Source organism: Cyprinus carpio, chromosome B21 (assembly GCF_018340385.1).
Source record: "Cyprinus carpio isolate SPL01 chromosome B21, ASM1834038v1, whole genome shotgun sequence".
NCBI lineage: Eukaryota > Metazoa > Chordata > Actinopteri > Cypriniformes > Cyprinidae > Cyprinus > Cyprinus carpio.
Window position 1 is genome coordinate 10,984,144 of NC_056617.1, and position 144,179 is coordinate 11,128,322.

Genomic DNA, 144,179 nt, shown 5'->3' on the forward strand with positions numbered 1-144,179 from the left:
CAGTGACTCATTCTAGCAGCTGACAGACAAGGATGAGGGGGAATTACATGCCCACTGCCTCTGGCACAGCACAGGAAGGGGAAGTGGAACACGGCCCACGCACAGAAACTTCCAGAAGGGCTTTGTGTGTCTGTGGGGAGAGGGGGGGAGCAGGTGTCTTGCTTCCCCTATTGTGAGATTCGATCCAAAAATCAGGCCCCCGTTGATCCGCAACAGTGAATCTTAAAATGAGGACAAAGTTCTTTTATTGGTCATAGACCTGTCCGGTTTAGGTGCACAAAATGTGATTTTGGGATTACAGGGTTTTCCGTCACAAGCCTGGGACCTTTAAAAGCACATGTTTTAAGGTTTGAATTGAACACATTTTCAGTCTGCTGTTGGCTGAACACAGATAGTCCTGCCCCTAAACTCACACCATTGGTTATGAAATGGATAGTTCAACCAAAAATCAAAATTCTGTCATTAATTACTCACATTCATGTCGTTCCAAACCCAGAAGACCTTCATTCATCTTCAGAACACAAATTAAGCTATTTTTGATGAAATCCGAGAGCTTTCTGACCTGCATAGATAGTAACACAACTACCACATTCAAGGTCCAGAAAGGTAGTAGGGACATCATTAAAATATTCCATGTGGAAGAGAATAAATTGTTGAATAAAGAATAAAGTTTTTGTTGCACACAAAAGTATTCTCGAAGCTTTATAACATCATGGTTAAACTGCTGATGTCAGATGGACTATTTTAATTATTTCCTTACTACCTTTCTGTGCCTTCAGTGTGCCATTTGCGTTGCTGTCTATGCAGGGTCAGAAAGCTCTCGGATTTCATCATAAATATCATAATTTGTTTTCCGAAGATGAACGAAGGTCTTATGGGTTTGGAATGACATGAATGTGATTAATTAATGACAGAATTGTAATTTTGGGTGAATTATCCCTTTAAGGCAAAACACTACAGGCAATTATTCTTTATCCATTTGCGTATGTAAATTTTTTTTTTTTTGAACATGGGTAACCAAACAGATGACATTAGTCATTGACTTACATAGTATAAACAAATACTATGAAAGTCAATGGCTACTGTTAACTATTTGGTTACTCCGATTCTTCCGAATATGCACTTTAAATAGGGGTTTGTGGATATCATTCGCCTAATTTATGTAACATTTTATTCCTAAAAACGTGTTTTTCTGGCTGTTAAAAAAATATCTTATTTTGGAGTAGTCTGGAGTATATTTTGGGGTCATAAAAAGAGATATCTAAAGTCCTCTTTGTAAAGACCTTTAATATGTCAATAAAATAACACTTGCAATATGAAACAACAGTCTTAATGCACTGTTATTAATCAATGGGGAAAGTATGGTTATATCTATTTTTACCCTATTAACTTGTTGTGTCTTGATGAGAAAGCAGTTGGTTTTGCAATTCAGGTGGTATTTTTATTTCTGTGACACTGACTGAGTGCAATGACAAATTCTGAAGAAATGAAGAACTAAAAATAGGTTAAAAGATGGTGAAAACGAAGAGAGCAAGACCTCTGGTATGAACGCCCACATCCCTTGACAGGCTGGTTAACAGCAGCAGGCATATGTGAGCCACTACCTGATGACGCAAACTCAGGTTATGCAACGCTGGCCAAGGTTCAGAACCAGCTGCGGTATCAGACGTGTAATTTTCCAAAAGAGAGAGAGAAAAAATTCAATGACAATGAAGGAGCCCATCTCCCCGTCAGTGACCTATTCACTGACTCACTCAGCACACTACACTGATAAGGTTGTACATAAAGCCCATTGTAGAGCGTCTATGTTGAATGTCTAGATGCTTATTTTTACATGCACTATGGTCAATCTGCTTTTGCACGCAACCTAATGGACTAAAGAGAGATAAATAGCTAATAGCAGGGGAAATAGAGGCTATTAAACACATCTGATGGTTGGAAACAAATAGCGAGGCTACAAGAGAGCAGGTGAGGGAGCCCACCTGGGTCCATGTAGCTCGCATCGTTACTTTTTTTGTGCGTTTAATCCATCTGTCCCAAAGCAGGATGGAGTTTGTGTGGTGTTTTATAACAGATGAAGAGCTGAGAGTGACTCACTAGTTAGAGCAGAGAAAGGGTTGAGGTAATGCCAGCTCTCCAAATCCTCAAGCTAGGGCAGCAGTAGTGCAATCACTGAAGCCTGAGGGAAAAAAAAGCTTTTTCAAACCCCAGACTAACTTTATAAATCGTCAGCTCTAATTAAATTGGTTACATTATGTTGGACTGGCAGAACAGTTATTCTTCCATAAAGAATGTAGACTCGTATGCAGAGATATTAAACTTGGTTGATACTGATAAACCGATAATTGTTTCCATGTTATGGTAGATAACAGATAAATTGGAGATATTAAAAGTCAATATAATTTCTTTAAATACAAAATAAAATGTAGGTTTAACAACACAATGAATGTTCATATTGATATTTGCTGGAGATATATTTTGTGTTATTAAATTAAAGATGAACTTTAAGTGAGCATTAGATGGCAGAAGATAATCTGGATGTAAAAATAAGGGAAATTAGCATGTATGAGCAAATGAGCAAATAAATGAAATGTCAAATATATAAACATTTGAGATGGATAATAAAATTTAAGAATTATTAATTTGTTAGTTTATTATTATTTATATTTTTATTAAGTATTATTATCAACTGCATTAATACTGTATTTCAAGAATAGGCAAGTTCTGCAAATATCAGAGATCTCAATATGAACTTCTTTCCAACTATTATCTAAGCTATGCCACCTTCATCAAATTTATTGATCTAAAATGCTACTGTATGAAATTTTTTTTTTTTATTACTTTAGTATTTATTTTTATTTCACCTTTTATGATAAACTAGATTAAACTATTCAAAACATTTATAGCCCTTATAAAATGTGCCCTTTTAATGCATTAGATATTTAAGTCGACACCTAAATAACACAATTTAATTGCCCCCTGGATGTGCACGATGAATAATGTAATATATATCTGTCAATGTTTGCTCATCATGATGCCTTACATACATCTGTGTAGGTTCATAATGTTCAGTAAAGAACAGATTATCTTATATTGTGTACTGTCTGTATGTCTCAACATGTGTGCAAGGTGACAAGCTGACAGGATCTAACAGAGCTTACTGTCATCTGCTTTATTCAGACGTGTATTTTCACACTTAGCCAAACTCATTCAGAGTCACCAGACCCTTCCACGTCACCAAATATCACAAAAAAGTCAAGGGCAAATAGCGTGGCTGTCATCGTACTTAACTCAGAGCTCTTGATGTGAGATTGGCCCGGCCTCGTTCACAGTGGCTGAGACGGCCATCCATGCGCAGCGTCTTATTACACATCCGGAGAGTCATTTGTGATGCTCGAGGGGGGATGATGAAAGTCGTGGGCACACTGAACTAGGGTGTTTGTTCCATCGGATGCCCGCAGAGATGAGACAAACCAGCAGGAACAAAGAAGCTGTGAGACACTACTCCTTCCAAAGCAACTTGACCTCCCAAGGCAGATGGTTCATTATGGTTATAACCCGCAGATTGACATTGGCAGGTGAACAGCGGGCTGTCCCAGAAATGATTTTAGAGCATAGATGCCAGATATGACAGGTGATGGCGATGATGTCAAGTTTCGCACATCGTCGACCCTTCTGGTCCTGTACAGCAAATGAAGGGCGCTCTGAATTAGATGAATGACCTGTCAATGGAAAAATGCAAAATAGACTGAGACTCAAGCAGCCGATAGTGAGATGACAGGTGCATAACTGTACGAACAGCCATCAGTGGCCAGAAATCTGGGTCACACCAATGGCACAACAACAAACAACAAAATATAAGAGAATACAAAGCAAAAAAAAAATGTGTAGGTGGGTTAATTTAGTTTAAAAAAAAACATAAAAGTTTAAGAGTGGGTTTTAGAGAATGTAGGCTGATTTTAGAGAATAATTTAGAGATGAACATAAGTGTTTGTGAGACATTATTCAACAACGCATTGTGAAGAGTGTTAACGGTTCCTAATAAAGCAGGTGTTTAAATATAAACAGGCTCCCACAGTGGCACATTATCAAATGTGGAACAAATATATTTTATTTTAAACAAGCAATAATAATGGTTCAATAGGACATTTAACACTTTTACCAAGTATCAACTGATTGGAGGCCTCTTTTTACAAATGTTTGTTCTCATATTTAAAGTATGAGCTAAGGAGCATATTCACATAAATTTATAACCATATTTAACAAACATTAATGGGGTAGTATAATTTACTCACCCCCATGTTTGTCACATCCACACAAGGAGAGGAGAAGACGGGTAAGTATTTTCGTGAAGCTTTATTAGCATAGCACTATAACAGAGCAGGTAAGTGTGGTCACAGACGGTGAATCTTCAAGCACTGATCAACTGGTGAGTTCAAGTACAGAGCAAAGCCAGTACAACAAAGAGTCACTTCCTTAATCGATGTGTCTGAATCTCCACAGAGCCACAACTACGGTCCACGAGGAGCAGGCAGAAGATCCACAAAGAATGTCCATGCAATCTTGATTCCAGCCGGTGAGTGAGTGAGTGAGGTGAGTATTTAAAAGGTGTGGTGATTGCTGGTGCAGGTGCAGGTAATTAGTATTCAGGTGACGGTTCACGTGGGCGGTGCATGGGAGATTGAGTGGATGGTGACTGGCAATGGTGACTGGGGCTGAGGGAACGAGCTGAGGGTGTGACACTACCCCCCCCTCCACGGGTGACTCCAGGCACCCTAGAGCGGCGACGGGGACGACCACGACCTCTGGGAGCCGGGCGGTCCGGGTGTTGTCGGTGGAACTCTTCGAGGAGAGCCGGGTCCAGGATGTCGTTGCGTGGTACCCACGACCTCTCCTCGGGGCCGAACCCCTCCCAATCTATGAGGTACTCCAGGTGGCCGTTCCGCCGCCGGGAGTCGAGGATCTCTTGGACCTGGTAGATGCTGTCTCCGAGGATCTCGGGTTGGTCTGGAGGGGGAGGCGGTTCCGGTTCTGTGGAGGAAGGAGAAACTGGATCAGTGTGACGTTTTTAACAGTGAGACGTGAAACGTGGGGTGAAATCCGGTAGCGTGGTGGTAGGTCCAGGCGGTAGGTGACGGGATTTATCTGGGAATGGATGGTGAACGGCCCTATGTAGCGGGGACTCAGCTTTTTGCAGGGCAGTCGGAGGCGGATATCCCGAGTGGAGAGCCAAACCTTGTCTCCAGGTAGATAGACGGGATTAGGCGATCTGCGGCGGTTAGCGGTCTCTGTATGCCTCCTAACTGCCCGTTGGAGATGGATGTGAGCTGAGTCCCACACCCTCTCGCTCTCCTGGAACCAGTGATCTACCGCGGGCACCTCAGAGACTTCTCCTGACCAGGGAAACAGCGGTGGTTGATAGCCTAAAACACATTGAAAAGGGGTTAAGCCTGTAGTGGTTTGGCGAAGGGAGTTTTGGGCATACTCAGCCCACGGCAGATACTGGCTCCAGGTATCCTGGTGTTGAGAGCAGTAAGTACGGAGGTACCGTGAGATTTCTTGAATCTTCCGCTCGGTCTGGCCGTTGGTCTGTGGATGATATCCAGAAGATAAACTGACGGATGTCCCGAGAAGCTGGGAAAAACGCTCGCCAGACTCTGGAAATAAACTGAGGACCTCTGTCCGATACAATGTCCTCTGGAGTGCCATAATTCCGGAACACGTTGGTGAAGAGGGCTTCGGCGGTCTCGAACGCTGTGGGAAGACCTTTTAAAGGGATTAGTTTTTGCAGGATTTAGAAAAACGATCTACAACAACCAGAATGGTAGTGTACCCCCGTGAGGGGGGAAGGTCAGTGGCGAAATCCACCCCTAGATGGGTCCAGGGTCGGCGAGGGATGGGCAGTGGTTGTAATTTACCTACGGGAAGTTGACGAGTGTGTGGTGGTAACGGCGCAGACCGAGCATCCGAGGATGTACTGGGTAACGTCACGAACCATGTTCGGCCACCAGTACTTCTGCTGGATGAGGCGAGAGGGTTCGCCTGCTTCCAGGGTGTCCTGAGCCAGGTGACGTGTGCGCACCTTTCCAGTAGAGGGAGTCGCTGGCTTTGTGGGCACGTATATAAGACCCGTGGGAACCTCCGGAGGTGCAGGCTCCTCGAGGGTGGCGGCTCGAATTTCCTCGTCGATCTGCCAGAGGATGGGCGCGAGGAAAACGGAGGGTGGCAGAATCGAATCAGGCTCGTTGGTGTCTGGTTCTGGTGAGTACATACGGGACAGGGCATCTGCTTTAGTGTTCTTGTGACCGGGCTGATACGTGATCTGAAAGTTAAAGCGAGCAAAGAAGAGTGACCAACGAGCCTGACGAGCATTGAGTCTTTTGGCGTTCTGCAGATATTGGAGATTTTTGTGGTCGGTGACAACAGTGAATGGAAACTGGGCTCCCTCTAGCCAGTGCCGCCACTCCTCAAGGGCGAGTTTAATGGCCAACAACTCACGGTCTCCGATACCATAATTGCATTCGGCAGGAGAGAGTTTCCTAGAGAAGTACGCACACGGATGGAGTGAGCAAGGTTCACCAGACCATTGGGATAACACGGCTCCAATGCCGTGGTTGGCTGCATCAACCTCTACGACGAAAGGCTTGGACGGGTCATGATGTCGAAGAATGGGTGCTGAGGTGAAGAGGTGTTTAAGATGGCCGAAGGCCCTCTCGAGCTTGGGATGTCCAGCGCAGCTGGCACTGACCTCCTTTTAGGAGGGATGTTAGAGGAGCCGAGTGCAGGCTGTAGTTCTTGATAAAACGTCGGTAGAAATTGGCGAAGCCAAGGAAACGCTGGAGTTCTTTCACCGTTGTGGGCTCCGCCCAGTTGGCCACAGCATCCACCTTGGCAGACTCCATATGAACTCCCTCTGCAGAGATCACGTATCCGAGGAAGGAGACAGTAGTGCAGTGAAACTCGCACTTCTCAGCTTTTAGGTAGAGGTGATGGTCTCGGAGTCGTTGTAAAAACGTGGCAGACATGGGTTTGGTGTTCTTCTATGTTCCGGGAGTAGATCAGGATATCGTCTATGTAGACAATGACGAATTGGTGGAGATAATCACGGAATATTTCGTTCATGAAACTCTGGAAGATGGATGGACTGTTAGCAAGTCCATAGGGCATCACCTGATATTCGTAGTGCCCAGCAGGGGTGATGAAGGCAGTCTTCCACTCGTCTCCCTCTCGGATACGGATCAGGTTGTAGGCACTGCGGAGGTCGAGTTTGGTGAACACCTTGGCTTCGCGCAGTTCCTCCAGAGCCGCCGGAACGAGTGGTAACGGGTAGGCGAACTTGACGGTGGCGTCATTTAGCACCCGATAGTCGATGCATGGTCGAAGTCCGCCATCCTTTTTGGGGACGAAGAAAAAACTGGATGCAGCTGGAGATGTGGATGGTCTGATGAACCCCTGATCGAGAGCCTCCTGGATGTATTCCTCCATCCGCCACCTGCTCAGGACGGGAGAGTGGATATATTTTCCCATGCGGTAGTTTGGCACCTGGCAGCAGGTCGATACTACAATCCCAGGGCCGATGAGGTGGTAACCGGGTGGCTTGTTCCTTGCTGAACACATCGGAGTAGGAGGAGTAAAGGGCAGGTCTTCCTATGGAGGTGGAGTGCAATTGAAGATGCGGTGGCGCAGACTGTGAACTCTGGACTGGTGAACGGTGAATGTGACTCTGGCATTCCGGGTCCCATGCCTGGATTTCCCCTGTGCTCTAGTTGATTTGTGGATTATGTTGGGCCAGCCACGGCCTACCCAGGATGACGTCAACGGTAGCGCGAGGAAGTACGAGGAGGGCCAGTTGTTCCCGTTGTCCGTGGGGCAGAACGAGTTGTAGCTCGTGTGTCCTTCTAGTTATTTTGCCACTGCCTAATGGTGATCCTTGAATGGTAGTGATACGGTAAGTGGTCTCATTCTGGATGATGGGTATACGGTGCTTGGTTACGAAGTGAGATGAGATGAAGTTGCTGGCGGCTCCGGAATCCACCAGGACATGGATGGAAAGATTACGTGAGTAATTGTTATCTGGGCTTTGATATGAGGTATGTGAGATACTGATGGGGTAAATGAGACTGTACTCACCATTGGGCGAGGCGGACGGACTGGGCAGGCGTGGATCAGGTGAGTGGCCTCGCCACAGTATAAACACAGCCGCTCCTGGATACGGCGCCTTCGTTCAGAGGCTTCTAGGCGGTAGGAGTCGGTGATCATGGGTTCCTCCTGGTCTCGTTGGGGCGAGGGCGTTCTGGCCGATGGAGAGATGGCATATGAAGCCGTTGAGGCACAAGCCGAGAGGTGCTGAGCAACATTTATTGTCTTTCTAATGAATGTCTCTAGACTGACATTATCGTCGTAAATGACCATTTGCTTTCTGATCTGGGGTTTTAAACCTTTACGGTACGCAGCTAGTAGGGCAATTTGGTTCCAACCACTGGTGGCGGCTAATGTTCGGAAACGGAGAGTGTAGTCGTGTATTTCAGCGGCTCCCTGCCGGAGATTTAAGAGAGTTCATCATGGGTTGAGAGAGGATTTAGAGCCACCCCCAAACACTTCCTGGAGGTGAGTGACGAAGGCGTCGAATGAGGATAGAACTGGACTTTTGGAGCTCCAAAGAGCCTCTGCCCATTGTAGCGCTCGTCCGGTGAGAAGAGAGATCACAAAGGCGACTTTGGTGGCCTCATTGGGGAATTTACAGGTATTCGCGTTGACGAACAGTGAGCACTGCAGAATAAACCCACTGCAGCCACTCGGTTCACCCGTATAGCACGTGGGACGTGCAATGGGCGTGCTGTTGGTGGCGGAAGCACCGGTTTCGGTGGGTGGTGAAAACTGACTGTAGTACTTGGCGGAGGGCAGTCACCATTTCGGTGAACGGGGTCCGGAGCAGCTCCCTGAGCTGCAGCGTTAACATCCATGGGAGATATGAAGTTCTGTTTTAGGGGCTGGAATCCTGTCACATCCACACAAGGAGAGGAGAAGACGGGTAAGTATTTTCGTGAAGCTTTATTAGCATAGCACTATAACAGAGCAGGTAAGTGTGGTCACAGACGGTGAATCTTCAAGCACTGATCAACTGGTGAGTTCAAGTACAGAGCAAAGCCAGTACAACAAAGAGTCACTTCCCTTAATCGATGTGTCTGAATCTCCACAGAGCCACAACTACGGTCCATGAGGAGCAGGCAGAAGATCCACAAAGAATGTCCATGCAATCTTGATTCCAGCCGGTGAGTGAGTGAGTGAGGTGAGTATTTAAAAGGTGTGGTGATTGCTGGTGCAGGTGCAGGTAATTAGTATTCAGGTGACGGTTCACGTGGGCGGTGCATGGGAGATTGAGTGGATGGTGACTGGCAATGGTGACTGGGGCTGAGGGAACGAGCTGAGGGTGTGACAATGTTGTTCTGTATGAATGTGTAATTTTTTTTTTTTTTTTCTGTTGACTGCTAAAGAAGATGTTTTTAAAAAATGTTGGTAACCAAAGTTGCTGGTAGCCACTGAATTCCACAGTATGGGGAAAAAACTACCAAGGAATTCAATGGCTACCAGCAACTGTTTGGTTACACACATTCTTTAAAATATATTTTAAGATGTTTAACGGAAGAAAGAAACTCATACAGGTTTGGAACAACTTGAGGGAGTAAATGATGACAGGATTTTGATTTTCATCACAATCATTATTCAGAAAATTGGTAAAAGCTTTATTTTTTTGTAATATGTATAAATTCTAAAATGTAAAACATAATAATATAGTTATAATCTAACTTAATTAAATTAGATTTAATATTTGTGCATGTGTATTTTATGTCATCAAGGTAGTCTGTCTATGCACTTGAAAATACATTCAGCCCACTGTGATAAATTGAGTATCTGCCATTTCTCCTTCCATCTCAGTATGTCAGTGTGTGTGTGTGTGTGTGAGGGCAAGGCAGGGAGGGGGTCTCTCTGACTCACTCCTGACTCATTCCCCCCTTCCCAGGGCATCACGGGAGGAAGCTCAAACCCCCTATTTCTAACATACAACCACACGCACACACAAGTAGAGATAAGATATAACACAAAACGATAATGATCCCATGGGAAGCAATGCACTTTATTGGGGGAAAATGCACGTCTGCTAATCAAACATATTTAAACATTATAATACATCCGAACACACTGTAAACACACACACACACACACACACACACATGCAACACGCCCTGATAAGAATTCCAACAACACAGTATGTTATAAATGGGGAATCCCTATTGGCAAAGACACAATCAGGTGACCAGCTACCATGGCAACAACCGCCTGCTGCCTGTCTCTGAGGAGCTTAAAGAGTGTAGGAGACTCATTCCCAGATCCAATCCGCTGTCAAAGAAAAGAGAGGACTCCCCACTGAAATCAGCATGAATGAAAGACACATCAGCATCCAAATACTTGAACGACCAAACTGGCATCTCATTTTAATCAGTTCAGGTGCTCATTTACTTTGATTCCATTTGCATAAACTCAACCAAATCCTGAGATATGTCTTATTTAGGACTGTCAATTTAATGAGATCAATTACAAACAAATACATTAAAAAAAGATATAAAAATAATAAATTCAGAAATTCAACCTGACACAGCTTCGTAAATACAATGCTCATGGCGTGAGATGCTGAAAAAAAACCAATATCATATGACATAACTAGCAGTTAAAATTGATCACGTGTCGACGTATTTCACATGTCACATACTTTTGGGTGAACCATTTCTTTAATTAATGGGCATATTGTGTAAAAAAAAAAAATACATTGCATTTTGACTCTATAGACAGTCCTGGTACAAGCATATTTATCTTTAGAAAATATTTTTTTTTTTATGTTAAAGCAATTTTACTAGACCTTCATTTCACCTCTGCACATACTGCATAAAATGACGGCATCTTTTCATCTGAGCTATATATGAAACCACCGTGTTCTAAAGTGCATTAACTCTTAATGCAACTCTGGATAGATCTGAGCAGATCTGTAAAAGCAGCTCTCCATTATGGGAGAGGAGAGTCTGTCAATCAAGGGCTGAGGAAAGTAATTTGTGAGCGTATGACTCAGACAGTTTCTAATAAAAGATCCACCTGAATCAGTAAAGCCACTTTCCTGGAACCAAAATCCCAAAGTTGCATTTCTAAGAAATCAGAGCTTCTGAGTTTGATAGGCAGGTGTCCTTAAACCAGGCCTGCTTTTGGTAATTGCATGTCGAGTGACACAGGATGTTCAACTCGACAGATGAAGAGAACAGCAGAAAGCTTTTTAGAGTGTGTTAAAGAAGTGTAAATAGCATATGTGTGGAAGTCTATATCACAACACAGCAACAGATAACATCTGCTCCGCAGCTGAAAACGGACCACCAGAAGAAACAAATTCGTTTCTGATTCTCTCAGATGGTGTAATTATTTCACTGACACTGAGAATAAAAGAAAATCTTCCACATGTGAAGGGTTAATAATCTTGAAAAGTAATATTTCATTCATTAAGTTCCCTAATGATGCTGTTCTGACAATACAGTGTGGTATTTGATGATTCATTCTTGTAATTTACAATAATGAACACGACATTAGCGATGCACACTTATTTAATCAAACATCTGCTATCGCTGCAGTCTGAATGCAAATTTCCCCTCAAACACACACCGGTAAGAAAAAAAGCGATGTCCAGCAGTGTGAGTCACCATCCTCAGTATGATTTAAAGCCCATGTCTGTGTCATGTGACCCTCCACCGCCTCTATCAGCCAGAACTCATAATCTAAGCACGTAAATGACGGAGTGAATCATCCAATATTTGGATTGCATTATCAGACTATACAGCTGGCAGTGTGCTGCTCACTTTAAGAAGGATGGTGAACATTACTTCCTGTTTTCCTTGTTCCACGACCTTCAAAATCAAGGTCAAAGTGAGGTTTCTAGACCAGCCACTGATAAGATTTATGGCAATGAAAACAGGCTCATTTGGTAAATCCAACAAACATAGATTGGTATTCATGTTTCAGAGAACAACCACAAACCACCAAGGCATGATTTCATGACATGATCTACACCATGTATCAGTCAAGTACCTTGTGACATCCATGTTCTGAAACTATCCATGACTAAGACCAGATGACCAAGGTAAGAGGGAGAGATACCTAATGAATAAGTCTATTTACGAAATGCATTATCCTCTGTGGATGGTAAAAAGCTGTGCCTCGTACTGGAAGTACTCAGCCACTCTAAATGCAACACATCTCAAAAAGCTTCAAACCACTTACAGCTTTTATCGCAGAGGCACTACCTGAGGGACCCGAGACTTAACTGCTCTGTTCAGATGCTTCCGGAAGTTTAAAAGCATCACATTTCCTGCCTTAAGTGGCCATTTCTCTGAAGATCTGGTGCATAGTATGGTTGTGCGCCAGTTTGGCAATGCCTATAAAAGTCCAATTCGGTTTCTAAATTTAAACGCAGTTTGAATGGTTGCCAAAGCATAATTGTGACTAATTATGTAATCTGTCTGTCTGTCTGTCTGTCTATCTATCCACACACACACACACACACACACACACACACACACACACACACACACACACACACACACATTTACTTAGCTATCTAACTGGCGACATTCCATATATATATATATATATATATATATATAGGTATGTATTTAACAGCCAAATAAAAAATTATATATAAACCGCAATTTGACCATTATCCCTCTCTTCTTACTCTTTATTTAGCAGACAGAGAGTCTGTTCCTTCTATCTCCTAACTCATCTGTGGTCTCTGATCTGTCATTGCCTGCCGGATGAATCTGTCACAACTCATGTTGCTAAAACCAGGACTGCCTTCCCGCGCATCATGACCTCCACACACTTATCCAGCATGCCCTGCAGCACCTGACTGTATCTATGTGCTTTCACAGACACGACATGCGTTGAACTCTGAGAGCACACCAGTTACAGAAAACTTTGATCTCCTCGATAGTTCATTCAGAAATGAAAATATTGTCATCATTTACTCACCACTCACTGAATCAGTGTTATTTTAGTATGATTGATATTTACAATTAAAGTTTTTGTTAATATTTTGAATTAAATGTTATTTTAAATGTTTTGTTTTCACTTTAATATTATTAGAAAATGTAGTAATTTTGTTGTGTTTCTGTCATTTTAAAAAAATTAAGTATGTCTCTATAGTTTATTAATATTTTTATTTATTAGTTTTAGTTAATTTAGTTTCATTTAGTTAAACTGAATTAAAATTAGAAATGTTACCTTGTCAGCTAGCTTAAAAAAGTAAGTTTAAGTTTTTTACATTTTATTTCAGTTTAATGTTTATTATATTTCAAAGAATGAAAATGTTTTTATGACTATATTTTCAGGTTGTTGAGCTCCAAAAAGGACAAAAAAACAAACAATACAAGCATCATGAAAATAATCCATATGACTTTAATGCTATATTCCAAAAGCCATATGGGTGAGCAAATGATAGCAATTTTTACATTTATTTATTTATTTATTTAGGTGAACTATCAGTTTTAAAAACATACATGATAACAGTCACTGTAAATAGACTGTTTGGCTCTTGGGAAAAACTGCAGTACGTTTCACCATTTAGGCTACTACTATGTGGATCATTATAACATTAAAGACCCATTTCCTGTCTCTCTCTCTCTCTTTCTTTTTTTCTCTCTCTGGATGGATGGATGGATTGAGGTGCTACTACTGGCTGTTCTGTTCAGCGTCACAGTTATTTTCATCTTAATGTAGACACCAGCCCTCAGCCCAACTACACGCTGTCACTGAATATGAGGCCATGTCAACCATGATTGGAGTTAGAGATTTGAGACAACACGTCAGATGCCGATGAGGTCAGCACTAACGCGTAAATGGACAGGCAGAAAGTCCAGAAGAACGATGACGTGTCATTCGCCACATCATGCCTGAGGGGGCCCTGTCACCCTCGTGTCCTCAAACAAGCCCCTGGCACTGTCTGCTATGGGACACCTTACTGTCACGCAGCACATACACAGAAACACAGTTGCTGATTTGTACCAAGGGGGACAAGGCTGACTCAGAGGTGTTTTTTTTTCATGTAAACATCAGGATGTGAACATGTGACATTAATATAAGTGGCAAACTGTCTATTGAAGCTTTATTTAAAGGGATAGTTTACCCAAAAAGAAAAATTCTGTCATTAAATACGCACCATCATGATGTCCAAAACCCGTAAGACTTTCATTCATCTTAAGAACACAAATTTAAGTTATTTTTGATGAAATCCGAGAGCTTTCTGACCCTCCCAAAGACAGCAATGCAACTGAAATGTTCCCAGGCCCAGAAACATAGTAAGAACATCGGTAAACTAGTCCATGTGACATCAGTGGTTCAGCCGTAATTTTACAAAGCAGCGAGAATACTTTTTAATGCAAAGAAAACAAAAATAACATTATTCAGCAATTCTTCTCCTCCAAATCATGTCTTCCGCCGTTTTCAAGAGTACATCTACACTTAAACAACACAATATGTCCTTACTAAGTTTCTGGGTCTGGGAACATTTCAGTTGCATTGTTGTCTATGGAGGGTCAGAAAGCTCTCGGTTTCATCTAAAATATCTTAATTTGTGTTTCGAAGATGAATGAAGGTCTTACGGGTTTGGAATGACATAAATGTGAGTAATTAATGACAGAATTTTCATTTTTCGGGTGAACTATCCCTTTAATATGTTATATTCTGTAAAATGGCAGCTTAAGAACATTTCGATTTTTTATTAATACCAGATTATAATACAAGTAATTATTCTAACACCACAGACATATAATTGGGGGACACAACATTTTCTTAAAATATAATTGAAAAAGTTTTTTTTTTATTAACTTTAAATTTTACATTTTATTTAAACTGTGCATGTTAAATAAAATTTATATTTACAATACAATTTATTTGTGTTTAAAATGTTATATTGTTGCAGTTGATAGTACCTCTTGAACTTGCAATTTGTTACTGAAAGTTTTCTCAGTTAAATATGTATTTTTAAATAATGTAACCATTAACAGTGAATACATGTACACAATAATTTAATAATTTACTGGTGTTTAAAGTTTATTTTAACAGTTGCAAATTAGAGGGATACCTTTAATCACTGCAATGAATAATGACCCATATAATGTTTTAAAATGTTTTTGTTTGTTTTTTTCAGTCCTGCCCCATTTGTCACCCCATATAACACAGCATATCAAAAAGTTGCCCATTAATCTAGTGATAATATGAAATATACAGTACTTTGATATATAGCAATATCATGAATTATTACCGTATTTATCCTGTGTACCATGGCATTTACATGGTAACCAAAGATAAACTGCACATTATAAATAAAAAAGGTAATGCCATGGTACGTGTACTTCTAGTGTTTTGACTGGAAAATGTTCTCACTTGTAAGGAGTCGTTCACAGGCACACGTGCAGATGTTGAACTTGTATTTTCTTTGTGGCTGACAAGCAGATAGACTCTATTTCAGGTGGTTCTGATAAAATGTATAGGTCTGATTATATAATATGCAACTAATCATCACTCTTTTTGTTCTCAGTGTAGTCAAAAAAAAACAAAAAAACATTCCAGACATTTCAGTGTGTGAGTGAGCTGTGCGGATCATTCAGTTTGAATCCCGAATTGATTCAGAGCGTTTTGCTTGCTTTGACGAAAGCGTGGGAAAGAATCTACTCACAACTAGTTCTGATTAAGAATGGGAACAAAATACAGGACACATGGCATGACTGCTGAAATACTGTGAAGGAAAATCTCTTGTTGTTAGGCCTACGTGATAATATATACAAGGTTTTTAGTCTGTGTTTGGGAAACTTGTTTGGAAACAAGCATTATTTTATCAGTTCCGTTTAGTGTCTCTAGCGATGCATAAATTACTAGGCTTTCACTTACAAGTGACACAAAAATAGCTATTCAGTGAATCAAGTACTTTGTGTTATCCTTTACACTTAGGGTTACTGGAAAATGTGTCATCAGAATATGAATAAAACAATGGATAAGCTGATGCACACAATGAGCTGACTTCCCACGTGAACAGCACTGAATGAAACCTAGTGCTAACACTAGACTCTTGAGATTCGCTCTATAATTATCCCGTGTGATCCCCAATGAATTGATTTTCTGAGTAATGACAAGTTAAATAAAGAGCACAAGTACACACTACACTATTCATCTGACTTTTCTAAATGCAAAAAACTTCTGCTCTAGTTGGAGTCTTGAGACATCAGTTGTAAAGTTGCAAAAGCAGAGTGTAGTAAGAGGTAAGCCTGTCACACTGAGAGGTCTGAGAGGAAGGGCAAGAGAAAGCTTGACACTTTGTGTAGCACAGTGTTTTTAAAACTGAGTGTGAGAGCAGATAGGCTGCAGAGCGAGAGGTCAGCGGGGTCAAGGGAGGGCAGGAAAAATAACTGATAGGAAATAAGTGTGCATGACTGAAGAACACAAGGTGGATGGAGGGGGGACTGGGGTGTGGGAGGAGACCATCTGGATAATAAACCCAACTTTGAGAGCAAGTAATCTCTGCTCCAATGAGCATTGTAGTTGTAAAGTATGTTTTTGTAATATATAATCATAAAGAAGGTAATGCATGTAATAATTTACAATCATTTTTGTTGAAGAAAGTACAGAAAATTGTACTAGAGAGCAAGAGAGAATTATAATATGTAATATATGAGGTTATATGTGTGACAGGAGGATGTTTGTAATCGAAGTGAAAACTGAAGTAAACATTAGCCACCAATGAACATCTGCGTCATCAATTTTTTGCATTTGTTTTTAAAATAACTCATTTGAATTTGTCCCAGATGTTGACAGACGAAAACACAATATGTTCTTCTTCAAAAAGGTACAGAACAGGATGTGACATGACATACAGCCAAGTATGGTGACCCATACTCAGAATTCGTGCTCTGCATTTAACCCATCCAAAGCGCACACACACAGCAGTGAACACACACACACCGTGAACACACACCCAGAGCAGTGGGCAGCCATTTATGCTGAGGCGCCCGGGGAGCAGTTGGGGGTTCGGTTCCTTGCTCAAGGGCACCTCAGTCTTGGTATTGCAGGCCCGAGACTCAAACCTACAACCTTAGGGTTAGGAGTCAAACTCTCTAACCATTAGGCCACGACTTCCCCCAAAAATGTGAGGTCTGGGTGTGATATCATAGCTGAAGCTTCTTAAAGCAACAGTTCACTCATTAGTCATTAATTACTCACCCTCATGTCATTCCAAACCCATTAGACCTTTGTTCATCTTTGAAACTCACATTATGAGATTTTTTACAAAATACAATAACTTTCTGACCCTGCATAGACAGCAATGTAACTGACATGTTCAAGACCCAGAAAGGTAGTAAGGACATTGATAAAATAGTCCATGTGACATCAGTGGTTCAACCATCATTTTATGAAGCTACGAGAATACTTTGTGAACGCTCGTCAAAGACTTCAATGTCATTATTTTTGTTTTCTTTTCACACAAAAAGTATTCTTGTTGCTTCATAATATTGCATTCGAACCACTGATTTCACATGGACTATTTTAACGATGTCCTTACTACCTTTCTGGCCCTTTTCAGTTGCATTGTTGCAGGGTCAGAAAGCTCTCGGATTTCATCAAAAATATCTTAATTTGTGTTCTGAAGATGAACAAAGGTCTTACGGGTTTGGAACGACATGAGAGTAATTAATAACAGAATTTTCATTTTTGAGTGAACTATCCCATTAAAAATCAATTACACTGTACAAAATCAAGGCAAGAGAATGAAAGGTCATGGATTTTTTTTTTTGCCTGAGATTCATGTGCTTTTGAATATGCACACTAATATTTCATGTTCACCAGGAAGGATATTCAAAATGACAACTTTGCTGCACATATAGAGGCCACAAGCATATTCAAAGAGTGTATAAACATATGTAATTCCTTTTAACAAGGACAGCTATGCAATTATTAAGTCATTCAATCCAATTGGCATAATGAATTGTGAATTTATTATCTATGTAGTTTCATTACAGTACCCAGTTTCTTAAAACACCAATGAACATTAATGCTGATGTATTATTAAAGAACTTTAATTAGAATTAATAATTGATCGCAAAACAGTTCTACCAGTTTTAGACTTCAGCATAAACCTCTGTAAGACAGTGCCATTACTTCTAAACAGAGCACCCAGTGGAACAATTACACTCTTGACTCAGTGTTTGTCAGAGCATTAACCCTGTCTGGGTGGCACTAATGTGTCATTAAGTGGCTGCTGCATCCTGTTTACTGACAGTAGACGTCTTGTCACCTACTGAGCAAACTGTAAAAAAACAGCTTGCCACCTGTAAGCCACTATGCACTTATATGCTTTGGTTTTTTACATGCTTTATCTCAAACACACAGGTGTGAATGCTAATGACTTGATGGTCTTGAACTGTGGTCTCTGTTTGAATATATAGAGAGTGAGTTATTTTAAAGTAGGAAACAGCTCAATCCTTCCTGAGAATGGAGCAGGTGTTGATGTTTTATGTATAACCCTATTAGGACGGCATATGAAACAGACTTGACCAGACTTGGCTTATGGCCTAACAATCTGACAAACATAAAAAATCAGAAGCAAACTTGGAGCGCCGACATTTGTTCTGTTCTCTAGTGAAGAATTTCTGAACACTTTTGAAATTAATTGCAAGTCTGTTGTTTGCAATTTACAAGTTTGTTGTGAGAAATCTGTTGTGAGTTTCTTGCATGCTCATGTAGAATGTTGCAGATTTCCATGATGATTTTAAGTAGTTATATAGCAACTTGTTAGCAGTTTGTACATAACACCTTCAGTATTCATGTCTGAGGAAGGGTTGTTATAGTTAACTAAAACGAAAACCATAATTTTATTTTTTTTTTATACAAATTTTGTTTCTCGAAATAAAGTAAATGTTAGCTGAAATAAAATAAAATATACAATAACCTAAACTTATTTTGTTTCAGCCACTTGCCAAGGAAACATTTCTCATTTTCATTTAGTTTAACTTGATGTACTGAAATGGCTGAAATAATAAAACTGAAAATATAAAAATGAGTGCTGGGCAATGATTAATTGCACCCAAAATAAAAGTTTTTGTTTGTATCATATGTGTGTGTACTGTGTAAAACATATAAACATATTTTTCTTAAATATATACCTGCATGTGTGTGTATTTATAAGTATTTATTTATTTATTTAAAAGAAGTCTGTTAAGCTCAGATGCTGTATTTATTTGATCAAAAATATTGTAAAAATGTGTATTTGTGAAATATTATGACATTATGTAATATTGTGAAATATTTAATTTTAGTTATACATTATTTTAGTTTTATACATTATTTTTATTTAATTGTTTAATTAGTTATTTAACTGTTAATTATTTAATAATAATAATAATTCCTTACATTTATATAGCACTTTTCTGGGCACTCAAAGTGCTTTACATAGAAGGGGGATAATCTCCTCAACCACCACCAGTTTAATATATTTTTTCAAATGTAATTTATCCCTGAGATAAAAAGTTAGAATTTTTCAGTTAAAAAATAAAGTGTAAAACAGCTGTGCTGCTTAATATTTTTATGGAAACCGGGATTTTTTTTTATTTTCAGGATTCTTTAAAGAATAAAAACCTCAAAAGAACAGCATTTATTTGAAATAGACATCTTTTGTAATATTATAAATGTCATTTTTTAAATTTTCGATCAACTGAATGCATCCTCGCTGAATAAAAGTATTAATTTCTTTAAAAATATATATCTTACTGACTACAAACTTTTAAACAGTAGGGTATGTATAGAACAAAGTGTGAAAGCCTTCAAATATTGTCAACAACAGATCTTATTTCATTCATTAATCAAAAAAGTGTGAATTAGCATTGACTGAACAGCCATATATATAAATGTGTTTGCATAGCTTTCACAATATAGTTCCAAATTGATAATTTTCAGATCCTCTGAGCGGTTTGAATATTAACTCTTGTGCCAGCTACACTGATCAGTTCTGTGTGATAAATTCCAAAGCAGGTTCACTGGAAACTTGCTCTGCTCCTTTTCAGAGAACGGCCTGACTCGATGACCTCCCCGAGGTTAATAATACACTCTGGCAGTGTGGACACAGGATGCTGAAAATGCCTAGGCACACACGCCGCTCCATTTGCCCGGATTATTCACTCATTTCCAAACAGCCAGGGAATTATAAAGCACCCTAAGGTTGCATGCGCAGGCTCCGAGGTGCAGTTGGTGTGTGTCTTGCTTTACCCCTGCACTCAGGATGTGTGTTTTGATTTTATGGCTCAGAGGAGGATGTGGCACGATGACCTCAGCTCCTGACCCCAGGTCCTCTCATTCAAACGGACTGCACATAACAATCAATTCCTAATCATAAGCCAAGAGTTAGTGTAAGCTCTGACCTATTCAGTTGAGGGACAAGGGCAAGCAATGAAAGCCCCTACGTGCAAATCATGACGATTTAACACCAATCTCTTTTACCAATCTACAGCGACGCTTCTCTGTAACCACAGCGATTAAACAGAACGTTGAAACAAAAAATGATGGTGTAGGAGTATATTTATTCTCTTTTGTGCTGGGAACATGTCCGACTCTCTGGTTCAGAACAACTGCTTGAGAGTAAATCAATAACAACAGACTGAACAAGAGTCATGCAAATCATTATTTTCACCCAGCGAGTCTGTGAGGCACATGTCTGAGAAAAAGCACACGCTGCCCAGTAAACCATTTAAGATAAACTCTATCCTGCATTTGCCAAGCTCATCAACATCATTTATTTTTTCCATGATGAAATCTAGGCCTGATATAACAGCTGACAACCAACCTTTATAAAAGACTAAGACTTTACAAACATAGCTGGAGCTTTGTAAAGCATTGGGAATAATACTTATTTCTTATAATTTTTTTAATAATAATTTGCAATTATTATTATTTTTTATTAATTTCCAATAACATTTTATGTAGTAAATTATTGACAATAATCATTTTTAGTTTGGATTGATTGATTGATTTTCTTTTTTTAATTTTATGAATTTTCAATTATACTATGTTATACGTAGGTGTAATATATTGACAATAATAATTGTTATTTTATTGTATTTTTATATTATTTAATTTGATGAGTTTCCAATGATAATGATGTAGGCAATTAACATTTTATTTTATTTTATTTTATTTTATTTTATTTTATTTTATTTTCATGTTTCTAATAATCTGACAATAGTAGTTTTTGTTTTATATTCCTTTAATATGTTGCATTTGACCAAAATATGATTTTGTTACAACACTTTTCCTTCTCCCTAGTTCAGTTTCTCTTACTACAATGAAATAATTCAGCACTCTGATTTTCTCAGAATAAAAAAACAAGCATTAACTGCCTTCAGTATTGAAATCTGTTCAATACCAAAGAGTGCAAAGTCACCAGAAACACAGAAGCTGTCTAAAATTTCACCACTGTCTGCAGCAGCACAGCACCACTTCCTTTCTTCTGCTGTGCACTCAACTTTACAACTCATTCAGCTGTGTCTATTAACATTAATAAGCAATTTCATTATCACCTTTCTTGATAAACAGCGTGTGTGTGAATGTTTTTATCTTGTGTCACTGAATTGAAATAGATTGTATTGTGCAGCTTCCTTACTTGGTTTTGTTCTTTCACTTGCAATTAAGCTGAATTCTGACATACAGCATCAGCTGTAAAGGAACTGGCCTTCCTTTAATGGTAAAGGGAGCAGAACAGCTCAATAAATGCCGGTAATATCAATAACCCACAGGAGGTTGTCATGTAAGGCCACTGAATGCAAGCTACGTTTTATTTAATATTGCAGACTGAAGACAAGCTGAATACAAGAGGTGTCCACCAACAGATGAACCTAACCTTTTTTTTTTTTTTTTTTACCAACACTAGTTTATGTAAATCAAAGTAAATTCTTGTTTGCTAAAAAAAAGAAAAAAAAAAAAAAATCTTAACCGGAGTCAACATTGCAACAAATTTTATTATTTTTATTATTATTGTTGTTGTTGTTATTTTTATTATTATATTATGTTTTCGTCTATTCGGTAATTAATTTTTACTTGTGTGACCAATATCTAGCCTACACAAGTTTTTGCAGGGCATGAAAAACCTACTTTGCAATGTCCTTTCCAGGTTATCTGACCACATCTGTAAATATGTAAATAATTTATAGGGACTATATATCATGATTGTATCGACCTAGCAAATATATACTAAAGACAAACACATTCAGCAGCACAATATACCGGTCATTCAGTAAGATATGGGTTATGTATGGTAATCTTGCACCATCTAGTGGCATAAAGAAGCCTCAGATTGAGGATCTTCAAGGAACGTGGTCTCATCCGTCATCAGATTTCTTATTCCCTAACTTCATAATCATTTATCCCCCATTTATATTTTTGACAGTGTACTACTATAGCATCCTATTTTGCTCAGTATAACAACTGACACATGTATGTGCAAAGTACATATCCCTCTCAGAAAAAGGTTTAGATTTGGTAGCTATTATGTTAGTGACAGCTTTGTACCTTTTTCAGTGAATATTGCAAATAAAATCATATTTAGTAAAATAAGTAATAAAATCAGAAAAATTTTTGTACAAAAAAACAACAACAACAACAACATTTGTAGGTACGTAGATTCGATGTCTGAGCGCAGTACTGTGAAGTGAAGCTCCAGGTGTCGCTGTTGCTCTGTTGTGGTTTGTTTCAGACTCGTGCTTTGGACAGACAGAGACTAAGCGCGCCGGTGCACTTACATCAACAGATGATCTGCTGTTTGCTGCCGCTGTTTAACTGTAACACAGGGCAGAGAAGAGCACTTCAGTCTTCGATTAACTGGGATGGAATATGACAGTTTATAGAAATACGTGTGGATTCACAAAGACGTCTGAAACACGGAGCCTCTGGGTGAGTAAACTTATCTGAATGATGCTGCTTTGCACTTAAATGCCTTCAAGTGCCAAAATGTGCAACAGGTCATTAAAGTAGCTACCGTTAATGTCTGTTTTAAAATATTTTAATAATTGTAGTAGCCTACTGTTATTATGGTTATTGATTTTTTTTCTTCTAAATTCCACAAAGTTACTAATAACAAATTAGATCCCAAAATTATTCCATTTGTATTTATTACAATATTGGCGCTCTTAGTTTCAATTAGAGAATATCAGAGTTTATTTGTTTACTAATCAGATTTTAGAGGAATTTGGGTGCAACCTTTGGGTGATCCTTTCAAGACTGAAACCTAATAATAGCTTTTACTGTATTTATTTTACATATATAGTAAAATTAAGATACATATAATGCTAATTTTATTGTATGTTTTTGTGATCAAAGACTATTTTACGGATTGTTATTGTTGTAGACATGTAAATCCATAACTACATGATAAATGTGTGTTTAAGACCACTACATATATGTTACACCAATATGGGTTTTATGATGGTGGGAAAATGTCACTCTCATAACTTGTGTGAGGCTTATAGCTTATGTTTTCTTTTCACCACAGATTGTGATTTATCACTTTAAATGCAAATGCCACTCAGTTTTTCTGGTGGCATGAAATGAAAAAAGAGGTTGTGTGGGAAGGTGTCAAAATCAGTTATTAGAGGGTTTGTCAGTGCAGATTCTTTTCATCATGTCAATTATGTCACGTTAATCTTCATATAAGAGAAATCAATCAAATCAGAGAAACTAGAGAAAACCAGAGAAATCCAGTAAGTATTGCCAATTTATTAAAGTGACACTAACTTACCAAGAGTTATGGGTGTTTGCTGAGGTAGATCCTTATTGAAACCTATAGAGCTACCTGTTTGATTGTAATATATTAGTCTAATATTTTATTTAATACAACCATGTTTTAGTGTTTTTGTCAATTGTTCGATAGTGAAGCATTCAGGTTGTGATGTATCACTTTTGGGTGCGGTTTCAAGTATAACATGTTCATTAGGAGTGTTAATTCACAAATATAGTTTGAACTCCCAATTTATTTAATGCTTTTGTAAAAACAGGAATGTTCAGATTCGTTTTTTCAGAATAGATCTATATGCTTCAGACAGTTAGCTATGTTTGAAATCCCTTGAGCTGAAGGAAACAGTGAACTCTTAGATATTATGAGACAAGATTAGTAAAATTTAGTGTTGTGTCACATGGCATCAGCTGTCTTTTTGATCATTTGATGAACGGGTGCCTGTCCCAGTTTGATTTTGAAGTTTCATATGACTGAAAAAAAAAAATTGTTAAGTGTTAATTGCATTATGGTATCGTAAGCTAAATGGATGCATTTTAGGACATTAATTGTATAGATTCTGAAAGGTAACAGAGTTGACAGTTACAGTTTAATTTGACAAGCCTTGTTGTGCTCAAGATTATGAAACAATGTTGCTTGCTTCTTAGAAAGATAATTTAATAGTAATGTTTTTATAGATGTATACTTTTCATTTGTCAGTTGTTTACCATACAAAATCATGGTAACAGGGTTGACATTTTAAGATTGTCACCTACTGAAAAACATGATAAAATATTAGATAAGGTGGTAAAAGGAAGACACTTTAATTTGTCCTTAAAATGTACTTTCAGAAAGTGTGATTTATGAAATAATAGTGCATTATAACTGGGTATATATTGTATGATGCTAACAGGATTGACACACAAACTAGGGACATTGTTAAGGATTTATAATAATACAATATGCCAATTCAAAATTAAAAAAGGAATACAAACAAAATACTAGATTTAAATTCCAATATAAAATAATAATTATAAAAATGTAATGCTTTTGTGTTCTCTTGCAAAGCTTTTGTATTTTCTGAGAAAATTTGTGTTTGCTTAAATAATACAAAACTTTGCAAACGCTAAGTTTCTTGGGTGAACACAAACATTTGCAAGAGACAACAAAAGCATTAATATACTGTATCATTTTCATCATATATTTATATATATATATATATATATATATATATATATATGTTAATAATAATTAATTTATCAATAATTAATTTTACTGTATTTTTGCTCATTATTTTCCATAATGTAATGACAAAAATGATTTTTTAATATATTTTAGATTCATTGCACACCAACTGAAATATTTCAGGTCTTTTATTGTTTTAATACTGATGATTTTGGCATACAGCTCATGAAAACCCCAAATTCCTATCTCAAAAAAATTTGCATATTTCATCCGACCAATAAAAGAAAAGTGTTTTTAATACAAAAAAAGTCAACCTTCAAATAATTATGTTCAGTTATGCACTCAATACTTGGTCGGGAATCCTTTTGCAGAAATGACTGCTTCAATGCGGCGTGGCATGGAGGCAATCAGCCTGTGGCACTGCTGAGGTGTTATGGAGGCCCAGGATGCTTCGATAGCGGCCTTAAGCTCATCCAGAGTGTTGGGTCTTGCGTCTCTCAACTTTCTCTTCACAATATCCCACAGATTCTCTATGGGGTTCAGGTCAGGAGAGTTGGCAGGCCAATTGAGCACAGTAATACCATGGTCAGTAAACCATTTACCAGTGGTTTTGGCACTGTGAGCAGGTGACAGGTCGTGCTGAAAAAATGAAATCTTCATCTCCATAAAGCTTTTCAGCAGATGGAAGCATGAAGTGCTCCAAAATCTCCTGATAGCTAGCTGCATTGACCCTGCCCTTGATAAAACACAGTGGACCAACACCAGCAGCTGACATGGCACCCCAGACCATCACTGACTGTGGGTACGTGACACTGGACTTCAGGCATTTTGTTTTTTCCTTCTCCCCAGTCTATCCTCCAGACTGTGTCTGGTTGATTTATTTATGAATTGCATGATTTGTTTTCTTTCGTAAGAAGTAATTTGTTTGGATGAGCAACAGTCCAGTGCTGCTTCTCTGTAGCCCAGTTCAGGCGCTTCTGCCGCTGTTTCTGGTTCAAAAGCACACGCCTGTGCACGGTGGCTCTGGATGTTTCTACTCCAGACTCAGTCCACTGCTTCCGCAGGTCCCCCAAGGTCTGGAATCGGTCCTTCTCCACAATCTTCCTCAGGGTTCCGGTCACCTCTTCTTGTTGTGCAGCGTTTTTTGCCACACTTTTTCCTTCCCACAGACTTCCCACTGAGGTGCCTTGATACAGCACTCTGGGAACAGCCTATTCGTTCAGAAATTTCTTTCTGTGTCTTACCCTCTCGCTTGAGGGTGTCAATGATGGCCTTCTGGGAAAGAGGTTATTTGTTCAGTATTTTCTTTGTTTGCGGTTTTTTTTAGTAATGAACCAGGCTGGGAGTTTTTAAAAGCCTCAGGAATCTTTTGCAGGTGTTTAGAGTTAATTAGTTGATTCAGATGATTAGGTTAATAGCTCGTTTAGAGAACCTTGTTCATGATATGCTAATTTTTTGAGATAGGAATTTTGGGTTTTCATGAGCTGTATGCCAAAATCATCAGTATTAAAACAATAAAAGACCTGAAATATTTCACTTGGTGTGCAATGAATCTAAAATATAGCCTATGAAAGTTTAATTTTTATCATTACATTATGGAAAATAATGAACTTTTATCACAATGTGCTAATTTTTTGAGAAGGACCTGTATGTATATATATATATATATATATATATATATATATATATATATATATATATATATATATATATATATATATAATTTCATATTCTTTTTTCCATCATCATGTTTCCTTAGGGGTTACACAATATTCTGTGTTGACACATACAGTAGTAAAAGCTGCTTACAGATATTGATTGTTACATTAATTTAAACATATGCATATGAGGGAAACAAGTGGCACCTGTTTTGTAGAAAGACCCTTTTAGTTTGTCCTACACAAGAATCATGTGTAGATCAGCTGTGTAGCTGTTGTTTTGTTCAGCGTGTTTGATACAGGGCTATAATAATCATGTGGCTCATTTGAAACTCAAATGAAAGCAACAGAACAGGAAAGAAATGTCCAAGCTGTCTCTGTAATACCCACTTGAGCCTCCCAGCTGGGCAAATACATCACATGCTTCCAGTGTTTATTCTGTGAGCGGTCTCGCCACTTCTGCGTGAGTTCTGGCTCCAGCGCCACAGGCACAGGGTGTGATTTGGCCACTGTGGGTATTAACGGTGTGATGATGGAGTGCATGCACTTTGTGTTTAAGTTTTTCTATCTTCAGTGCCTTACCTTCAATATTTGATGTGTTTTGAGGGTATAATAATACATAGGACTTCAATTTAGGCCAGTATTTTTCAACCTTTTTTGTTTTATGTACCCCACAGCACCATCAGTAAGGCTCAAGTACTCCTTCTTTGACATCCAATCTGAAATGTGTTTGCAAAAACATCTATAAAGTCTGTAAAGTGGGGGAAAGTTAGGCTATATTATAAGTTAGGCACAGATGAATAGGTTAGTAAAATAATTATCCATATTAAAATTCAAAATGTGTTAATATTAACATATTTTGAATATGTGTATGGACACTACCAGGAAAACATTTTTGAACAGTAAGATTTTTAATGTTTTTTTAAGAATTCTCTTCTGCTTACAAAGCCTGCATTTATTTGATCCAAAATACAGCGAAAGCAGTAATCTTGTGAAATATTTTTGATATTAAAATAACTGCTTTCTATTTGAAAATATTTTAAAATTAGATTTATTCCTGTGATCAAAGCTACATTTTTCAGCAGCATTACTCCAGTCTTCATTGTTTATTGATCTTTCAGAAATCATTCTAATATGCTGATTTGCTGTTTGCTGTTATTATTATTATTATTATTATTATTATTATTATTATTATTATCATCAATATTTAAAACAGTTGAGTACATTTTTTCAGGATTCTTTGATGAATAGAAATACCCAAAGATCAGCATTTTTCTGAAATAAAAAGCTTTTGTAATATTATACACTATACCAGCCCTTTTAAAATAGTCCGGACTGTGGTCCAGATCCGGACCCGCCTCCATTTCATATTTCAAAAGCATTAATTATATTTCCTACTTTGATAAATGGATGTTACACTTGTAAGTCATTTGTTTATTTTTTATGTCTATTTGGAGATGGTCTGAAATGAAAGCGAAGGCAAGATATTTAAAGTTTTCCTGCGTGACATTGTTGTCATGACATCCAGTGAGGGTTTGGCGTAATCGGGCGACAATTCACACGCTGTGTAATATGAGTTCATTTTTTTATTTATTTATTTATTTTTAGTTTTCACTTAAATTATGGCCATTTGACTTATTATAGCAGTGTCCAGTATTAAAACTGACCGCCACAAATAGATTTTTCCAAAAGGCTTAAAGCCTACTTAATAAACTGAGCACTGCGCGTTTCAAAATTAAAATGCAGCGCGGATGTTTTTATATGAATGTATCTTTGAAAAGACCGTTTTCAGTAAAGCTTGCATGTCTGTGGGAAAACACTTGTGGTGTCTGTCAACAAACATAAACCAAAAGCATGCTTCAGAACTGTTTTGAGAAGGTGCTTTGAGCCATGTATTATTACTATGAATTATGCTACTACTACTACTTATTACCATCTTGTGCCCTGCAATAATCATTTACTCATACTCATACTAATTTTATGAGAAAAAAAAAAAGGAAAATTGGCCAAACATTTCGGCCAAAAAAAAAAAAAAAAAATCATATATCGGCCATTGGCTGCCCTGATTTCTAGATATCAGCATTGGCCAGAGAAAAACCCATATCAGTCGACCTCTATTGCTGACACTTACTGCAGTTAGCTACACATAAGTGCAGTTGTTATTTATGTATTTTGAATGCAAAACACACTTTATTTATTTTTTTAAATTGTGTTGATTTGTTATGCATGTTGTTTATTAAAACATTTTTTGTATAACTAAATGTTCCGGACCTTTGGGGTTATAGAAATTAATACTTTTATTTAGCAAGAATGCTTTAAACTGATCAAAAGTGATGATGAAGACATTTATAATGTTACAAATGATTTCTATTTCTGATAAACGCTGTTCTTCTGAGGTTTCTATACATCAAAGAAACCTGAAAAAATTCTACTCAGCTGTTTTCAACATAATATTAATGATAATAAATGTTTTTTTTTCCCCTTTTTTTTCTTTTTTTTTGAGCAGCAAATCATAATATTAGAATGATTTCTCAAGGATCATGTGAGTGGAGTAATGATGCTAAAATTCAACTTTTTTCATTTTAAAATATATTCAAATTTCAAATAGAAAACAGTTATTTAAAATAGTAAAAACACTGTATTTCAAAATTATTTTTTTTTTATATTGATTTTAATTATTTTTTTTCTAGTAGTTTTTATTATTAGTGTTTTAATTTTAAGCCAGCAGAGAAGAACTGATATATGTATATATATATATATATATATATATATATATATATATATATATATATATACACACACAAGGGTTTGCTAAATGCATAAATATAAATGTAAATATATAAAAAATATTTTTTGTAGTTATAATAATCGTAATATGCCAAGTAAGGAAGCAAGCTATAGAAAAAATGCAAGAGAAGAGTCACTTTCCAAGTCAGTTTACAATGGCTTCATTTCACAGATACTGCTAATATATTAAATATTCACACGTCTTGTATTCCATTCAAATTTGCACATTTTAGACATTGCATTGCAATGTTTAAAGTTTATTAGGTTATTTGCTATGTGCAATGGTTATTAGGAATATTAATATTTTTTAGGTCCTAATTTCTGTAACAAAGTAAATTTCAAATCACTGATTTGGTCAACAAAATGCTGATTGACAGCATGCAATGATTAGTTCTTGTGAGCCTGTAGTTAGTTTTGCTTAGAAAGGAAGATGGTCAGACACTCATCATGGCTCATATTTATTTGTTATATCCTACCAGCCTGTGTTTCATTTACAAACGTGCTGATGGTTTAGTCTCAGTGCTCTCACTTTGAAGCTCATGCTGAAAGAATATGATTGAATTTGGGATGTGAGAACACAAAACAGTTGTGTTTATCCCACAGGAGAGGGACTGCATTGTCTTGTGTGAACAAAACCCCATCTGACCACTTCCATACAGATGACCAGTGATGGCCACATCATCAGGCTCAGCGGACGAGTAAGAACCACCTCAAAATATTTGATTACATATATAAGTATTGATCTTATCTGTTTATATATAATTGCCTGTGTATTTTTGTCTACAGTTCAGTGGATGAAGGTGTGTCTAAACACACTTCGAAGATAATGCTGTCTGTTATCCTGGTGACCATCATTATACTGACTGCACTTGGAAATTTGCTTGTGATGGTGGCTCTCTGTAAAGACAGAAAGCTAAGGTAATGCTGTTTCATATCTACATTTAAATTGGCTGTGTCAGTGTACATTTTTGATTTTACAATAAATACTATATAAGTTTAATATGCAAGATATCTAAAAGTAAGGCATTTGTAGGTTAAAGGGATTGGCTAGTTCACGCAAAAATGTCTGTCATGAATTACTCACCCTCATGTCGTTCCAAACCCGTAAGTCCTTCGTTGTCATCTTCGGAACACAATTTAAGACATTTTTTGATGAAATTGTTGAATAAAGTTGATACTTTTGTTTTCTTTCCACACATAAAAGTATTTGAACCACTGATGTCACATGGACTATTTTAACAATGTCCTTCTGGCCCTTGAACAGAGGTCTATGCAGGGTCAGAAAAATATCTTAATTTGTGTTTCGAAGATAAATGAAGGTCTTACGGGTTTGGAACGGGTGAACTATCCCTTTGATGTTACAAACAAGTAACACTGTGGTTCTCTGGTGTTTTCAAAACATTGCTCTGTTTGTTTGAGAATTCTGATCAGCCCCACATAGCAACAATAGCTCAACCAATGGCGTGAGTTTGGGGTGGAGCCATCTATTTTTCCAACCAATGGCAGATTGTTCATACTTTAAAATGGTTAAGTTAAATAAGTTAAAATGGATCGTTTTAACATTTTCTGTGTTCTCGGAAGCTGAGGTCATTATAATTGGGTAAACGTCAATAGCGGTGAACTGAAAGAAATATAGTTTTTTATGTTCCAATTTTCTCCAACAGCAAAAGAAAAAAAAAATCCATGATATCGTTTTTTTTTTTTTTTTTTTTCAAATTTGCCATCCCTCCCTCAGCCATTGTATTACAAACTCTCAACTAGCAGATTTAACTAATTTTCTGTAACTTGATACCCGGGTAATATAACATAACTGGAAATGCATCAGTCTGTGAGGGCTCTTGAGTATGATAAAGTATCATTATAGCTTAAACATGAGTATTTTTCTGTGTATAGACACTAAAATAAAATGTTTATTATACTGCTATTTTTGTTTATTTACTGTTCCGTATATAGGAAGAAGAAGACCAACTTCTTCGTTGTATCACTGGCATTTGCAGACCTTCTAGTTGCACTTGTTGTGATGCCGCTGGCAGCCATAGAGCTGACCACAGGTCAATGGAAATATGGAGAGACGTTCTGCTTGATCCGTACCACACTGGACGTGCTGCTAACCTCTGCGTCTATTCTGCATCTGTGCTGCATTGCACTGGACAGGTGAGTGTGTTTGTATAGCTAATATAGAAACAAAACAAAAATAATGACTAATGTTGTTCTACACAAATAACTGCTTGTGTTGCCATGGCAATATTGAGAAAATAGGTCTTAAATTAGAACATGTTGTCATGTGCGTAATAGCTTTGGGACAACAGTCTTCTTCGCTAGATTTGATGATATGTTTTTTTTCTCTCTAAAACCTGTTTGGTTCATGACAGTCAAATAATTGGAATAATTAAGATCTTTATTTTAAGTATTTTATGCTTACCACAGCTGCATTTATTGGATCAAAAAATACAGTAAAAACTGTTATATTGTGAAATATCATTACAAATTAAAGCAGCAATAATAATTAAGCACCAAATCAGCACTTTAGAATGATTTCTGAAGGATCATGTGGCACTGAAGACTGGAATATAAGAAGAATAAATAATATTTAAAAATATATATTAAAATAGAAAACTGTTATTTAAAATTCTAATAATATTTCACAATATTACTGTTCTTATTGGATTTTTCATCAAATAAATGCAGCCTTGGTAAACATAAGAGATGTCTTTCAAAAAGATTTATCATTCCAAAATTTTGGATTTATTTATTCATGCATGCAGTTTATTGTAACTTTTTTTCCCTCTCTAAACTGTAGGATTTGCATTTTGGCAACCAGAGGCACTCTGAAAGGTTTAAGCCCTGTAATCGTGCATACACAAATTACAATGTTCTACAATGCTTTTCTGGCACCTTGCTGTGTTATATGTAAAGATGATGTCCAGCCTGTGTTATAATGTCTAATTTCTATTTTGTCCGATTCCTAATAGTTATGTTTCTTTGATTGTAAAATGTGTTTTATTTACAACTCACAGAGTGAACTGTACATTCAGAAATGTACTCACAAAAAAGAAACACATAGTTTATGTCTTGACACTAACTCCAGGGGTTTGTCAGTGTGTCAGCTAATTATGTGTAATTTGCTGGATTACGTATGCAGATTTTCTCATGCTCACCCATTAGTAAGACCGCAGCTCTCTTGGCCCATATGAGAGCAGCTGTGATTTATGCAACCGCACCTGCTCCATATGGCAGTAACATGACTCATTCTTAGTCTCTCAAAGCCTCTCTCTCTCTCTTTTGAGCAACAAATTCTGTTTATCTGTCCCACTGTATCAACAAGTTCTTTCTCCATCCGTATGATTCCCATGGCTCATGATGTCTTTGCTTCTGCAGTCTCTAGTGAGAGCATATTTTCTGGGTGTACATAATTCACAGCGTTAGCTTTTCAAGGAAAGATCAGCAGAATCATCTGGGTATGTGAAAGTACAGTATGTGGGGACATATTGATTACGAAAGACACTGTACTGCCTGACAGCATCCATGTATCATTCTTGAGATGTTTGCCCTTTCCTGTCTTGGGCAGGTACTATGCGATTTGCTGTCAGCCTCTGGTCTACAATAACAAGATGACACCTGTGAGAGTCTCGCTGATGCTGGTTGGATGCTGGGTCATCCCCATTTTCATCTCTTTTCCCATCATGCAAAGTTGGAATACCATTGGAATTGAGAGCTTTGTAAGTAAAGAGCGGTTGGATACATTCTTCTTATTATGCTGATGTTATATATCTTTTAAGTAATCACTATCTGCTAGATCTCTGTAAGATGCATAAAAAAAACTTTGTTTTAAAAAAAAACGCCACAAATTCAGGGTACATTTTTTTTTTTTACATTTTTTAAAAATTGTATGTTACATACAATTTTTTTTAAATTGTATGTAACAATTAAAAAAATGGAATGATGTTATTTACTTTGGCTATATTGTAGAAAGGCTCTAAATTATGTTACTTATTGAGTGTTACCATTTTAAGGAAGGTTATATTTTTGGTAATTAAAATAATAAAATATATTTTAAAAAATTGAATATGAATTCAACAGATTACACCACTGTTCAAAAGTGGGAAGTCAGCATTTATTAATTTAAAAAATATATTTTTTAGTATTCAAAATAATGCATTAAATTGGTTTAAAGCGATGGTAAAGACTTTTACATTGCTACAAAAAATTATATTTCAAATAATTGTGACACTGAAGACTGGAGTAATGGCTGTAGTTTTGCCACCATAGGAATAAATTACACTTTAAAATATATAAAAATATAAATAATTTATTTTAAATTGTAATGTATTACAATATTACTGTTTTTACTATTTGATAATTTAAAGTAAATGCAGCTTGAACAGTAGTGATTATAAAAATTGGTTGTATAGAATTATGTTGTATTCATTTATTTGTTAGATCTAGATCTTTATTTGTTAAGACCTCAGGTGATAAATCAGTACAATATTGGTTATCAGTAATATTGGTTACCGATATTAGGGATTTTTTAATTTATTAGTCAATATTGTATATAGGTATATATATTATGTTCAGGTCAATTTAGGATATTTCATTGTGGCTGCTTTTTTTTCTACTATATATGTGTGTGTGTGTGTGTGTGTGTAGATGGCATTTTACAGAATCTAACAATAATTTAAGCTTAATCTAAGGTTAATTTCTGGTAAATGTAATCTTTAGCAAATCACAACATATACATTGTTAATACTGTACTTTCACTTGTTGCATTTTAAAATGACTAATTTTAGTTTTATCGACAAAATAGGATAGAATTGCAATATCAAACCATTTATCAGTAATCATATCATTACAACATATCATTATTATATATTGATGCATCCTTAATTTTATTTTCTGTGTTTTTTCATGTCATTTCCCAGATCGAACAAAGAAAATTCAACTCCTCCCATAATTCGACTTGTGTGTTTATGGTGAACCGACCCTATGCTCTGGTGTGTTCAACCGTGGCCTTCTATGTGCCTCTGGTGCTGATGGTTCTCGCCTATCAGCGAATCTATGTCAACGCTATGGGACACGCTCGGCGAATCGGCTCACTGCACCGGGCCGGCTCAGCCCCTTCTTCGACTTACCCCCAACCACAATCAACAAGGCTCCAGTCGCATTAAGAACGAAACCAAGGCAGCCAAGACGCTGGCTGTCATCATGGGCTGCTTCTGTCTGTGCTGGGCGCCCTTCTTTATCACCAACATGGTGGATCCCTTCATCAATTACAGCGTGCCCTGGCAGATGTGGACCGCTTGGCTCTGGTTGGGTTACATCAACTCGGGCTTGAATCCGTTCCTATATGCTTTTCTGAACCGGGCTTTTCGGAGAGCCTTTCTTATGATCCTGTGCTGTGGAAATGAGCACTATGCCCCACAGGAGGGCTTTAATCCGAGCAGACGGCAGTCAGAGTCTGTCAACGGAACCTCCATTTCTCTCAGGTACAGTTAGTCCCTCTTGAACACACTGAGCTTTCAGAAATGGGTTCTGGGAGAAAAGAGATGAAGGATAACCTTATATATGAAAAGTGCATGGAAGAATGTTGGTAAAGTGCTCTTAATGGAGATTTCTGGTTGGACTCACTGCATCATTAAGGTCCTTTTACTTTTTAATTTGTTAATTGCTAAAAGCCATATATACAGAAGAACACAAATATATACACAAAACGTTTACACTGTTCAAACCTTTGGGGTCGGTAAATATTTTTAATGATTTTGAAAGTAGTCTGCTCACCAAGACTCAAAAAATAAAGTATAGGAAGAAACATTGTATTGTAATATTGTGAAATACTATTAAAATTTAAAATAACTTTTCTATTTTAATATATTTCAAAATTTAATATATTGTAATAATTTTTTATATATTTTAATAATTTTCAGCAGCCATTACTCCAGTTTTCACTGTCACATGATCCTTCAGAAATCTTTCTAATATGCTGATTTTGTGCTCAAGAAACATTTCTTATTATTATCAATGTTGAAAATTGTTGTGCTGCTTAAGAATTTTGTGCAAACTGCTACATTTTTAAGTTTCTTTAATGAATAGAAAGTAACAGCATTTATTTGAAATAAAAGTCTTTTGTTACATTATAACCTATTAATCACGTTTGACGAATTAATAGGCCTATATCCTTGTAGGGAAAAAAAAGGTATTCTTTTGAACAAATTAATGCATCCTTGCTGAATAATAGTGATTTTTGAACAAATTATCGTTTTTTTGATTTTGATGTTAAATGTTTTAATGAATATTTCTGAAATTAGTTAAGGTTCTTAATTTCTATATCAGGGACCTTCAACAGGGAATCAATTACTAAACTGTATTTTTTACTAATATTTAATCTTCCATACTTTTGGAGAAAAAAGGTAATGTGCGGTAAACAAAAATACAACTCAATCTAAAGTTATGAGCTAAAATTCCATTAAATGTTTCCCTGTCACTCACAAAATGCATTATGTAAAATTTAAATGCAATGTGCCAATATAAAAAACAATAAAACCAAAAATTTTACTTGGTGGCTAACTAAATATATAAAAGTTTAATTTTTTATCTTACATTATGGAAATAATAATTTTTACAAAATAGCAATTTTTTTGAGGGACCTTTTTTATAATAAATATATATATATATATTTAAGATAAATAATATATTATATATATAATATAATTTCTATTTTTTTTCCATATCATTTTTCCCTTTAGGGTTAACAATTTCTGTTTTGACACATACAGTAGTAAAAGTGCTTACAGATTTTATTTCTTTAATTTTAAACATATCATAGAGGGAAAAAAGTGGCACCTTTTTGGAAAAAGACCCTTTTAGTTTGTCCTACACAAGAATCATGTGTAAGCTCAGCTGATGTAGCTGGGTTTTGTTCCAGCGTGTTTGCTACAGGGCTATAAGATCATGGGCCTATTTGAAACTTCCAATGAAAGCAACCGAACAGGAAAGAAATGTCCAAGCTGTCTCTGTAATACCCAGCTTGAGCCTCCCAGCTGGCACGAAAATTCACATGCTTCCGCAGTGTTTATTCTTGTGAGCGAGGGCTCGCCACTTCTGAGTGTGTGAAGGTTCTGGCTCCAGCGCCCACAGGCACAGGGTGTGATTTGGGCCATTGTGAGGGTATTAACACTAAGTCGTGTGATGATGGAGGCATGCATGGCACTTTGTGTTACTTAAGTTTTTCTATCTTCAGTGCCTTTACCTTCAATATTTGATGGTGTTTTGGGGTATAAATAATACATAGGACTTCAATTTAGGCCAGTATTTTTCAACCTTTTTGTTTTTATGTACCCACAGCACCATCAGTAAGGCTCAAGTACTCCTTCTTTGACACATCCAATCTGAAATGTGTTTGCAAAAACATCTATAAAGTCTGTGTAAAGTGGGGGGGAAGTTAGGCTATATAATACAGTTAGGCACAGAAGAAATAGGTTAGTAAAAATAACTTATCCATATTAAAATTCAAAATGTGTTAATATTAACATATTTTGAATATGTGTATGGACACTACCAGGAAAACATTTTTGAACAGTAAGATTTTTAATGTTTTTTTAAGAATTCTCTTCTGCTTACCAAGCCTGCATTTATTTGATCCAAAATACAGCGAAAGCAGTAATCTTGTGAAATATTTTTGATATTAAAATAACTGCTTTCTATTTGAAAATATTTTAAAATTAGATTTATTCCTGTGATCAAAGCTACATTTTCAGCAGCATTACTCCAGTCTTCAGTGTCACATGATCTTTCAGAAATCATTCTAATATGCTTTGTATCTGTTTGCTGTTATTATTATTATTATTATTATTATTATTATTATTATTATTATTATCATATTTAAAACAGTTGAGTACATTTTTTCAGGATTCTTTGATGAATAGAAAAATACCCAAAGATCAGCATTTTTTCTGAAATAAAAAGCTTTTGTAATATTATACACTATACCAGCCCTTTTAAAATAGTCCGGACTGTGGTCCAGATCCGGACCCGCCTCCATTTCATATTTCAAAAGCATTAATTATATTTCCTACTTTGATAAATGGATGTTACACTTGTAAGTCATTTGTTTATTTTTTATGTCTATTTGGAGATGGTCTGAAATGAAAGCGAAGGCAAGATATTTAAAGTTTTCCTGCGTGACATTGTTGTCATGACATCCAGTGAGGGTTTGGCGTAATCGGGCGACACTTCACCGCTGTGTAATATGAGTTCATTTTTTATTTATTTATTTATTTTAGTTTTCACTTAAATTATGGCCATTTGACTTATTATAGCAGTGTCCAGTATTAAAACTGACCGCCACAAATAGATTTTTCCAAAAGGCTTAAAGCCTACTTAATAAACTGAGCACTGCGCGTTTCAAAATTAAAATGCAGCGCGGATGTTTTTATATGAATGTATCTTTGAAAAGACCGTTTTCAGTAAAGCTTGCATGTCTGTGGGAAACACTGGTGTCTGTCAACAAACATAAACAAAAAACATGCTTCAGAACTGTTTTGAGAAGGTGCTTAAGTTTGAGCCATGTATTATTACTATGAATTATACTACTACTACTACTACTACTATTACTATCATGTGCCCTGCAATAAACATTTACTCATACTCATACTAATTTTATGAGAAAAAAAAAAAGGAAAATTGGCCAAACATTTCGGCCAAAAAAAAAAAAAAAAATCATATATCGGCCATTGGCTGCCCTGATTTCTAGATATCAGCATTGGCCAGAGAAAAAAACCCATATAGTCGACCTCTATTGCTGACACTTACTGCAGTTAGCTACACATAAGTGCAGTTGTTATTTATGTATTTTGAATGCAAAACACACTTTATTTATTTTTTTAAATTGTGTTGATTTGTTATGCATGTTGTTTATTAAAACATTTTTTGTATAACTAAATGTTCCGGACCTTTGGGGTTATAGAAATTAATACTTTTATTTAGCAAGAATACTTTAAATTGATCAAAAGTGATGATAAAGACATTTATAATGTTACAAAAGATTTCTATTTTAGATAAATGCTGTTCTTCTGAACTTCCTATTCATCAAAGAAACCTGAAAAAATTCTACTCAGCTGTTTTCAACATAATATTAATGATAATAAATGTTTTTTTTTCCCCTTTTTTTTCTTTTTTTTTGAGGAGAATATTATTATTTGAATGATTTCTCAAGGATCATGTGAGTGGAGTAATGATGCTAAAATTCAACTTTTTTCATTTTAAAATATATTCAAATTTCAAATAGAAAACAGTTATTTAAAATAGTAAAAACACTGTATTTCAAAATTAATTATTTTAAATATTTTTGAATTCTTGCTGTTCAAAAACTTTTTATATGATTATCCCCTTCATATAATTATTATTTATTATATATATATATATATATATATATATATATATATATATATATATATATATATATATATATATATATACACACACAAGGGTTTGCTAAATGCATAAATATAAATGTAAATATATAAAAAATATTTTTTGTAGTTATAATAATCGTAATATGCCAAGTAAGGAAGCAAGCTATAGAAAAAATGCAAGAGAAGAGTCACTTTCCAAGTCAGTTTTACAATGGCTTCATTTCACAGATACTGCTAATATATTAAATATTCACACGTCTTGTATTCCATTCAAATTTGCACATTTTAGACATTGCATTGCAATGTTTAAAGTTTATTAGGTTATTGCTATGTGCAATGGTTATTAGGAATATTAATATTTTTTTAGGTCCTAATTTCTGTAACAAAGTAAATTTCAAATCACTGATTTGGTCAACAAAATGCTGATTGACAGCATGCAATGATTAGTTCTTGTGAGCCTGTAGTTTTGCTTAGAAAGGAAGATGGTCAGACACTCATCATGGCTCATATTTATTTGTTATATCCTACCAGCCTGTGTTTCATTTACAAACGTGCTGATGGTTTAGTCTCAGTGCTCTCACTTTGAAGCTCATGCTGAAAGAATATGATTGAATTTGGGATGTGAGAACACAAAACAGTTGTGGTTTATCCCACAGGAGAGGGACTGCATTGTCTTGTGTGAACAAAACCCCATCTGACCACTTCCATACAGATGACCAGTGATGGCCAACATCATCAGGCTCAGCGGACGAGTAAGAACCACCTCAAAATATTTGATTACATATATAAGTATTGATCTTATCTGTTTATATATAATTGCCTGTGTATTTTTGTCTACAGTTCAGTGGATGAAGGTGTGTCTAAACACACTTCGAAGATAATGCTGTCTGTCATCCTGGTGACCATCATTATACTGACTGCACTTGGAAATTTGCTTGTGATGGTGGCTCTCTGTAAAGACAGAAAGCTAAGGTAATGCTGGTTTCATATCTACATTTAAATTGGCTGTGTCAGTGTACATTTTTGATTTTACAATAAATACTATATAAGTTTAATATGCAAGATATCTAAAAGTAAGGCATTTGTAGGTTAAAGGGATTGGCTAGTTCACGCAAAAATGTCTGTCATGAATTACTCACCCTCATGTCGTTCCAAACCCGTAAGTCCTTCGTTCATCTTCGGAACACAATTTAAGACATTTTTGATGAAATTGTTGAATAAAGTTGTTATTTTGTTTTCTTTGCACACAAAAAGTATTCTACAGTTGAACCACTGATGTCACATGGACTATTTTAACAATGTCCTTCTGGCCCTTGAACAGAGGTCTATGCAGGGTCAGAAAAATATCTTAATTTGTGTTTCGAAGATAAATGAAGGTCTTACGGGTTTGGAACGGGTGAACTATCCCTTTGATGTTACAAACAAGTAACACTGTGGTTCTCTGGGGTTTTCAAAACATGCTCTGTTTGTTTGAGAACTTCTGATCAGCCCCACATAGCAAACAATAGCTCAACCAATGGCGTGAGTTTGGGGTGGAGCCATCTATTTTTCCAACCAATGGCAGATTGTTCATACTTTAAAATGGTTAAGTTAAATAAGTTAAAATGGATCGTTTTAACATTTTCTGTGTTCTCGGAAGCTGAGGTCATTATAATTGGGTAAACGTCAATAGCGGTGAACTGAAAGAAATATAGTTTTTTCTTTATGTTCCAATTTTCTCCAACAGCAAAAGAAAAAAAAAAATCCATGATATCGTTTTTTTTTTTTTTTTTTCAAATTTGCCATCCCCCCCTCAGCCATTGTATTACAAACTCTCAACTAGCAGATTTAACTAATTTTCTGTAACTTGATACCAGGGTAATATAACATAACTGGAAATGCATCAGTCTGTGAGGGCTCTTGAGTATGATAAAGTATCATTATAGCTTAAACATGAGTATTTTCTGTGTATAGACACTAAAATAAAATGTTTATTACTGCTATTTTTGTTTATTTACTGTTCCGTATATAGGAAGAAGAAGACCAACTTCTTCGTTGTATCACTGGCATTTGCAGACCTTCTAGTTGCACTTGTTGTGATGCCGCTGGCAGCCATAGAGCTGACCACAGGTCAATGGAAATATGGAGAGACGTTCTGCTTGATCCGTACCACACTGGACGTGCTGCTAACCTCTGCGTCTATTCTGCATCTGTGCTGCATTGCACTGGACAGGTGAGTGTGTTTGTATAGCTAATATAGAAACAAAACAAAAATAATGACTAATGTTGTTCTACACCAAATAACTGCTTGTGTTGCCATGGCAATATTGAGAAAATAGGTCTTAAATTAGAACATGTTGTCATGTGCGTAATAGCTTTGGGACAACAGTCTTCTTCGCTAGATTTGATGATATGTTTTTTTTCTCTCTAAAACCTGTTTGGTTCATGACAGTCAATAATTGGGGAATAATTAAGATCTTTATTTTAAGTATTTTATGCTTACCACAGCTGCATTTATTGGATCAAAAAATACAGTAAAACTGTTATATTGTGAAATATCATTACAAATTAAAGCAGCAATAATAATTAAGCACCAAATCAGCACTTTAGAATGATTTCTGAAGGATCATGTGGGCACTGAAGACTGGAATATAAGAAGAATAAATAATATTTAAAAATATATATTAAAATAGAAAACTGTTATTTAAAATTCTAATAATATTTCACAATATTACTGTTCTTATTGGATTTTTCATCAAATAAATGCAGCCTTGGTAAACATAAGAGATGTCTTTCCAAAAAGATTTATCATTCCAAAATTTTGGATTTATTTATTCATGCATGCAGTTTATTGTAACTTTTTTTCCCTCTCTAAACTGTAGGATTTGCATTTTGGCAACCAGAGGCACTCTGAAAGGTTTAAGCCCTGTAATCGTGCATAACAAAATTACAATGTTCTACAATGCTTTTCTGGCACCTTGCTGTGTTATATGTAAAGATGATGTCCAGCCTGTGTTATAATGTCTAATTTCTATTTTGTCCGATTCCTAATAGTTATGTTTCTTTGATTGTAAAATGTGTTTTATTTACAACTCACAGAGTGAACTGTACATTCAGAAATGTACTCACAAAAAAGAAACACATAGTTTATGTCTTTGACACTAACTCCAGGGGTTTGTCAGTGTGTCAGCTAATTATGTGTAATTTGCTGGATTACGTATGCAGATTTTCTCATGCTCACCCATTAGTAAGACCGCAGCTCTCTTGGCCCATATGAGAGCAGCTGTGATTTATGCACCGCACCTGCTCCATATGGCAGTAACATGACTCATTCTTAGTCTCTCAAAGCCTCTCTCTCTCTCTTTTGAGCAACAAATTCTGTTTATCTGTCCCACTGTATCAACAAGTTCTTTCTCCATCCGTATGATTCCCATGGCTCATGATGTCTTTGCTTCTGCAGTCTCTAGTGAGAGCATATTTTCTGGGTGTACATAATTCACAGCGTTAGCTTTTCAAGGAAAGATCAGCAGAATCATCTGGGTATGTGAAAGTACAGTATGTGGGGACATATTGATTACGAAAGACACTGTACTGCCTGACAGCATCCATGTATCATTCTTGAGATGTTTGCACCTCTTGTCTTGGGCAGGTACTATGCGATTTGCTGTCAGCCTCTGGTCTACAATAACAAGATGACACCTGTGAGAGTCTCGCTGATGCTGGTTGGATGCTGGGTCATCCCCATTTTCATCTCTTTTCCCATCATGCAAAGTTGGAATACCATTGGAATTGAGAGCTTTGTAAGTAAAGAGCGGTTGGATACATTCTTCTTATTATGCTGATGTTATATATCTTTTAAGTAATCACTATCTGCTAGATCTCTGTAAGATGCATAAAAAAAACTTTGTTTTGAAAAAAAAAAGCCACAAATTCAGGGTACATTTTTTTTTAAAAAATTTTTAAAAATTGTATGTTACATACAATTTTTTTTAAATTGTATGTAACAATTAAAAAAATGAAATGATGTTATTTACTTTGGCTATATTGTAGAAAGGCTCTAAATTATGTTACTTATTGAGTGTTACCATTTTAAGGAAGGTAATATTTTTGGTAATTAAAATAATAAAATATATTTTAAAAAATTGAATATGAATTCAACAGATTGCACCACTGTTCAAAAGTGGGAAGTCAGCATTTATTAATTTAAAAAATATATTTTTTAGTATTCAAAATAATGCATTAAATTGGTTTAAAGCGATGGTAAAGACTTTTACATTGCTACAAAAAAATTATATTTTCAAATAATTGTGACACTGAAGACTGGAGTAATGGCTGTAGTTTTGCCACCATAGGAATAAATTACACTTTAAAATATATAAAAATATAAATAATTTATTTTTAAATTGTAATGTATTACAATATTACTGTTTTTACTATTTGATAATTTAAAGTAAATGCAGCTTGAACAGTAGTGATTATAAAAAATTGGTTGTATAGAATTATGTTGTATTCATTTATTTGTTAGATCTAGATCTTTATTTGTTAAGACCTCAGGTGATAAATCAGTACAATATTGGTTATCAGTAATATTGGTTACCGATATTAGGGATTTTTTAATTTATTAGTCAATATTGTATATAGGTATATATATTATGTTCAGGTCAATTTAGGATATTTCATTGTGGCTGCTTATTTTCTACTATATATGTGTGTGTGTGTGTGTGTGTAGATGGCATTTTACAGAATCTAACAATAATTTAAGCTTAATCTAAGGTTAATTTCTGGTAAATGTAATCTTTAGCAAATCACAACATATACATTGTTAATACTGTACTTTCACTTGTTGCATTTAAAATGACTAATTTTAGTTTTAGCGACAAAATAGGATAGAATTGCAATATCAACCATTTATCAGTTATCATATCATTACAACATATCATTATTATATATTGATGCATCCTTAATTTATTTTCTGTGTTTTTTCATGTCATTTCCCAGATCGAACAAAGAAAATTCAACTCCTCCCATAATTCGACTTGTGTGTTTATGGTGAACCGACCCTATGCTCTGGTGTGTTCAACCGTGGCCTTCTATGTGCCTCTGGTGCTGATGGTTCTCGCCTATCAGCGAATCTATGTCACCGCTATGGGACACGCTCGGCGAATCGGCTCACTGCACCGGGCCGGCTCAGCCCCTTCTTCGACTTACCCCAACCACAATCAACAAGGCTCCAGTCGCATTAAGAACGAAACCAAGGCAGCCAAGACGCTGGCTGTCATCATGGGCTGCTTCTGTCTGTGCTGGGCGCCCTTCTTTATCACCAACATGGTGGATCCCTTCATCAATTACAGCGTGCCCTGGCAGATGTGGACCGCTTGGCTCTGGTTGGGTTACATCAACTCGGGCTTGAATCCGTTCCTATATGCTTTTCTGAACCGGGCTTTTCGGAGAGCCTTTCTTATGATCCTGTGCTGTGGAAATGAGCACTATGCCCCACAGGAGGGCTTTAATCCGAGCAGACGGCGCTCAGAGTCTGTCAACGGAACCTCCATTTCTCTAAGGTACAGTTAGTCCCTATTGAACACACTGAGCTTTCAGAAATGGGGTCTCTGGGAGAAAAGAGATGAAGGATAACCTTATATATGAAAAGTGCATGGAAGAATGTTGGTAAAGTGCTCTTAATGGAGATTTCTGGTTGGACTCACTGCATCATTAAGGTCCTTTTACTTTTTAATTTGTTAATTGCTAAAAGCCATATATACAGAAGAACACAAATATATACACAAAACGTTTACACTGTTCAAACCTTTGGGGTCGGTAATATTTTTAATGATTTTGAAAGTAGTCTGCTCACCAAGACTCAAAAATAAAGTATAGGAAGAAACATTGTATTGTAATATTGTGAAATACTATTAAAATTTAAAATAACTTTTCTATTTTAATATATTTCAAAATTTAATATATTGTAATAATTTTTTATATATTTTAATAATTTTCAGCAGCCATTACTCCAGTTTTCACTGTCACATGATCCTTCAGAAATCTTTCTAATATGCTGATTTTGTGCTCAAGAAACATTTCTTATTGTGATATGTGTTTTGTGTTGTTGTGATTTTTAAGAATTTTGTGCAAACTGCTACATTTTTAAGTTTCTTTAATGAATAGAAAGTAACAGCATTTATTTGAAATAAAAGTCTTTTGTTACATTATAAACGTATTAATCACGTTTGACGAATTTAATAGGCCTATATCCTTGTAGAAAAAAAGGTATTCATTTATTTAAAAAAATAACTGACTCCAAACTTTTGAACGATAGTATGTTTATCGTTTTTGATTTTGATGTTAAATGTTTTAATGAATATTTCTGAAATTAGTTAAGTTCTTAATTTCTATATCAGGGACCTTCAACAGGGAATCAATTACTAAACTGTATTTTTTACTAATATTTAATCTTCCATACTTTCGGAGAAAAAAGGTAATGTGCGGTAAACAAAAATACAACTCAATCTAAAGTTATGAGCTAAAATTCCATTAAATGTTTCCCTGTCACTCACAAAATGCATTATGTAAAATTTAAATGCAATGTGCCAATATAGCTAATCAATAATTGTTATGGTTTTGCAATGTAAGTGACATAGTGTAGAACTTAAAATGCTACCCCAGTTAAGGGATCCCTGCTCCTTCTCTCTATCCTTGGCCTGAAAAATGCTAAAAATGTTAGAAATGATAATGTCACAGTAATCTTAGACTATCTTAGACATTATCATAAAAATTATCTTTATAAAACCCATTTAGAAGCATGCTAATACCATACAGGCTTTTACAAGACACTTAAAAATGACATAATCGGCTGGAACATGCTCTGTAACTTTGAAAGTGAAATCTGTTTAGCCGCAAGAGCTGGTAGAATATTCAGCATCAAGTCTTTCCACGATTCCAGTTGTTTTTCTCCTCATAGTTTCAGCTGGTTTTAAGTAGGCTCTGCTATTACAAAGGCAATTACCCCCAAACTGGATTTGCATAAGAATAGATGACATCACTTTGCGACTCTTGAACAAAACAAAGCACATGGTTGTGACCATGCAATGCTCATCGCTATGAAACTTTATGATCTGCGTAAAACAACAGAGGCATTTTAAATACACCACTATTTATTTCCCTGTCTTTTATTTGTGCATTTCTATTATTCGTGTGTGTCTTCCACCCCAGGCAAATGAATTACTTCACTGATGTTTTGACCTTTCTGGTTTTTATAACTAAGGCCAGTACTCTGAATGTCTACACTCCATGGTTTGCCGTCTCATTCTAGAAAAAAACATTGTCGTTTTATGCACCAATATAATGGGTGTATCCTTATGATTTGCTTTGTTACAATGATGTTTTGGGGAATTATTCCCCATTTTATTACTGTAAAGTGGCTCTAGACAAACCATGATGTTTGGTTTGCGTGAGTAGTCTCTTTTTTTTTATTTTTGTGTGCTGCAAAGCACTTGGCCAGTCATGTGGCATCTTATTTCAAGTCTTTTAAGTCTTATTTTGCTGTATATTAAACTAGCTAACTATTTTTTGACAAATTATTTGTAATAATAATAGTATTTGTAAAAGTTTTTACTACATTTGATGGCAGAACTGTATTAGCTGAGCCACTGACACAGCTTACTTCAAAGCATCTGACACACTTTACCCCACATCTACCATTTTGGGGACAATAATTAATTGTAATCATATATAACAACAACATGTTTTGACTCAGAATTTCAGTGGCAGGCATTGTCTGGTCAACCAAATGGAATTTTCTTGATCAGGTCAACCATATTATTTTGAATTAAAATCATAAAAATACTGCAAACCATAAAAATCTACCAAACATAGATGACGGTCAATAATGTCTTCAAAATGAAATCACATGATGCTGGACAAATGTTTTTGTGATAAACCATTTTTTAGTTTTTGTTGGGGGTGTTGTGTTTTGCGGTGGACCAGCAGTGCACGACACATGAAATCTACACAACACAATGAAATTAGCACAATACAACGGAAACAAGTCACAACACAACACAAACAAGCCACAATCTAACATTATTAGCATAACACAACGATTTCTTTGTGTTGTGGAAATTTGGTTGTGTTGTGCACTACTGGGCCACCATAGTGTTTGGTTAGAAACAGCTGACATTGTTTTGTGGATGTGAGTAAAATAGAATACTATCTTATTGGAAAGAAAATACAGTTTAAACAATCTATTTCTAAACCAAGGTATTTCAATAAATTAAATAATTTTAAGGGTATAGTTCACCTTAAGTTGCTGGTCCCCATTGATTTCCATAGTATGTAAAAAAAACACAATGCAAGTCAGTGGGGACCAGCAACTGAGCGTGAACTATCCCTTTAATATACATAATATTGGCTAACATTTTTTATTCATTATTTTTGAACTTTTAGACTCATCAATTCAAAAAGCATGAAAGGACAAAAAAGCATCTTCAAGCAAACTAAGAAGCAGGGTGCACAAAATAAATGTGTGAGATTATGGTATGTATTCTCTTAATGGATATTTCTAAAGAAAATTGTTAAAAAATATGTATAATTATCATCAGTGGACATGAAATGTACCCTAAATTGCAGAATGAATAACCCATAAATATATACAGTACAAACATACACATAGTTTTCTAGATTTAGAGGTGACTAAATATTACATTCTAAGATTAATAAAATAAACACAAATAAAGAGGAGGTTTGATTCTAATCTAGTTTAACTTTAGTGTTTTTTCTTTGTTCTCGCAAAGCAGTCTATGTCAAAATGGTCTCAGAGGCTGTTTCTAAAGGAAGATTTACCCACCTCTGCAAAATATTCCCCTGTTGATATTATTGTATCCTAATTAATAGTACACATTCAGCTCACTTAATTGCTTTAACGTCTCTGCTTGTTCCAGTGTTTTGTTTTAAAGCAGCTTTCAAATGGTATAAATATAAGGATTTAGAGTTACACTTAGTCTCTTTTGTTAGGGGCTGCTGGAGAATCTGTCCTTGTGCAACACGAGCGAATACACAGTGAGAAGTGATTTTTTATTTATTTTTTGTCTGAAAGCTACAGCCTTGATCCCCTCAAGTGCCGCATTTTTCCCACTTTGTTCGTTATCAGACTGATGATTGGTGATGCAGAAAAGGTGTCAGAAGACACAGCTTTCTCTGCTTCTGTTTCCATAGAGACTTCTCTAATGGCCAGCATCCAGCAAACCTTAATCGTCAATAACAGCCTTTCACATTTTTCATATTCTACACATTTTTTTTCTAGACCGTTCCGGAGGTATGTCTGGAATGTGACATTCTCCCTACCAAGGAACATTTGGGCGACTTAGCCATGTGGTTTAAGTCCGCTCTCTACTCTAGGGCTTTGAGTTGAGCTTTCTGAATCCATTCAGTGGCAGTCGGACTCACGTTTCGCTTGGTGTGACTGAAAAAGTGTCACGTTTGTGAGAGGAACTTTGGACAATTGGCTCAATCAGAACCAGGTACCACAAAACACTGCTGTTTTCCAAGAATTATTAATGCAGGACTGTGTCCAAAACCTAATCAGAATGATATGTACATGTTAGCAAGCTTCAATGTAAATGTCTCAGTGTTCAGGTTCAGCCAAGGTCAAATCAAATCTTTCACACAGCCGTGAAACCCAAAGCCAAGAAATGAATCCAAAACATATGAGAGAATGTTTTATTGTTGATGATTGAGGAATGAGAACATCCTGATAGCGTTCTCTCGCTGATAACTTCTTGAATAGCAGCTGAGATGAAGGTGGTCACATTTTTTATGGCTTTATCTTAGATTAAGGACATTGTTGTTATTGCTGTCTATAAAAACGTCCCGTTAGAGAGAGAAATTCAATTTGATGGCACTGTGCGATGCGGCGGCCTTGTACCCTGACATCACTTTTATTCAGACCTGTCTCAACACATTTTTAAAAAAGCATCCAACCTGTGATTGAACGCTAACTCTACCTTGTGATGAATTTGACACTGCTGTAAAGACCTTAAATATTGATTCTGATGTTTTAGGGTGTCAGCTATAATAACTGTGTAGTTTTAGTTTCTGCCATTAAGATCACAGACACTTAGAGTGGGTTAACAGGAGCAATCTGTTAATGTCTCTAATTGATTTTACAATGTACTTTACAAGCCTTCCCTCCTTGCCGAAGCAGTTATTAACACAGATTGATCTTAGAAGTGGCACAATTTTGGCAACCCTTTATACAAATAGTGCCAGTGATGAGTAAACCTCCTCACCGTTTCTAAAAGAGGGCATAACTATCAAATAAATAGTTATTATTATTATTTGTTTTCTTGCGATTATAAACTATTTGCTGTAATCTTGGTTTGACTTTCAGCATTGAGCTTCTGTCTAAATTGTTAAAGGAATTGTTCATCCAAACATTCAATTATCGGTGTTATTATTGTTAACTACAAAACTAAAACTGTTAAAAATAGTTTTCTGGTCATTTTAATAAAGCTGAAATAAAATATAAATATTGGATGAAAAGCTTAAAAATTAGAAATGTTGTTTTGGCAACCGACTGAAATAAGTTTAAGTTTCAAGTTAAAGTACTAAAACTACTAGAACTGATTATATCTGAATATACACAAGTGTAAATGAGAGTTGAGAGCCGAGATGAAAGATTATTATTGAATAACAGCTTGAATTTTGGTCTGTTCCTCACACAAATCTATTGTATGTCTTAAGAAGACTTGGAATAGATTGCCTAAATCATATGGTAGTTTTGTCATTTCTGGAGTTTGAAAACCCTTGGTCACATTCACTTTTATTCTATGGAAAAGAGCTGTATGAACATTGTACTAAACATAGGGAAGCCTGTATCTGCTACTGAATAAAAAAAAATTAAAGGTAATTGTGACTTTTTATCTCACAATTCTGACTTTTTTTCTCTTGCAGTTCTGACTTTTTTCTCAGAATTGTGTGATATAATCTCGCAATTGCGAGTTATAAAGTTATACATTTTGAGGGGGGAAAAAGACTGATATGTTCTCAGAATTGCAAGTTTATATCTCACAATTATGACTTAATAACTTGCAGTTGCATCTTATAAAGTCAGAATTGCGACATATAAGCCTGCAATTCTAAAAAAAGGTCACAATTTCGAGATATAAACAGTTGTGAACTTTATTATCTTTTTTCTATATAATTTATATCTTGCAATTGCGAGTTTATATCTCAGAATTCTAAGAAAAAAGTCAGAATTGTGAGATTAAAATTCACAATTACCTTTTTTATTTTTATTCAGTGGTGGAAACGGGCTTCCATATAAACATCTACTTTTGTGTTCAGTGGGAAAAAAAATAAGTCACAGAGGTTTGAAATAACTTGAGAGTGAATACATTACAGAATGTTCCATTTTGGGTCTATCCATTTAATACTGTACATTTAAATATTACCAGTTTTAAAGTCCATGTATTAATTTAATAATTTCTTTGATACCTATTAAAGAGGCTCAAATAAAAAAATAAAAATTAGATTATCACTGGTGTCTAGGCAGTAACCTGAACACATTTGATCTCTACTGTTTCTCTTGTGAAGTCTAAATGAGATTCGGCTGAGCATTTGAAAGGTATCTACTATAACTCACTGCTAAAGATGATGTTTCCATGTTTGGTCAAAACCGCACCAGTTTCACTCTCAGCTGCACTAAATCCTTGTGTTTCAGGTTAATGTCAGGTCAGGCTATGAGCTGGTCATCAGACGAATAGACAGGGTCTTGCATGCATATCTATTTTAAATCATTTCCCCTGTGGTTTAAAAATGTTCACAGGGAGGCGTAACAGTTCTGACATTGTTTTGTATTTCTTGTTTTAATGCCAAAGACATATTGTTCAGGCGTCCAGAGGCTTTGTACCTCTGGTGTCCATGTGAACATATTGATCCAATGTAAAGGCAGTGCCAAATTTGCCTAATTATTATTATAACATAAGAGTACAACAGATATTTGGCCAGGTGGAATTTCAGTATATGGCCTCTTTTTAATTTTCACTCACAGTATTGAAAATGTTTTGTTTTATATGATTTCTTATCTCATGCAGAATGTGCACGGATTGCTCAAGAAATGCAGCCTGATAGATACAAGTGAGGAATCCTCTTGTGGTTTGATTTGTTACAGATGTTTGGGATGTTTTTAAGTGATCATACTGCTTGGATGTGATTATGTTTGATTTGGATATCAGAATGAAGGTTTGTTTGGTTAGATATATCTGCACACATTCTCCGGAACATTCTTATTTTTGACCACCTGTAGTGTCTGTTATATCTTAAGCACAGTTCACAGTAAGCACAGTGCGGTTTACTGCGAATGTAAACTTGTGTGCTCAGTTTCAAGTCACACTTTTATTATTATTGTATACCTAAACGGAAATTGGTCATGAGAAAAAAAAAAAAAATCTAAATAATCTCTTCATGAAGAAGTGCAGAGGAAAGAACAGTGGATAATGTTAAATGTGTACTTTATATGTCAGGCACAGTTACAGATGAATGAGATAGACTAATTACTGCACTCAGACTTAATTACTTTAAGAGAAGAAAGTTGAGTGATGTTAACGGATGTTCCTCTTCTCTGGCAATAATTGGTCTGTGCAGTTACTTGTTGGATTTTATTTGCCCATTCAATTCTGTTTCCAAGCAATATCTACGAATAATAGAGGACGGTGTTTCTTTGTTAATTAGTCAGTCATTATTGCACAATAAACCCTGACAGGGTAATGTTGAAATATTTGAGGATGTTGAAAGATTTTTTGATAGCTTCTAGCTAAGGGCAGAAACGAGATGAGGACAGAGATCAGTCAAAGAAGAAAGCTTTGAGACAGACAGGCTGCTCTTTTTACAAAGTTTTCAAAGCTCAAAGCCTGCCTGGCCTGTTGTAGGAATCTGTTTTAGCATATGGGGAGAATTATTGGACATTAGGAGTATAATGTAACTCATAAAGGGGGGAACTCAACTGAACTGGATTACTGATTTTATCAATCTCAGTTTTCTTATAGAACAGTTCATGAGAACGGCATGAAAAATGTTTCAAGGCATGCCTGTCAACCCAAAGGGTTCCTCTTTTCTTTTGGGAGATTAACAATAGTTAGATCTGATTGCATAGTGCTAACTGCAATATTATTTAAAGATGATTTTTTGTTAGGACATCCTAAAATTGGATCATCTGGTCAGCAATACAATTTAAAGGGACAGTTCAGCCAAAACTGAAATTTCCTTACCGTCATGTTTTTCCAAACCTGTATGAATTTCTTTCTTCTGTTAAACACAAAATAAGAGATTTTGAAGAATGCTGGTAACCAGTTGCAGGTAGCCATTAACTAACAAAAGTAACATTCTAACACAATTCCAACATTCTTCAAATCTTAAATCTTTTGTTTTGTTTCAAATTCGTACAAGTTTGGAACAACATGAGGGTGAGTAAATTTTCATTTTTGGGTGATTTGTGTAAAAAAAAGTCACTACGTGTCTTAAGAACTTCCCACAATGTTAGAGAGGTTAGAAAAGTGCATATTTTAATACATTATTCACCCCATTATGTACATAATGTACAACTGACAAATAACAATCCTACAGTCGCAAGGCATTCTGTGAGTAAAAGCTAACAAGGTTTTCATTTATGACCGTTGATTTGATAAGAATAATTTAATCAGATTTCACTCTGACATTCAAGGTTAATCTCATTTTGTCCTGGGCAGCAGAAGCACATTTACTTCTTATAAATCAACATTAATTTACAAAGCAAATGTATCAGTAAAGAATAACATTTCCATTTCGCCTGAATTAATTTGCTTAATGCGTTGTAGAACTTTGTACCAAACTATGTGATCGTGAAATTATGTGTATTTTTAGGTACATATATTATATAGCAGTCTCACATTATTCAGACTGTGTAGTATATTACAGTATTATATACAATTCTGAGTTTACATCTGACAATTTATGTAGTAATGTATTTTCTGAGTTTATGTCTAGCATTTCTAACATTTTTTTTTCGAATTATGAGGACCAAAGTGAGATTTGTGAGTTGTATGGACCATATTGGTGCTCGACTGATGTGTTCAATGTAAACTATTTTTAAATAAAAAAGACCTATGTTACATTATTCATGTTTATTTACCATTGAAAAAGAGCATTGAAACAACACAAGGGTGAGAAAATAATGATAGAATTTTAATTTTGTGGTGACCTATCACTTAAACAAAATTTGCATTTACTTGTGCAGTAAACTGAGAGGTCGAGTCTTACGTCAAATTTTAAGAAGGAAGGAAAGCCGGTCAGAGAGATGAGAAAGTGATGAGGAACTTAGTGAGTTTGTGGCTTGTGTGAGTCAGGCTGAGAATTCTTCAATCTTACCCTGCCGACCCTCAACCAAGATTCACTCAAGTGCAACTCACGAGTCAATCACTCTATACTACTCCAGCATACTTGAACCCAAGACACATTCAGCTGTTTCGCTGTTGTTGTGCTGTATCATGGTTAAATGAACAACATGCTGAGGACAGGACCCTGTGGAGCCCTGTTCATGCAAGACAAATGGGATGTGACACTCTTGCTGTCCGTGATGAAGAGTTTTGTAGTGCTCAGCTTAAATGCGTGATAATGTGTGCTGAGTAGATGTGCAAAAAGTGCAACGTTTCATCCTAAGAAGATCTGCAGCGAGCTCCCGTTTACCAAAACCTGCTGTAGTGCTAAGATAATGCAGATCAAGTGCTAGTTTGAGAGTTTCTGCCCCACAATCTGCTACTCCGTGATGATGGTTTCTTTTTTAACATTAACACCAGCTGCAGTCTTTCAACCAGAGATGTAAAACAATACAAAAAGTGGAAAGGACACATAATAAACCTTGCCAGCTTGGCTCATTAATATAAGACGTTGGAAAATTTGCCCAGTTGCAAACAGTGCCAGAAATGATCTTTTTAGCTGAAGTCTGAGAACTAAAAGCAAATTTTAAAGTCAATGTGAATGCACTTACTGCTGATTCTAGGTTTGATGTCTGCATGGGCTTTATAAATCATAAATTAATATGGAATATAGACAACATACTTAAAGTCAAGAATTTAGAACAGTCATAGTTTAATCTATGACAATCAACTTGTCCATTCAAACTGAGTTGCTGTATATATATATTTTTTAAATACTTTAATTAATACTTTTATTCAGCAAGGACACAAAAAAGTGACCGGAAAGATATTTATTATGTTACAAAAGATTTCTATTTCAAATGCTGTTTTTATTACGTTTTATTCATCAAAGAATCCTGAAAATGTGTGTTTCCACAAAAAAAAAAATATATTAGGCAGCACAGCTATTTTCAACATTGATAATAATAAGAAATGTTTCTTGAGCACCACATGAACACATTTGAATGATTTCTGAAGAATCGTGTGATACTGAAAATTCAGCTTTACCATTAAAGGAGTAAATTACATTCAAAACATATATAGATAGAAAATGATTATTTAAATTGTAATAACAGATCACAGTTTTACTGCATTTTATTCAAATAATTAAGAAACAAAAAAGCAGTAGTGTTCTGTATTAGCAAAACATTAAAAATCAACCCTATTAGGAGTTTTCGGATGAAAACTACATTTATTATAATTAATAATTAGTCACAAATGTCATCTAAATGGCAACTGTAACAGTACTGAGCATTGTGAAAGTTTTCTTTTTGACTCTTTTAATGGATTAATGGATGTGCACCATAATTGTGCAAAAACTTTTCAACATGGTTTAATTAGATGTTAATGGATGTCTAAATTTGGTCAGAGGAATGCATTTAATTGGCGTACATGGTTTGCTTGAAGTTTATTATAAAACCACTAAGAGAGATCCTTTGAAACCATACTTTCTCTAATGCTAAAACAAATCTAAGAACAACTTAAAAGTGAACTGACGGATTGAACCCATTAAGGATTCCTTTGTATCTTAGCTGAAGAATAACTTTTGATGCTTCTAAGACATAACAGGGATATTAAAAATGGCAAACCTAAAGTCATTCCATAAAGGCTCTATATGTTCAAAGAATTTGTTGCTCTGATGTTAGATGTGTCTGGTTTATTATCTTTTTCCAGTTCGCATCTGCTTTCATTCACTGTCGATTGACATTAACAGTATACATCCCTTTTCTTAGAAAACATACAGCAATAAAAAAAGAAAGAAATTTGCATTGAGCTGCATTTGCTTCTTTTCCAAGAAAGCTTCTTTGCTTCTTTCCAACCAAGCAGAATATCACAGTATGTTTTCTGTTTTTTTGTCTTCAGATTGTCATTTCTTCAAAACCGAAGGTACAGCGACAATTCCAACCGATTTCTGTCAAGCGAGCCGGAATCTCAGGAGTCTGTTGGTGCATCATAGCCAAGAGTTCAATGCCTACAGATGCAGCCTGAGGAGAACATACAGACAACAGCCTAGATAGGAAATATGTGTCAAATCAAGAGACTTCATTGTAGTTTCCTTTTGACGAGAAACAACAAATCACAAAGATGGTTTATAGGCCTATTTCACAGAACTTCTACAGTACATTATGTAAGAATGATGTTAGCATGCAGGTATTTTATCAGACAGCCTAAAACCATGAATGCAACCAGATAAAATGTCCAAAAGAAGTAGTAAACTTAAAAATGAATATTGCTGAATATTTATTCACCCTCAGTTCTTCCAAGAAGACCATCACTTCTCACAAATGGATCCTGTGCAGTGAATGGGTGCCGTAAAAAGAATCTGATAATTGCGAAGTGTAAAGTGGTCCTCCAGGAACTGAAATTTTGTCCTGCAGAGTTTATCTCCAACCCTAATTAAACACACCTGAAGCAGCTAATCAGGGTCTTCAGGGATTACTAGAATCTTCCAGGCATGTGTTTTGGAGCTGGTTTGAGCTACATTCTGCAGGACACCGGCCCTCCAGGACCGGAGTTTGATACATGCTTTAGCCGGAAGCAACAGTTTGAAGTTAAAAACATCTTAAAGATGGATTTGTTTCTTACAAACATGCAGCTTTCACTTTACAAGATGTTAATCGTTGGACTGGAGTCATGTGGATTACTTATGGATTATTGTCATGTTTTTATCAGATGTTTGGTCTCTGACTCTGACGGCACCCATTCACTGCAGTGGATCCATTGGTGAGCAAGTGATATAATGCTAAATTTCTCAAAATTTGTTCAGAAGAAACAAACAAACTCATTCAGTATGTAGCCTGAGGGTGAGTAAATATTCAGCAGATTTTAACGTCTGGGCAAACTATTTATTCAGAGATCTTTCTTCGTCCCCTTGAACATTTTTCAAGTTATATGGGGATGTTAACTTACTGCTTCTCATCTGTGTAGTTGTTCTCATCTTTCAAGTTAGGAGGAACATTTCTGCTTCAACTGTAAAGGCTAACAATGATAAATATAAACTGCTCTGCAGACAGGTACAAACGGCTTGTCATTTAAGCATGCGGTTATTCTTGCATCCATTGAACCTCTAAATGCTCATTTTCAGACTAAGGAGTTAATACTCCCTTATTTATTCATCAATGTATTTGTTGTACATGTACAGTTTTGACTTCTGTGAAAAGAAGCGGTAGCTTGTCACTGTGTGACATTTCTCCTTCTGTTGTATCACTGTGTAATCAAACGTAATTTAATGTAGTGTACCTGGATGATGAATCTAAAAAATCTGTTGTCAAAGTTTCATGAAACTATAGAAAAACTATATTGTTACTCCATACCGCATGTGTTCAACATTTCTCTTCCATTACATAAAAGCTGCTGTTTGATTGAAGTGCCATTGTTCTTTCCATTGTGGTCCAGACAGTTCCTAGGAGACAGCTAAATGCTGAAATATTTTAATTGTGTAATGCTTCATATGGCCTTAAAAGCATTAGCTTGATCAGGCCATTACATTGTTTTGCCCAAATGAGCCAATTACATGTCGAGGCATCGAGTGCCACTCAAAAATTCAAACTCGACCATCAAAGATCTAAATTACTATCCATTTGCGAAACAAATGTGAAGATGATTTCAAATGTTCAAAAGTTTTAAAGCAGCTATTCCAGCATGAGGCCACACAACAGATGTTTTATACTCTGCCAGAGACAATCAACTTGACGAAAAATAATAATGCCAAGATCTCTGAAGTACTGCTTTGACATTCGCTCATAATACACATTACTGTTCAAAAGTTTTGGGTCAGTAAATTTGTTTTTTCTTACTTTCATGACCACCTAGACAATATAACAGTTCTATTGTGAAATATTATTCCTATTTAAAACAGCTGTTTTCTATTTTATTACATTTTAAAATGTAATTTATTACTCTGATGGCAATGCTAAATTTTTACGAGCCATTACTCCAGTCTTTAGTGTCACATGATCCTTCAGAAATCATTCTCATATGCTGATTTGATGTTTAATTAGTATTTATATTATCAATTTTGAAAGCAGTTGTACTGAATTTTGTGGAAACAGCAATACATTTACAGGATTCTTTGATGTATAGAAAGTTCAAATGAACAACATTTATTTGAAATAGAAATAGAAATAGTGCTATTCTCCCATTTGGTCAGTGTTATTGCATCCTACCTGAAATAAAGCCCAAACTTTTGAACAGTAGTGTAGTCACCATTTCTAGTAATTCAGGGTAGAGATATTTAAAAAACTGTGCAAAAAAAAAAAAAAAGCCAACTTTGAAATGTATAAAAAGCATTTTATTAAAAGTGCTGTATATTAACAAGCAAATGACTGACCTTTTATGAGCTAATAAATACAGAATCTGACTGAGCAAATAAACAATGACAAAAAATAAAGCAGATAAAAAAATATGTATAATTGTGACTTTTAAAACAAGCAAAACAATGTCTCTGGAAAGTCACTGCATTGGTCAAAGGTAAATAAGACAAACACCTGAGAATAGTTGTATCCTGTACAGTCCCAATCCTGACATTATTATTTGTGACCTAAACATCATAAAAAAATAAATAATAAAAAAAAGTATCAAATGTTGGCAGTCCAATCAAAGCATGTCTTTAACGGTGGAATTGAGAAAAGCATCATTGTTGGCTTTCCTGGAGAGCTCGCTCTGTAATGGAAAACAAGATAAAACATGTTAACGTCTTTACTAACTGAACACTGAATCATTATTATGTGTGGGCCTTTAAAATGGTAATGATCTCTCTCAGGGGAATTAGCGGTCACAAATGAGCATCCTTCTTATCACAGATGCTCCATTTGGAGTTAATATACATCTGGGGAAGTGGTCTAATGCAGAGTGATTGGGCTTACGGTAAAGGCCGAGTAGCTGATTGGAAGCGGTTTCTTGTCACTGTTGAACTCCTGCAGCGGCACACGTGGGCCAGAACTGGCCTCTGTAGTCTTGGTCCTCTGTTAGACCAAAGGATAAAAACACAAAGTTTAAGAAACATCACTGATCTTTAATATTGAGACATGTACAGATAATAGAGCTTGACCTACAGTTTTACACAAGAGTACTGATTATTGTTGATGCAACAGTGTCATCTAATGTTAGCTTTTGGAACTTCTCTATTTTAACCCTGCACTTGTGTCTAACCACAATCCTTTTTGGACTGATCTCAAGCCAACAGCTTTGATCAGAGAGTTGAATTGAGTTTGGAATGCCCCGGGCAGATGGTTTTAACCTTGGCAGAGAGTTGAGGTCTTCCTGGCACACACAGAAATGTGGTGGATGAGCCGCCACTGTTGCTGCTGGAGCTACTGACGCTGCTCACGGTGGCAGTGCGAGGAGCCAACATATTGGGCATCTGAAATAATTGGAAGACGATTACGCATTTTAATAAAAGGCTTGTTTTTGCAAATCCATGCTTAGTGAGGAAATGGATACCTTTTTGATTTTGTTAGGGGTGGGGGTGGTATATGTTGATCCGAGGGGTCTCTTTGTCGGAGTTTTAAACTGAGAGGTTTCTGTTTTCTTTGTCATCTGGAAGACACAATTTAGTAAAATAAATCTTTAAAAACATTCCTGAACAAAGTATGTAAATGTATCAAGGTACGATACAGCCAGGTCACTCTATACTACAAAATACTTCTTTTGTGTCTACACCATCTAATATTCTATAGGTGCTTTTCAATACTCAGATTAAATTAAATAGTCAAGGCTTTGTATTAAATAACCAAACTTTAACAACATAAGGGCAGATCACTTGAGTGCAGTTGATGACGCTTTGAAGTGATCAAGATTATTCCAATGTACACAGAAGTTTTCCTTTAATTGCTCCATCCTCATTTCCTTTCCGTGCATCCTTCCCTCTCATCCTATGGGGATGGAGCTAAGACGTGAGGAAAGGAAATGAGTGTGCACAAATAAAAAATGAGAAGCACCAAGGGAATCTCACCCGTTCATTCTTCTCCTTGTCTTTCTGCAAGCGATGCTCTTCCCACTGGCTGGAGATGTAATCCATGATCCTTTGACCTTGCACAAGAAAGGAAGTCCCCTGATTCTTTTCCCAAACTTCCACATGGCTTCTTAACTCCTCTTCCAGCTGTTTGTGTAGATATACAAAGGCAAACTGACATTACAACCACAACTGGTCTTAGCTCCCCATGTCGTTCCAAACCTGTAAGACCTTGGTTTATCTTCGGAACACAAATTAAGATATTTTTGATGAAATCCGAGAGCTTTCTGACTCTGCATAGACAGCAATGCAACTGACACATTCAAAGCACAGAAAGGTAGCAAGGCCATTGTTAAAATAGTCCATCTGACATCAGTGGTTACATCTTAAAGAGCCCCTATTATGCCATTTTTACGGTTCCTAATATTGTTTTTTTCCACTGGGCCGCACTATGGTCCAAGTGCATGTCTCATGGGCCACACACATATCATTTACATATTACTTCACCAATACAAACCAACCAGATTTATAATAATATAGCCTAAATATTATGATATCTAATCGATTACATTCACTGAAATAAATAATTCTACTCATCATTAGTAAAACACCTGATGCTGTCGGGAGCTGACCAATTTTGTGAAATTCGGCTCAAAAGGAGTAACAGCACAATGAAGTTGCGACTGTAAGTTGCAGTCTGTAAGACGCAGAAAATGTAGCCTATGTTGATCCAAATATTGAGAGCTCTCTCAAGTTTAATAATCTGAGGTACTCTCCGGAGATGTTTTGCCACATTTCTGCAATTAAGGATGATTACTGTGTAGTGTGGGTGTTTCCTTTTGCCTGAACATCTTCAAGTGAGTGGCGGGGCAAACCGAAAGTCCAGCACTCTCCTACCTTCACTGCTGATACTGCGACTATTCTTGTTTGTATGTGTTCCTTTGTTGGCATTTTCCACATTTCGTTTTTCTCCATAAAAAAAAAAAACAAATTTGTCCATTCTGATGCTCCATTTTTTACCGAACAAATGGCTGCTGATGACTATTTGAATTTAATTCAGCCAAAAGTGTTCGTTAAATGTGTAACGATAATTCTGTGTGTAGGCTACAGGTCTGCTCATGTCTGAAAATAATATGAAAAACTCAATTATTTTAAATAAAAACATTATAGCTTATTTGTTTAGTACATTTTTAAATTAATGTAAAAACTAAAATGAATTGTAAAACTTGGTGGGCTGCATTTGAATTTGTGACGGGCCATGAGTTGAGAACCACTGCTGTCGAGAGTTGATTATTTTGGGAGACAATAACTTTATCGTGCACTTTCAGCTTTACAACTTTGCAGGTCGTTTACATTCACATATGGCTACATTACACACTGCGTGAAAGGGCAATATTGGAAATGGCAATATTGGAAATGGCATAATAGCGGCACTTTAAGTTTGTGAAGCTACGAGAATACTTCTAGTGTGCAAAGAAAACTAAAATAATTACTGTTATTAGGTAGTAATGATGTCCTTACTACCTTTCTTGGACTTGAACGTGGTAGTTGCATTGCGGTCTATGCAGAGTCAGAAAGCTCTCGGATTTCATCAAAAAATATCTTAATTTTTAAGGTCTTACGGGTTTGGAACTACATGAGAGTCAGTAATTAATGACAATTTTCGTTTCTGCATAATATATCCCTTTAAGATAAAAAGTTACCGGTATATGGTCCAAAAAAAAAATAAATCCTTTAACAGCAAATGTGCAAGTACCTTTGGAAGCAGTTTCTGCACTTTGGCCCTGTCCTTACTCTCTTTGAGCAGAGATCCTCCTCTGTTACTGAAGCGATTGGGATCTGCAGCCTTTCTCTGGTAAGCGAAACATAGAACAAAATGACACGGGTGAAACCACATAAGGTTGAGTTGACTTTAAGCATGGGACTTGTGAGATGCCTTTAAGAACCTCAAACTCTTGAAAAAGAGCCCAGTTCCTCTGCCATTTCTCCAGGTCCTCCAGTATGGGCTGTGCTGCCTCATAGAAAGCCTTCATTCTCAGCAGCTCAGTGTCATGGAGGGCCAGCAGCTCCTCTGTGTAGTGATCTGTTCAACCAGAATGAAATGAAAGCCAATTTCCATTGGCAAAAAATCAGCTTTTGTCTTTTTTTTTTAATCAGGATTGGTCATCAATAAAATATTTGATCTACTTAATTTACTACAATTAAAGGAATATTTCAGAGGAGTTTTTTTTTTCATCTGGATTTGTTATGATAAAGAAATCCAAGAATCTTGGATGGTCTGAGGGTGAGTACGTTTTAATTTTTGGATGAACTACACCTTTAATACCACTTCAGTTTTTGCTGAGAAATTAAATGAATTTAATATTATAAAGTTACCTGACTGCTTTTAAGTTTGAATATCAAGGTTCAGGCAACTTACCATCACAGAAGTGAACACTGAACGGCTCTCTCTGTTCTGGTCCAAGCAAGCATTTGTCCCACAGAACCATAAGCTCCTGTCGGACCTTATCAATCACCTCCTCCAGCTGAGCCATCTGTAGCTCTTCCAGATGTTCCACATAGCCCTGCCACTGTAAGAGGAAATGCACTCCATTAGCATTTGTTGGTAAACCACAAGGACAGTTAAGATCCCTGATAGGACATCCTGTGGGTTACATGCAAAAGCTCTCACCCGTCTGATATCATCAGATAGAGTGCTCATAGCAGCCTCTCGGAATGCCTCGCCTTCCGGCTCAGGACAACTCAGACGATTCCACAGGCTCGTAGCTCGCTCTTTGAGTTTGTCTCGGGCTGAAATCAAGGATTCCTTTTTCATTTCAAGCTGTGTGGTATAAATATGAATTATTAGTACAATAATGATGATAATAATAATAAGCCAGCTGGAAAGTATGTATTTTTTTATGTATATATACACTTGTCTATTTATACTTGTATAACCAATTTTTATTCACATTTGGTTCTTGGTGAGATTTAATTTTGGAACATGGTTAAGATGCTAGACTTGTTCTTACACAGCCACTAGAAGGCACTGCTAGCTCATGCAATGTTTTTAGAAGCCATATTATCCATGCAAAAAAAAAAAAAAAAAAAACTTTGTAAAAAATTATATATATAGGCTTTGTTTTATGAAGGGGAAAAAAAAAATTAGTAGCACCTGGCTGAGCAGCAGTTTCAAGGCTTTGATATTATCATGCGTGAGTAGAAAAATATCAGTGTCAGGGCAGATGGACTCCCGTTCCAGACTGCTCTCCGGTTCATGTCCCATCTCGTCCATCAGGCTCCTGATGTCCTCCCTGAGCCCAGAGAACACCTTCTCCCTGTTCACCTACAAACATAGAGCTTAAGTCATAAAAGCATCCAGAACAGAAACTCATGAGCGATCAGATCACTTCCAAAAAGAAAAGAGATAGATACTTTTTCTTTGACGAGTTTCTCAACATGTTCCTGGAGTTCCTGCAGCTGGGTTCGAGAAGGCACACTTCCCGATGGGATGTAATATGGAGTAGAGCACAAAGTTACGCACAAATCCTCGTCCTGCTTCTTCAAATCACTCAGCTCTCTTAAACGTTCATTCCTCTCCTTTAGAAGAGATTCAACATGGCACCGCAGGTTCTTCTCCATCTGGAGGACTGTAAGGTCTTGCTCCAACTATAAAAGATCGCAGGATAATGATCAGAACAACTGGAGCTTTCCATAATTAGGGTTAAAATTCTTAGAAAAACATCAAATTTAGACAAATTTAAGTCAAGCATCAATAGTTTATAATGCCTGATTTCTAAAAGACAATACTTCACAAGTCTTGTCGTACTTTGTATGGTTCCAGTCCCAGTTCCAAGCACAGTGTATCCAATTGTTTCTGGAAGGTAATGACATCGGTTTTGATGCGATGTCTTAAGGCCTCTTCCTCCATAATCATTGAATGCAAAAGCTCCTATAAAACATGTTTAATTTAGAGTAAGCATCAATCAGAAATTGGTGAGAGATGTGAAGTATGCAAACTAAGGCATTACTTACATCTATATGTTTTTTCACAGTTTGCATTCGTTCGACCCTCTGCTCCTCCATGATGCCGATACTGTCCCATATGTCCACAAGCCTGGCCATGGCATGATTAATCTCAGTCACCAGAGAGAACGCCAGAGCTTCACTGCTCATCAAAACATAAGGAAATAAATTAGATTAAATGAATACTGGTGGATCTTGTGGTGTTTGGACTGACAGCATCAGCCTCCATTCACTTTCACTGCATCTTTTTAGCAAACAATGTAAGTGAATGGTGACCAAGACACATTACCTTTTAAGTTCAAGAGAAGAATGTCAAACGATTTTAAAGCAACATAAGAGTGAGCAAATGATGATAGAATATATTATTATTATTTATTGGATGACCTAACGTTATCCCTTTAGCAGTCGTAACCCCTTAAACACCTCTTACAACCTAAGGCTCACGACAACAAAAAAGATCAGCAAGACTTTAGTTATTTACGTTAGATAGTTATTTAAAATTTCTACAGCGTCAGTAAAACTCGCATCAAAACTAAAAAGAGGTACTGTGTGTAACGTTAACTAGCGTGTGTTTTGTATTAGCAGCCACAATGTACACTAGATAATGAGACGCGGCCATAATATAATTGAACCTAGCGCAAGTTTAACATTCTCGACTTATACACACTTACCTTCTGCGAGAAGACATCGTTGTACCGTATTAACCCACAACTCCGTCAATTAATTAACTAACTAAAATATAAAGTATGACAAGAAACACCAGTCGTTTCGCTCTGCGGCTACGAGCGGTAAAATTTGAATCGCAGCTGACGTTTTCTTGTCTTCTTCACTGCATTAAAAAAGAGACTCGTATAGCGTCACGACTATTGCGCCACCACGCGCCCCGGAGTGAAATAGTTTCCTTATCATAATCAAACCACATTCCGTAGTGATTCGTGATAACAACGGTTATCCTTTTAGGATGTTAGTGCGATAATTATTGGAATAACTTTGCTCCACTGAACAGATAAGAGTATCTTGTGTTGCAAACCTGACACAAATAACGAACCATAGAGGTACAAACATCAAAATCTAATGTCTGTGGAGAACATCTTCAAGGTACAGTAGCTGTAATGCCACCTTTGTGTGTGTTTTCTTGGCAAAACATGGACAATTGTATCTATACGTGAATATGGTGGGTTATACAATATCATAAGCTGTGGAAAGCTGAAAACAAGCATGAACCTTGAGGCAACAGTGTATCCAAATGGCGGAGTCCAAATAGTAGTTATTGACACTGGTTTAAAATATAATCACATCTCCAGGTTAAATTTGTCCTATACTTTATTTCCTCAAGAACACCATGAAACATTTTCACATTTTAAAGGCAGTATAACAGACAACTTTAAATCACATATCTGTATTGTCTTCTCATGGTATTATTTGCTGATGTGTGAAGATGTTTTTTTTCTTCTTCTGACAATTAAAGAGCAGGTTTTGCACCAGTCAAACAGGAAATCAGTCTTGTTTTCATTTAAAATGGTATTAAATTAATTTCTGAGGGCTCAGAAATATGCCACAAAGTAATTGTTTTTATTTGATTTTCTTGTAGTTTTTGATAAACATAAAAAAAATTAATATGACACATAAATGCAATTTTGTCTTCCAGTGTGTATAATAACAACCCCTGAGTTTGTACAGCAGAATATTCAAAATGTTCATATTCAGTTCTGATTCTAACAGGAGTGGAATTTGTGTGCTATCTTATTCAACATTTATCATTTCCAAGTGCTGAATATCATGTTTCATGTGTTTTAATAGAAAATATGTTCTTCAGCTCTTGAGGCCCATTTGTGGATACATTACACAGACGAGTCATTAACCGGTTGTGTCATATGAGTAGCAAAACCAACAGCACTGTGGATGGTATGAAATGACAGTTGTTCCATATCTTGGTCACCAGCCCCAAAGAAAGACCCTCTCCTTAAAGAATCTATTACTGGTGTGTTGCAGCAAGCTAGAATTACATTCACGCCAACTTCTTTATAGTCTTTTAAAACCATTTTGAAGGTGCTTACTCCTGTTGTGTCTATAATGGAGATGCAGGAGCAATCTAAGATGATCGTATGAAAATCAATGTTTTGTGAAATCAAGCTTACACTTACATCTCCATTTGTTTCATCTACTCTATCTGTCTTCTTCGCAGTCTTTTCTCTAGCTTTTTTCTCCAGTTTTCTTCTGCGGGTTATTTCAAGGAATGGCTCAAGATCAGTTGCTTTATATAAAGATTTTAAAAAGAAGTCTTTGTTGGCATAGAAGAGAGGTGCTTGAAAACGAAAGATCTTCACCTTTGGAACAGGTGAAAGATTATCATACTCTTCCATGTCCTCATAGTCATTGGTTTGTTCAATTTGTCCCAGTAACGAAACCTTAGGATTCTGAGTCTGGGCCACCACACAGATCATAGAGAAGACCACACCAATCAGCAGTCCAATCTCTACACTAATTAAAGCAGTTGAGCTCATGCTTACCAACCAGACAATTGCCTCAATCTTGCTTTGACGCCATTGCTTAGGGACGTCTAAAAATTTGCGCAGGGCGCCCCGGAGACTGACGATGATGATACAGGCGAGGACACATTTCTGCAGGGCATAGAAAAATGGTGCAAAGAAAAGAAGGACCAGAAGAACCACAAAGGCACTCACTACACTGGAGACCTGAGTCTGGCAACCTGTTGAGTCTTTCACCATAGTTTTTGCCAGGGCGGCACTTGTAGTGAAAGAATGGAAAAATGAAGGAATTATATTGCAGAACCCAATTGCTATCATTTCTTGGTTGGGCCTAACTGTGTAACCATTCTTTTTAGCAAACATCTCAGACAGAGAAACGGTAAAAGCAAAACTGATGACAGCTAAAGGAATGGCGTCGTATGCTACACGGGGCATCAGTTCAACACTGGGCACCTTTGGCGGAATGAAACCAGTTGGAATGGCACCTGAGATACTGGAGCTAAACTGTCCGTTTAGATCAGCAAAGTGGGAAACTACTGTGGCAACTGCCACTACGACCAGTTCTGTGGGCAGCGGGATCTTCAAACGGTCCTTATAGCGATCCTGGATCTCTTTTCCTGCAACCAGCACTATGATGCAGATGGCACTTGTTATTAAGTCACAGAAGTTGGTTTGGTGGATGTTCTTGAAGATGTTGATCCAAGTGACCACCACTGTGCCGTAGCCTTGGTGTCGAGGGATCTTAAGGCCAAGCAGGTACTTTGCCTGGACAGTGAGGATAGTGCAAGATGCACCAGTGGCAAAGCCATCAAGCATAGGAGCAGACAGATAAACCGAGACAAACCCCAGCCTGAGAATGGCCATCAGCACCTGAGGAGAAAATACAATACACTTTTTAATAAAGGACATGACATTTCATTTCCGTACTGAATGAAGGGTGTACTATGTATTTATTTATTTATAAATATAATATACATGGAATTGGAAGATGGCATTCGCTGTGTTCCAAATGGGATAAATCTTTCTCCAAAGGGCACTTAGAAGTAATGCAATCATGACCCACATACTGAAGGGTTGTTCCAAACCAAGTGCTCAAAATGGGCCACTTCAGAGGACACTTTGAAATGATTTTGAAGGGTACAACTGAGAGACACTTCCTCCCATGATTCTTTGTGCAGGTTTAATTGTGTGAGAGCAGCGCAGGAGTGACATACAAGTGCATTTCTTAATTCCTTTGAATCTCTCACTCACATTTATTTAAATTAATTTTGCTTAAGTTTGATGGTTACAGCACTTGCATCTTTGTGTGGTGATTTGCAGATGTAATTTAAGAAAATGTACGTACCTGGTAGATTCCAGCAAGAAATGTTAAAGCTGTGGCAATGCTAATGGCGTAGCATTCTTTTCCGCATTCCATATTCAGTGCCATGATCTTCAAGTTGACCAGAGTAGTGTTAGCTTCGCCAGTGTCATTTAACCCAAATGCGTTTTTCGTACTGTCTTCATTCAAATCAAATCCTGCAAGGTAGACCTCTCGGTCAACAACTTGCCCAACCATCAAACTCATGAGGCTGAAGATGCCCACAGAAACATGTCTTGACGTTCCCATGAAAAAGTAAATGATGTTTGAAAAAAACGATGTGTACAAGCCATAGATGGGATCCAAGCCAGCCAGCAGGCAGTACGCAATGGCTTGAGGGATCAATATGATGCCAATTATGATCCCAGACATCAGATCTCCCCATATATAGTCCTTCACCTTGTACTTCGGAAGCCATTTCACTACGGGGAAGAAGCCTGTGAGAGTCCTCTTCAGTTTCGATCCTGAGCAAGAGAGGTTTCGCTGCAACTTGGTCTTGATAATCTCACGAATCCGTTTCCTCTCTTGTACTCTACGCTTTAGTGGGCCCACAGTCACAGAGTTTAGGTCCTCCATGGCTTCCAGTGATGAAGGACCCATGCACTGATGAGGCTTTTAAGACAGCTCCTGAAAAAGGGACAAAGACCTTTGATCAGTGTGTGATCTCCTTTAAAGATCAAACTGGATGTCTGTTAAATAGGGGTAACTGATTAATCGTTTTGCTTGGAGCAAGTGTGAATGGAAAACAGTTTCTGCGTTTTCTGTTTTTAGCTGTTTCTGTGGGAAAGTCAATAATTAGTCAAGCAAGTTAACACGATTATCTAAGGTTATACACCAATCAGTGTTTGAGAGGATTTACTGCTAGGGACAGCATTTACCAATCATTAGAAAAGATTCTCACATACTTTTCTTATCAAAGCCTCTAAAGCTAAAGGCTAGAGCGAAACCAGGAAACAAAGGCTTGTTTTTACATCTCACCTACATCTCATTCATTATTATTAGGACTTTTATGCACAAAGTATTATTCTAATACAGCTTTTTTATGATGTCAATGATGTTAAAGTCCCTGACCTTTTATAATCATTAATAAAACTCCACAAATTGCATACACATCTGTGCACTGTTCAGAGCAATTCCTGAGTAAAAATGTCCAGTTACTAATTAGTTCACAGAAAAATCTCACCAACCATTTCTTTTTGATTCCTTGTTCCATTAAATCCGTCATTGTGTCACGCATCTGCTGTAGATTTGGATGTGCCAGACAATGGTCTCTGATCAAAGCAATATGTATGCTATTTATCTCCTAATTGCCTTTTATTGGAGTGTCATAAAATCACCACTTAGATATGAAACTGTTCTCCATGATGGCGTCTCATAAAGTTTATAGGTCTATGTTTGAACTGGCATTAACATCAGTAAACTATTTTGTTTTCCTTTATAGCTGCTCTTCTGCCAAGGTAGATAAATGCTCATTGTGTTTTTGAATTTTAAGACAAATAACAATATAAATGAGCAACTATTAAGTACAACACTCACCTGAATAAGTGTCTTCTTAAAGGGACAAGCTATAAAATGACCAAAACTGCTTAGATTTATTAACTAACCTCTCTATACCTCGCCTCCCACCGGCTAAACGAAAAGAAGGGGTGTAAGTCCATGCTTCAGTATGCAAAAACCTTCCGGCAGTCCCCCTTTCCAACATCAGTCATTTTCATAGTCTGTAAGAAGAAAAGGCAGAAGTGTTGTGTCCCTCCTGGGTTAAACATATGTTAGTTTGTAATGCTCTGCATTGAGCAATATCTGGGCATCATGACAATAAGGCTTAAAGAGTCAATCTTTTAAAAAGACATTTGCATTGTCATGCAATTGTGCTGGAATTTAGATAGCATCATGTAAGATAGCATTACGTAAGACATGTTTTAAGATTTATGCATTGAAATACATACACTAGATTTACTTGTAAAGTGTCTGAATGCTTTCTCTTAATTGTCTTAGCTCATTTTAAATCAATTTACATTAAAAAGCAATAGCAGGGCAAAGGCATAAGTCGTCTTTTACTGGTTCTTCTCAAACTGAGCGAAAACATTTTACACATCAGATCGTTCCATGAAAAATAATGAAAACAGTAGAATCACTGTTTCATCTGAACTAGTTAAATGAGTTATATAATGAACTACTTTTAGAATCATCTCTTTTTTTGTTGCTGGCAATGCAGAGATGTTCAATGGCATGTGTAGTGACAAAATTTCACAATGACTTGAAGATGCTGTTGTTCATGCTACTTGCAGGATGTATGGCATTTATACTTTGACAAATTGTGTAAAATATGAATTTGAATTTGAATTGAAACCAGACAATGGTGGTATTATACAATTTTATTATACTATTTAATCATATACTGTAACTCAGTTAATATTTGTTATATTTAGCAATGTGCAAGTTTGTATTTATTCATGTATTTATTTATTTATTTATTTATTTTGGGTATTGTATAGTATGTTTTGTCCTATACTGTTGTCTGTGTGTGTGTGTGTGTTTCCATTCATTTCCATTATTACTATTGTGTCAATAAATAACAAAGGGCCAGTTCAGGCAATCTCTCAGTTTATTCTGTGAACTGTGAGCCTCGTCGTCTGGTAGAATAATGATTGTGTGGTTAAGAATAATGTATTTTCTGTCCTTTCTTCCTAATTGTTGACATACGGTACAGTTGTTGTTATCAGGTCTGGCAGGTTGTATAGATAGAGATCTCGGTCCGCTTTATATGAACTCAGTTATGAGTCATACTTTATGAGTAAATAGTGAATAACAGACAAACCTTCGTATGTGGTCCTTAGCAAAACGAGGTCTTATGTAAGATATGTCTTAATTGTAGTAGGGCAGTATGAGTTCAGATAATATGTACAAATGAATTGTTTACCAGTTCAGTGTTGTATCATAATTTCTAAATTGTCTAAAATCCAAAAATGATGTCATGAGATAAATAGCATGACATGAATGTGTCAAAAGGCATGTTGCTTTATCTTCATTTCCTATTAAATATTCTTGTGATATCATACTAATATATAAAAGCTTTGTATAAGAGGAAGCCCACCACCATATAAAGACTGAGGATGAATATTTAGGGAAACGGGGACTCACCCTTATCATAGGAGCGGATGAGCAGAATGGAGAATGCATTTGCCATGCCTTCACTGCTGAATTTCCCGGTGCACATTAGCTTAACTGTCTGTATAGAGCAAAGGATTGTGGGTAAAGATGTTGGTCTGCTTTCTTAACCCTCAGCAACCAATCATAGACAGATTGCGTTAGAGGAAGAGAGAGAAGGGAGGGCTCTGGGCTGATCACCATAGAAACAGTGCCACCCACAGTCTCTGCTTAGTATTACTGAATTTGTATGTGGCTGAAAGCATCTGAATAGTGCACTCTGAGCCACATGGGTGAACAAAAAAAAAATATACATATATATATATACACTTAGCATAAGCATAAATCTGCTGATTATCTATGTAGACATGTCTGTTTATTCAGGAATCTAGTGTAAACCTATACATGCATATATATGTTTAAATGTTTAGTGTGTTGTTGTTTTTATTGTTGAAATGCTTTCTATTAATTGGCCCACAAAATAATAATAATAAAAAAATTATCCTTAAAAGTGTAACACTGTTTGTGCCTGTGGCTTTGTGATGCTGTCAAAACATTGCTCTGTTTTTTTGAGCATCCAATCTGTCTGGCAACAGCTCAGCCAGTGGTGTGAGATTGGGGCGGGGTTACCTGTTTGTCTGACCAAGGACAGATGGGCGGAGTGTTTGAGGAAACCTGTTTGAAAATGGTCACTTTTAACAGTGATGATGTAGCAAATGACATGTATTTGTGAAAATATATTTCAAATTCTGCGAATGTAGCGCAACATTTGTTATTCCATTGAGGTGTGTGTGTGTGTGTGCGTGTATAAAATATTTACTTATCAGTTCTACAACAGAAAACTAACAGGTTTACACAGAAATCTTTAAATAAGCTCAGATTCTTCATGGGAACGTCTTGTTGATTGGGACATCTTATGTGACTGCAGGATTATGTGAGGCAGCATACTAGATTACGTACATGTTTCTGTCAAATGATATTCAGTGTTTGCTTAGCTGCTTTGTTCTCTTTGTTCTTTTTTATTGGTATAAGTCTCATCACATATGACCTTTTAAAACATTGTTTCTCCACAGCAAACTAAGCATGAGCCCAAGTTAATCTTTTCAGGTCAATATGTCAATATATCTGTTGACATTCTGTCACTTTGATAATATTCATGAGTGGTTGGGTATTACAGTATGGCTACTCATTGCTTATATCACAATGTTCTAAAAACATACTACGTGTCTCCACTTAAGTGAACTTCCATGACTTCGACCAGACCATAAATTAGGTGTAAATTTAAATAACACATTTAAATAATATTTATTAATTTTTGATATGTTTTACAGTAAGTTTCAGTGTAGCTGCTTCATGATGATGCAGGGTATAAATAACCAAAAGAGGGAGCCATGATTTTAAAATGTAAACATTTTGATTTTATTTAAATCATATTTTTTAATTATAAGTATTATTTAGTAGTACAAGTTCAGAAAACTGTGCCAGACTTCCAGTCTGGAGTCTAGACTTTTCTACATCTTGTTTACATACATTGTCAGGCTTTAAAAGTCCCTTATGTCATTAACCCTGACTTTCTCCAGCAGAGACTTGGATCAGTACAGACAATCTGTTCTGTCTCCAAGACACCACCTGGCATGAGTATACTTATACTTATCAGCAGTCGTAACAAGAACAGTTTTCAGAAGGTATTAACCTATAGTTAAATTGGCAAGACCTCAGATGACCCAACGTAATATTGAACTGGATAAGCGCATACTGTTTAGGCCAGCCTTTTTTCTTTGAATCTTTTAAGGTTCTTAAGCTGATTATGTGAATTAACTGTGCGTTTCTGCTCGATTAACATTGAAAACATTATGCCTTTTATCTATTGAAAGACCATGTTTTTTTAATTTATATCACTGTGACAATCTTCAAGTTTGAATATCTTATAATTGGGCATTTTTAGAAATGGAAAATGGAAATGTTCCTCCAAGACACATCTGACTCTTGACTGGTATGCTTTTAATTACACTTAATTCTAATAAATTTAATTAATCAATGCCGTTTGAGTTATATTAGTTTTAAACATTTAAAACATCTACTTAAGAGCTTGTGAATCTGTTAAGGCATGCTAAGACAAGATATCTTTTATTTCTGCTGCAAATATATTTGTTATATAGTACATATTAGAAGTTATAATAGAAATACTTTCATGGTAATAATGTAACTGTAATTTCTTAACATTTGTCCATCCATTGTCTGAGAATGTATTTAATTTTCATTTGTGTTTAATTTGCTTGCAACCAGCAGTTGTATAATGTGAGTTTATAGGAATTATTATCACTAAAGCCTAGTAACTACACTAAGTGGATAATTAAATTGGCAAAACAACACCTGTCCAATTTTTACAGCATTGGTTATTAATGCAAATATGCTGTGGTGTATAATATATCCCTTTCAGTTTGTACATAAATGGGACATCATTTGTGTATCCATTCTAATGTATTTTAAATTTCAAATAATCCTTAAAAACATCCTTGACAAGACTTACTTCTGGTCAGTGATACTGATGATGTCAATGATATGCCAAACAATGCACAACCACCCACCCCTGTAAATTCCATAAAAATGTCCAAAAGTAAGTTTTGTTTAAAAATATTTATTGTCACATTCACTTCACACAGTACAAGGTTCCCTTGGGATAAGGAGTTCAATGATCTGATGTCTCCCTGATGCACATATGCATCTCTACAGCATTAAAATGCAATGACCCCAGATGCCGCTTCTTATGCCAGCATGCTCTTCGTTTTCTCTAACAGTTTAGCAAGCCCCTTTAAAATGAGAAATGGGAAAAATCAGATTAGACAGACAAATCAAATCCAAACTCCATCTTTATGTGCACGATTAACTGAATTAATAAGACTACTTTTGTTGTGTTGCAGCTAAATTGAAAGCCTGACTTCTGTCAGTGGACTTACCAGACTGCAGGACGGGCTGGAACTGACCAGTCATGCAGATCTCGTCTTGTTTCTGGCGGACGATGCGCTGGATTGCAGGAGGCAAGCCACGGGGGTTGCGCGAGAAGACCAGGGCATAGCCATCCTCGCATGTGCCATCATCCTTCAGAGTGCGGCAAGCGTAGGTGATAGCATAGTTGTCGTAGTCGGTGTCAATGACCCAGTAGTTGTCACCTTTATGAAGAATAAATATGAGTCAAATGATTCATGTGACAGTAATGGGTACAGATGTGATAATGGGCACATAAGTGTCTTCTGACCTCCACTGGACAGATAGCTAGCCAAGCCCTGGTAGTTCATGAACATCTTGCCAGGAGTGGTTGGGTCAGGAACACTGTACTGGGCAGCCATGTCAGCGTAAGCAACACAGAAATCTGTATATGTTTAGAGTTATTAGGATTAGCATTTGAATTTGGCATTAGCTATAAATGGGCATGTGTATATTTGGATTAGGATTAGCATGGGACGTCATTGCTGGCATATATATTTAAAATTATTTGCCCAATCAACACCGAATTTCTGTTTGTAAGCAGCAGCAGGATTAGCATTAGCATATGACGTCATCACATGTTTGATATTTAAACCTTGTCTGAATCAACCCAGATTCCTTAAGCAGTAGGCTAAGATTAGCATTAGCGATTGTGATGTCATTTGTTATTAAACTTGCTTTATGTTCTCGGAGCTATCAAAATGTCCAGTTATTCCATTTTTTAAAATGTTTGAAGAATGTTAGAAGAATGTTTAAAGACACAACGTTAAATTCCATTTTATTATTTTGCAAACATTATCCGAATATCATCCATCTAACACAAAGAAACATTGTCGATAAGTATACTATGTTTTTGTGCTAACGTTTTGAGAACATTACTAAAGACCAGATAACCTTGAAGGAACATTCTATTAATGTTACTGAAAGAATATTTATTCATAACTTCGAGAGAACACTCCAAAGTTCAGAGAACATTCTCTGTTAACGGTGAATAGCAGAATTAGCATTAGCATGTGATGTTATCGGACTCTTTATTTAAGCTTATTAAGCTTTCTGAATCAATGTCATTGAACTGATTTCATTGTTACACTCATACTTTTCAGACTCTCACTAACCCGAAAAGAGTACCGACGCGGCCCTTGGAAGAGGCAGGATGGCAGTCATGGTGTCCGTCAGTCAGCAATGGTGTATTCGGCAGAGATGTTGCCTGCCTACTCCTGGAGACAGCAAGATCAGACCCCCCCTCTGGTCTTTCTTCTGCTTGGGGAGCGTTACCATTTGCCTGCATACTACAAGATACAACACACCAAGGTTAGGTCAGCCTGTCTGTTTTAATTAAGATTGCAAATGTGCAAACTTTTTATCCTACTCTGAAATCATTAATCAGAGACATACTACATACTCTTTTGGGGTCAAAGTTCAAAAGTCCTTGACTTGTAAAGCGTTCCACAACGCAGGTTATAGACCAGCATGCGTATCAATGATAAGGACAGAAAACCACAATCAGCAGGGCAAACTTGTATTATTCCATTCTGAGTCAACTGATAAGGAAACCACAGGTGCTAATCAGATCACTTTTTTTCAGTGCAGTTCGAACTGCAGTTTAGTTATACCTCATAGCCCTAAGGCCCTACAGATAACAAACACTAGATCTTACCTGTTTGTTTTGTTTGTTGTTGAGTGAACAAGCACGGAAGGATGCCAGTGGTGTAGGAATCTCTACTATGTGGTTCTCCACAACGGCTGATGTGTGGTTCTACACTGATGAGCAAAGGGCCCTTTTATTTTATACCCAACTCTACAGACAGGCTTATTGATTATTTTTTTCACTTCTTGTGTGAATACGTGGGGCTAAATAAGGTTCTTAAATCTATTGGGTTTAATCCGGTTGTAGAAAATCCTCACTGTAATCTGGCGGCTTCTCGGTTGAAACCCTCCCATGCTCGCCAAAAACAATTAAAGCTTTATGCAACTATAGTGAATGTAGTGAGACTTTAACTGTAAAGCAAAACATCCTGGGGATTGATTTGGAAAAACAAAATTGAAATTGGGAAACAAAATTAAGGAATTTAAAAAAAAAAAAATCTGTCTGTGTTGAACACCCTATTGCAGTAGTTATATTATTATGGTTCTTTTTGTGGAATAGTTTTACCTCCAAGATTTGGAACTCATAATAAACTCTTGTATATATATATTCTCTCTTCAAACTATATACACATAGTTAACTGGTCCATATCATCCCTTGACAGATTAATACAGGAAGCTAGCAAGTTGCTGACTAAGGATGGCTCTTCCAGTTTGTTATTTTTGAAAAAGAGACTGATCGTGGTTTTTGCATATCTAAGTTTAAATCTAGATCCTTTAATGTCCCTGTATGTTGATGTTTTATTATGTGTAAAATCACTAAACGACTATAAGAGACTAACTACCTATATAAAGTAGGATTAGCATTAGCATGGGACGTCATTGCTGGCATATATATTTAAAATTATTTGCCCAATCAACACCGAATTTGTAAGCAGCAGGATTAGCATTAGCATATGACGTCATCACTGTTGGATATTTAAACTTGTCTGAATCAACCCAGATTCCTTAAGCAGTAGGCTAAGATTAGCATTAGCATGTGATGTCATTGTTATTAAACTTGCTTTATGTTCTCGGAGCTATCAAAATGTCCAGTTATTCCATTTTTTAAAATGTTTGAAGAATGTTAGAAGAATGTTAAAGACAACGTTAAATTCCATTTTATTATTTTGCAAACATTATCCGAATATCATCCATCTAACACAAAGAAACATTCGATAAGTATAACTAATGTTTTTGTGCTAACGTTTTGAGAACATTACTAAAGACCAGATAACCTTGAAGGAACATTCTATTAATGTTACTGAAAGAATATTTATTCATAACTTCGAGAGAAACTCCAAAGTTCAGAGAACATTCTCTGTTAACGTGAATTAGCAGAATTAGCATTAGCATGTGATGTTATCGGACTCTTATTTAAGCTTATTAAGCTTTCTGAATCAAATGTCATTGAATGTTTCATTGTTACACTCATACTTTCAGACTCATCACTAACCCGAAAAGAGTTACGCGGCCCTTGGAAGAGGCAGTCATGGTGCCGTCATCATCAATGGTGTATTCGGCAGAGATGTTGTCCTGGAGGAAGAGTCCCTCTGGGTCTTTCTTCTGCTGAGCGTACCATTTGCCTGCATACTACAAGATACAACACACCAGGTTAGGTCAGCCTGTCTGTTTTATATTAAGATTGCAAATGTGCAAACTTTTATCCTCTCTGAAATCATTAATCTGCATACTACATACTCTTTTGGGGTCAAAGTTGTCCTTGACTGTAAAGCTGTCCACAACGCAGGAGGTAGACCAGCAGCGCTCAATGTAGGACAGGAAAACCACAAGCAGGGCAAACTTGTAGTATTCCATTCTGAGCAACTGAGAAGGAAACCACAGGTGCTAATCAGATCACTTTTTCATTGCAGTTCGAACTGCAGTTTAGTTAACCTCATAGCCCTAAGGGCCTACAGAAAACACTAGATCTTACCTGTTTGTTTTGTTGTTGTTGAGTGAACAAAAGGAAGGATTCAGTGGTGTAGGATCTCTCTTTGTGGTTCTCCACAAGGCTGTGTTGTCTACACTGAGCAAAGGCCCTTTTATACCAACTCTACAGACAGGCTTATTGATTATTTTCACTTCTTGTGACTAAATAAGGTTCTTAAATCTATGGTTAATCCGGTTGTAGAAATCCTCACTGTAATCTGGCTTCTCGGTTGAACCCTCCCATGCTCGCCAAAAAACAATTAAAGCTTTATGCAACTATAGTGAATGTAGTGAGACTTTAACTGTAAAGCAAAAACATCTGGGAATTGATTTGGAAAAACAAAATTGAAATTGGGAAACAAAATTAGGAATTTAAAAAAAAAAAAAATCTGTCTGTGTTGAACACCTATTGCAGTATGTTATATTATTAGGTTCTTTTTTGGAATAGTTTACCTCCAAAGATTGGAACTCATAATAAACTCTTGTATATATATATTCTCTCTTCAAACTAGATACAGTAGTTACTGGTCCATATCATCCCTTGACAGATTAATACAGGAAGCTAGAAAGTTGCTGACTAAGGATGGCTCTTCAGTTTGTTATTTTGAAAAAGACTGATCTTGGTTTTTGCATATCTAAGTTTAAATCTAGATCCTTTATGTCCTGTATGTTGATGTTTATTATGTTAAAATATAAACTACTATAAGAGAAACTTATAGCTGTAAGATCTAGAGGATTAAAATGTAGTTAAAATAATTTAGATAAAATTTAGTGACTTAATTGTAACACCACTCCAGTAAATTCTACAGATGTTTTTCCAAAGACGAACAAGCTTTAGCTAATGCAAGATGTACTAATTGTCCAAAAAATTGAAAACAACAAGACGAGACCAACTGTTATGTTGGGATGATTGTGATTGTTGATTTCAGTGAGGAGGGTGCATGTCCCAGTGTTATCTTGATGACAATAGGCTCCAAAAGGCTTTGTGTTGTTTTGATGAGATAGACGTGATTACGGAAGCAGCTTTATTCATTATGAGAATCTATTATATAATAATGTACTTGGCTCTTTCTAATAGATTTGTGTGTTATCACATCAATTTCACATTCATCAGGTTTTAAGAGGAGCCTTGTTTATTATAGCACAGTATTGGTGCGCTATGAAAAGCAGGAATTGTAATTATGCAAACAAAATCTAGAGAATATAATATTTCTTTACCCTATGATGTCATTACATAAAAGCAATGTATAAAATCGTGTCATGAGTCAGGTTTTTCTTCCGTTTTGGCTATTTTAAGGTTTTGTTTATTTACACTCACTCATTTACACACACACACACACACACCTTATTAGCTTATTATATTACTCTTTCTCTGTCCCGCTGACCTCTCTCTCTTCATGCACCTGTTTGTCATTGCAATCAGCGCTCGCGCTGATTTGCTATGACACCTGTTTCTACTTTGCCCTAAGTGTTCACCCTTTATCTGGTGTTTGCTCTGGTAGATTCTTTGTTGGATTATTGTTACATGTCATGCGTTTTGTCAGCAGTTACATCCTGTCTGTATTGAGAGGGTACTCACCTATTCTTGTCTTGTCTGCCTGGAACAGTCTAGCCCCAAGGTTTTTGCTGTATTCTGCTGCTGTTGCTGCTGATTGTAGACCAATGTGGTTCTCTCACCCTGCCTGAGTTATCTACTCCTGAGCTTCAAGTCTGCTACAAGGGAGTCCTGTTCTGTTACTCATCGAGACAGGAGTCTTTCCGTTTGTTCAAGTTTCTATTTACCAGTTCTGTGTGCTGAAAAGACGGACTGCCTTTGTTATATATAATTTCATTAAAGACTGTTATTCCTGTTATCTCTGCATTTGGATCTTTCATTTACCAGCGTGACAGAATAATCCAACCATCATGGATCCAGCAGATGAGAGGCCTGTCCGGTCGGCGATCGAGATCCAGGGAGCTATGCTTGGCAAACATGAGCAGGAGTTGGCCGCCGCTCATCAGGCTGTTAAGAGTCTTTCAGCTCAGGTTGCTGATCTATCTGCCCGTTTACTTCACCTGCATCAGGAATCTGCCATGTCTCACAATCGTCAGCTGCCCTCTGAGCCACGAGTCAACAATCCCTCCTGTTATGCGGGTGAGCCTACGGAGTGCAGAGCTTTTCTCATCCAATGTGAAGTTGTCTTTTCCCTTCAGCCCCAGACGTATGCAGAGGATCGGGCCCGCATTGCTTATGTTCTCTCTCTCCTCACGGGACGAGCACGCGAGTGGGGTACGTCAGTTTGGGAAGCGCAATCTGCATGCTGCAGCAAGTACACTCTTTTCAAGGATGAGATGATCAAGGTCTTTGATAGATCCGTCTTCGGCAGCGAGGCATCACGTCTACTTGCTGTGCTACGTCAAGGCAGAAGATCTGTAGCTGATTTCGCGATAGAGTTCCGGACTCTGGCTACTACAAGTGAGTGGAATGATCCTGCACTAACTGCTCGCTTTCTTGAAGGGTTGAATGTAGACCTTAAGGAGGAGATCTACGCGCGCGGGGGTCGCCAACTCAGCTCGATCAACTTATCGACCTGGCCATCCGCCTTGACAAGTGTTTCGAGCAGAGGCGTCGAGTTCGTTCTCCACTTTTCACATCCTGTGATAACTTTCCTTCTGCTACTGCTTCTGTTCAGAACCAACCTGATGCTGTACCCATGCAGCTGGGGGGCGTACGCATCTCCCCGGAGGAACGACAGCGGCGAATTATTAACCGTCTCTGCCTTTACTGTGGTACGGCGGGCCATTTAGCTTCATCCTGCAGTTTAAAAGCCAAAGCTCGCCAGTAGACGGAGGAGTACTGGTGAGCGCTTCTGTCATCTCCTCATCACCAAGGTCTCGAACCACTATATCCGCTGTTCTCCGTTGGGCTGGTTTTTCTGTTACCGGTCTTGCCCTCGTCGACTCGGGTGCGGAGGGCAATTTTATCGATGAGATGTGGGCTCGTGAGAACAAGATTCCCTTAGTTGATTTGACTGATGTCGCCACTGTCTTTGCCCTGGATGGCAGAGAGCTTTCTTCTGTTCGTCGTGTCACCAGTCCGGTTAGTCTCACTGTTTCCGGCAATCATCATGAGACAGTCTCATTTTATGTTTTTCAGTCTCCCTTTACCCCCATTGTTTTTAGGACATCCCTGGCTTATCCAACATAATCCTCACATTGATTGGGTTAAGGGGTCTATTCATTCATGGAGTTTAGCTTGTCATGTAAATTGTCTGGTTTCCGCTGTTTCTCCCGTGTCTTCTGTTCCTCTTTTCCAGGAGGAGCCTGATGATTTGTCTGGTGTCCCGGAGGAGTACCATGATCTGCGGGCGGTTTTCAGTCGTTCCCGGGCGGTATCCTTACCGCCTCATCGTCCGTATGACTGCTCTATCGAGCTCCTTCCTGGCACCACACCTCCTCGCGGTAGACTGTACTCTCCTTTCGGCGCCCGAACGAGAGGCTCTGGAAAGATATCTTACAGAATCTCTCGATGCGGGGATCATTACTCCTTCTTCGTCTCCCGCCGGCGCTGGGTTTTTCTTTGTAAAGAAGAAGGATGGTTCTTTGCGTCCTTGTATCGATTATCGAGGGCTGAACGACATAACAGTCAAGAACCGTTATCCTTTGCCTCTTATGTCGTCGGCTTTTGAGATCCTACAGGGCGCAAGGGTTTTTACAAAGTTAGACTTGCGCAACGCCTACCATTTAGTGCGTATTAAGGAGGGAGACGAGTGGAAGACCGCGTTCAACACTCCTGTCGGTCACTTTGAGTACCGGGTTCTACCTTTCGGTTTGGTCAACGCTCCCGCTGTATTTCAAGCGTTAGTAAACGATGTCTTAAGAGACATGCTAAACGTTTTCGTGTTCGTTTACTTGGATGACATCTTAATTTTCTCACCCTCTCTCCAGGTACACGTTCAACACGTTCGCCGTGTCCTGCAGCGCTTATTAGAGAATCGCCTATTCGTCAAGGCTGAGAAATGCGTTTTTCATGCCCAATCGGTTACTTTTCTTGGTTCGGTCGTTTCAGCGGAGGGGATTAGTATGGACCCTGACAAGGTTCGAGCAGTTCTTGATTGGGCTGTTCCCGATTCTCGAGTCGCACTCCAGCGATTTCTGGGGTTTGCGAATTTTTACCGGCGCTTTATTCGTAACTTTAGCCAGGTTGCCGCCCCTCTTACCGCTCTCACTTCGTCCAAGTCCAAATTTGCTTGGTCTGAGACTGCTCAGGATGCGTTTGACCGTCTTAAGATGCTTTTTACGTCTGCGCCCATCCTGATCACTCCTGATCCAGAACGTCAGTTTATTGTTGAGGTCGATGCCTCCGAAATTGGGATAGGAGCTGTCTTGTCGCAACGCTCCTCCCAGGATGACAAGGTTCATCCTTGCACATTTTACTCCCACCGTCTTTCGCCCGCGGAGCGCAACTATGACGTGGGTAATCGAGAACTCTTGGCTATCCGTCTGGCGCTAGGTGAGTGGCGACACTGGCTTGAGGGAGCCAGTGTACCATTCATTGTTTGGACGGATCACCGCAACCTGGAGTACATTCGCTCTGCTAAACGTTCTTAACGCTCGTCAGGCCCGCTGGGCATTATTTTTTGATCGCTTTGATTTTTCCATTTCATTTAGACCCGGTTCCAAGAACCTCAAGCCTGACGCCCTTTCTCGGCAGTTTGACTCATCAGAGGGTGCCTCGACCGATGAGAGGATTTTACATCAGCACTGTGTGGTCGGGGCAGCCGTCTGGGGAGTGGAACAAGCGGTCAGGCGTGCTCTTTCTCACACTGCAAGACCACCCCGCGCTCCTGAGGGAACTTTGTTTGTACCCGAGGCTGCTCGTTCGACGGTTCTTCGCTGGGGTCATTCTTCTAAATTAGTCGCGCATCCCGGAGTTAGAGGTACTTTAGCGGCCATCCGCCAGAGATTTTGGTGGCCCACTCGTGAGCGCGATATTCGTCGTTTTGTTGCTTCTTGTTCTATCTGCGCTCAGACTAAGTCTAGTAATAATCCTCCGGCGGGTCTTCTCAGACCTCTTCCCGTTCCTTCGCGTCCCTGGTCGCATATTGCGTTGGATTTTGTTACCGGGCTTCCCCCTTCGTCTGGCAATACGGTCATTCTCACCGTCGTGGACCGTTTTTTCTAAGGCTGCGCATTTTATTCCGCTCCCTAAATTACCGTCGGCTCAGGAGACCGCACAGATTATGGTGGATCACGTTTTCAAGATCCATGGTCTTCCTTCGGACATTGTGTCTGACAGAGGTCCGCAATTTACTTCTCTGTTCTGGAGGGAGTTCTGTCGCCAGATAGGGGCTTCCCCCAGTCTGTCGTCAGGATTCCATCCACAGACCAATGGGCAAGCCGAGAGGACCAATCAGATTCTTGGTCGCATGCTGCGTAGTCTTACCTCTCAGAATCCCGCGTCTTGGTGCGAGCAGTTACCATGGGCCGAATATGCTCATAATTCTCTCCCATCGTCCGCCACTGGGTTATCTCCGTTTGAGGGTTGCCTTGGCTTCCAACCGACTGTTTTCTCCGCCCAGGAGTCTCAGGCCTCGGTTCCGTCCGTCGAGGCTTTTATTCAGAGATGTAAGCGTACCTGGAGGAGGGTGAGATCTGCCTTATGTCAGACTAGGGAACGTACTCGTCGTGCCGCTAATCGCCGCAGGGTGAGATCTCCCAGATATTTTTGCGGTCAGAGGGTGTGGTTATCCACCCGCAATTTGCCTATTCAGGAGACGTCTCGCAAGCTCATGCCTCGTTTTATTGGACCCTTTTCTATTGTTAAGGTCATCAGTCCAGTCGCTGTAAAGCTAAGACTGTCTGGTCAGATGCGCCGTGTTCATCCGGTTTTTCACGTGTCTTGCATTAAACCCGTTATTCGTGCGCCCGCACGTCCCTCCGTTCCCCCTCCTCCTATTGACGAGGGGGCCTCCATTTACAGTGTTCGAAGGCTACTCGACGTTCGTCCCCGGGGGCGTGGTCACCAGTTTTTTGGTGGACTGGGAGGGGTATGGTCCTGAGGAGAGGTGGTGGATTCCAGCCCGGGATGTCCTGGACCGCTCGCTGATTGACGACTTCTACCGGTCCCGTCAGGCTCCTTCCTCGAGCGCCTAGTGGCGCTCGTTGAGGGAGGGGTACTGTCATGAGTCAGGTTTTTCTTCCGTTTTCGCTCTCGCACGCTCTCACTCATTTACACACACACACACACACACACACACACACACCTTATTAGCTTATTATATTACTCTTTCTCTGTCCCGCTGACCTCTCTCTCTTCATGCACCTGTTTGTCATTGCAATCAGCGCTCGCGCTGATTTGCTATGACACCTGTTTCTACTTTGCCCTAAGTGTTCACCCTTTATCTGGTGTTTGCTCTGGTAGATTCTTTGTTGGATTATTGTTACATGTCATGCGTTTTGTCAGCAGTTACATCCTGTCTGTATTGAGAGGTACTCACCTATTCTTGTCTTGTCTGCCTGGAACAGTCTAGCCCCAAAGTTTTTGCTGTATTCTGCTGCTGTTGCTGCTGATTGTAGACCAATGTGGTTCTCTCACCCTGCCTGAGTTATCTACTCCTGAGCTTCAAGTCTGCTACAAGGGAGTCCTGTTCTGTTACTCATCGAGACAGGAGTCTTTCCGTTTGTTCAAGTTTCTATTTACCAGTTCTGTGTGCTGAAAAGACGGACTGCCTTTGTTATATATAATTTCATTAAAGACTGTTATTCCTGTTATCTCTGCATTTGGATCTTTCATTTACCAGCGTGACAAATCGCATGATCTATTCCAAATGTATTCATTATGGTGTTGTACAGGCTCCTAGTCTACCTCATTATTCAACTCCATTTTTCAAATAAAGATTTTATTATTAATAATAATAATTATCTTTGATATTATTCAGTAGGATTTTTTTTTTATTCATTAATTCATTCATTTAAAAAGTAATATATTTGCAATTCAGTCAGTATCAGATATGCCAGTTTTTTTAGTAGCTCTTTTAGGTTTAGGTTATTAATCCGAGTTTAACAACCATTATATCACAGTTTTGTTTGAATATTTAATTCAGGAATCACTGTTAACTGTCTAGGTCTGTTTTTAAGATACTCAGCCAGACATATGATGTTGAAGATGAAATTTATTGTCCAACACGATTGATGTACATTCGTATCTATTTTGAGATGACGTATCTCATTATCTATTTGTTCCAGATTGTCCCTGTAAGACTTTTCTGAGCTGTTCTTGGGACTGGTTTCCATGCATATTTGCTGAATTAGCAGTATTAGGATTGGTTGGCCACGGGTAATGTCACGTTACAGTACTGAGATCTCCTGGCTCAATGCTATTGCGACCTCAAGGAACTCAGGTGGGGTGATTCAGCATCATATGTATCCATACTGTTGCCAGTATGCTTGACAAGTTCCATTACATAATGCATGATTAGTTCCTGTCTTGAGTAACAATAATACTGGCAGTGTTGCCATAGTTCCAATCCCAATCCATTTATTTAAGCTGTGTCTAAAGATGAGATATGGCTAACCTGGCTGACCTCTCTTGGCACTCCAGGCAGCGTTCAGTAGTATATATTTGTGGGTGTACTCCATAGAGATTAGTACACTTCTTTTTTAAGACCTTCAATTCTTTTTGGAGCCATGGCTTCTTAAGCTCTCAGCTATATATACTATGTAAACAGATGACAAAGAAAACCCAATATTTTTTTTTTGTTTGTCCCTAGTTGTTATTCTTATGCAATGGAGTGCATTTACTTTTAAATTGGTTTAAAAACTATACAAAAAAGTTCAATGAATGAATGAATAAATTCTGCGATAATTTAATCGTGTTCATGTTGGCCCAAAACTGTATGATTTTCTTTATTCTGTGGGACAAAAAGAAGATATTTTGAGAATGGTCTCATTGGTTTTTTTTGGTATAAACAATTGAGATCATTGGGCTCCAATAAATGTTATTGTTATTCTACAAAATATCATATTTTGTGTTCCGCAGAAAAAAGAAAATCATTTAGGTTTGAATCAAACTGGCTAAGTAAATAATGACGACATTTTATTTTGTTAGGTTGTGTATCCCTTGTACTGTAATGTGTTAGAACCTTTTTGCACTATTCAGCTTTAACAGTTGCCTCTAACTTGGCTAAACCTTTTGTCAAAAAGCGGTGTCATATTAATTTAATAGCAAACACCACTTTTTTCACTAAATTATTCACCATACATTTTTTTTTCTCATTGGATATTTTCACACCTTGCTGTTTCCTTAAGCTTCAACACTTGCAGAAATGCATCTATGGCCCTCTTGTTTTGTTTGTTGTTCACGTGGACTTCACCCCATAAACCCTGATCCTAATCCCTCACATGCCCCAAGGTTTGTTCTTGGCCAACCTATGAAACTATTCAAACAAAGGCAATCCTTAGCGTGAGTTCATACACCAGTGCTGACCATGCACATGTTCCCATTGACTGATGCAGTAGATTAAGCTTGTTTTCTGGAATCACATCCATTGTTTCATGCTCAGTTCAAAGAACGGGATATTTAACCCTATAAAGCATATATATTTGATGCATGAATTTGTAAGACCTCTAAATTATCAGCATGACCAAATCTTTGCTGAAAAATCTGGTCTGACCTCTAACTGATTGGTTGTACTTTTTAGCAAGTAAAAGGCCTTTTTATAAAATGTAAAAAGTCCACCTTCAGGTCATAATGCACATGCTTTGAATTTTTTTTTTTTTTTTTTGTAAAGATGTGTAAGATTTCTAAATGCCTGCCAGGATAGTGTTCTTGAACAAAGCTCCCCAATACAGTCAATTTAGCAAATTAACCCCATGGTTTTCAACTATTAGAGACCCAGCAACCCTTCCCACCAGCCAATCCAAGGACTGCAGTACAGGATCAATAGTCAGGATCAACTGAGTTGTCAAACTGTGCAAATTGCAAGATCATTAGTGAGATCAATAAGTTCACATGAGTTCAGAGAAATGAGTGAAACTGTGGTCTGCTGCACCCTTGTGGGTTTTGTAGGCAGTGACAAAAGCATTTAGACAATTACAAAAAAACTTTGAATTATCATATAAAACCTTTGAGGTCTTTTATTTACAGAGTTTTAGAATTGATTTGCTTTCATTTCCATTTGGTTAATGTGTAGCATCTTACTGATCAGCACACTCTTATATTAAAAGGTACAAAAGATGTGGAACCTTTTCAAAAGTTTCACCTTTGTATTTTACTTACCCCTAAAGGGTACATAATAGGGCTGCAAAATGATTAATCGCAATTTATCACATTCAAAATAAAAGTTTATGTTTACATACTATATGTGTGTGTACTGTGTATGTTTATATGTATATATAAATAGACACACACATGTATATAGTTAAAAACAATGTTTATGTATATATTTATACTTGTATATAATTTATATTATATATAAATATAAATATTTTATATATAAATGTAACATATTTTTCCTTAATGTATATACATAATAAAGCACACACACACACACACACACACACACACACACACACACACACACACATATAGTATGTAAACAAACAAACTTTTGTTTTGAAAGCAATTAGTCGCAATGAATCGTTTTGCAATCCTAGTGCATATTGGTACCTTAAAGGTACATCTTAGTACCTAAAGTGTACATATTTGTACTTTAATGGTACATATTTGTGTATTTTGAAAAGGTACCTGCCCCAGTGACAGCTTTTTTACCTACGAGTGCAGAACAATGGCTGAATCCTATCAGTAGGTGGCACAGTAACAAAAGAACTATAGCAAAAAAAAAAAAAAAAAAAAATGGAAAGAACTGGATTCAGATTCTGATTTTTCGTAGGTCAAGTCATCACCCACAAAATAAAAAAAATTCTTCACGTCAAAGAATAAAAATGTCTTACATATTATTTTTTAAATGTTTAAACAAACATGAACACATTGAAATTTGTGCATAGGAATCCGTTCTTCATATCAACAGAATGGTTGGTGATATCCTATTGGTTATGGATGTGCTAATATAGAGGTTGAGGTTCACACCCTGGTAGAGTTGATTCCCATTCCATCTGAACGCCCAGGCAACTCCACAGACACTATTGGCAATTAACTGACAACTGCATACATTTGACAATTAATCATGTACAGATTCTAAACAGCAGGCTTTACCAAAACAATAGAGACAGACCAGCACTCACAGATGCACACAGGAACTTCCCTCAGCGCCAAAAGCTCTGATTGTTTTGTGCACGTATGGAGCTATTAATATGCTGATTATCCTCATGACCTTTTGCTTAAGATGGATATGAGGCCTTTATATAGATATGATCTTTACCTAAACAAAAGGATTATAGGCATTTTATGATAAGACTCTTTATCAGTTTTCCATGTAGGCACATATTCCTCAGTCGTTTTTATTAGGAATATTTAGAATGCACCAAATGTAACTGAAAAGCAGCATCACACAGAGTATCAAAAACACTCAAAAACAGAGTTATTGAGAAGGGATGCTTATTTTATTATATTTTTGCATTTTACTTCTGCTTTTTTAAATTTTAGGTTATTTTATTATTTTAGTTTAGTTTTGATTTTTTATTTAATTAAATTAATTAATTAATTAATTAAAAGCAGTTCAGGCACACTGCTAATATGTCTGGTCATCCTTCGGTCTTAAATGACTGATATTCACATATACTGTACATTTGTTCTTTTCCATTTTTTATGAAAGCCCTTTCACTGCTCTCATGGTTGCAGTCACAATGAGTAAGAAGACAACTGGGGTGCTGAGATAATCAGCTAGTGGCCTGGTTAAATAGGGCTTAGTAATGAGGAGTGTGTTTTTAATAAGAACTTAAAGAGCTTGTAGCGCAAAGGCCAGGCTTCTGGGAGAGGAGACATAGAGGAACATAGCATATGATTGTGCATTAGCACTCACATACTTTATGATTGTATAGCTTTTCCTATAAAACTCATTAAGAGCATCTCTTCTCTTTCCCAGGACGCAGAGAGGGTTCAGAGGAGGACGTCTTTCGGTTTCAGCTCCAGGCTCAGGCTTTGATACAGGTCACCTGATCAGTTTTACTAGAGCAGATCCTGATTCACCTTCAACACTATTAGGAAAACACCTTGCTGATGACAGTTAGATTGGACACGGGTTGCCCCTGCTGTGGCAGGCGTCTCATCTCACGATTCGTTTTCTCAACTATTTGAGGATTATATGCTGTAAATATTCTGTTTTTGTCCTGAAACCTCACTTGAACTCTCATTCCTTGGCCATCACCTGCCAGTACTGGGACTGAGGCAGAAGATCCCAAGATGAGTGTCAAAAAGGAAGACGTGGAGAAGTTCCTGGATGGAAATCCAGATTTTGCCAGGAGCTATTTTGACAAAAAGCTCAAACCTGGTGCCGTGGCCTCGATCATGCGAATTCCAGAGTCTAAAGTGGATATGGACAGTTTTAAAGACATATGCTCGGTAGAGGAGGGAGCCATATTCTACGATCTCATTACAGACATGCAGGAGAACGTCAATATGGAGAAGGTGATTTTTAAGATTCTGAAGCGGGTCAGCGCTATGATCCATGCCGACCGATGTAGCCTGTTCATGTATCGACAGAGAAACGGCATCGCTGAGCTGGCTACACGTCTCTTCAATGTTAATGAAAATTCTGAGCTCGACGACTGCGTGGTGCCTCCAGACTCTGAGATCGTCTTCCCTCTGGACATTGGTATAGTAGGATATGTGGCTCAAACCAAGAAGCCCATCAATGTGAAGGATGTTACACAGGTACAAAGCAAAACACTGCTTTTAAAACATCTGTACACAGATCATGAGAGAGACTAGACACACTATTATACATTATTAGACTGCAGGTATGGTCATATTTGAGGCTTGGCAAATCCTCTTGACATAATCCATTTATTTCAATATGCCATGACCCATGTGCAGCATGAAGGATTATTTCACCTGTGGCATTTACACAGTGACCAAATCGTCTCTCAGTAGTTGAATTAAAGAAGATTTTTTGTTTGTAAAATAGTTATCTTGTTAAACGAGGGCAATAAAACACTTCTTGGTAACACTTTACAATAAGCTTCCATTAACATTTGTTGCATTAGTTTACATGAACTAACAATAAAAAATGGTAACACTTTATTTTATGGTGCCGTTGTTACAAATGTTGCATGTATGTACTATAGTAAAAACAATAAATGATGCACAATTGCATGCAACTAACCCTAAAACAAACCTTCATCCTTGCCCTAACCATAAAGTAAATACATGTAGTTATTTAATATTACTCAGTACTTAAATGTATAATTACACTGTAACAATGACACTATAAAATAAAGTGTTACCAAAAATAAGTGTATTATACTTAATGTTAATTTTATCATTTACTAATGAATTATTAAAATCGAAAGTTGTATCTGTTAATATTATTTATTGGACTTGTGCTAACACAAACTTACAGTTAATAGTTTTTATTAACTAACAGATTAAGAAATGTATTTCTCATTCTGACTAAATGTTAATGCATTAACTAATGATAGCTAACAGGACCTTTTTCTTAGGTGTTACTAAAATTATATTTTTCATCTTTCTAATATCCATATGTCATTTTCCTATTAGCAATAATTAGTTAAAAGTGAATTATAAATGTCTTTTAAAAGTTATTTTCTTATGTACTGCATGAATTTCAGCTGTGATGAGATATTGTGCTTAACATCAAAATAATGCAAATCTAAATTAAGACAAACTAATAAATAAATAATTTATTTCCGCCTGAGTCTACAACAAATATCAGTTGTTAGTAAGTGATAAAAAGACTAGTGCGTAGGGACAAGTGTGTACTGTATGTGACAAAACTGACTTTACTTTCACTGTAGGACAGTCACTTCAGCTCATTCGTTGATGAACTAACTGAATACACCACACGCAACATGTTGGCCACACCCATCATGAATGGAAAGGATGTCGTAGCTGTCATCATGGCAGTCAACAAGACTACTGGACCCCATTTCACAGATGAAGATGAGGATGTAAGTGTCTGTTTGTTGTTTCTGTCCACCACTAGTATTAATACAAACTACAGTGGCCTCAAAACCAGTAAAAAAAAACTCTAAATATTTTCTTTTGCATTACAAGTTCAATTTTAAATAAGAAAACAATAAATAAACTGTATATCAAAGCTTATGTGACCACATTTTAATTGGCAATTTTTTCTAAGTGTGTTGGTTTTCAACACTAGTATTCACAATAAGAGTTAGATATTTTTATAAAATGTTGAAATGGGACAGTCAAGACATACTTGGCATTTAAAGAGACAGTAAAGGTATGGCCTCATGTTATTTTCTTAAAATTGGTCTCTTCTTTTAAAGCTTTTTTTAAAGTATCTGAAAGTTGGCTCTCTGAACCTGAAGATTTTTCATCTGAGCTACCTTCATAACTGTGAAACACGAAAAGGACAGGTAAGTCTGCATAATAGGTGACAAAATTGTAAAACTGAATTGAAAAAGGTAGATTTTAAATGCATTTTTCATATATCTCATGCATAGCTGCTGTTGTGGTCAGCTAACAAGGTGTTTGAAGAGCTCACAGATATTGAACGACAGTTTCACAAAGCTTTGTACACTGTACGAGCCTATCTCAACTGTGACAGGTACTCTGTGGGCCTACTGGACATGACCAAGGAAAAGGTACGTCGATCACTATAATTGCTGGAAGGTACAGAGACGTCATGCTTAATTTAGAGGCTGTCATGTCCCTCTCTAAGACTGACCCAGAGGTTTTATTCTCTTGCAGGAGTTCTTTGATATTTGGCCAGTGTTGATGGGAGAGCAGCCACCTTATTCTGGCCCTGTAACTCCTGATGGAAGGGTAAGATGCATTTTTGCAAATGCATTGCAAATCCATTTTACATCTGTGGTCACCATTCACTTTTGTTAAATATAAGAGAGCAGCTTGGGGTATTTTTGCTAGACTATTTCTTTTTTCTGTATGAAAGTTTTATAGATTTGGAATGATAAATGTTGGCAGAATATTCATTTTTTTGGGAGAACTACACCTTTTTTTATCTTTTACTTAGGAAGTTATTTTCTACAAAGTCATTGATTATATTTTGCACGGGAAAGAGGACATCAAGGTCATACCGTAAGTTTTTTCTATTTTTCTTCTAGTTACCAATGTATTATAGCCAATGTGTGCATTATAAGAGATAGCATTATAAAATCACAATTTTCTTTTTCACAGATCTCCACCTGCAGATCATTGGGCTTTGGTTAGTGGATTACCTACATACGTAGCAGAAAGTGGATTTGTAAGTGACTCCTTTTTGTACTTTGGGAATGAAATATGGTTGATTTTTGAAATGTTAAGTATGCATTTACATATTCATTTATTGATTTCTGTTGTGTATTCAATTTGCAACATCATGAATGCAGCAGCAGATGAAATGTTCAACTTTCAGGTATTTTTTTTACTGCCTAAAACATGTTTAATGGTAGAGGTTCCCTTGACTTGTAGTAATAGCACTTTGGGTTTCTGTAGACGGAAGCTCTGGATGACAGTGGATGGACCATCAAGAATGTGCTGTCCCTGCCAATTGTCAACAAAAAAGAAGAAATTGTTGGTGTTGCAACTTTCTACAACAGGAAGGATGGCAAACCATTTGATGACCATGATGAACAACTCATGGAGGTACAATTGATAGATTTATTGGTTGCACTAAAGAGGACGGTCATTTACAGATAAAGAGAGAGACTTAAGGAATAATGCCTTGCTGTCTTGACAGGCTTTGACACAGTTTCTGGGCTGGTCGGTCCTCAACACAGACACCTATGACAAAATGAACAAGCTGGAGAACAGGAAGGACATTGCCCAGGACATGGTGCTGTACCATGTCAAATGTCGAGATGATGAGATTCAAAACATCCTTGTAAGACCATACTTTTAAGTTGCACATTGTATTTTGATATTTTATTTTATAACTATATATTTTAGTTTTCTTTGGTATTTCTATTCTAGAAAACAAGAGAATATTTTGACAGAGAACCAAGAGACTGTGAGGAGGAAGAGCTTTTGGAGATTCTGGTACGCTGAACTGCTTATTAATTAAAGATGTTTGAAATCACAGGTTGATGTTAAACTTCTCAGAAAGATAAGATAAAGTAATAGGAATCCATTAGTAGAAACATTACAGATGCTTTTAAATATGTCTATATAAATTAATGTTTAAGTTATACTGTTTCAGCTATTATGGCATTCTTCAAATAATTCTTATTTTTTCTTCTGCATTGGTTTATGTTCTCAAAAAGTTGTGCGCTGGCTGACTTTTGTTTTATTATTTTTCATGCAGAAAAAAGAGCTGCCTGGCCCGAAAAAGTTTGAGATCTACGCATTCCATTTTTCAGACTTTGATTGCACTGAATTGGATCTTGTAACGTGTGGGATCCAGATGTACTATGAAGTTGGAGTGGTTAAAAAGTTCCAGGTCCCTCAGGAGGTAAATTTGCTTGTTTATAATGATGGAGGCACCTGATTTTTGTCATGAAGTGTCATGAAATTCCATAAAATTGGCTGCTATCCTCTAATTAGGTTTTGGTGAGATTCATGTACTCAGTCAGCAAAGGCTACAGAAAAATCACCTACCACAACTGGCGCCATGGCTTTAATGTCGGGCAAACCATGTTCACTTTACTCACGGTATGATGACCTGCTCAGCTCTCCCTTAATTTTTTTTTTTTTTTTTCATTTGAAAGCACTTTTATTTTATTTTATAATTTTATTATTATATATTTTATTCCCTGGGAGTTCAAAGCATGATGTTGGTGTTAGCACAATGCTATACTGCTCAAGCTATAGAATTACTTGTTTAGGGTCCAAACTAAATGTTTATTCTTGATTTAAGTATAAAAGTAAATTATAAAACAGAATTCCAAACAAAATGATTGTTTCCCAACAAGTTTGTCTGATCCAGTGTCAAACAAACAGATTTTTGCCTCTTTGTTGTTCATGAAACTTTTTATATACACATACTAAAAATTATAAAATCATAATGAGAATTTTTTTATTTTTTTTAATGGAGTCAGACAGGCAAACTAAAGCGGTATTACACGGATTTGGAGGTTATGGCCATGATCACTGCTGGCTTCCTGCATGATATCGACCACAGAGGCACAAATAATCTCTACCAAGTGAAGTCAGTAAATACTACTACTATTTCTACTAGTACTTGTACTATTATTGATTCTATTAATAATAATCATCACGCTTTGTGATTAGGTCACAAAATCCTCTAGCCAAGCTGCATGGATCCTCCATTCTAGAGAGGCATCACTTGGAATTTGGCAAATTCTTGTTAGCCGACGAGGTATCAGCAAACTATCCAGAATGTAAGCCTTCACGTTAATTTGATTTGATCCTAACATTTTTTTTTTTCTTAGTCATTAAACATCTTCCAAAACCTCAACAGAAGACAAACGGAGCATGTCTTCCACCTCATTGACATTGCCATTATTGCAACTGATCTTGCCTTGTACTTCAAGTACGTTTCTATGATATATCATAATGAAAATATATTCTTTACTTGTCACTATGTTGTTTCAAACTCATATGCAGTTATTTTTTTCTGAAGAATCATTTAGTTGTTTTTTTTGTAAAGTGACCATTTTATTGTGACCATAGCTGTTCATTTAAAGAAGTGAAACTAAATGTAAATAAACATTTTTAAAATATAAACAACTTCTTAATTCTACCTCAAAGAAAGAGAACGATGTTCCAGAAAATTGTCGATCTCTCGGAAACGTATGAAGAAGAGAAGAAATGGGTGGACTTCATGTCTCTTGAAACAACAAGGAAAGAAATTGTAATGTAAGTGTGTCCATTTATAACTACGATGGCATTTTAACGTAACACATCTCTTCAAAAAAATCATTTTGTGCTTTGCGTGTTTTTATATTTTTAATAATTGACCAGGGCCATGATGATGACAGCGTGTGACCTCTCAGCTATCACAAAACCATGGGAGGTGCAGAGCAAGGTAAGAGATGTCAAATGAAGAATGACTGCAGATTTGTTTCTCAGCAATGTACAAAGTGTCATTTCTCCCATCCTAGGTCGCCCTCTCTGTGGCTGCTGAATTCTGGGAGCAGGGTGATCTTGAGAGGACTGTTCTTGAGCAACAACCTATCGTAAGTGCCTGAATCTAAAATTGCGGGTTGGGCTGCTAGGAAAGTGCCATCTTGGAAAAAAGAATAATCTAAAAAGCTCCTGTGGTATCTGTCTTTTAATCTAGCCCATGATGGACAGGAACAAAGCTGCAGAGCTGCCAAAGCTTCAGTGTGGTTTTATCGACTTTGTCTGTACTTTTGTCTACAAGGTAACTTTATGAATCATAATTTTTTGCTTCAAGAAATCAATGTTAAAAACCAAATGAGAAGATTTTGGCCATTAAGATTAATTAGCAACTATTCCCTCTGTGTTTTCCACAGGAATTCTCTCGTTTTCACCCCCAGATCCAGCCAATGTATGATGGCATTCTGAACAACCGAATGCATTGGAAAGAGAGGCAGGAAGAATATGAGGCAAAACTAAAGGCAATGGAGGAGGCAGCTAAAGCCAGACAGGAAGCAGCTGGCAAAAATGGTTTGAATTGTAGTATTTTGTTTTAGCTTTTATTCATCTATATCCTTTGTTCACTGTATTTCTACTAAATTTAAAAGAACCTACAATCAGACCCTTATATATAGCTAATTTTCAGGTTGACATTTAACATACCGATAAAAACTACTTTTTAAAAGTTTGGGGTTGTTAAGGTTTTTTATGTTTTTAAAAGCACACCAAGGCTGCATTTAATGTATTTTATCACAAATACAGTAAATTTCTATATTAAAATGTAATTTATTTCTGTGATTACTTCAGTCTTTAGTGTCACATGATCCTTCAGAATTCATTCTAATATGCTGATTTGCTGTTCAAGAAACATTTTTTTTAATCATTATTATCAATGCTGAAAACAGCTTAGCTTAAAATATTTGTCAAGATCCTTTGATAAATAGAAAGTTCAAACGAACAGCATTTATTTTAAATCAAATTTTATTGTAACATTATAAATTGCTTTACTGTCACTTCGATCAATTTAATTTATCCTTCCAGCAGAATAAAAGCCTAAAAACCTATTGACCCCAGACATTTGAAAGGTAGTTCATTAATCTACAAGGAACTTGATCAGCCATCATAAAGCTCAGACCTGACCTAGAATAGCAAATTATAAGAGAGTGTATTGTATGATATAACGCATTTCTTAAATTCGGATTCTGTGTTTGTTTCTGTATGGTTTCTCTACAGTTGCAAATTCCAACAGCACCAATGGATCAGGATCAGGGTCCAAGACCTGCTCCATCTGCTAGAGAAAAGACAACAGTACAGAGGCAGAGTGCAAGGCAGCTCGAGATGCAACCTAGCCTCTAAGTATTATGTCACACGGGGGAGATCAAGCTCACCCTTAGGATCCCCAAGGATCTGATCAAGAGTGAGTGGGAAAACACTATCAATGCATTGTATGCTATCACCAAGCCACAAGACCATCTGCTAACAAAAACACACATTGAACCTTGCCTACAGTTAGTATTACTGTTCCATTGTGTTTCCTTTGGGTCACAGTGTTTAAGCAATTTCATTGGATGGTTTCAATTAATTCATGACACTTCATGACATTGGTTTCAATTAATCACAAATGCAGACCTAATGTACTACAGGGAAATGTTTTTTTTTTTTTTATCATTTGTTTTTCCATCCAATCATCCAGATCCAAGATATTAGCATCATCTATAAATTACTTTTACTGGATATGTTTTCATTTATTTACTCAGGTGATCAGTTTATATTTAATATAAAGCAGGTCCATGACAAGTTTCATCAAGGAATCAATAAAATACTGTATGTACAGAAATTTGTTGTAATTGCAAGATACATTTTTCTCTTTTTGTAAATGTAATAATGTTCAATTTGTCGTCACCTTTCATTGAATACCAAAAAACAAAGGCCATTATACGTACAGCTGGGAGCTATTCCCCAAAAGCAACTAAGGTCGCATGTTCCATCGTTACCAATAGAGTTCAATGGAATTAACGACCATAGTCAGCTGGGAAATGCAACCCAGGTCACTAAATGTGAGAAGGCAGACTTTAGTGCGCAACAAAATATAACTTCTGGTAAGCTAGATGGCAGAGTACAGTGGAGGTCAGAAAGTAGAAAGATTGGGTATAAAGTTATAGTTTGACTTTTTTTTCCTTCACTTAAGCAGACAGGTAACACGCAATTGTCCTTCAGACTTATTTACATCAAGTGCTGTCATGGCTGTGTTTTACTGAGCAATGTCCCGTTACTCAGTGTCTCCGCTGCTGGGAAATCCGTTCAAAGAGAAAACTAATTCCAGCGGCCTTGATACCATTCATCAGTTCTCATCTGACCTGCCACCACACTGAACTTTGAGAAGTCTGTGATTAAATTCATGAAGGCATTCTGATTCAGGCAATTTTGTTCTTCTTATGTCTGACTTTCTTCTTAAGTCTCTTCTTCACTGGTTGTCTATGAAACATCGTAAAAACATCAGTTGAGAATTGTGTAAATATACAAAATTATTTTTAAATTTGATGAGGTAGAACACAGTAAAACACAGCCATGACAGCACTTGATGTAAAGTAGTGAAGGATCAGGCAGTAGCAAAGAAAATTGATGTTTAAATCAGATCTGACAGTGAGGACCCAGTAAGAAGACTTTTTGAATTTGACATTCATGTGATCTACTTGCAGAGAAAGATTCATCATTTTTGACATGAATTTGCTTATTTTGATTCATCATTAAAGATGCTCTCAAACCATCAAAAATACAGCATCAAATATGGGTGATTCCAATTAAACTGGTAAACATGTTAAGCATCACTTCTGTATGCTCGATACCATGACAATTAAAGCATATATTTTTATGTACTTTGTGTGTTTCTTAGTATTTAGATGGACTATTTCAAATAAGTGTTCTTTTATATATTACATTTATCAAAGAATCCTGCAAAAAAAAACATGCGTTTCAAAAAAATATTAAGAACTGTTTTCAAAAGCTGATAATAAATATTGTTTCTTGAGCACCAAATCAGCATATTAGAATGATTTCTGAAGGATCATGCAACACTGAAGACTGGAGTAATGATGCTGAAAATTCAGCTTTGACATCACTGGAATAAATTACAGTTTAAAATATATTAAAATGAACACTGATATTTTACAGTATTACAGTTTTTACTGTATTTTTGATCAAATAAATGCAGCCTTGGTTAGCAAAAGAGACTTCTTTCAAGTGTATTAAAGCAATAACAATATTAATTTGGGACTCTTCAAAACTACAAAGGATTTGATTCTCCTCACACACTTGCTCAATGAGTCACTCGATAAGAAAGCCTCTTATCCCATGAGAACTATCAGCAGTTTCCACCCTTCCCTTCCTAGATAACTAGGTCTGCAAAGGTTATCTGAACATCCCTACACATTCATTTCCCAATAAATCCTCAGACAATATTCTTACAAGCCTTCCATTATTTTTGTCTCTGTAAAAGTCAAGAAAATTGGGGGGTTAGATAAACTCTGAAAAAGTGTTGTGTATAAATGAAGGAAAGCAGAGATTCAAAACAAAATTTATCTCGTGTATTGAAAAACAGTTAATGAAGCGTAGCACCGCAGCTAAGTAGCTGCCACGCATTTGTGCAAAATCAGCACTTGTGCTGTATTGGCTTGACCTAAATCCTAGGATTTATGCTAAACCATGGTGGGGTTATACAACCGTCCTCCCTCTATAAACATCAGCACAGCATTAGAGAAAAGACAAAACAGTCTACAACACATTCTGAGAGAATGAACGTGGTTTGTCACATGCACATAAAGCATATAAATATAATCCAACCAAATGAAAATGTTCTTTTCTTGCAGAAAATATATGCAGACATCCCTTTGATGCATACAATCTAATTTACCTTAATAAAGGCAATGGGGAAAAAGAAAACATACAAGAACATTTTTACCTTCTGTCTTTATTGAAAATAAAAAAAGGTTTATTGTGAGTCATTTCATTTTATGCTGAAATGGATACATCATGGAGGTTTACTTCAGAATGGTGTCAGAGTTTGCTGTGAAGATAAAAAAAAAAGAGATAGTAGTGATTTATTTTCACATTTTGAAATATTTGTGGTAAAGTAACACCCTGTATCACTCCTAATTGTGTATACAATGAACTTTGTTAACTTTCTCTAGATCACAAACTGCTGAAATACATCCCCTGAAAGTCCTTTCCAAAAATAACACTTCTTTGAAATTGTTTGACTGAATATTTTCCTTGAATAACTTCAAACCCAAAGTTAAACTTCACATAGGTGAAATCTGCTACATCATGAGACGCTGTTAATATATCACAAAATAAAAATGGGACTAATTTCTTTCTCCAGACTCCATTTCAACATTACTGTATCTACACTCTATTGTTTAATATAAAATGTCCAAATTGAGACACAAAGGTCTGGTGGAACAGAGTTTTTGCAATATCATCTGATACATTTTGTTATATTTTATTCTCGTTATATTGTAGAATAATAACGTGTTTAGAGAGAGAGAGAGAGATAGGGGTTACAGACCTTCAGAAAGCTGTTTGTAAATGCGCTCTTGCTCTTCCCTGAGTTTCTTCTCTTCCTCCTCAATCCTCCTTTCTTCAGCAGCAATGGGCTTCAGATAATCTGGTGAGCAGATTGATTGAAAAACACCATAGAAAGACAATTAACAGAGGCACAAAAGGCATCCCAATACAAAATATAACTGAATTAAATTAAGCTTTAAACTACAACGTAAAAACATACATAAATGCTTACCATATCTCTGCTTCCCATAAATTAACCCGATTAGCAAGGCTGACCATCTTGCTGTCTGAAATCAGAAAAATAAATCAAAAGTTTGTTGACTGGTGAGCTTGTCAAGACTTCACAGGCAACTCTCATATATGACAAATCTATTTCTTTACTGCATATGACTCAAAATAAAACATTCAGTATGAGAAAACAGTTGGGTCTAAGTATTGGACAGCATACAAATCACAGTCTGTTAATGGGTACTTCACGTGATAAGTACACGTTTCCAAATATACAGCTTTTATATAACTTACTGTAGTAAGTATACACTGTGTATAACCATTTTAATTTAGAGACTACAGGGACTAGTTATACTTTTACAAATTCACCCTACCACAGGACAATGTACAAGATTAGTCAATCCTTATTCAGATTTGACAGGTCATCAGCTGTTTTCTATGCAACACATGATGTAACGTTACCCATAACGTACTGACCTTGCAGAGCTGTGGACAGGCTAGCAGGCTAACGCCATTAGCTCATACACAACATTAGCGCTAGCAACGCTGAGGATAAATGAAGGTCGCTGATATAAACTAACAAGTATAGAGCATGTTTCTGAATATAAAACATAATTTGAGACTCATATTTCTAATAGAAGCTGTACCTTGATAAGCGGGGAGACTTGAACGGGAGGAACCATGTTTGAACGGATCTCTAGGAGAGAGAGTCCTAGCGTACTCCGATCTGCTCTGCTTTGATTCTCCCTGCTGTCAGTGGGCTACAGTGTACACACATATCCATCAACTTCTGTGACTGTTTTCACTATTTTTAAATAAATAAAAAAAATGCTACTAATAAAATTCAATAAAACAAATAAATAAAAAACTAACAATTTTAGCAGTTCACTTAGTAAATATTCCCTCAGTGTAACACATTAGTTTTTTATTTTTTATTACGTTATAGGCTGAATATTACATACAGTCTCTCAATTAATATAGATCATTCATTCATTCATTCATTCATTCATTCATTCATTCATGTGTTAATTTGTTAGGTCTATCACTATCTTCATCATCTATTTATTATTATTTTTATTAGGCTACTATTATTATTATTATTCACCCTTTAATAATATTCTTTTAAAGTAGGCTATAATTAATCCATACGGCCAGTTAGTTTTTATTTAGTTAGTTAGTTAGTAGAAGTTGTAGATTATTTTGATTTAGAAATAAGTTTTGTCAACTGCCCATTTTCATTCAGATGTATCATGTATTGTCATTAAATAACAACTGTGCAAACCTTTGAAACCAAACTATACTCACAAAGTTTTAGACAAGACAGGTTGTGGTTATAGGCTACTAAAGATGAATTCCATCATACTTCCTAAATAGATATTTGACATCAGTGATATATTTTTTTTATTATTATTTATATACACAGATACTACGTCTCTCTCCACCTGAGTTAAACTTGTTCCTCTTCTGAATGTATTTCAGGAGGTGACATGGCCAGAGGCACTGCTAACACGCGTGTCAGTTTCAGAACACTGCAGGATCAGAAAGTGTGTTGGAACGCTTGTATGTTAAATTTACAGCAGAAAGAATGTGAAGAAAGTTCTGATACACAAAGAAAATATGCTCTGATGTGATATTGAACAATAGGCTATTTCTCACAGTAACCATGATTAGTTTTTTATTTTTAATATGTTATGTTGCTATATGCTAGGAAAACCTTGTATCATCCTCTTGCATTAACCTCTTCCCCTAATAGAAAGTTATGCAGACCCATTAGAGCGCCCGAGTGGTCACTGGAAATAGAACAATGATGCACATCTCTGGTATTTAACAGATGGAAAATACAGCTGACTTGATTTGGAACATGACAGCAAGTGCTCAGTCATAGGAGCTCTTGGACGAGCTGACACACACTGCAGTGCTAATAGAGCAGTGCTACTGGAATATTCCAGGGCAGCGTATAAAAGCCTCAGGTCTTGTTCACTGGGACAGAAGCACAGGAGAACTCGACCAGCTCAACACAGCACCGAAAATCCACCAAAGATGCTTTGCCCAAGCACATTTCAGCCTCACCTCAGCCCATTCATGGACTTCCACTGGCCAGTGCGCAGTCTGTGGCCAGAGACCAGACCCCTGTTCTTTCAGATCGAGAAAGAAATGATGAGACACATGCAGGAGATGAGGCAAAACCTGGAGTTCATGGAACGCCTGCACCAAAGGATTTTCGACGAGATTGACCATGTTCCACCCATGACGACTTTCAAACCCATCTCATTCCAGCTCAGAAAGGAAGGAAGCCAATATGCACTGACACTAGATACAAAGGATTTCACTCCGGAGGACCTGTCCGTCAAACAAGTGGGCAGGAAGTTGCGTGTGAGCGGCAAAACAGAGAAGAAGCAAGACGACGGGAAAGGATCCTTCTCGTACAGATGCCAAGAATTCAGGCAGGAGTTTGACCTTCCTGAAGGCGTGAATCCTGAGATGGTGACCTGCTCTTTAAATAATGGCCAGCTACAGATACAAGCACCCAAAGAAGCCAATTCTGTGAGCAACGAGAGAGTGATTCCCATTACATGCACTCCTGCTGTGAAAAGTCCTGTTCCTCAGAGCCCTCAACCTGAGAACCAAGCAGCTGAGGCAGACGCTACAGATGTCTGAGCTTTGCCTCTATGAATACAATATAACCCACAACGGAACAAATGACTCTATGGAACATAAATGTAAAAGAATCAAATTTGTCAGAGATCATTATTGGTCCTACATTTTGTGGAATTGTATTAACATTTTGTTAATTGTATTGTGATTCAGAAGAGAAGCTGGCTGTTTCATTTCAATATTTGTTTTTATTAAACTGTTTAATTTTATTATAGTTTTTGACAAAAAGCTCATTTTGTGTATATCCAATAAAGTAAAAAAAAAACTAATCAAATTTGGGTCCTGGATGGCTACCATGTTTATGTAGGCCAGTTAATTTGCCAGATTTACATAAAATATTATTAGATATTATAATATTAAATATTATTAGGTAGCTGTATTTATATGTATTTATTTATTCATTTAATAAGTTCATCTCCCATTTTTTGTTCTTACAATTTTCTTAAGAATGCTTGCATGCATTAAATTATTAAGAATTTCTTAAAAAATTGTTGCATGCAAACATAATTGTCTTTGTTTTCTTTGGGTGAAAAATCACAAATTATAAAAATTAGCTCTATAATATGGATCTCATTTTTTTTTCAAAACAGTTTTAAAATGTAAACCTTCCGTCTACACACACACACACAAAAATAGAAAGTTAAAAAATGGTTTGTACATTAAAATACGTTTTCTTAATGAGGTTTTGAGTCACAACAATAGTTAGAATTTCTTAAAAATTGTTACATGATCTCACAAATTCACAAAAACTGTTTTCAAGGGCTAAAGAGTAAGCTAATATCAATATTTATAATATTTATCTTTTTAAAATGGTCATCCATTTAGATTCTTTATACTTCCAGTATAGAAGCAATAAAAACAGACTTTGACCTAAAAAAAAGTAAATCCCCTCTGTTTACAAGTGGCGCAGGAAGTACTAATCACTCCAAACCTCTAGGTGTCAGTACTGCTTTAACAAAACACACTGCATTCGAATTTTTTGTTGTAGAAAGAATTCCTTCCGTTTGTTTACCCGCCACAAACAACCGAATGGCTAACTGGTGTACTTTTTTTAACCTGCAATTTTTTTTGTAATGAGGTAGTAAGCATTTTTATTTTATTTTTTGGTGAGGAAGGTGTCAAGTATCATCCCTGAGCATGACGGCAGTAATTCACGAGCTACTGTCCTCCGTTATGGGGGTGTTAGTTGAAAGTGTCGTGTCGGAGTTGAGCAAACATCTCTCTGACTTCACGACTGTCTTATCTGAGGAGTGGAAGCGCAACAAGCCGACTGCAGTGAACAAACACAGATTTAAACACGCGAATCAAGCCAAAACTGTAAGTTCTAGAGTAACTTAGAGGAAAGAATGCTTGTCCATTCCTGTTCATAACACGCTTCTGAATGTTTGCTGACAGTTGTTTACATGGTGTTTACAACTGCCTTGAGTGCACAGTGTAAAGAATATATTTAGAAGTCTATATTGAATGTAATTATATTAGAAATATGATGAACCTGTTAACCCTGTGAACCTGTTCTGTTTCCCAATAAGCTGTTGTTGATTAAATGATTGTTATTCATGTTTTTTTGTACCGTTATTAGATTCCCATTTGTTTTTTGAAGTCAGTTCGCATTGATCCTTACAGAAACATGGCCCACAACTTTAGCATTTTCATAAGCAGATATTAATTTTTCGACTCAAATCTAAGTAGTTTTTGACCTATGAAAGACATATGAATATGTCTCATGTAAAGAAACAAAACTACTCAATTCTGACATTAGAATGAGTTTTGTTCTTTTATTGTTTATGAACTTTATGAAACTGCTGTGTCTCAACAAAAAAAAGACTGTATGTGTTCATCAAGATTCTAATTTTTGCGTCACAACAATCATGACAATCGTCATCTCCAGAAATTGTAAAGTAATTGCCATTTTAACATTATTTTCCTTCTGATAGTAGCTGGCTGATAGTAGCCTCATTCATTCAAGTGAATGCTATAGTTAGCGATTTAAATAGTATGTGACATTATTTTCATATCTGTCAGTGTTAACTCATTTTGAGTGATTGGTAATTCACATTTTGTGAGGAAATGGGAGCAGGAGATCACACTCAAACGGTTGAATGCCTCTAAACATGTTTGTCCTTTGTTCTTGTGTTAGTCAGAACACTAAGAACAAAAGTCAGCACTGCAGTTCTTTAGGAATCTGTAAAACACATTAGTGCAGATAACTTGTCATATGTTGTCTGAAGAAGTCAAATTTGAGTGCCTACAGAGTAATGATTGTAAGTCTTAAATTCTGATAGAACACAAGATTATTAAGACAATGGAAGTGAATTTGGCTATAATCAAACCTATTTTTGACACACAGGAAATTGTAATAGGCGATATCTTGATCTCTTTTGTGTTTCAGAAGAGTTTGCTGTTTTCATGGAGATGTTGAGTAAAGCCACAGTAGAGACGATGGTTAAACTGATTCATGATCGCATCTCAGCTCAAGTACTGGACGCTGCAGCAAAGTCTCAGCTCTCAAAACAAGATAAGCTAAATGGTACATCTTTATGCTTATTCACCAACTTGAATACAAACCTGAGCAATCACTCAAATATTTGGTGTATGTCTTGCCTGTACACATATATTTTGTTAAAGGGATAGTTCACCTCAAAATGACAATTCTGTCATCATTTACTTACCCTAAATTTGTTCCAAACCTGTATGAGTTTGTTTCTTCTGCTGAACACAAAAGAAGGTATTTTGAATAATGTGGGTATCCAAAGAGTTTTTGGTCCTCATTGACTTCCTAGGTGTTTTTCCCATACTGTGAGAGTCAATGGGAGCCAACAACTGTTTGGTTATCAACATTCTTCAAAATATCTGCTTTTATGTTCAACAGAAGAAAGAAACTCTTACAGTTTGAAACAGTTGAGTAAATAATGACAGAAATGTAATTTTTTTTTTGGTGAATTGTCCATTTAAGTAAGTTTTATTAAATATTTTGGTCTAGTTTGATCATAATTCATACAGGGTTTCTTCAGGTCTTTAACAGGCCTTTTAAAAGGGTTTAAATCAGAGCAGAAAATCTTAACTTCATAAAACTGTGACATTTAATGTTTTTAATTAAATGCGTTGCAAAAAAAAAATATTCCTCAGTTTTATTTGCTAATAATAAATTTCTGAAACATTTACTTGAGATGCAAATGTAAAATAAGGTCTTAGAAAATGTATCAAAATTATGTGTGTTTATGATTAAAACAAATATCTGCCAATGCTGTATATGAAAACTTTTTTTGTTTTCCTTTCTAATTAAGTTGATTTTTCTGAGCCCATTGGCAGATATTTATTCTTCTCTTAAAAATAAACCCACTTCATTTTCCTCAATTTCAAAGAAAACAAGACTTGTCATTTTCCTGCTCAATGAATGTATCTGTAGACATTTGCATCAGAAAACAAGACAAAATAATGAGCAGCCTGATAAGAAAATATTTTTTTCTTTCTATTGTAAAATGAATTAAAAAGTAATGAAGATCAGATTGAAGTCGTATTTTTTAAACTTTGAACTTTTGCTAATACAACTCATTGTTTAGTCCATATACCTTCACATTTTGAGAATTTCAGTTTATTCCTTATTATTATTATTATTATCATTATAATATATTGTCCATTTGTTTATATTATGAATTTAAGATTTTCAGTATGCTATTTAAATACAAACACAAACAAAACATTTTTTTCTCATTATATTCTCACAGAGGGTCAAGTAGCCGCATCTGAGCCAGAAAATAATGTGCTTCTTGAGCCTGGACAGAACAAGGATTATGAAATGGAATCCGAAAATCATGAAAACTCTGTACAAGCAGCAAATACTCTGTACCATCAGCTGTCATATGCACCCACTGATATTCTGGCAAGCAGTTTAAGTTTAAGTGAAAGCCAGCCTTCCACAAGCACAAATGTAGCAGCTCAGGAGAGACAGGAGCCATTCATTTGTGAGTCCTGTGGAGTATCTTTCAGTGACATGGCACTGTTAAACATTCACAATGCTTTACACAAAGACAGACCTTTCAATTGTCTAACATGTGGGAATACTTTCAAAATGATGAAATGCTTGATGAAACACCAGAGATTTCACACGACTCCAGAATTGAGTATTGAGTTCGAGGCCACTCTGAATGAAGAAGAATTCATTGTGCAGCTCGAAACCTGTGATACTGACAATACATCCCTGGAAACACTAGAGGTCACTACACACGGTAAGGCATGATTTCAAATGAAGTGCTTAAAGGTTTGTTTAGAAATATGTTTCTCTGTACAATATGGTAGTCATCTTGGACTGTATACTGACAAATCAGTGTAAATACAGTATCTCGATTAATTTATTTCCAGAGTAGCAAAATAAATTTGTTTTTATTAGAAATACCAGAGAATGTCTAATATGGCGAAAAGTTTCACTCTCACTACACTTCTGGCTTCTGAACTGGTTGCAGTTCCACTCTGATTCCATATGAGGGCGCTCACAGGACGAGTGCAGAATGAATGGAGGTCAATGGCGGTATACCCCTCAAAATCCACTTTTCTCAGGATATGATTTTTTGTCTAGTAATTTGAATGTTGTATTCGAAAGGAGATGCAAAGAAATTACACATTGCTGGGTGTTAGATTTTTTAGAGTCACTTATTTGCTTTAAAAAAGTCTTTTAAAATGTCAATTACGTCATACGTTATACGTTCATTAGCAGAATGTTAGCGTGTTATGGGCAACAACAACTCAACCTGTAAGAAATCGAAAGGACATAAGTACTCGTTCACTAAACTTTCGACCTATAACCCATGTTGAACTTGCAAAACCTACAATCAGATCTGAGATTTCTCAACGGCAATCGGGTGAAAGGGACAAATTTAGCCGTCTAGCCCCATAGACTAGCCCCATAGACATTTTGCACTCATGGCGATCGCCCCCAGTGGAACTCTGGTGGAACTGCAACCAAAATTCGGTACAATAGGACTTAATAGGGAGTGGGAAGGCTCTCCATAGACGGGCTCTGGAAATACTGAATAAATAATTAGAGCCATTGAAATGTTCGGGGTCTGTACAATTTTTAAAATGTTATGCCTACCAAAGCTGCATTTATGTGATCAAAATACAGTAAAAACAGAAATATTATTAAAATTTTATTTTCTATTTTTATTTTTTTTTAATTACTTTTTAATTTCAATTTTAAATTGTTTATTCCTGTCATGACAAAGCTACATTTTCAGCAGCCATTACTCCAGTCTTCAGTGTCACATGATCCTTCAGAAATCATTCTAATATGCTGATTTGGTGTTTTTAATGTTTTTTTTTTTTATTATTTTGTGAATGGTTGTGTTTTTGAATTCTTTTTTGTATGCTGATAGATTTTTTTCAGGAGTTTTGGTAAATAGACAGTTAACAAAACAACATTTATTTAAAATAGATTTTCTTGTCGTATTATTAATGTATTCATTTCCACTTTATCTGGTCAATTTCATGTGGTGGTATTAAATAAAAGTATAAATTAAAAATAAATAATAAAAAACACTGACCCCAAACTTTTAAATAGTAGTGTATGTAAAACTATCATGTACATGATTTTAATATTTATTTAAAAACAGTCTTTTTATTGTTAATTTATGTAAATTGCAATGAGTGAAACATTACTGGGTGCACCCATAATGACCAATAATTTTATTTAAAAGTATAATTATTTTAATTATTTTAATTAAATTTTTCAGTCTGTTTGTCTTAAACATACTCTGTGTTCTTCCCCTCACAGAAATTCTCCAAAATAACTTGGACAACGAAGACGTCTCTTGTGCTGTTTTGGAAAGCAGTCAGTACGTGACCGAATCATTTGTGCAAGGTTTAAATATTACCATCGAAAACACAGAAAACCAGCCCAACACCACATCTAACACGGATACGATAAAGCAGACGAATGATGGTTTGTTCCGATGCAAAACATGCGGGAAGTGTTTTCAACTGAGGTGGAAGTTCATTAACCACGTTCGGGCTCATGTGAAACATTACAAATGTTCGCATTGCGATAAGCGCTTTACTATGAGAAGCTGCCTCATCAGACACGCAGCGATGCACACTGGAGCTCAGCTATTCAAATGTGATATATGTTCCAAGTCTTTTGTATTTCAGGCCTCCCTGGAAAAGCACAGGCGTCTTCATACGGCAGAAAAGACGGTTACTTGTCCAAACTGTCAGAAGGTTTTTCCCGGCAAGCGTTCGTTCGGCAGACACAGGTGTAAAGCAGTCGAAACGCTCTACAACTGTCCTGTATGTGACAAGCAGTTCAAAATAAAACAAAACATGCTTGACCACCAAACACTGCACACCGGCGAGAAGCCCTACTGTTGCGAGATATGTGGTGCTTTTTATAGCTGCGAGCGATATTTGAAAAATCACCAGAAGAGTCACATCGAGAAAACCTACGACTATCCGTGCGAAGTCTGCGACAAGCGATTCAGCGCTCGCAAACATTTGCAAGCGCATATGCTTGTGCACACAAGGGAAAAGCGATACGTTTGTGACGTATGCGATAAGAAGTTCGCCACCTCTGGAAACCTCAACAGGCACAAAGCTGGTCACACGGGAGTGAAGCTGTACGGCTGTCCGATATGTTTGAAAAGGTACACCACAGCGTACGCCCTGAAGATGCACATGCACAAACACACTTCAAGCAAACCGTTTCTTTGTGACGTTTGCGGTAAGGGATTTACCAGTTCAGACTACATGAAAAGGCACAAGCGAATTATTCACGCAGGAAGAAGGGACTGTGTGTGTTCGATCTGTAATAAGGCCTTCATATTCCCCAGTTCTCTTAATCAGCACATGCTTGTACATACAGGACAGAAGCATCACGAGCGACTGATCAGTCCTTTGTTGAAGAAGTTCAGTTGCGATCATTGTCAAAAGAAGTTCTACTCACAAGCTGCCCTTACAGTACACCAGAGGGTTCACACGAAGGAAAAGCCGTATAGTTGCGAGGTTTGTGGAAAGAGGTTTGGGTATTCCAGCAGTATTCAGATGCACATGAGAATCCATACAGGGGAGAGACCTTTTGGTTGTGATGTTTGTGGTAAGACGTTCAGTCAGGCTGTGCATCTGAGGACCCATCAGCGAGTGCACACCGGTCTGAAGTCGTTCAGTTGTGAGAGCTGTGGGAAGAAGTTTGTGGATCATAGAAATCTGAAACAACATAAATGTAAATACGCCATGTAAACTCTTACATATTTGCAAGACCAAAGGTTACACTGAATTAAACACTGCATCTCTTTTTCAGGGCTGTTTGAAATAGTTTCTGTAATGTATGGCATTATGTTCATATGTAAATCTTATTTGGCAAGCTGAATGAAATAATAGTTTGTGTGCCTCTGTATTTTTAATTGTGCAAACAATTATATTTTAAAACCAAGACTGGGAATCAATGCTTACGTGAGACGGCAATAAAAACATGAGAACTACTACTGTATTCCTCCTCCCCCATTAAATATATATTTAAACCATTTTCACTGGATTATTAATAGTCATGTTTAAATAGTATTTTTTGGTGTCTGTTATGTCCCACAATCCTGTGCGTGCTTAAAAGACTGGTTACTACAAGTAAATTGAACAATATACTGTGTATATTTTAAATTGAATTTATGCATTTAGCAGATGCTTTTATCCAAAGCGACTTATATGTGTGTGTATATATATGTAAATTTTTACTTTGAAATAACTTCAAACATCCTTAAAAACATTCTTTGGTTATCTCTAAAGTTTGCTTGATCTAATTCATTTAGAAAAACTTTTGAGTTATAGTTTTTTTTTTTTTTTTTTTTTTTTGCATATCGGACTGGTTTATTATGACTTTTTTTTATGAGTAGTATATTGGTAGTATATGAAACAAAGTCATACACATATGCAGAAGCTTGAATCTATTATCATTCTGCTACAAAAATTGTAGCAGAATGATAATAGATTCATAGTTTTAGTCTGGTTCACATTTCCAGTAACAACAATTGGAAAAGTTTAATTAAAAGCTTAAACTAGGCCGGAAGCGTAATTAATATAGTTTCTCAACGGCTCTGCTGGAAACTAAAAGTTGACTTCCGGGGCGGAGACTAATTGCTTACATATGAACCTGAATTCAATTAACTGAACGTCACATCTGACGGCTACGTTAATTTGTGCTCACAAACTAACCTTAGGTTTCAATCTTTGGGCACAGTTTAACGCCTCCGTTTTTTTCTCTTTAGGAGATAAACAGAGTTTAGTTCTGCTGTATTTGTAGTTTTTCGATGACATCAACTCGATTATTTCATTTCCCTTGAAAATGAAGGAGTTAGTGGAGGAGATGCCTGATGAGGGATATGGATGCGCCGTTGCTAATCGTTTCGGCCGACTGCTGGACGATGAATCCGACCCTTTCGATATCTTATACGCGGCAGGGATAGAAAAGAAACAGAAGAAGAAGAAAGAGGAGCCAAAGAAAACTTCAGCCACGACTAAATCTGGAAAGAAAGAGACTCAAAGGGACAGGAAAATCGTTCTTCCAGTAGGTGGGGGTGGACAAGGTAAGTGAAGGACGGGCTAATTTTATTCGACGCAAACCTTTCTTTTAATAAATTACTGACTAATTTAACTAACCACTGGAAGATATTATGAGTCTAAATGGAAGATATCCTGGTTGCTGAAGTTTTAAGAGTTTAAAGTGGCCACGTTTGTTTATGGCGTGTCCAAATTTCTAGGCCAAGTCTGTCTTGCTCGTGGAGAAGTTGAGGAGCGAATAGAGAAACGCGTGACTTTTGAGCGCAAATTCAGCGACGCCGACACCCCCCTCAGTTTCTCTGTTGAGAGGTAAACGTCTCTTACTACGTGTTAATAAATGTCTTTATTTTTTATTCATCTTCCTGGATTTATTTTGCACGCCGGACGATCTGTCTTCATCTGTGTGCAGGCCTGTGGATGTGCTGGACAGGCCTGTCAGAGGAAGAGGTACAGGAAGAGGACGAGGAGCCCGAGGCCCAGGATATCCGAGATCCAGTGATGGATTTGACCAGAGGGGAAAGAGAGAGTTTGAGAGGCACAGTGGCAGTGACCGAACGTGAGCTGTGACTCATTACTTTCATGTTAAGAGTCTTGTGCAGTGGTCAAACTGGGGTTGATTTAGGGCCCAAACTTTATATTGGCTGTCACATCATGTACAAATAATGTAAACACATACAGATGTAAACATGACACTGAAAAATTAAATTTCCCTTAAATATTAATTGTAAAATATATGCAATGTGTAAATGAAAAGGGAATTGCTGAAAGTGTATGATAAATTAATTTGCACTATTTATAATACAATTTTATAGAAATCCATGTGAATATAATGTTTCTTAATCCTTAAAGGTATCATACATTTTTTGAAAAACTATTATATTAATCTTTTTTTGGTTAAATGATCGATGTATTTAACGATTATTTGGTTAATTGCAATTGTTTTTGCATTTTGTCTTTACTTTTTGGGTTGAAAGTCTGAAAATTAACGAATTTGAGCTTAGAACTTTTTATTCACACAATCATCTGATAAATTGAATGTTTCTTTAAATCAGGAGTGTCCGATCAGAAGAGAAGCGCAGCGGCAGTGGATCTCGCAACTGGGGCTCGATGAGAGACCATATGAGGTTTCAATTTTTTTTTTTTTTTTTTTTTTTTTTTTTTTTTTTTTTTTTTTTTTTTTTTTTCTTTGTCAGATTGGAATTATTTCCTCACTTTGCTTTTTTCCGCCATTTTAAAATGGTTTTCATTTTCCTTCTGTCCTGTAGTGAAATTGAAGAGGGGTCACCTATTGAAGAGGTCGTTGAAAATGAGGAGACCCAAGAGGCAGTTGAGACTGATGGCGAAAACAGGTCGGTTTCTCACAGCTGCAGGAAATATCTTGTAACGCAGATGATGCTTGACAGTGAATATGGTTATTTGATGACTTTATGAATTTGAGCTTCCTTTTATAGTTCATAATGGATGTAAATGTACAATTGCTCCTCTTTCAGACCATCTGAGACTGAGAAAGTGATTGAGGTTGCCCTAGAGATGACTTTGGATGAGTGGAAAGCCCTACAGGAGCAGAGCAGGCCTAAGGTGGAGCTGAATATCCGTAAGGCAGACACCTCTGTGCTGTCCAAGGCTGTGGTCATCCATAAGTCCAAATTCCTTGAGGTGAGGAGTCTCATTCTTAGCATTTAGAGCCTGTTGGATACAAATTCACTCTTATAACTGCTGTTCTTGTTCTAGAAACATCATAATGGCTTGGATGAAGAGGATATGGTTTTCCGCCGCCCGGCCAATGACATCACTTGTCAACTGGAGATCAACTTTGGCAGCCTGGCTCGGCCCTCTCGTGGTGGGAGAGGAGGACGAGGTGGTCGTGGCCGTGGGGCTCCATCCATGCCATCTCTAAGATCTCCACAAAAACTTGAATCTGTAAGTTGGTTGTTTTGGTTGCATCATAAATTGCCCATGCCCAGACAACACAGTCCTGTGAAATGCAAGAGTTTTAGTTTGAAGCACTTTACAAGCGAGATGGGTGTTCATGCTGTGTGAGAAACTGTGCCTGTGGTGGTTTGAGGCTAAATCATGTTTTGGCGTTTCCTAGCTCCAAACCCAGATGATCCAGAAGATTTCCCTGCACTGGCCTAGAGCTCCTCTGGAGGTACAGAGTGAGGATCAAACTGTTCTGCAACCCATGTTGGTAACTCTGAAATGGGCAATGTGCACTTAAAATGAACAAAAATAAAGCATGCATAAAGTTGGTTCTTTGCTTTTACTGCGGGTGTCGTCTTGTGTATAGTTCTGTATTTTTTGCACTTGTTTGGGTTTACTATTTTAACAGGATGGAGCAGTCGTTCGTTCTAAAATAAAGCATGCTGTTAAAGGCATATTGATGCTGAGTGAATACTTTATTGCCTAAATATGTTAAGCACATTAAAATGTAGACTTGCATTTCGGCAATTGCTTGATTAGCCAGAAGATTTACAGGGTGTTAAACAAGATTACCGTGACTTTGAACTGAAATGTAATTTTCTGTAATATGAATTAAACTCTGGGCTGGTTTTCTCACCATTTGCATAGATTTTATGCAATAATAATAAAAAAAAGTATATGTACACCATCCTTCAAAAATTAGGGATCTGCAAACATCTCATTTTGCATAGGACTCATTAATGCTGTTCTTTTGAACATTTTTATCCTAGAATCCTGATGGTATCAGTTTCCACAAAGCAAATTGTAATTTCGTTTCTTGAAGCAAATCGTAATAATGAAGGATCATGTGATACTGAAGACTGGAGTGATGGCTGCTGGAAATTTAACTTTGCCATTATGGAAATAGTTTATATTAAATATAAACTTCCATTAAGATATATTAAAATCAATTACACAACTGTGTTTTTACCATTTTGGGCAAACAAATGCCTTGGTGAGCAAAATTTTAAAGATCTTCCAGACCCCAAACTGCTGAATGGTATGTGTGAATGTCTACATATATGAACGTGATGGTTAAGATACATTTAAGAGATTACAGTAGTTATTTTGAATTTCTCAAACAGAGTTATTGAATAAAGGACATAAAATATTTAAAACTGTTAACTCTTCACTGTAGTCTAACCATTTGATCAGTTTATTTTTAGTGCAGTGCTTCGCTCCACCACCAGGAGGTGTAATACCCCAGAGAATAAGTGAAATCTGACTCTAGTGCTCGTGCTGTCAGCTGGATGTCCATTGTACTTCTACACTATTTCCCATGTGTAGTAGTGAGTCTTGAAGTAAAACAAGATCATTGATCCTATACTCCCCCCGCTGTTTGAAAAATGTTACTTTTTTAAAAAAAGTTCTGATGTCAGGAAAAACTACTGCTTGTTTTATTTTTTGCGGGGAGACAAGTTTCCTTGAAGCTCACAGTGCCTTGGCTGGTGATGGACTGTCACACTGCTAGTCATACAGTGAAGGGAAATTAAATTTACAATGGGCTGTTTCCTCCAGCTCACCGTGCATCACTATAGATTTTGGCAGTTCGCTAGACAATACTGCCAATCTTGCTGAAAAGAACCGCAGAGCTCTGTCCTGCAAGCCTGGCAGCAGTGAACTCTGGAATCAGATTCCTCAACGAGGAAATGGACAGTAGTGAGAGCACCTCACATCTGCTGAAATCAGTTGTGTTTTTTGTTTTCAGCTCCACTGTCCCTCCTGATTGCTCTAACACTCTTATCTTTGAGCTATAAGAGTCTTGTCTTGGTGTAGTTATATGATACACCCCGTTTTAGTCTTTGAAGAGAGCCTAGTGTTTTTTTTAGAGGGATTGGGCCAGATTCCAGTGGCTGCGTTAACACTGAGGTGATTGTAAATGTTAGGCTTAAGTGTTCTTTCTGCATTCTCAGAGCTGTTTTTTTCTGTGGGTAGTGTTGAGCTGGTGAAACGCACACAGGCATGAGCTCATTGTAGCTGACAGAGTGAATCCAGATGGATAAAGCAGTGATACTAGAAGAATGTGTGTTCACAATATATTCTGTACCCAATTCCAGAGTTTTCTTTGTCTTGGCATCTTATGTTTTCCCATCAGCCCTTTCCCTCTGTATTTAAGGGCTATTGGGGGGATCGTGAACCGCGTGTGACTATAATTAACTGTCAACTGTTTTGAATTAATATAGATCCATTGGGGCGTAGAAACAAATGGTGATTGATCGTTGGCCCCGGAACCCAAAGAGTGATTGATTCAGTGTGGTGTTGAATTTAGTGTAACCTCAAAAAAGCATTTGTACCTTTGTTGTTTATTTTACGTGAACAAATGTTTTGCTAAATCTTAAACAAGCGAGATCTGTTTTTTCTTCAGATTGTTGTATCGTGTTGACGAAGCCCTTTGTTTAGCGTTGCTGCAGATGCAGTGGAGCGGTTGGTCCTATAAGCAACATGATATGATCTGAACTGAGCTGACTTTAAAAGTCTTGGACTTGATTGTATTTCATCTGTGTTGGATTTGTTCATGTTATCCTCCTGGGACCCAGAAAAAAAAACATTTGAAATTTTAAAAGTTTTTTTTCCTATGACATTTATAGTGTTTGGAGAAATATATGACCGTTTCAAAAATTCTCTGCATGTGGAGAATTCAGGACATTGGTACTAAAAAAATAAAGGTAAGGTAATGACAAAAACTAAAACCAAATTGGGTTTGTACTAATTTTCTTTACAGCCCTCTCAAATGATTATATATAGTTGAAAGATGTTTATATTTCATATTTACGTATGCACACTAGTGTATGTATTAATTAGCTGTGTTTAATCTAAATGAGTGTTTTTCATCACTTTGGCACAGAAATTTAAACTTCTACTAAACATTTGCACATAGTTTCTCAACTATGTTATGAAAGATATTACAGAATGATTTAATATATCATTTACATCCTGATTACTTGCACCGTTTTGTAAACATGGACAAAAATAGATGTTCCAGCTCTACATTTTTTATTATTCTGTTCTACTAAGATAGTGTCATGGCATTGCATGGATTTTTCTCATTCATTTGTTATTATTATTCTGTTTGGTGTTTGTATGTATATGTGTGTTTGTGTATATACACACACATATAAACACACACACACATATATATATATATATATATATATATATACATACATACATTTGTGTGTGTGTATATATAAATATATATGTTATGCATTTTTTTTTTATTACCTACTGTCCTGAGTAAGATATTTTACATAAAATGTTTACATTTAGTCCACAAGACAAAACAATAGCTGAAATCATTAAAATAACCCCATTCAAAAGTTTGTGAACCCTTGGTTCTTAATACTGTGTGTGGTTACCTGAATGATCCCCGACTGTTTTTTGTTTTGTGATGGTTGCTCATGAGTCCCTTGTTTGTTCTGAACAGTTAAACTGAGCACTGTTTTTCAGAAAAATCCTCCATGTCCTGCAGATTCCTTATTTTTTAGCATGTTTTGCATATTTGAACCCTTCCAGCAGTGACTGTATGATTTTGAGATCCATCTTTTTACACTGAGGTTGTCTTATTATTATAAAAAACTGATTCCTTCAACTGGTTTGAGATTTAAAGGCCTATCCCAGGGGTGTCAAACTCAGTTCCTGCAGGCCTGGACCTGAAGCTCAAGCGCACTTGGGTTATGCAGCAGGACAATGATGCCAAACACACCAGCAAGTCCATCTCTGAATGGCTCAAGAAAGACAAAATTAAGCTTTTTGAGTGGCCAAGTCAAAGTCCGGACTTAAATCCGATGAGATGCTGTGGCGTGATCTTAAACAGTCCAATCAGGCTCGAAAACCCTCCAATGTGGCTGAAGTAATCATCATTTCAAAGCTGCATTTTGTATTTACTCAGGTTATCTTTCTGTAATATAAAAATTTGTTTGATCTGAATCTTTAAAGTGTGACAAATATGCAATAAATAAAACAGGACTGTGTGTGTGTACAGTCATGGCCAAAAGTTTTGGCAGTGACAAATTGTATTTTGCAAAGTTTGCTGCTTAAGCGGCTGTAGTGTTCATTCACATTGTTTCTAGATTATTGTCTAGACTCTAGAGTGATCAGATGCATTTAAAATAATTGCTAAAAGCTTCATTGGCCACAAAAATTTACTTTTCACAACAAAACAAATTTCACTGTTTTTTGATCCTGACACAAAATGACCTGCTAACATTAATTGACTAATCATAGCAGCAGCACATGTGAAAGTGTGAATGAGTACTAGTCAGGTGAAATCACTATCATACTAATTAGATTGTAAGAGCAGACTGCATAGCATCAAAATGGCCTCACATGCAAGGGAATTGCTACAAAGAATATTGCACCTGAAAGAAGCATTTACCAGATCATCAAAAACTTCAAGGAGAGAGGTTCGACTGCAGTGAAGAAGTCTTCAGGACGTCCCAGAGTGCCCAGCAAGCACCAGGACCATCTCCTTCTGAGGAGTCAACTACAGAATCGTGTCACCAGCAGTGCAGAGCTTGCTCAGGAATGGCAGCAGGTTGGTGTGAGAGCATCTGCATGCACAGTGAGGCCAAGACTTTTGGACAATGTCCTGGTGTCAAGAAGGGCAGCAAAGAAGCCACTTCTCTCCAAGAAAAACATCAAGGACAGACTGAAAATCTGAAGGAAGTACAAGGACTGGACAGCAGAAGATTGGTGCAAAGTTATTTTCTCTGATTAAAGCTCCGTTCTGACTGTTTGGGACATCTGCTAAATTTAATGTTTTGAGAAGAAAAGGTGAACGCTACCATGAGTCCTGTGTTGTGCCAACAGTGAAGCATCCTGAGACCATCCATGTGTGGGGTTGCTTTTCAACCAAGGGGGTGGGCTCTTTCATAATTCTGCCCAAAAACACTGCCATCAATATGTAATGAAGTCAAAATATCCTGCAAGAGTGACTTCTTCTAACGATCCATGAGCAATTTGGTGATGATCCGTGCATTTTCCAGCATGATGGAGCACCTTGTCACAAAGCAAGAGTGATAAAGAAGTGGCTCGAAGATAATTACATTGAAATTTTGGATTCCTGGCCAGGCAACTCCCCGGATCTCAATCCCATAAGGCGAGTGGACAAGCAGAAGCACTCAAATTGTGATCAACTCCGAGAAATAACAAGAATAGCTCGCCATTAGTTGGGATTTGGCCCAATAGCTAATATCCACCATTCCAGAGCGAATTTCAGAGGTTATGAAGAACAAAGGTCAACACTGTAAATACTGACTCATTATATTTGACTCATTACCGGAGTCAATTATATCTATCTATCTATCTAGCTCTCTCTCTCTCTCTCTCTCTCTCTCTCTCTATATGTATATATGTGTATATGTATATATGTGTATATATATATATATACACACACACACACACACACAGTAGTCAACATTTGAAGTGGATCAAAACCTTTCATCAAAGTTTTCCTAAAACCAAAACCATGCCGGTTCTTGTCTAAGAACAACTTTGATTAACATTTTTGATCCACTTTAAATGTTGACTACTGTGTATATCTATCTATCTATCTATCTATCTATCTATATATAATGAATGATGTTCTGGTTAGAGAAGATAGAAAATAAATACTTGTCATACTTGTACTCCAGAGATGTCGATTACAAGAAACAATTCAAAAGCCAATCAAATTCATATAACATTGACATAAATATTAGTGGTTTTCCGCCTCCAGTTAACAGGCACAGTGTCTCTCTCTCTAATCTTCAGTTTTCTCATTCAGTTTATATATGCAGAATATATATACACATTGTATGTAATGTATTTATATATATATAGGAAAAATTAAAAAATTTACATTTATTTTAATTTGGTTTTTATTTGAACTTTTTATTATTATTAATGTTCCTTGTGTTAATAAAACATCAGAAGGGTATAAAATGACCAAGATTTGCCTTCATCCATACCGATCTCAATTCATGTCCTCCCTTGGGTCCTGCGCTGTGACTGGACAGCTGCACTAGAGCCTAAATTCCCTCTCTCTTCTTTTTTGTGGTGTCTCAAGGTTGTGCTTCATGGTAAATAGGTGTGGAGCTCAAAGAGTGAAATCCAACATATTGATTAGGGCTTTAAGGCTAGAGCCTTTAGCAACCTTGAATCCTGAAGAGCATGCACTGCAGAGACTTGTCAACTAGGGAAACAGAGTCTGATGAACTACATGCTACTTTTGAGACTCCATTTCATTCATCTCGCACAAACAAATTCTGCTTCACAGAACAATTGTTTACTACGAGGCAAACTGCACCAACTCTATTCTTGACTCTGTTTACTCTGAATTGATTATGCATACTGCAATATGCATATATTTGTACTATTTTTATGCACATTTGATGTGTGTGTTTTCAAACAGGCCGGTCATATCAAAGTCATAACCCATATCTATTAATAATAAGCAGCTAATCAATCAGGGCTTTAGAGACATGGGCTGCTTTTGCCCTGCAGGGAAAGAGGGGGCCAATCAGCAGTACCCATGCTCATTATTAATTCAGTAGCTATGGGAGCTCTTTGCTCTCTATCCCACTGAGTTTAGAGCTCTGTGTCAGCACAAAGTGCATCCATCACAATTTGGCCTTCTTGGTATTGATCTGGTCTAGTATGTTAAATGTATTCAAGCAACAAGTAATATTAGTCCTCACTGTGGGTAATTAACATGCATGAGATGTTATAAATGTATATATATAGAGAGAGTTATAGACATTTAAATATTCTGTTTAAGATACAGTGCTGGTTTCGTTTTTTTCTGGATATGGATACATATCAGAGTCAATGATATAAAACTAGTGGTTGAATCAGCTGTCATCAAACAAACTTATTGAAACATTCACTCAACTGATTTGCTTAAAATACTCATTTGTTCAGAAACAAAACAAGTGACTACTGTCTATATGAGTGAGCCATTGAATCATTTTCTCAACCGATTTGTTCAAAATGCTGATTAATTGGGGTAGTTCAAGATCTAAACACCTCTGTGTGTTTTGGTCGGAGTTTGAAATTATAGCTTATTTCACAGGGAATATTAATTTTATTTGACTCTAGATTCACCTGTAGCGTCTTCCCAACATGTGCGAAAATACATGTAAAAAGAGCAATGAAAACAAAACCTTGTGTTTGAATTAGCTGTAATCTTCAAGCACACCTATTCATCTGTTTAAACAGTAAGGATGTTTATAATAGCAAAAGTGGATTTTGAATTTTTTCTAGTCTTCTTAAATGTACTGTATGTAGGATTGACACCGAGTGGCTGAACTAGGTATTGCAGTCCAAATTCAAAATATTAGAGAGAGTTTTTTTTTCCCCCCGGCCCCTCCTCCTCAGACTTGACACAAGCAGGTTGCCAGATTGACGACACCAACAGGAACGAGCACACTTGACGATGAATGAAACAAAATATGTTGTGTTTTCCGCTAACTGGCAACCTGGGGTGCTGAAATACAATTGGGTAATTGGGCGGGTTTCACAAACCAAAACAGAGACCGACATTCAGGTCCGGAATGCACATTTTCAAAGGAGAATAGCTGACTAGCTTTGTTTTTCAGATAAACAAGTATGTTAACTTAGCATGTTTCTTAAATATCTGCAAACATATTATGGTATTTTTATTAGTAGAGTCAAAAACTTACATACAGCACCTTTAATGTTCATGCTCCGGTTTCCTTGGTTGCATTTAAATGTGAAATATTTCAAGAAGAAATTAAAAAAAATCAGTTCTTTAAGGTTTATATCAGTGCTTTGTCATTGTGATGGAATGACTAACCTTGTCTGGAACATTTCCAGAGATGACTAATCAAAATATTAATATTCCAGCACCACAGAGATGGGGACTGTTTGAAATGTGCGAATTACATATTCTTTTTCATTAAAACACCGGCAGGTTACCAGAGATAATCTGTATTTCGTTTGGTTTCTGTCTTTTTAGGGCACAGACAGTGTGGTCTGACCTACCCCAGCCCAACCATGTCATCCAGCCTACTGAATGTGGATAAATGCCCTCAGGTGATTCTCTTTTAGGCAACTGCTGATCTCCCTGTGGTGTGATACAACACGGCCCTGACAGGTTATGGAAGTGCAGTCCAAACACGGCTTTGTAGAGCTGTTTAATTAGTTCACACTCTCCACGGTAGACACCCAGAAGGCACTTCAGCACGCTTGCTTTATCTTAATGTGTTTACCATCAGAAATAACCTATGCCACATTTATCACCAGGCAGCGAACCTCTTGGTTCCTTTGAGGGTTGAGATGGTTGTTCTTACTGGCATGGAGCAAGTTCAGCAGCTCTTTTTGCAATGGCGTACATCTCTAGTTTATTTTAACTATGCATAAGCAGTGTTGTGAAATAATAAGATACGTGTAGGCATGTGACAGCTATGAATATTACATTTGAGATGTGATTTTTAGCAACAAACAATCTGTGAGCTGTAGGTCAAGGACTATTTGTTTTGCATGCATATGTATGACTGCTTTGGCCTGAGGGATGTGAATATCTGCCTTAAATTATTATGTTATTATTAACATCCTGAGACTATGCCAGAACTTTCCATGACCATGTAAAGGTCATTGTAATGGTTCTGTTTGGTGGTGAGGGGGGCACCTGCCCTATAAACCCCTCCTAGGATGCTCAGAAGGGCATTTCATTTGTCTTCATTTTGTTTGTGGAAAAAGTTGTAATATACTATATGCTATCACACTATTTTATTTAATGGACTTCAGCTAACTTAAATTAATAATGAATAGCTGTATTTTAAATGAAGATTAATAAATACTGTAACAAACTGATCATTGTTAGTTAATGCAATACCTAATTTACAAAAAAAAAAAAAAAGATGTGCCGCCCATTGACTTATTTGAGCCTGTTGACCTGAAAATATGGCAGGAATAGTGAGGATCATGCTTATGTTGGAAGACTGACTAGCTGTGAGTTATAAGATTAAATGAAATGCTGATATTGATGTGTACACTCTCTCTGTGAGTGCGTGTATCTTTATGTGCGTGACTCCAGATAAACAAAGTAAATGGGAATCCACAGGAGAGTGTGGCTCATGCTAATGATGACTGTTTAATTGAAATTAGTAAAGAAACAGCAGTTCGTATTACAGCTCCCTGCCTCTCTTCACCTCCTTCTCTCTCTGTTTTGTCTGGGATGTGGCTTGGACTGCAATAGTAATTATCGTTCAGTCCAAGGAGGGACGAGCATAGAACTGTTGGTTTCGATGGCTGCCTTTGACTACTTGGGAAGTTTTCAAGTCAAACAAGCCTATGCAAAATCGCAGCTGCTTAGCACCATCATTATTTCCCATCAAATGGAGGCTCAGAAGCTGTTTGCACATCCATGCTTGGCATCACCACAAACATTTTAACAAGGAACTATGAAAAATGAACTATGAAAATTATTTTTATTTGTTTTTTTTTTTGGTTTGGGCTTTATTGTGTTTGGTTTGAGTTGGGAAAAAAATCCCTATTTTACAATGGTACACATGCACAGAGAGTTTATTTCAGCATTTATGTAGCACAACCAGTTTATTCACCATTTGAAGGTAATTCGACTGAATCAAGAAGTTGTAATACTATGAATAAGAATAAAAGCTACTGTACCAATATGTAAATTCTGTATGTGCTTTTGGATTCAATTCAGGGTGGAAGGAATATAAAAGGAACATTAATACTAATTTTACTGTGAGTCAGAATATTTCTGTGGTGAATTTAAACTAGTTCAGTTACAGTCAAGCTATACTTAAAAAAACTAATAATTAGCTGCTCTACAAGTTACAAACAAAAAGTTGCAACCCTGGGCTCAGTGGAAAAATGTGCCTCTATCTGTGTTTTTGCACACTCCAAAAATGTACCTATGCATACAGTTAACTCAAGTTTCCAGCTGAAATAAACAGCAGTGGCAGTAAAACAAGAGTATATTTTTTCACACAAGTTATGATTACATTGGTAGTTATCAATTAATAAAGACCATTTTCATGTGGTTCATTCAACAATACTGTTATGTCAAAAAAAAAAAAAAAATAATAATTATAACATTTCTGACCTTTACATCACATATCCAGCTCCATATGTTTGGCTTTTGTGCCTTTAGTAAACTTGCTTGGTAGCTCACCTGGTATGAATCCCATGAAACACGAGTCACAATAAACAAGCTAAAATTACATGGTTGCTTCAGCAAATTTGTTTTTCACATTTACTTTTGCTAACACTATCGGCTAGGTTTAGTGTAGGTGGTATGTTATTTTCAAACAGAATTAATCTTGCACCACTCACCAGATATTTCATTTCTGAACTGCCATGATACAACAACCAACGTAATAAAACACACAAATAAGTGCAAGATGTAATGTAATATGACAGAAATATGACCTCAGGCATGTTCTTCCAACGAGCCTGGTTTGAAAAGTTGCTAAATACATTGAAGAGAGTGCAGTACATATTAAAATATTTCATTATCTAATGACATTATAGATAATTTAGTTGAAACCATTTTTGAGTTCTTAATATATTCAGTTGTTAGATGTCATTAAATGTGAACCTAAAGTCAAAAACAGTAATGAAAAGCTGCATTTAAATACATATTTAGCTCTAGATGGAGGTTGATTTGGTCATTGTTTTGAATCGGTTCATTAAATTAAATTGTCTGAATAAAGTGATTTTGTAGAATGAATCAGAGTAACTGATTAAATGCTAATGTGGGCTATTCATATTTCACCTGAAATAAGGACATTGTAAACAAAGGATTGAAACGAATATAGTTAACTACTAGCTACTATAAGCGTCTTTCTATTAGAAAAATTATTCAGTTATTCTTTGAACAATCAATATATGAATGGAAGATTGGAAACCTGCAGATGTCAATTTTTAAAGCAAATGAGAGTATTTATAAGACACTTGATTGCTGAATGGAGAATATGTGCATGGTGAAGATTACGTCAGTTATGAGACCATCAGAAACAGTTTGTTTTGATTTACATAACAAATGCATAAATTTGAAAGTGATGTTTCAGGTCTGTTGACTTACATTGTTCTCATGAAGAAAGACTCTGCAGATGAATATTGGCATGAAACATCTGCACAAATGATTCATTTGCTGAAATGAGAAAAATCACAGGACAGGTTCAGCTCAGTAATGAGAAAGAGATGAACTCACATCAATTGTTTCTTTGATGTCTGTGCGTGAAGCTGCGCGGTCACATAATTGGTCATTTTCTTTTAATGACTGATGATTTTATGTAACTTCAGCCTGTCATTTATATTGTATTTAGCAAAGCAAAACAGATGTAGGTCTGTTTATGTTGCGGTTGGTTTTTGCTCGATCCTGAAGTAATCGAAGCCAAATCAAGCTTTTTTCTTTTGTTTGACATTCAGTGCACATACTATAAACTGTAGATTCATTAAAGCAGACATGACTAATGATGTCTACATTTCATTATGCACAGCTTTATTGTCCTGTGGCATGTTCACACAAGGTCAAATGCAAGATCAAGATATAAAATGTGTGAAGAATGTTCTTAATCGCATGTTTGCAAGCTTACGGTCACTTTATATAACTGTATAAACAGCCTGGCTTTTTTCAATCCAATTTCATATATCAGTGTTTATATAACAAGCAGCAGAAATTACAATGTGTATGAATTAATTATTCAATTCCATAGTAACAGATGTGGGTTGAGAAAGAATAATGCATTTATTTTCTTAAATGTTATTTTTGACCTTTTATGTAAGTAAATATGCCATAGGTTGTGGGTGGATTATATGATTACTTCATTATTTATATGATTATAAAAATATATCTATGACATTATATTGTCTAGACACATTTTTAATGACATTGTCGGTCTAAATATGTGACATTTTGAAGAGTATAGGTCAGTTTTATATTAATGTTGGCTTCATAGTCCAGCCAGTGTAATTACTTGCCATCTGAAATTTTGTTTGGTTATTCATAATATGTTTTCGGGGAAATCTTTCCTCCAGGTAACTATGACATTGTTATTTGTTGAGGACAAATACACTTAAAAATATCCCACTGCTTGGAAACGAGAATTCATGTTTGTCATACCCAGAGTAAACAAACAGATTGATTCAGATTTGCTCCCGTGTTTCAAGAGCCTTTTAGTGGTGTGCTTACCATGCAGGGCTTGGAGCAAATGGATGGCCGTCGAAAATGATGCTTTCATCCACTGCAGGGAACGTGCAGGAGTGCGTAAGATGAAATGGCCTGTCACTGTCAGCGGGATCCAGCACCTGCAGCCATTGCACGTTGAGCTAATTTCACCAAAAAAAAAAAAAAAAAAAAAAAGAATTTGCTATTCATCCAAAACAGAAATCCAAAGGAAAAGTCGACTGTAGAAATAACACCATAGCTCTTTCCTCTGACAGGATGGAAATCAAAATGAAAGCTCTGTTTTATATGGTGGGAATTCATGCAGTTTTTGTGGGGGATGAATTTCGCTTTCCCCTGTGCACTTACTCAATCTCTTAATATGAATAACACATTGTTGCACTGAATTGTGCCAGCACAAACAAAACAGCGAGAGAAGGAGGGGACTTTCAGTACCATTGTTTATATCGCTCAAAAAGACGTTAAACAAACTCAAGATTGATTCTGCATTTGGTTGGATATGAACAGATGACCCAAGGATTACTGGAAGCGGAGGGCAGTATTTGGGATATTAGACTCAAAAGCCGCAGCTCTTATGAACTCCTTCAACAGTGACACATGAGCGATGAAAGCTGGAGAAAAAGAAAGCCTCATAAAACATAACCCTGCTCTCCTCTCAGCGACCCTGTCTATCCGGTGACAGACTGAGGAAATCTCATTTCCTCTCCCCAGGTCTCCCCGCTGCCTATTTTCATAAAGTTATGAGTCACCGTTCAGACTGGGTTTTTCATGCACTCACCTCCTTGTGGGGACACCATTTGGTTGATCCCTTTGGACTGGATTAGAAGTATTATATGTCACAAGATACAATGTAACTAGACATTGTAGTTGCTGTCACCAAAGCTCAAGATTTGGCTGGTTAGCACTTCCTCCTTTTGCCCCTGTTGGTAGATGTTGGAACTACACCAGATGTTGGTTCCAAACAAGCATTTTTCTCCATTGACAGCCATTAAAAATAGCCATGTCTTCTAGATGTCTTAATTTCATATATTTTACCACAGCAGTAGATCTTTGTAGATATTTTTCGCTAGTAATGGAGTGTTTTTAAGTTCTGTTAATATTTATTCACTTTGATTTATAGTTCTTTTTTTTTCTCTGCAGAACACAAAAGTCGATCATTTAATGATACTTGTTTGCTGAATTTTATACAATACCAGCACATAGCGGCTCACTTTATCACCTAAAGTTGACATGAAATGAAAATTCACCCTATCTATCGCAATTTAAAGTTCTTGTTATGAACAGTTAATCCATGTACATGTTTTTAGCTTCTTAATGTTTAATCAAAATTTAATCAACTTGATCCTCTGGTGCATTAATTTTTGAGTGAAACATCTGCATCTTCACATCCAGTCAACAACCAATGGTTAGAACCAAGCCACTTAGATGTACATCGGAATATGGAAGAAAATATCTGTTGCTTCTTACATTTCATTGTGAAATTAATAATGCACTCAAGACTATCATCAAAGAAGTAAATGCTGTTGATCATTTTCCTAAAGCTTTTTGGAGAACAACAACCCAGTGTTTAAATAATTTTACAGTAATTTCGCAGAAAGCATCCAGTGTTTGACACTTCAAGCCAATAGATGGCAAAAACAAACTTTTTAAGTTGGTTTGGCAATTGCCATTAAAACATCAGAAGTAAAATCTGCACATTTTTGCTACCTGCTGGATTGGACTATGATGGCACACAAGAGAGCGATAACTGCCTACATGATTTACTGTAAATTGGTTTAAATATTGGGTTGTTTTCCAACAGAACCAATCAGATTGCTTGGAAACCATAGGTACATTTTGTTTTTGTTTTTAAATATTAAAGTAAGTAGATTTCAGTTTTGCAAAGCATCTTGCATTTGAGGTCATTATAGACCTCCTTGGCTGTCACTATGGAGAAACAGCAGTTTATCGCATGTTGTAGAGTTGTCTGCCGCTTTATGCTGTACAGTATCGTGTGGAGAACAGGATGCTTGAGGGGAAAAGACAGACACAGCTGGATTGTTTAGGAAAGGAGATGGAGTCTGTATGGAGATGAAGAAGCAGGGCAAAGGGAGGTGATTAGCTGGTGATTCATCAACTCTGCCTGCTGAGTGGCTGCACTGACGGTACTTTAATAAGCAAGCAGTATGCAGGCCATGAGATGAGTACCGGCTCTAATGCAGTAATTTGCAGACTCTTGCTTTTCAGAGACGTGGGGCAATAAAGCATGCTGACGATAAAAATGATACAATTACCGGAGCTCTCCTGATGCCTAATTGCATCTGATCACTTTTTATCCCCTGCTTGACAAACCCCGCTGAACTGCTCAGCATTAATGAAAGCTTATCACCAACTAGCTCGTTCCAGTATGGTCACTCCAACTCCCTCTGGAAAGAAACACCGGTGGCACGTTGTTCTGTGCAGTATGGTTGGATGCTCCTGTGAATTATGAAGAGTGCGTAAAAAAGCATTAGTAAAGCTCTGATGTCATTATAATATATAGAATTTCTTTTCAGGGCAAATCCGATCAAATCAGAGGCTCAAAGTATTGTACTACCGAGTTCCAAATTATTATTATTATTATTATTATTTTTTACTTTATTTACTTTACTAGTGCACATTGCAAGTCTTGATGTGAACAATTAATCCGTGCAAGTTAATCCGCTGAAAAAAATAGTTTGTCTCTGTAATCTTTAATCAAAATCTGAACATTTGCTTCTGCTCTGGAATGGCATTCCTTCTCTGATGACATCAGTTTGGCGACTTGGGCAGAATATCCTTAAACACGCCCCACCAACCGTTAGGTTGCTATGAGTGAGAGACAGAGAGGAGAAGTGCAAAAATAAAACCATGCCCTCTATTCAGTATTCTGTTTCAGCTGGAAATATGTCACTACACTGAAATAAAGTCGGCAGCAACTTCCGGTTCACGCTGACTTTAATGTAGCAGTAAAAATACAATATTTATATTTAATATAGATACATAGGAAATTAGAGGAAAAAAATGAAAAATAAAAATGTTATTTATTTTCCAGAATTTATTTATTTTTTATTATAAAAAAGTATTTTTTGTACACTTTTACGAAATAAAAAATATAGAATATCTAAAAATAAAATGATAATAATAATAATATTTGTTTATTTTTTTTTCCAAAATTTACCAAAAATGCTGCATATTCAAGTAAATTCAATGAACATTCATTTGTATAGCACTTTACACAATATCCTATATCATCTCAGAAGTACTTCATATGGCAATTTGAGAACCATCCTTTCTTATTCAATTTGTCCTTTTAACATGACGTATTTATGTACTTTTTTTTTTTTTTAAGATTTATTATCTGCCCTTTTTTTTTTTTTTTTTTTTTGCAGTGTAGAGAGGACAGGAAGTGAAGTGGAAGAGAAAGGGGGGCGGGATTGGGAAAGGTCTGCAAGCCGGGACTCAAACTTGGGACACCTGAAGTGCAATGGCGCTGTATGTCGACATGCTGCCCACGAGGCTATCGGCACTGACATTTAAGTTTTTACTAAAGAAAAAAGGGAGGGAAAGACATCAAAAGCTTAAAGCAGGCTAAGCTGTTTAAGTTGGTCTAGTAGATTTTGCAGCCTGGCCAGGCTGGTTTTCCAGTATAACCAGATGACTAGTGCCCAAAACCTCTAAATCCAACCAACCTGCTTAGGCCGTCTTTTAGCATGGATATTGAAGCTTTGCTGATTAGGAGAAACTAGACATTAATGTATCGACTTAAAGCTTATTTAGAATGTAATTAATTGAAATATAACTGAATAAGAAATAGTAATTTAATAATGAACATGTAAAATCATTATTATCTGGCTAGCCTCATTTTACAACAAGAATTACATAGTAGTTTCTCTGGATGGACCATTGGAGCTCACATAACTGCAATTGTTCAGCCATACAACTGAACTAGACCGTGAGTTACAGCAGGGATGCATCTCCACATTAAAAGTGCCCTCGATTTAGATTGAAGGCATCCTTTATTCTCGTTATATTCTGGTTTTGGCTGTTAAGCACTTAATGAGCTACAAGGGAGCCATTTAGCTCACCATTAGGCCTGAGCATGTTCTCGGAGGACATGTTTATGGCCTTTACATGTGGTGCTTTTGTTCAATTAGATTGAATAGAAAAGCCCGGGAGAATGTGGACAAACAGAAGAAGACTGATAGCCAAAGTAATTAGGGTTTATCTTCTGACAGAGCCGCTCTTTGGGTCAGTTCGGCAAACAGATGATAACAATCCACAGACTTGTTAGGATGCCTGTGGGTCTGTAAGTGCTGTTGACTGTCTCTGGTCATTACAGATTTTCATGACAAACAGCCTGTCGCCAACGTCCAGCATTGGCGTGTGAGCGACGGAGAGGCCGTAGGAGACAAAATATGAGACTTTTTGTGACATTTGTTGTAGTTGTGGTTTGTTGGCGAGACTAAAACATTTCAAGCATTTAATGCCCAATTATTGAATTCTCCTTGTCCTCTGGCTGTCCTTGAACATCGCAGTATTTCACTTTTGTCTGCGACCTTTTGATAAATGTCAGTCCAGTTGTAAAAATGGAACAATAAAACCATTATTTTAATATAACACTTCATCATGTCAGCTCTCTTATTTTGCTAATGAGGAAGCTCATTTCTCAGGCTGGTTGTGTCAAGTCCTTGTCTTATTATGCAATGGCATTTAAAATGTCTGTGTTCAACAGATTTATATCTTAATCACTTGTCTATAAATTTTCCCTACAGATAGGCAATATTTCATGAGAATTAGGCATGAATAAATACATTTTAAGATATCTCCATTATATTCTTCCTGCTGTGCATCATTATATCTTCACAATGCACATGCAGTGTGCACATTATGTCCACTCTATATATAAATAGATCACAGACTATCACAGACCATCAGATCATTTATTATGATGCCTATTTTGAGTGGAAGCAGAAACATGCCGTTTTCATGCATGCATCTTTAAATGCAAAAAAGCTGCTGCTCCCCGCCCCCTTTTAATTGGTTTGTATGTTTATTTATAAATTAATTTGTTTGATAAAAATATGTTTGTTTTTTTTTGTTTTTTATGTCTATCGGTAATCATGCGTTTTAAACCATATTAATTTAAACTTCTGTTCTAGGGTTTTCTGAGCGCACATATCTGAAACGCGCGCACAGAATGCGGCTTTCACTCGGCATGTGAGTACTAAACTAAATTCTCTTTCATGACGTATTGCGCTTAAACTGTCAAATACACACAAGTTTATGTTAAAAACACACATGAGTTGCAAAAACAGTCGGTTATGTCTGTGAAGGTAAACAGCTGTGAAAGAAAGTGCTTGTTTATATTAGATCTGTGTGGCAGCAATGTAATATACAGTAAAAGAAATCAATAAATCCTCTGCTCTGTTGTCTCCTCTGAGGCTGGGATTCTAAATAGTGTTTTGTGGTTTTTTGTGCTTGTAAGTGCAGAAAAGTAAGAGTGCTTTGATCATGCTTTTTTTGGAATTTTGTTATGGTTTTTGAACTGTTGTCGCATGTGAAAACACTATAGTGGCACTGTGAGTGGAAACTTGAAAATTAATGTTATAACAATTTACCTTTTCTACCTCATAACGGGAGCAAAGCTTGCAGAGAAAGGCTTACCAAAACAATGTTCTGGGTTGTTCTTTTTCACATTTTATGGGTTGGTAGTTGCACCGGGGACCTGGTAAAAAGCACGTCACAAAATATGTCACATTTAAAACAGCTAAAACTGAAATAAAAATGATACCAACACAACAGAATCGCTGAAACTTTAAAATCAAAAGGGAAAATATACAAATGAAAACTAATTCAAAATATTATTAAAAACTATTATTGTATATTAATGAAACTAAAATAACTTGTCTGGATATGAATAAATGAGATTGTGTGGTATATGGCAATGCACGTCTTGATTAATTTTGACAGTTAATAGCATAATTATGGATTTAGCCAACTTTCTGGATAAATTAAGTTTGTGGTTCAAGTACTGCTGGCATTCCTTTCAATTTAAACTTAAAAACAAATCAGTAAAAAGTGTCTGATCATGTCAGGTATGATCCTTACCTTCATTAATATCTCATTTAATTATGTAAATATTGTCATAATTTTTGTGACGCATCCAAACAGATGCCAGTTCTGTTTGAATCACTTCATGAAATCACAGACGTCCTGTTAATAATTATAACTGAAACATTATGCAGAAAACTAATCCCATCCAAAACGTGCTACTGAGTGTGTGTATCACTCCATTTAAATTACATTATAGAGAACATAAATGTGCTGGAGATTAAGTGTATTTGAAGTCATTTGCCTGCCGTGTAATGAACAGCTATGGACACACTCGGAAATGCCAGTCAAATTACTTTGTGTTATCAGAAGCGTTTCGTTCCAGTTGGAGCGGTTAACGTCCTCCGGGGGGATGATTGCCACAGTTATGACTACCTCCTAATATACTATGAAAGGTTTACGAGGTGTAGACTGTAAGTGAATTCGTGCACAAGTCAGCCGGCGTGGATGCGGAGTTCAGGTGATTTGTTTGGAGAGGTAATCAGGCCCAGCTTTGGCTGCTCTCACATTAACAGAATCAGACATGATTGAATCTCTCCATGTGGGCGCTGTTATGACAGAGGCTGGGATACAGAAAACACATCCGTCTGCTTTCTGGCTAATCTTTATGGTATGGTAATATGATGTTTGGCCTGTTCGCTGGCTGACTCCTGCATCCCTGCTGTGTTGTCGGTCGAGGTTTGTTGACATTAGTGAACTCGGGCTCTTATTCTCTCAGTGCAGAGACATCCTGTCTCACCAGGTTTGTGTGATATGAAAACACATCATAAAACGTGCATGCTCTGAAGTTATAACTCGTTTCAACAGATCTTTTATGCCATCGGAGCCCAGCTCTTCTGTCTGCTAATTTGTGGTTTTCAATATAAACAGGAAATGCGTCAATCCTGCTGTAGTTTGTGTTTGATAAAAATCTGATTGAACTCAAACATAATATTTTACACTTAAAGAGTGTTTAGAGAGCACTGAACGCTCACATATTTATTAAGTCAGCCTGACAGACTGGTGGTTTCACCCTGCAATAATCAATAGCAATCTTTGAAAACAATGTCTCGTCTGAGGTGGGTGGCGTGTGTGTTGTGGTGCTTGTGTTGTTTTATTTCCTGAACCACCCTCTCTATCGTTCAGCAATCTTTCCATTGTCTTATTATATAAAAACAGCCTGATCTCATTAGTATTTATAGGTAGAATGTAATACTTACACATACATTTTCATATACTCTGAAATATACAATATTTTACAATTTTGAATTGACAGCATCTAAAATGTGAAAGTATTTACATATGCATAACTTTCAAAAAGTAAAAATCGCTACAAATCTCCTGTATTTTTATATACATGTATGCATAAACATTTGTATATATGTACTGTTTAAAAGTGTGGAGTAAATAAAATTAAAAAAAAGAAAATAATACTTTAATTCAGCAAGGACATTCATTTGATCAAAAGTGACTGACCAGAAAAGTATTTTTTCTTCTTTCTATTCATCAAAGAATCCTGAAAAAAAATCACATACAAAAATATTAATTGTTATCAATATTATCAATATGTTATCAATATACCAGATCAACATATTAAAGTGATTTCTGTAGGCTCATTTGACATTGAAGACTGTAAAATTTATCTTTGCCATTAAAGGAATTAATTACAATTTTAAATATATATTAACATAGAAAATCTTATTTTTAAATGGTTACATTTTAATAATATTTCACAATATTATATTTTGAACTATATTCTGGATCAAATAAATACAGCCCTTTTTTCAAAAACATTAATAAATTCTCACTGACCCCATTATTTATTTATTTTTTTTAAACTTTTTGAAGATTAACATTAATAAATATATAGTAGATATAGTTGAAGATACAGTAAAATCAGTGTATTAATTCTAACAAACTTTAACATGTCTCTCTGTTCCTACACAAAAATGCTTTATGCATATGCTTGCATAATGTACATTTCAGTTCATGAAAGTGTACGTGTGCTAAAACCAGGGTTTGCACATTACAAATACCTCTAACTTCTAATGAGATCACGTTGGCAAGCAACAACCTGACTTCAATTCAGCAAGAAATACATTTCTCTTTTAACTGAGCTGATCCCTCTCGTGAAGCATTCATTGGTTATGATGTCATGTTTGACATCATTTTCAATTCACCAGTGATTTCACAGAGGAGCTTATAGGCTCAATGATGGGTTCATTGGTCAACTTATTGATAAGCTGTCTGTGTGCGCTGATGCTGTTATGTCCTGGACGATCTGCTCTGAGAACATCTGGTGAGCAACTCAATTATGAGGACCTACGCCCAGTATATGCAAGATTGTAAAGCGAAATTTTGTGTAAATACTGTAATGCTGGGCTTTTGTTAAGATACCATTTTATGTTGACAGAAATGTATGTTTGCGTCTCTTATTTCTGCACTGTTTTAATGTGCCATAACTTGTTGTTTTGGTTAAAATGCCCTTCCCCCATTTGCAAGTAAGTGGCAAGTTATATTATGCGCACTTGCCGAGGGGCTCTTTAATGCTGCTTTAGCTGAAACACACTGGCAGTAATGAGTAGAAGGTCAGACTAATTAATGCAGCGGTAAGAAAACAGCAGCAGGTTTCTGCTCACAGCAGAGCGGCTCTATTAGTTTAATTTTGCTTATCGTCTCGCTTTTCCCCCTGTAGTCAGGTACAGACTCCATCAGCCGTTCTGGAAACTCACCTCGTCGTACAGCCGCTAGAGCTCAGGCATGATAACCTGAAGCGACTTCTATTAATTTTTCATTATTTCATTAAATTGCCAGTCCATTGTGCCTTTGGATTTGTGCTGAAGCATCTAGTCTCTTGGCTTGCTGCTGTCAGCTCTCTGTCAGGTTCCCCGGAGCTGGTCTTTTTTCCCTCTACTCTTTATTCCTGTTGCTTTTTACTGCATATAACTGGAAATTGTTTTACTTAAGGGTAGGAATTCCTAATGAGATTTATTTTTAAAATGTCTATGTGTTAAATTTGTTACTCTCTGCAAATGTTTTACATGTATGGAGACATGAGGCAATTTATTTTAAGTTTAGCTTCTTATAGCATTGTTGAAGTCAACTTAATATATAATTTATATATACTGTATTCTTAAATTAGATTATAATATATAATTGTATAATATATAATAAAGATATGAAATAAGTAGTAATATGGGGTGGGGCAGTTGTGGCCTAATGGTTAGGTCAGTGTGCAGTTTGTGTGTTTGTGTGTGTGTGTGTGTGTGTGTGTGTGTGTGTGTGTGTGTGTGTGTGTGTGTGTGTGTGTGTGTGTGTGTGTGTTTCACAGCACCTGTTTATTGCTCTAAAACAGTGACACAAGGCGCGTTAGAACCACAGAAAGGTTGTGTAAGAGACGGAGAAACAACTGTGGCTTAAGGACTGAAGTCCTACTGGGTTACCTGAAGTGTTATACAGAAAACAACACATAACTGACAAGCATATCAACCATAATGTGTAGAGGAGGAGACCCCCTGTTATTCAGCACTAATGCTGAGAAACAGAGCTAAGCTTTAAGCCCTACATCAGAACTGATGTTCTGTCTAATACCAGCGGTAATAAGGAGCTGGGTAATATGATTAGACCACACGTGGAGAGTTTTAAGAAGAAAAAGAGAATATAATGAGGACTTTCAGTCTCCTGCTCTCCTCATGGAGGAAGAGGATTTCTGTGACCTCGTAGAGAATGGAAGTAAGCAGATGCTTGTGATGGGAGTGCAGAAACTGGATATAAGCTCTGTATATCAGGCTGAAGGGTACTGGGTTGTGCTTCCCTCCCGTGCCAAACTTTTGGAGCTGAGTTCCATCTCATCCTGTCAGTTTGATAAAGCATGGGCATCTCAGCCTGGCTGCTTGGCGGATGCTTTTGTGACATGAAGACAGCTCGCCAGCAGGACAAACAAGCCTTGTGGAAGGAAGAAGGTGGTTTGAGTTTCTAGCTTGGCCAGGAATAGTTTACCAAAAAAGGAAAATTCTGTCATAATTTTCTCACCATCACACTGTCAACCCAGTACATACTGGCCACTTTTTTTTTTTTTTTTTACTACACTGTAAAAAAATCTGCAAAATAACAGAAAAAGTACTGGCAGTTCATTACACGGGACATTATCCATTAATTTTACAGACATTTCCATTAACTCTACAACACAAGGCAATGCAGTGTAAATATCCAGAATACTGGAAAACACCTGCAAAAAATAAATATGGAAAAATTCTTTCAGATTAAAAAGTGCCCTATTTTTTACAAAAGGTTTTTCTTTTTCTTTGTATTTTTTTTTTTTTCAGTATATTAACCCCCAAATCACACACACACACACACACACAAAATCACCATACAAGCATAATAAAAGTGGTCCATATGACTTATTATACACTATATTCCAAGTCTTCTGAAGCTGTGTGTTAAAGTTTAAAGTTAAAATATCCAATATTTTGTCATATTCATTCATTTCAAATTTAAATGGTTTTTTAAATGTTATTTAACATGACGATATAAATAAAATAAAAAAAATTAAATTTTTACATTTATTTACACATTTACATTATTTAAATTTTTTGATTATTATTTTTAAATAAGTATTTAACATTTTTATTTTATTAACCTTCGTGTTGTTTTCTGGTCATTTTGACCTGGAGAGGGTTTTCTTTTTCCTGAAACTGCTAGTTAATGCTTTTAAACTAAAACCTACTGACTTGGCTCACACATGGTGTAACAACTTTGAAAGAAAGAATAGATAGATAGATAGATAGATAGATAGATAGATAGATAGATAGATAGATAGATAGATTGATTGATTGATTGATTGATTGATTGATTGATTGATTGATTGATTGATTGATTGATTGATTGATCGAGCTCAGCTTATGCACCTACATTTTTGCCTGAATATTGATCCACAAAAAAAAGCTCATATCAATGAGATTTCAGATTAGTCAAAAAGAAATACAAAAGCTGTGCTAATTTAAAGAAAACAAGTTGAGAAAAAAATTGAATCCAAGATTTGGTGACAATAAAGCATAATAAAATTTTCCCATTCAAAGGTATTTTTAAATGCACCAAATGAATACACCAAATTAGGTAAGTATTTTCAACACAGCAATAGGGTTAATTACCATTATAAAAAATAAATAAATAATCATACAGCTTTAACATGAGTAAACGATGACAGAATTGTAATTTTTGAGTCAACTATCCCTTTAAAAGACGACAGAACTTAACTGAGAATATCTAATCCTTTTTCTGTCTTATATTATACTTTACAGTGTCAACTACTATAGGAATCGATTTAATGTCAAAGCTCTACACTGTGATGAAAAATGGGCTTCATTCAGAGGGAGATGTCGGCCTTAAGACCTGTGGCCGTCACTAGCCAAAGCACTGCATGATTCGAAACCCTATTCGGTGGTTTCTTATCGTCACACAGAGATATATGCTCCATCGCTTCCTATTCACGTTTAACAAATGACTTCTCACCCAGACTACTGAACTAAAGTGCAAATAATGGTCCTAAAATGAACTTCATAACTTTCAAAATCTTTCAGGAATATAACTTCCAATATAACAGGAATAATAGTTTTCTTCTTTGCTTCAAATCTATTTGAAACAGAGTTCAGTTTTTCATTGGTCCTTTGAGAGACGTTGAATACAAAGGTCACAGGTTGGAGCCGCATGAATAAAATACAAAATGCAGTAACCTTGAGAAAGATATATTTATTAAAGCTCAAGAACATAACCCCTTTAAAATGGAGGGAAAAAAGCAATTGTTAATATCCAGAAGGGGTAATTTAACTCTGGGAGCCAGGGCACCACCGCTAAAAACCATAACCTGCCACTGGCGCTCTCTACCCCGAGACGACATTGCAGCCTGGCAACAGGCTTCATATAAATGATTGCTTATGGATATGTTCCTGCATGAGCTCCAGCCTGTTGTCACTGTCCAGAAACACCTCATGAGCACAGCACTGAGAGTCTAGAGAGTCAACACCCTGCTGTTGGCCGTCCACCTCGTCTGTGCTGCTTCCTTCTGCCGGCACCCACAGAGACACTGAGCTCATTCATACCCGTTTCTTCTGTTTGTTGCTGAGAGTCTAGAGGCAAATAGCCAGAGGAAATGACATAGTAAAAGCTGAATGTATTTTGGATTGAGGAAAGCAGCAAAACTGGGTTATCAATCTACATGCTGACTGATGACAGTGTGTAATAGGAGGGTGTTGCTTCAGCTTTTGGCCCTTACAAATATTTTTCACCATAATGTCATTTCTACCACATTTCAGTGTGTCTGATTCTTTTGTCATACTAATTTGTTTTATGTACCATAAATAATCTTTGTATAATTTGGCAAAATTACAGCTTGTTTAGAAATGTTGTACTATAAATATATTCTGTTCTGTTCATATGGCAAATATATTTAAGTGATATTTACCAAAATTCCTTTGTTTTATTATTATATATTTACTCCATGATTGTTATAAAAAAAACATCATGCATTATGTACTTTATGTAATAAAATAACTTAAACTAAAATAAAAATACAAGAAATAAAAATTACTGTAATTTAACTTTAAATAAAAATGAATAGATGTATAATTTTGTATACAGCAAAAGTAGCTATATTTTACAAAATTTAAATATTTAAGTTTAAAAATATAAAATATAATATATAAAAAATATAAAAAATGATTTTAAACACATTTGAACACAGATTTTGTCTTATATTCCATCTCTAGCATGTTCTTCACTTTATTTTTGGCAAAGTTATTTGGTTTGGAAATTATGCCACAATTGAGGGACTGTGATAATTTGTGTAAAAAATAAATAAATAATTTTCTCACAATAAAATTTAAAAGGTTTATGTTTGTTTCACTTTATGTTTAAATTATCATAGCTTGTAAACTATAAATAATATATTTGAGTTTTATTTTTTTTAATGTTTTAAGATTAAAAGTTTGGGTCTAGGACAAAGAGTAGCACAAAGTCTATGCAAAAAAGGCAATGAAAAGTAGCAAAAATAGTGCAAAGTTTCTTTTAAGACTTTCAAATAATTTGATCTTCATATAACCCAAAGACAGAAAGTTAAAATCTGTTCATTTTAATAAAAATCAACCCCTGGGACATGAAAGTTCCCATAGTTGAAGAAATACTCATAAATGTCAAATGAAAATGCAACAGAAAATTACCTTTATTCTATGATTTCCATGATCCATGATTATACCCTTATCCTAGCAGAGCTTGTCATAATGTTGACCAATGAGTCTTTGTGAGCTGAAAGGTGGAATTAATGTCCTGCTGAAAGTAATACAAATAATGGACGCTAAATGTTCGAAGGAAATGATCTGTTATATGAATGCATATCCTCCAGATAGGAACCTCATCAGAGATTTGAGTCATCAGACATTTTGACAGAGTAATAAAAATAAAAGGCCGGTGCCAGTCAAAATGCTCTAATATATTTTCAGTGCGAGTACTCATAAATCACGGTAAAATGAAAAATTCATATGTATTAGAAGCATTTGAATTGTATCATATAATGGAGCAATATGTCCATATAATACACTGATAAAAAAGGAATGAGTGTGTCTAGGGTTGACGTAGGTGTGAGGCAGAGATCGGGGCCGTCATGCACCAATGCCGGTCCTGGCTCTCTTAAACCTCTAGTTGAGATAAGACGAGACCAAAAGGAATTTTTTAAACACCTTAGTAGTTCCTTTAGTAGGTCAAAGGCTTGTGTCTATACTTTTACCAATAAAAAATGATTTTATCATCAAAGAAAATGTTTCTTATTTACCAACAACAATTGTGTAGCTTCTCAAAGATGTTTTACATATTTACTTTTTCATTTATTTTTATAACAAAAAAAAAAAATGTGCACCTTATCAAAGAATATTTATTTACTTACCTACTTATTTTACCAACAACAATTGTGCAACTTAGATCTTTTATATATTTATTTATTTTTTTTACCAACAACAGTTGTGCATCTTATCAAGACTATTTATTTGTACTAACAACAATTGTGCAAATTATAAGACGTTTTACTTGTTTATTAGTCTTTTAGATCTTAGATATTTTACACACACACACACACACACACACACACACACACACACACACACACACATATATATATTTTTTTTACCAACAGTAATTGTGCATTTTATCAAGACTATTTATTTGTACTAACAACAATTGTGCAACTTATAAGATGTTTTACTTGTTTATTACTTTTTTAGATCTTAGATCTTTTACATATTTATTTATTTATTTATTTTACCAACAACAATTGTGCAACTTAAAAGACGTTTTATTTGTTTATCAGTTGTTTTTTAAATTGCATTTGTACATCTCATCAGACATTTTATTTATTTATTTCTATCAACAACAACTGTACATTTTTAAAGGCAAATTTATGTATGTATATTTTAGCAACAACAATTCTGCAACTTATTAAAAACTATTTATTTATTTATTTATACATTTATTTATTTATTTATTTATTTGTCTTACAAAAAACAAAACAATGCACAACTTATGGAAGACATTTTATTTATTAATTCATTTATTTTACCAACAATCAGAATCTTATTAAAGACATTTCATTCATTCATTTATTTTATTTTATTTACATTTTTTATACCAACAACAGTTTTTCCTCTTATCAAAAATATTTTATTTATTTATCTAAATGTTTAATAAAAAATTTACTTTTGCAAATTCACTTGACTCTAGAAGTGAGTATGGTGCTTCTGGCAAAAATCATCTGTGTGTGTGCATTGTCATTCTTTATGCTAAGAAATCTTTTCCTTCTCGACATGTGTGCAACATGTCAGCATCTCATCCCTGTACAATATCGACACGAATCCTCCATGTACAGTCCTCCATAGACCCCTTGTCTCATTCTCACTGCACATGTCTGCAGTGTGACCTTGCCTGTGCTCTCTAATAATCCCTCTACCGTTCAGCAAGCCCTCTCTCACCAACACATCCGGCCTTCTGCATTTATAGTTTTTATAGTGCATGTGACAGGGGCTCACAACTGCTCCCAGGAGGAACCCATGGCCCCTGGTCAGGTTATAACAAGGTGAGTGAACCGTACCGAGCACTTCTTACCCATCCTCAGTATTGTATGAAGTCCCTTGGCAAGCTGCTGGAAGGTCTTCTAGATAGATGGCACACACCAGCTTCAGAATTTCAACGAGTGCCGGTATCTCTGCAGCACCTGGAGGAGGTGTTTGAGAGTCTATAATGAATTCATGAGCAGCTGGAAACATTTCTTCACAGGATGTCACCCACAGCGGATGCCCCCCGGGATGAAAGGTGGCCGCAATTTGAATTTGGTTCAGAGCTCTTGATTCAAAGACCATAATATTCAGCGGCTGGACAGGAGAATGCAGAAATATGTCAAGGAACGTTGAGTAGCTCATGTTGTCAGAGAGAAGAACATGCTTTTACTGGCTAGTTGTGGATGTGTGGTCTGCCTGAGGCGTTTTTCTGATCTACAAATGCCTGTGGCATCTCTTATATGTAATTACAATAACAAATTCAGCATATGTTTTCTTTCTTCATCTATTTATCTGTTAGAAACAGCACAAATTTGTATATAAATCCCATCCACGGAGGGGCCGTTAATCGGGAACGACTTCAAATGAATCATGCTTCATATTTCAAATTAATCATTCCTGATGAATATTATAGTATTGTCTTTCTCACACACAGTCTAATTACATTCCGTCACACAGAGAAAATTGAAAAATGATTTTTCTTCTCTTTTTTTTACCCTTTCTTTTTTCCCCGCCACATTCAATCAATGCTCATTATAAAACAAAGAAAAGACAGCTCTTGATTATGGGAATTGGTATTCAGTCTCAGAAACATTTCTCTACATCCTTTAAACTCTTTTCAAGTCATTTCTGATCTGTCTTGCTCCTTGGAGAGCGCTGTGTGCTCTCATACAGCTTGCTGATAAATCGATGAAGAACCACAGGCGGTCCTGACAAAGCTTTATTCAGAGAGCTGACTCGTACACCGTCCTGGCTGTGATGTCCAAGAGTTCAGTTTAACCAAACTATACCAGAACTTACCAGGGTTGAGTAAACTACCTTGCCAATCAGTAGATGAATTACTAAAGAAAAAATAGTTCTACATGCTACAAACAAAAGTATAGTTACACTGAAATGTTGTGTCTTGTAATTAAAAAAGTTTCAATAGCCATACTATTTGATACTAGAATTGTATAATTAATGAAAGTATATGAAAGTAAATGAATAAACAATTACAATTAGCTTTTCACTTCACTGTGGACTGGAGTCGTGTAGATCACTAATGGATTATTTTGATATTTTTATCAGCTGTTTGAACTCTCATTCTGACGGCACCCATTCACTGCAGAGGATCCACTGGTTAGTAAGTGATGAAATGCTAAATTTCTTCAAAGGTCTTCTGATCAAGAAACAAACTCATCTATTGGATAGCCTGAGGGGTGAGTAAGTTTTCAGCAAATTTTCATTTTAGGTATTACCATCTAGATGGTTAATTTATACAAAGTACAACAAAACACCCTAATTTACATAACTGAGTCAAAATCATGGTATATAGTACAGGGATTGGAATCTGTGAATAATTTTTGTGCATCTGTTCGTTAAAATGAATAATCTAAACAAAACTATTCATTAGAATGAATCAGACTGAGAAAGAACTTGATTATTCTCTCAGCTCAAACATTAAAGGGATAGTTCAAACAAAAATTTTAATTCTGTCATTAATTACTCATCTTCATGTCATTCCAAACTCATAAAAAACAATTTGGGATATTTTTGATGAAATCCAAGAGCTGTCTGACCCTGCATAGATGGTTGAACCACTGATGTTGGGTTTGGAATGACATGAGGGTGAGTAATTAATGACATAATTTTCATTTTTGGGTGAGCTATCCCTTTAAATGGCGATTGTGTTGAGCTTGGTTACACAAACCACTGCTTATCTGGAAAAGCTAGACGAAGTTAGACAGTTATTAAAATAGCTTTTACTTTACTGAAAAATGTAGTTAAGTTTAGTAAGTTATTCACCAATGCTGTAAGTTAGCACAGGGAATTGAACAGCACAGAAGAATGTAAATGTAAGGCTCAATAATAAAAAAGGTGAGAGCCCAGGATGCTAGGTTTTTAATGTTTTATTGCATGGCTCTAGTGCCTGATTTTCTTTCCTTTCTGTACTGCCGTCTATCACCTCTATGGCTTCTCCTGAGGCTTTCTGTGATGAACAGACAATGCAAACTCACTCCTCCACAGAGTGACTCTTTGAAGAGTGTTGGCATTTCTGTAGATACAGCACAGAAAATCAATTTCCCATTGACCCGGCCCTCTTCCATGCTGCTCTGCCGAAACGCATGCTTTGGTCTGGCTGGACGGCTGTGCCGATTGGTTCACGAAGAGGTCTGAGGCATTTACTTGGCCTCTCTGCTGATGTAAAAGATGCAGACGTTTCTGTCTTGTTTCGTTTCTTCAATCATTTTGAGGCACACATACTCTTAGATCACACAAATCTGTTTTACTGATCCTGTTGCAGTTCTCTCCTTGTTGTTGCTGTATTTAAAAAGTCCCCATGCAGTCACTAATTTTCTCCCTTAAAACACAGCTACCTTCTAAAATCAACATGTTTAGGTCGAAACACTTGATGATTTGTAAATCCCCATCCCGCAGGCTGATGGAATTGGTTATATGTTTGTGATGGTAGGAAACAGGCTGTTTCAAACTGCATTTTTTGGTGCTGGACTTTAGTGCACTGCAGTTTCAAGGAGAAAATGCTCAGCAATGGTGTTGACTGATGAATTTGCACATGGTTTATCTTTTAGCATATATAAAAACCCCAGACAGACATGTAAACAATGTTAAAAACTTAGTCTAGAAAATTAGGAAAACAAGGGCGGATTTAAAAAGAGCTGTAAACATATGCCAGCAGATAGATAAACACAATTTAGAAGCATTAATAGGCCATGCAGTATTATTTTTTTCTGACTTGTTTTGTCATAATGACAACTTTTTTTGACATGATCTTTCCAAACAAGAGTAAAAAAAAACATGCAGCTTGTACATAAAGCTTTTCTTTTGAGAGAAAGTTAAGCTGAGATCACAATTCATAGAAAACACACATTGTCTCTTTTTTTCTCTTTGATGAATAGAAAGTTCAAAGAACAATAGAAAATAGAAATCTTTTGTAACATGCAGTATAGATGTCTTACTGTCACTTTTAATCAAATGAATGTGAATAAAAGTACCTATTTCCACATACTGGTCAGTAGAATTTTTTAAAGAAGTTAATTTATATTTTAGTTTATACTAAAATATTGACATATTAATGTTAATGTGACTGATGTTTTTCTGTTGACACATTTCTTGTTTGGTGTTAATTAAAGGACACTTCAGCCTAAATGAGGATGCTGTGACAAAGAAAAGCTGGCAAACACTGCATTAGCACATTAGTTACAGTATTCAAATGTCATTGTCAAGTACTGAATTGGTGCAGCATTCGGCTGTGGGTGTGTTTAACTCTGAACTAAGCGGTACTTAACAGTTTTGGTGCTTCACACTGTTTTAACACACACCCACACGCACATTAACAGAGGAAGGGCTGAAAGAAAAAGTCTCATAATTGTTTTGGCCACTGAGCACCATAATTGTAAATGTGCAGAATATGAGTGTTATCAGGGAAAACAGCTTGACCTTTGTAAGTTACATCACTTCAGATTTAATGTGCAATATGATGAGTCAAGCTGCGTCTCCACACGCAGCAATCTGCTTCCAGGACAACCCACTAATTCGCCATCCCTGCGCATAATTAGATTGGCATATTTCACTAATGGATTTTCCCCTCCATAATTACTGATTGTAGTTTATTCAAATGCCCTGAGTGACAAATCAAATGACCATACTGCTGCCATCAGGGAGAGTGATGAATTTTGGGCTCAGACGTATGCCTCTGTTTAAAATTCTGATGCTGTCTAGCGCCTGATGGAATGAGTGATTTGATGTCGCAGTCACTTCTGAAACCGCTCTGACTAATTGTCTCCGCACCGTCAATGTTACAGGTAGCTTGTAGTGCACAAAAACCACTATTTTTAAGCCACAATGAGTTATTTGACATTTCATGCTTGTATTCCTCCACACTGTAACAAAGATAAAGCTTAACACCAGGAGACATAATACCCCCCAATCAACTTCAAACTCTCGCTGATAAGAAGAAACCCACACCTGATAGGATTTCAGGATGCATAAATCTGAATAAAATATCCGGTTCTAACTTTCACCCCACAGGTCTGGCGGGTGAAGTGAGTTGCAGCCCTCTCCATATAATTGCCCTAGTATTTTTCTCTCCGTGATTGAATTCATCAGGCCTGCTTTGTGTGCGGCATGCTGCTTTGAGAAGCAGGGGTGTGAAGCTGCTTATTTATATTTATGAATTCGCACAGTTTGCCCTAGTGTGAAATAATGGGTCATTCCAACACAACATGGAGTGCGGAGGCTGAATTTCAAATGGATTTCCAGTTTCGCACCACTGAGCTCTATGAATGCTGAGCACACGGAGGAGGAGGGCAGGGGAGAGATAGGGCGAGAAAGAATGGGAGAGAGGAGAGATACACTGTAGGGGCATATGAGTTGAAAAGGCTGAGTGGGAGACCACATAGAACCGTCATTGTTCCGGTCACTGCCTTCATTATTAAGAGCCGTGGTACAAAGGCCTCTGTGGCACACGGCCTAAGAAGTGTACATCAGCATTGACCGGCATCGTTTACCAAACAAATTTGAGCGGTACAGAACTAACGTGCAAGAATGTCACGTAAAAACTTGGAGCCTGGAAAGTTTTCTGCGAGAGGCTCAGCGTTCATATCCCAGCCTGCAGCGGTGGTGCATGCCGAGGAGAGCGCTTCTCTTGCACGCCTTGCTGAAGTTCCTGTGGGCTGTGACAGACTGTGACAGTGGGAGGTTTTTCTCTGATTAAAAACACTGAAGCTTGAGCACTCACAGCT

The 144,179-nt window shown here is 36.6% G+C and overlaps 9 protein-coding genes and 1 pseudogene across 14 annotated transcripts; 6 read left to right on the forward strand and 4 right to left on the reverse strand.

Moving 5' to 3' along the window:
* Nucleotides 1–22,784: 22,784 nt before the first annotated feature.
* On the forward strand, nucleotides 22,785–55,295 carry LOC109045711 (annotated as a pseudogene).
* On the forward strand, nucleotides 39,599–44,426 carry LOC122141207 (5-hydroxytryptamine receptor 4-like). The gene is made up of 5 exons (XM_042747803.1): nucleotides 39,599–39,615; nucleotides 39,717–39,848; nucleotides 40,888–41,088; nucleotides 42,505–42,655; nucleotides 43,854–44,426. The coding sequence occupies exons 1-5, from the start codon at nucleotides 39,599–39,601 to the stop codon at nucleotides 44,424–44,426; spliced, it is 1,074 nt and encodes a 357-aa protein (XP_042603737.1).
* A 2,273-nt stretch (nucleotides 55,296–57,568) lies between the features above and the next one.
* On the reverse strand, nucleotides 57,569–64,086 carry zgc:86764 (uncharacterized protein LOC797431 homolog). Of its 2 annotated transcripts, none has more exons than XM_042748163.1 (14): nucleotides 63,929–64,086; nucleotides 63,267–63,399; nucleotides 63,061–63,183; nucleotides 62,667–62,900; nucleotides 62,407–62,577; nucleotides 61,924–62,073; nucleotides 61,672–61,822; nucleotides 61,199–61,335; nucleotides 61,009–61,104; nucleotides 59,253–59,399; nucleotides 58,742–58,837; nucleotides 58,539–58,661; nucleotides 58,165–58,263; nucleotides 57,569–57,961 (listed from the first exon to the last, which is right to left on the reverse strand). In XM_042748163.1, the coding sequence occupies exons 1-14, from the start codon at nucleotides 63,943–63,945 to the stop codon at nucleotides 57,896–57,898; spliced, it is 1,743 nt and encodes a 580-aa protein (XP_042604097.1). In that variant the 5' UTR covers nucleotides 63,946–64,086; the 3' UTR covers nucleotides 57,569–57,895. The 2 variants fall into 2 exon arrangements, with proteins under 2 accessions (XP_042604097.1, XP_042604098.1); XM_042748164.1 differs by lacking the exon at nucleotides 63,929–64,086 and adding an exon at nucleotides 63,547–63,835.
* A 476-nt stretch (nucleotides 64,087–64,562) lies between these two features.
* On the reverse strand, nucleotides 64,563–70,371 carry LOC109045243 (sulfate anion transporter 1). Of its 3 annotated transcripts, XM_042748160.1 has the most exons (4): nucleotides 70,248–70,371; nucleotides 68,711–68,824; nucleotides 67,092–67,733; nucleotides 64,563–66,616 (listed from the first exon to the last, which is right to left on the reverse strand). In XM_042748160.1, exons 3-4 carry the CDS (start codon nucleotides 67,704–67,706, stop codon nucleotides 65,099–65,101), a joined length of 2,133 nt encoding a protein of 710 aa, XP_042604094.1. In that variant the 5' UTR covers nucleotides 67,707–67,733; nucleotides 68,711–68,824; nucleotides 70,248–70,371; the 3' UTR covers nucleotides 64,563–65,098. The 3 variants fall into 3 exon arrangements, with proteins under 3 accessions (XP_042604094.1, XP_042604095.1, XP_042604096.1); XM_042748161.1 differs by lacking the exons at nucleotides 68,711–68,824; nucleotides 70,248–70,371 and adding an exon at nucleotides 68,643–68,666; XM_042748162.1 differs by lacking the exons at nucleotides 68,711–68,824; nucleotides 70,248–70,371 and adding an exon at nucleotides 68,294–68,504.
* A 2,504-nt stretch (nucleotides 70,372–72,875) lies between these two features.
* On the reverse strand, nucleotides 72,876–76,940 carry rbp4l (retinol binding protein 4, like). The gene is made up of 6 exons (XM_042748165.1): nucleotides 76,798–76,940; nucleotides 76,563–76,688; nucleotides 76,307–76,454; nucleotides 73,510–73,623; nucleotides 73,211–73,423; nucleotides 72,876–73,063 (listed from the first exon to the last, which is right to left on the reverse strand). Exons 2-6 carry the CDS (start codon nucleotides 76,677–76,679, stop codon nucleotides 73,053–73,055), a joined length of 603 nt encoding a protein of 200 aa, XP_042604099.1. The 5' UTR covers nucleotides 76,680–76,688; nucleotides 76,798–76,940; the 3' UTR covers nucleotides 72,876–73,052.
* pde6b (phosphodiesterase 6B, cGMP-specific, rod, beta) lies at nucleotides 76,340–96,809 on the forward strand. Of its 3 annotated transcripts, XM_042748158.1 has the most exons (24): nucleotides 76,340–76,475; nucleotides 87,818–88,359; nucleotides 88,435–88,605; nucleotides 89,709–89,861; nucleotides 90,201–90,290; nucleotides 90,378–90,518; nucleotides 90,625–90,699; nucleotides 90,908–90,972; nucleotides 91,072–91,138; nucleotides 91,241–91,288; nucleotides 91,369–91,518; nucleotides 91,613–91,756; nucleotides 91,846–91,911; nucleotides 92,177–92,323; nucleotides 92,416–92,523; nucleotides 92,910–93,019; nucleotides 93,103–93,190; nucleotides 93,264–93,364; nucleotides 93,583–93,690; nucleotides 93,796–93,859; nucleotides 93,936–94,010; nucleotides 94,115–94,198; nucleotides 94,311–94,464; nucleotides 95,167–96,809. In XM_042748158.1, the coding sequence occupies exons 2-24, from the start codon at nucleotides 88,135–88,137 to the stop codon at nucleotides 95,226–95,228; spliced, it is 2,496 nt and encodes an 831-aa protein (XP_042604092.1). In that variant the 5' UTR covers nucleotides 76,340–76,475; nucleotides 87,818–88,134; the 3' UTR covers nucleotides 95,229–96,809. The 3 variants fall into 3 exon arrangements, with proteins under 3 accessions (XP_042604092.1, XP_042604090.1, XP_042604091.1); XM_042748156.1 differs by having other exon boundaries at nucleotides 87,818–88,605; XM_042748157.1 differs by lacking the exon at nucleotides 76,340–76,475 and having other exon boundaries at nucleotides 87,664–88,605.
* A 1,071-nt stretch (nucleotides 96,810–97,880) lies between these two features.
* On the reverse strand, nucleotides 97,881–99,485 carry atp5mea (ATP synthase membrane subunit ea). Its single transcript, XM_019063101.2, has 4 exons — nucleotides 99,372–99,485; nucleotides 98,729–98,783; nucleotides 98,498–98,596; nucleotides 97,881–97,996 (listed from the first exon to the last, which is right to left on the reverse strand). The coding sequence occupies exons 1-4, from the start codon at nucleotides 99,405–99,407 to the stop codon at nucleotides 97,971–97,973; spliced, it is 216 nt and encodes a 71-aa protein (XP_018918646.1). The 5' UTR covers nucleotides 99,408–99,485; the 3' UTR covers nucleotides 97,881–97,970.
* Nucleotides 99,486–100,582: 1,097 nt separating this feature from the next.
* Nucleotides 100,583–101,588, forward strand: LOC109045240 (heat shock protein beta-11-like). Its single transcript, XM_019063100.2, has one exon. The coding sequence runs from the start codon at nucleotides 100,765–100,767 to the stop codon at nucleotides 101,380–101,382; it is 618 nt and encodes a 205-aa protein (XP_018918645.2). The 5' UTR covers nucleotides 100,583–100,764; the 3' UTR covers nucleotides 101,383–101,588.
* Nucleotides 101,589–101,971: 383 nt separating this feature from the next.
* LOC109045237 (zinc finger protein 345-like) lies at nucleotides 101,972–108,887 on the forward strand. The gene is made up of 4 exons (XM_019063096.2): nucleotides 101,972–102,696; nucleotides 103,771–103,906; nucleotides 105,105–105,605; nucleotides 107,147–108,887. The coding sequence occupies exons 1-4, from the start codon at nucleotides 102,517–102,519 to the stop codon at nucleotides 108,601–108,603; spliced, it is 2,274 nt and encodes a 757-aa protein (XP_018918641.2). The 5' UTR covers nucleotides 101,972–102,516; the 3' UTR covers nucleotides 108,604–108,887.
* Nucleotides 108,888–109,506: 619 nt separating this feature from the next.
* zgc:103482 (uncharacterized protein LOC450001 homolog) lies at nucleotides 109,507–112,177 on the forward strand. The gene is made up of 8 exons (XM_019063094.2): nucleotides 109,507–109,940; nucleotides 110,115–110,223; nucleotides 110,324–110,470; nucleotides 110,967–111,038; nucleotides 111,180–111,263; nucleotides 111,405–111,570; nucleotides 111,646–111,834; nucleotides 112,006–112,177. Exons 1-8 carry the CDS (start codon nucleotides 109,700–109,702, stop codon nucleotides 112,048–112,050), a joined length of 1,053 nt encoding a protein of 350 aa, XP_018918639.1. The 5' UTR covers nucleotides 109,507–109,699; the 3' UTR covers nucleotides 112,051–112,177.
* Nucleotides 112,178–144,179: the final 32,002 nt, after the last annotated feature.

What these genes read in the sequence shown, in the direction of transcription:
- LOC109045243 (XM_042748160.1), bottom strand. Translation starts at nt 67,706, where the DNA reads ATGGGTCCTTCATCACTGGAAGCCATGGAGGACCTAAACTCTGTGACT. An exon ending in TTCTTGCTGGAATCTACCAG is followed by an intron (nt 66,617 to 67,091) that starts GTACGTACATTT and finishes TTTTCTCCTCAG; the next exon opens with GTGCTGATGGCCATTCTCAG.
- LOC109045240 (XM_019063100.2), top strand. Translation starts at nt 100,765, where the DNA reads ATGCTTTGCCCAAGCACATTTCAGCCTCACCTCAGCCCATTCATGGAC.
- LOC122141207 (XM_042747803.1), top strand. An exon ending in TGTAAAGACAGAAAGCTAAG is followed by an intron (nt 39,849 to 40,887) that starts GTAATGCTGGTT and finishes TTCCGTATATAG; the next exon opens with GAAGAAGAAGACCAACTTCT. An exon ending in CCATTGGAATTGAGAGCTTT is followed by an intron (nt 42,656 to 43,853) that starts GTAAGTAAAGAG and finishes GTCATTTCCCAG; the next exon opens with ATCGAACAAAGAAAATTCAA.
- atp5mea (XM_019063101.2), bottom strand. Translation starts at nt 99,407, where the DNA reads ATGGTTCCTCCCGTTCAAGTCTCCCCGCTTATCAAG. An exon ending in TTATGGGAAGCAGAGATATG is followed by an intron (nt 98,597 to 98,728) that starts GTAAGCATTTAT and finishes TCTGCTCACCAG; the next exon opens with ATTATCTGAAGCCCATTGCT. An exon ending in TTACAAACAGCTTTCTGAAG is followed by an intron (nt 97,997 to 98,497) that starts GTCTGTAACCCC and finishes TTATCTTCACAG; the next exon opens with CAAACTCTGACACCATTCTG.
- zgc:103482 (XM_019063094.2), top strand. Translation starts at nt 109,700, where the DNA reads ATGAAGGAGTTAGTGGAGGAGATGCCTGATGAGGGATATGGATGCGCC. An exon ending in TCGATGAGAGACCATATGAG is followed by an intron (nt 111,039 to 111,179) that starts GTTTCAATTTTT and finishes TCTGTCCTGTAG; the next exon opens with TGAAATTGAAGAGGGGTCAC. An exon ending in CTCCACAAAAACTTGAATCT is followed by an intron (nt 111,835 to 112,005) that starts GTAAGTTGGTTG and finishes TGGCGTTTCCTA; the next exon opens with GCTCCAAACCCAGATGATCC.
- rbp4l (XM_042748165.1), bottom strand. Translation starts at nt 76,679, where the DNA reads ATGGAATACTACAAGTTTGCCCTGCTTGTGGTTTTCCTGTCCTACATT. An exon ending in ACAACTTTGACCCCAAAAGA is followed by an intron (nt 76,455 to 76,562) that starts GTATGTAGTATG and finishes TGTATCTTGTAG; the next exon opens with TATGCAGGCAAATGGTACGC. An exon ending in TAGCTATCTGTCCAGTGGAG is followed by an intron (nt 73,424 to 73,509) that starts GTCAGAAGACAC and finishes TTCTTCATAAAG; the next exon opens with GTGACAACTACTGGGTCATT.
- zgc:86764 (XM_042748163.1), bottom strand. An exon ending in CTGTGAAAAAACATATAGAT is followed by an intron (nt 63,184 to 63,266) that starts GTAAGTAATGCC and finishes CATGTTTTATAG; the next exon opens with GAGCTTTTGCATTCAATGAT. An exon ending in GACCTCAACTCTCTGCCAAG is followed by an intron (nt 58,264 to 58,538) that starts GTTAAAACCATC and finishes TTGGTCTAACAG; the next exon opens with AGGACCAAGACTACAGAGGC.
- LOC109045237 (XM_019063096.2), top strand. Translation starts at nt 102,517, where the DNA reads ATGACGGCAGTAATTCACGAGCTACTGTCCTCCGTTATGGGGGTGTTA. An exon ending in ACGCGAATCAAGCCAAAACT is followed by an intron (nt 102,697 to 103,770) that starts GTAAGTTCTAGA and finishes TGTGTTTCAGAA; the next exon opens with GAGTTTGCTGTTTTCATGGA. An exon ending in AAAACAAGATAAGCTAAATG is followed by an intron (nt 103,907 to 105,104) that starts GTACATCTTTAT and finishes ATATTCTCACAG; the next exon opens with AGGGTCAAGTAGCCGCATCT.
- pde6b (XM_042748156.1), top strand. Translation starts at nt 88,135, where the DNA reads ATGAGTGTCAAAAAGGAAGACGTGGAGAAGTTCCTGGATGGAAATCCA. An exon ending in GAGGACATCAAGGTCATACC is followed by an intron (nt 90,973 to 91,071) that starts GTAAGTTTTTTC and finishes TCTTTTTCACAG; the next exon opens with ATCTCCACCTGCAGATCATT. An exon ending in ATGAGATTCAAAACATCCTT is followed by an intron (nt 91,757 to 91,845) that starts GTAAGACCATAC and finishes TTTCTATTCTAG; the next exon opens with AAAACAAGAGAATATTTTGA.